General features: G+C 43.1%; 1 protein-coding gene across 2 annotated transcripts; it reads right to left on the bottom strand.

The window, feature by feature from the left end:
• Positions 1-32,995: 32,995 nt before the first annotated feature.
• Positions 32,996-119,313, bottom strand: LOC109639831 (leucine-rich repeat transmembrane neuronal protein 4). Of its 2 annotated transcripts, none has more exons than XM_020103503.2 (3): positions 118,372-119,303; positions 111,367-112,928; positions 32,996-38,149 (listed from the first exon to the last, which is right to left on the bottom strand). In XM_020103503.2, exons 1-3 carry the CDS (start codon positions 118,373-118,375, stop codon positions 37,835-37,837), a joined length of 1,881 nt encoding a protein of 626 aa, XP_019959062.1. In that variant the 5' UTR covers positions 118,376-119,303; the 3' UTR covers positions 32,996-37,834. The 2 variants fall into 2 exon arrangements, 1 of the variants encoding a protein (XP_019959062.1); XR_011239169.1 differs by having other exon boundaries at positions 38,015-38,149; positions 111,304-112,928; positions 118,372-119,313.
• Positions 119,314-144,179: the final 24,866 nt, after the last annotated feature.

Genomic DNA, 144,179 nt, shown 5'->3' with positions numbered 1-144,179 from the left:
AGGGTCAGAGTTCAGAAATCCCAATGAAACGAAGGCAGTTTTATCCTGAACCTTCACCCTAATGCAGACAAACACCTTGATTGTGCAGCAGCCACAATGTGGCGGGACCTGTGCTCCCGAGACAGTCCCTTTTCTCCCAGTGAAATATAATTAAAGCTCTTGGTTGTCGTGCCGCCCGACCTTTGAGGGCTCGTGAGGACAAGGCCGGTGATTGTTTTATACAGAAAACACAGACAGGCGCTGAAAATGAAAAGAGAAAATAAGGTTTTTTGGAAAATGCCTCAACCTCGACTGTTTACCGCCGCGATCTTAAGAGGCCAGACCTCAGTCATCCATCAAAGTGAAATCCATGAAAAGTTAAGGCTATTAATGAATTTTGTACAGTTAGAATCCAGCGCTTTGTCCAATTAATTGAGAGCCGTCAAAATAGACTCAATTAATCAGCGCTGTTCTGCACCGCTGGAAGAGTGAATATAAACCTAATTGTATAAGTGGGATTATGGAAGTCTAGGTAATATTAAAATCAATAACAGAGAGGGGGGGAAACACCAACAAAGCAAAAATACTCTGATGTCCAGCTTCTACAGACTCCGAAGAAAATCCATTCAGGGACCTTGGGACGCACAATAATTCAAAACAAGGGGGGGGGGGTTATTTCCTTGCGTGTTGTTCTGGCTGAGATATACAGTCCAGGGGCCACACATGGGTCAACGTCGTTTTCTTTTTTAACTACCATCTTGGGAGAGGGGGCTGAGGCCAGAGCGGAGCATACGGGGAAGTCATTTCCCCCCCATCAGCAAAGGGTGGTGCCATTTACTGATAGCAGCTGCCAGTTTGAGGATACAGGGAAGAAAATACGCCTCCAACCAAAGAGAAAATCGTATCCGGCGCGGCCACATCTCGTCTCATGCTCAAAGCGCCGGGAATAAACGAGTGCGGAATAATCACAGATTGGCCCCTTGAGTGATATCTCCATCCCTGCACGGGCAGTGGATGAAGTTGGGCAGTTTAATGCGAGACTTTATAATTGCGCTCTGACGGCGGCATTTCTAGTTAATCACGCGGCAGAGTTAATGCAGAGGTATACGGTTTATGATAAATCGGATAACCATACGGCCCGCATGCATAAATGCAGTTATAGTATGTATAGGGATCCGCGGAAAAATGATGGCTCGGTAAATTAGGAGAGGTGCCGTGTCGCCCTGAGAGGTTCCAGGCGTACAGCGGCAGTGAATCCTCCCTCACGCTGGAGACACACCTGCAATCCATCTGATTTAACAGAGGCTGACGGAGCGAGAGGAGACGAGCGTGAGGCCGGGTGGAGCCCTGGAAAAAAGGGGGGAGCTGGGAAGGGAGAGAACGAAGGGGGGGGGGGGAGGTGTCAGATAGGCGGAGAGATAAAGGGAGATTGAGCGAAAGAGGGTCCTCTTGGAAGATGGCCGACAGCTTTCTTGTACGGGAGAGAGGAAGTCACTGGAGCAAAGGAGACGCAGAGCCCTTCCCCGCTCCGAGCTGACACCTCTCCTCACAGAGCGGTCATCCTCCTCTCCACGGTCTCCCGGCTAACTGGCTGTCATTCAGACGTCTTCTTCAACATCTGGCCGGTTCAGTATCCGCTCGTTGCTGTCGGAGACATTTGCAGAACTTTTCGAGTTCCAGCATGACGAGCAAATAATTTAAATCTCAACCTGTGATTTGTGTTTTGCATTGTTATTCTGGGCATTTTAGTGTGTGAAGGTAAAAGAAATAAGTTTCTTTCACATTCTTGGACTCTAATCTTCTTCTGTAACTCGCTGCACTTAAATCACTTAAAAAACACTCCATCAGTTCGAAATGTGGCCGCGAGCTAAGACACACCATCATATTCTTCTGATCCTGTTAATTTTCCAACTGATTATAAAATTTTACTCATTACTATCAAAGCTCAGGGGTCCCTCGCTCCAGATTATGCATATTTGACCTTTTTACTATCTTATGTTTTCGCCCCCTCGTTCCCTGAGATATTTCTGAGATATCTCTCCTGTCGTTGTTCCAAGATCCAGACGCAAAGGTTAGAGAGCCATTGCCGGTCGGGCTCCGTAACCTCAAGATACCAGATTTTTATTTTAAATCTCATGATGATGAAGGCTGGCGAGCTCCTATGGGTCTCATCCAGGGGTCGGATAAATGCTCATATAGATCGCAGGACGAGATGCTCAGTTTGAACAAATACATGTATTTTCTGTTCTTAAAGAAATCTCTGTCCACACGACCTTAATTTGAGGAAATATCTCCGTCCAGACGAGGACACAAAATGCATTTTGGGACAGTATACATGCAGTGATGCCTTATGTAGCTTAAAACTTGAATTGAGGCCAAGCAGTGCAAACCAAATGTAGAAAGTGCAAGTGAGTCATGCAAGACGCTCATTGAATAGTGCACATTGTGTGTCATAATGGGAACATGTGCATGTGAAGAGTAGGTGATGAAATAATGAGAGAACGTGTCAGTTCCATCAGCCTTGGAAATTTTGATTAGAGCTCTGAGATCATGTACTCCAACACTGTGGCTGTACATGCCACATGTGTGTGTGTGTGTGTGTGTGAGTGCATGTTAGAAAAGAAGTGATGATGGTTAAATGTGTCGTTCAATTACTGTCCTTCACATTCCTGCAAGAAGAAGTGAGACATAAGTGATGTGACAATTATCCTGCATGAACAAGCAAAGAAAAGTTTTTGCACCGATAGAAATGATCTCTTAATTGCAATAAAAGCTAAGAAAAGACGTCACAGAACGTTGTCAAAACTTCAAAATGATGATTATTATTGATGAATCATCTAATTTACACTGATCATTTCATATATCACTTAGTATGACTTAGGTGTGAGCTGCTTTTTCCTTTTTATACAGAGAATCTTTTAAAATCTCGTGAGACAAATATTAAAAAAACACACACGTCTTGTCATGTCGATCTTTAGTCAATACTGAGACGAGCTCTGTCTCCGTCTCTTCCTCAAAGAGCTATAAACATGAAGTTTTACAGACCGACATGACACAGACGTCTTCCTGCATCGTAACATGGACCGACGGGCAAATCAGATTCTTCTTATGGGAATTTTTAATTTCCGCAAAGCTCCGGAGGAAATGACATTTGCATGACGAGGATCATGGGACTGTAAATGCTGCTGATGGATCAATAGAGACAGGATGGGACAAAGATCACAACGATATCGTGTTGACTCTGGCTCCAGATCAAGTCAAACGTTTTGGATGGTGGTTCACGTGTACCAGGATATATATATATATATATAACAATGGGAAGAAGTGAAGACATTTCGTCCATGGTTTGTGGAGAATAAGGCTTCATTCCATCCTCGTTGGGTCTCGACCATCTGAGTTTTCAGGTGTGAAAAGTGCCTCAGACCACAGACCAACCAAAAGAGGCGCTCTCTGGACTTTTGGACCGATTGCAGGAAGTAAAGACGAGTATTAAACAGTGGGAAAAGAAAAAGAAGGGGAAGCAGTCTTCACCTCTGATGATAAAACGTTTTAACAAGGACAGAATGATTTCTCAGGGGCAACAAAATTAACAAACTGTTAACGAAGCGGTTCATTCATCATTGAATTGGTTTGTTCTCTGCACTCAATTCAAAAAGGTTCGTGAATACAACGGCAGAATCAGACGCGCTCCCTAAAATCTCCCTGTTTTACCAATGTCACCTTGAACTTGTAATTTTAATTGCAACAAACATTATTTATCTGAGCATACGACCCTTTGCTGAGACAACCAGTCATCACGTTGTCCACGCCGCAGAGCCAGACTTACCCACCAGCCACATGCTGGAACGACCACGAGCAATCTGTTCGCTCACTGACGAGCGCCTGTCCTTGCAGTTGCGTCACCTCGGTATCTGACATTAAATCTGTGATTTCTGGCAGTCTGATTATGGTTATACAACAGCCTACAGGGCATTTTTAATGACAGCCTGGTTGGTCCCAATTAAATTACAAAACTGAAAACATTGTGGGTTGCAATTCAGTCGGGCTTTCTTTTTCAAATTTCAGATTTTAATCTTTATTAAGAAAGACAATGAAGCCATGTTAGGGGTCGACCGCTCACAACCACAAAACAATCATAAAGACATCATAAAGAACTTCCTGTAACAAAAATACAAGAATCACTTAATAGGCACCGGTCGCATAAAAGTATTTATTGGCGCCGCATAACCTCAAATCATTCAATAACGTTTCGGGGGAATGAAGGTCATTAAATCTTGTGCAGCAAATAAAAATATTTATGTTGTGGTTTCCCCCGTTCCAAGCAGGTATCAGTGTCTATTCATTTTACTATGTGTTCAAAATCAATTTGCAGGGTTGAGAAACCTGCTCGAGGTTCATCACACCGAGTTAAACGATGCGGTGACGGGGTCACAGTCTGCTGCCTGCGTGTGGTGAGGTCAGGCCTGCGAACACGCAAACTGGCTTTTCGCTGAAGTGCAAAAACATTAAACAGAAGAGTTCATATTAAAACACATGAGTTCTGCATAGATTAACATGCATCGGACAGATCCGAGTACATGTCAGTTGACTCCTGTGGCCACTCGTCACCAGATCTCACTTCCCAGCGTTATATTCAAACACATACGTCATCCCTGGTTGCAAAGACCACAGGCGTTGTTGTTTTTAGCCTGGGTGTGACAGACAGGTCTGTTGTCGCTGTGTGTGTGTGTGTGTGTGTGTGTGACAGGGAGTGAACATGGCAAAGACAGGCTGAGTACAGCTTTGCATTTAATTTTACTAATTTTAAATGGAAAATCTATAGTTGGCAGTCAATGTTGATGTTGTGAAGAAATCTGAAACCTTAAAAATATCAGAAGACGTCAGGAGGTTGATAATAAGAAGCTGATTCTGTTTCCTGGATGGCAGATCTTAATTCGATGGGACAAGCAGTGGTGTCTGTGAAGCAGTGAATTGTATACAGCAGCATATATATAGTATAATGTCCAATGAGCACAATTCTTCTCCACATTGCAGGAGGATTGACCTTTTCCATCATTTTATATTTGCAGGGAATTTGCATAAGGAGCCACATAATTGCTCACATGCTCCGAGTTCCTGAAGAGACACAGGTTCTGATTTTACTGCATTAATATACCTGCGTTGACCATGTCAGCTCATCATTATGTTAATAGATTGACATAAACCAGTTGCAATCAAACCTCCCACATATTTGCCACAAGGAAACAAATGTAGTGAGCTGAGTTTCATCTCATTGGTTTGCAGGTATGTGTGGATTTACATGCATTTAGAAACGATGGTACAGCTGGTACACGTAAAAACCTCGTCAGCGACATGGTTCATTTTCACCGCGACTGTTCACAGTGGTGTAAACTCAGATCTGTGGGATGAGGAGGAACAAACAAGGCTCTGCTGTTATCGTGGCCAGCCCCCCTGCTCGTGTGCCCAAATTTGCAGCTTGCATATGTATTTGTGAAAATGTCTTTGTGTGTTTGAGTGAATGCAAAAGCTGTTTTGGCCTGTCAACCTACACCTTTCCTTCCCCCTGTCATTTCTTCAGGCGTGCAGGTGCTGGAGCGTGAAGGCGAGCACCGCTTCCCTCCTCATTGTGGATGCCAGTCGTCTCCTGTGGTGTCCTGCAGGCACAGCAGCAGCCGACAGATGCCAAAGAGAGGGGGCAGAGGAAGACATCGAACTTATAGCAACAACAGCGGCAACAAATTTTGAGGATTCAGGCACACGTTGGCCCATCGGAATCACTCCATCACCTACTTTAACAGCATTATGGTGGGGGGGCTGTATGTTGCTCTCTGCATGAGCGGGTAAGAAAGAGACGGAGAGAAAACATCAGAGACAAAGAGAAACAGAGGGGGAGGTTGGAGTTAGTGCCAGTACCCACAGAGGGAAAAGGATTCCAGTATCTCCATCTTATTTTTATCGTACTACTTCCCCCTTAGAGAGATGGAATAACTAATAAATTTAGGCATGAATCTCAGGCTGATCTATTTGGTGTGATGAACCAGAAAAGAGAATCACAGCTGCAGTATGCACTTTGATAAGGAATCCAAAAGGAATAATGAAGTGCCAAAAATCACCCCGCAGCATGTTGGATACTTAGCATGTGCAGAAGGCAGGGCTGGCTCCGTTTAACACGACAATAAAACATGTATCATTTCTTTTTCACGATGCTGTAATTCATAGTTGATATTTCTATAAAAAATACATTGAATCACGCCCACTTGTGGTGGTGGAAGGCTGCGTGTCTGTGCGGAAGTGGAAAGCAATTTATTTCCATCTTCTTCCAGGGGGCTCCTTCATCTCTATGCACATAAAGATGAAGAGCCCCCGATTCTCTCTAAGCTGAGTCAGGGTGCAGTCTGACCCCGTCCCGACATCAAAAGCGTTTCTGGTTGTCAGGTGAATTGAAAGATTTGGACGACGGCACTTTAATATGCCGGAGCTGAAGTGATTTTAATCTATAGACGGCACATGAGCGGAACGGGTGGCCCCTTCAAAAAACAACATGAAGAAGACGAGAGTCAAACATGATTACGCTTCCATCTTTTCTCTGCTTCTTGCTTCTTGTCTCTCCTCATATTTTTTTTGCCTTCTGCTATAGAAGTTAGAGATAAAGGTGCTTCCCTGTCCACCAACAACAGCCAAAGGCCAATTAGATGCATGCATTATTTGGAAAGAATAAGCTTTTACTCAACCCCTCCTCGCCGACATTATCTCAAGCATGCACAGATGAAGATAATAGTAAGCAGGGATTATGTTTATTTCCACAGTGCCAGATATCCAGGAGATATTTCCCAGTTCTTCTCCACATCCCTCTCCTCCTCTCTCAGCTGTTGGAGGGATCTGCCTAACATGCAGCAAAGCAATGTTCTTGCAGCGTCTTTGTTTTTTTGTTCTTCACGCTCTCACATCTCAGCCCAAAAAAAAAAAAAAAAACCTGAGAGCTGAGCACTGTGGAGGAGCTGGGGACTTTACCTGGCATAAGACTTTAATCACTACAAAACAGAAACGGTCTGATTCCATCAACCCAGCAGAGGGAAGGCCACACTATAAAATTCAAGACAGAGGCAACATTGAATAGGTGAAACTTGGCAGAGGCTAAATCTTAAACTTAAACATAAACCTATATTTAAACCCTAACTGAGGATATTCATCTTCAACTGGCGCCTACACCTGACTTTGCAAAGAACTCAGCATTGTTTGGAGCTTTAAGGGAACTCACACTAACTATTATTATAAAATGTCTTCTCTGTAATTGTGAATTTAACACATGATCTTAAACTGATCCAATCAAACTTTATTATCGCACCACATGCATTTTTATCGAGACGCTTATCATCGTTATCTAGAGGAAACAACATTTCCCATAAGGAGTGAGCTCAAAGTCCTTTAATAACAACGCTACAGAATTAATTATCGCACGATCGAGAGTCAGAAACCTGCAGAGCGACAGAAATGACACGTGATCATCAACTTCAGAGTTCAAAATGTAATAATTGCCCCGATTGGCCAAAACCTGCTCAGTGTAATTTTTTTAATATTCATCATTTCTCACCTTCTGTGTCGATATGTGAAATATTACCATCGCACATTTTTCTACAAATAAAAGATGAATGTCGTTCATGTGTTTTGAATGTGCGATGGTTGGAAACGTTGCTGCTGGAGAGAGAGAGACGTATGGAACGTTAGCGTGCTGCCCCTGTGACCTGACCTCGGGTAAATGAAAGAAACATAAATACTCAAGCGGTGTTGCCATGGTGGCTGATAAAACCTTATATTCTATATTAAAATTCCACCGGTGCAAAATTCAAAATGCATCTGAGCCGACAAACGATTGCCATGGCACATTTGCTGTGTGTGTCTCTGTGTGTGTGTGTGTGTGTGTGTGTGTGTGTGTGTTACTGAAATACAGTAAATCAGTGTTTACGTGTTTTTTTTATGTCACACACGTTACAAACAGGTTTTAAGAAGATTTAACGGATTGTTTGGAAGTTACACCGGACGTTAAATCATGGGCTGGTTTTCTTTGGTCCTCTTTTAACAACTGAATGTGTGTGTGTTGGCCAGAGAGCAAATCATTCTGTGTGTGTGTGTGTGTGTGTGTTTACCTTTGTGTGTTTGTACAAATATGTGTTTATCATTTTTTTCCTGAATTTTGCTCACAGAATTGTGTGATTAATATTAATATTGACATTGGTGATAAAAGGATTGTTTTTCCCAGTAATTTGCATCTGCCCTTCGGCTGGTGAGACAGAAAGCAGCCGACACGCCGGCTAATCCCCCCCGCTCTCTCTGCAGAGCCCTGCTTGTTCAGGTGATGGCATTATTTAGGCCAGCTGACATGGCTTAAACAGCGTGCTTCCAAACAGCACATAATAACCAGGTCATTCCAAGGTGAGCGTCCCGGCTCTGGATGGTGTGAATCGGTATCGGAGGGGAGGATACCGCCGGGGCGTGCTCTTGTTCTCAGCTGAGCCTCGGGGTCAGTTCCATTCATTTGTTCACACAGCACTTCATCGGGAACGACTTCTCAGATGACGCACGCTTCTCGGATCCAGCTGATCAATAATCAATCAGAGATTTTGAAACCGGGCGAGACACATCGTGCGGGAGAAGCGTGGAGAAGCTGTGTCCAGCAAACTAGCGAAAGGAGGGAAATAAATTGGAAGGGACCTTGGTTTAGCCGAGGTCATCTGTCATTCTGTCAAGTCGCAGGGCTGTAAGTTAGTGTATCGTCCTGGTTAACGGGCGTAACTGGGCGTTTCATTAATGAAGAACTAGTTCGCGTGGTTTCCTGTTTTCTTTAAGGTTAAATCAGAAGAAAATGGTTAAAGGTCTCACGGAGTTTCTGCCCTTGAGTAGTTCTAAGGAAATGGTCTTTTATTTTCTTATTAGTTCGACCCTGTTGTCTTTGCATGTGCAACAAATGCAGCTGCAGGTTTCACTCGGTTCCTTCAAGCGCCATAAAAATGCTGTAAAGCTCCTGCAAGGAAAAACAGAATAAGTAAACATGGAGGTAAACAATGCATTTAAAAAATATATAAATACATCTTTAAATATTGACTTTGCTCTGTGAGGAAGGAAAAGTACTCAGCACATTTAAAGCTGCTATGATCAATATTTTCACAACAGCAAAGTCAATCCAAGGACAATGTGAACATTTGAAAGATGTCGCTCTTGCTTCCGGTAAAAAAGCAGCTTTAAAAATAAATACACGAACAAATAGATTTTTGTAAAGGAAACATGGTACCTGACAGGCCCAGCACCAAACAGCAGAGAAACTGAATCAGCAATGTGCTCGGAGACGAAGTGAAGCAGTTAAAGAGACGCATGTTTCCCTCATGAATCGACCGACACAAGTTACTCATCTCACATGTCCGGCCCCCTGCTGGTTGAGGTGTCACCTTTCGACCCGGTTTTCTCCTCAGGTGTGCTGAGTTTGGCTGATTAAGAGGAAACAATTTAAGAGCGAACAGGAAGTCGCACTCTGTTTCCTTCCTGTTTGCAGCAGCAGTCTGTGCTGCATCACCTCTTTAACGAGAGTCCTGTTCTTTTATTTTCCGATGGGTCCGGTGGTCCAGTTTTCGCGGTTTTGTTTTCTTGTCAGGTTAATATGTGACGTTGGTTCAGGGTAGAGGACGATCCACAGATCCTACGGCCCTTTGTGGGCTGGTCTGTTGGGTTTTCCTTCTTTTATTTATTTTGGCCGGCCCATCTCTTCCTTTCTGTTAAACCTTCATTGATGTATGTTCAGATCTTTTGGTTTGTTTGGACTCTTTATTTTGTGATGAGCCATTGAATGCTTTGCACAATGGAAATTCCACGTGCTTCAACATAAAGGAAATCAATCGTTGTTCTTAAATCAACCACAACAAAACCAGGAAGATGCAACAAGTTAAAAGAAACAAGACTTGAGAAAACCCCAAAATCTTTCTGTTGATTGAGTTCGACTGAAGATCTGTGTTTAATTAGACGATGATTAAATAACCCGAGGGTCTGGCTGAACTCTAGTAAGAGAGCAGGTCAGTAATCTACAAAGAAAACTATGTGGTGGATCATTTTGAGTTTGAAAACCAACATGAACAATGACTCCGAGGAATATAAATGTGAACATGTCACCTGGGTCCTACAGCTTGTATTTGTCTTATTGTTCAGAAGTATTTTTTTGGTGGAAGTCAAGCTTGTGTATTGTGTATCTGCAGAGACAGGCCAGTGAAGAAATGTCCATAAAGAGGACAAGCTGTGCAGATAAATGGTGGATAAGCAAGAAGACTGACAAACACACAGATACACAATCTGATAATGAGCTTTCAACGAGAGGCTGGAACAATGAGGGAAAACTGGGAACAGGTGTGTGAGTGGGCAGGGAAGCTCCGGAGCGAGATGGGGACAGAAGAGCAGGTGGAGCTGGCAGCCGCTCGACTGGGAGGGAAGTCTGGGCGGATGGAGAGTGGCAGGAGATGGAGACAGGAATAGTAACATGGAGGATGATACTGTAGATGCACAGGAAGGAAGGAAGGGAGAGGAGAACCCCCTCTGAGTGGGTGAGGAGGTTAAAGACGGGGAAAGTTCAGCACAATTCCAAAGAAGTTGGACAGTTTCCACGTCTACTTAAAAACTGATGTTTTATCAATATCATGCTCCCCATGCAAATCAGCCTGAACGATGACACAGAGCTAAAGAACCCATGATGCACTATGAAGTCCACTGTTCTCACCTCACTCCACTTCTAGTTATTTCTGAAAGAGGAATTTTCGTATTGTTAATTTCTCCCCTCTCTCCGTTTATTTCCTCTCTGAATGTTTCTACATGCCGGCGTCGGGCTTTCGCCGCGCTCTGCTGACTGCTCAGATTATTGCTATCCATCATTTGTTTATATTCTCATTTGGGGAGAAAAAGGAAGCGGAGAGTGCTTCCAATATTGCAAATACTATTTCCTGCAAAGGTTACACAAGGCCAGAGCCAACTTTGGCGTTCCTCTTCCTCCCTCGCAGCCTGCACAGCGAGCCTCGTCTCCGTGGCTGTGATGTTATCGGTCACGTGACTCCGGCTGAAAGTCCACGCGATGTGAAGCTGCTCCCTCTGAGCTCACACGCCGTCCTTTCATCGCCCTGTCGTGTCAGCACGACAAAAGAAGGCCTCGCACACAGAACGATAAACAGAGGCCGATGCTGCACACGAGGCGGCTCCTGTTGAGATGTGAACGTTTGCACAGAAAGCGTCGCTCCTCTCAACGCCAACTGTTTTCAGTCTCTGCTTCAGAGCTCAGAGAGAGAGAGAGGCAGTCACAAAAAAAACATAAGTGAAAATACTTCCTTTGAAATTGCAGCGTACATAAATAGATTAATCCCAATCCATTTTTTGCCAGTTAGAGGCGTTCTTACAATTACTTTGGAAAAAAACGGTGACAAAACTGGAACCTCGGAGGACAAACACGAATACACAACATTCTGCTTATTTTAGACAATATATTTATATCCTACTTCAAAAGCAAATTAATCACTGAGTAATTTCAGACTGTTGCTTTTCCAGGTGATTTTGTTATTGCCTTTATATTGTATAGTCTGTTTCACAGCTCTCTCCTGTGTGTGTGTTTCTGCCACAGCCACAAGGCGGACATTCTTTAATGACACAGAAGACACAACAAAAACATCTGTTTGCTTCAGTGGTTCTGTCCTGGTGAATAAAGTGTTATTATATTTTATATTGGACAGAATATGGTCACTCAGTTCTCGCTCTTTTTCACATCCATGTGTATTTTGTGTGCAGCTTCTCTGCTCTCCACCATCGCTGCCATCTCTCATCACCGAAAAAACCAAGGTCTAAAAACTAAACTTTAAGGCCTTCGGTCCCACATAATTATTTGAGTGGATTTATTGCGAGTAGTTGGTAATTATATAAAGTCTTTTATGGCCACTGTACATGAGTAAATCTCCTCTGATGGGGATACGGAGAGATATGGATTGTCCTCAGCAAACTACTGAATGAATCATACGTTAAGGCAAAGATATTCAACTGCCGCTTCGCAGAGTCTCCGAAGAGTATATCTGTCCTCATTATTCTGATATGATATTGCCCTAAGACAGATCAGACAGCAGATGCTAACCACTCCACTAAGCTTGAATAACCCCTAAAATCTTTGCCCAGCCTTATTTCTCATGGCTTCGCTGATACTGTTTTAGCAGATATGTGCATGACGGTCTAAGTATAGAAAGTCCTCTTGGTTTGGCTGAGCGCCTGGAGGATCAACATTATCATTGAGGGCCAGAGAGGAGCTGCCCTGAAGCTTGTCTCCCAGAGGCTGCTTAATGAGAGGACGGAGAAAAGGGAAGAGGAATTGAAGCACCTGGCAGCCTGTTTTCCAAGTAGCCTATAGCAGAGACGCCCGCGGTGAATGTGTTGACATGGCCACGGGGCCTCTGCAGACAATGTCACGACCCCGCTCCGGCTCCCGGCAGGCCGGCAACATCGTTTATCCAACACGTTAGCCCCGTAGCTGCTGTTAGGCTGACTTAACACAAGATGACTCCACAGCTAAGGCCAACTTCCTGAGGATACATGGCTCATCTGAGAGGACACCGGCCTCTTAGCATCACATTTATTGTGTCGTTAACATGACAAGACACATATACACCTGTCATGGCGGATTCCAGAGGTGGCTGATGTTATTGCTCAGCATCAGCGCTACGCACATAGTCCTGCAGCGGTATTTGTCAGGGTCCTGGGTTGGCCAAATACTCTCGGCTCTGAAAGGCCAGGGGCCAGTGTTTATCTTCGGATTACTGCAAGGTACATACGTGGTGTTTAAGCTCCATCGGAAAGTGCAGAGCAGCTGCAGGTCAGACAATTCACAGATGAAGCAAAGAAGCGTTTTGATTGTGGTGAAAGGAAAAATGGCAGGTCGTCAGATATCACACGTCTTTCCTGGCTGTTAACTGAGGCATGTTCAATTTATAATAAACAATTATAAAGAATGAATAAATCAACACAATTTGTAAGAAGTGTTGAGGAATGATTCAATAAAAAGACAAACAAAATGTGCTTTCCTTTTAGGGGTGAGGTAAATTCATGATGCCTCCTCCCCTGAGAAGTGGGAGTCAGTAAGAGTGACTTCCACGATCTACGGCTTTGACACCAAAAGCACGAGCTCACATTTATTTTCTTTAAAAACTATTTTTACATGCGTTCCACCTGACTTTCTATTTCCTCCTTTATAAAATACCCCACAGGAGCCATACTGCACAGATGGTACAGAACTAAAAAGAAATCAATCCAAAGGAATTTCGATCTGACTTCCACTATTAGTAAATTCATTGAAATGAATAACTGAGTAGAATCCCAGTCATTCGGATTCATTAGCAGGAAAATGTTAACGGCTTCAGGAGACATTCAGGTGAGTTCCACCGAGAGACCCCACAGGCAAACGCTCCGGCTGCGCCAGCGTCCGACATTAAAGACTGAATCGGTGCAGGGGCAGCTCCCGGTGAACGTGCAGAACTATAAACGTTAAGCGAAGCATTGTCGAGAGCGAGCCTGCACGCTCAGCAAACCGGCCCTGAATAAATAAAGCTTAAAATAGAGGGAGGGAGACATGTGACGAAGGTCATGAGGCAGATTCCATGATCTTGCAAGTTCACATTATACACCTTCGCCGGCTCAAACACCACGTCGACCCATTAAATAGAATTTAATATAAAGAAAGAAGTGTAAGCCAAGGCTTTGGCAGGACGGAGCCGCATTTCACAGAGTGCCGTGCAACTCCGTCAGGTAAACGTGACTGTTGGGGACAAGCGAAGATTGATGGGGTCTTTTTTCCCCTTGGCTCAGCAGTCTTTGATTTCCACAGCACATGGGAGGAAGAAGGGGAGAGGGAACAGAGGAGGAGTGATAGATAGGCATTCATGTCATTTACATCCCTGGGTCAGTCTATCACACAAGTGACGCAGAGAGAAGGAGCCAGAGAGAGAGAGAGAGAGAGAGAGAGAGAGAGATGGCGGATACAGTCTTGAATATCTGTGTGTGTGTGTGTGTGTGTATAACTACCTCCTGTGAGTATTCGGCGGTTTCTGTGATGTGCAGAGTGGTGATTCATGCTTTCTCAATTAGCATCTGGTAGCTTTTGTCTGATTGAATGAGACGACTCTTCCCGAGTCCTTGAAGCACGACTGTGTGGTGCTTTTCAGTTTCCACCTACTGCCGCTTCGCCGTCAAACATTGGCCGGGAGGCAACGCACGGAGATAATTTTTGGATTTACAGCAGAAGTGCTTCTTATAATTGCTTCTGCGGAGACATTGATTGATATGGGCCTTCCGGGGTCTGCGGGCCTGACAGCCTTTTACGAAACACAGGGACATGGAGGAAAACATTGGATGTTATTACATTACATCACACGTTTTTTTGCTGGCTTCCACAATCAGCCTTTTTCTTTTCCTGCCATATGGTTCCATTGACTCTTGCTGGCCGTTTGCCCCACTGTGTAATGTATGTATGCATCTGAAGGACTGGAGAAGTGGAGCTTCTGAACTCGACAAGCTGTGCTCGTTGTGAGGTCACAGCTGCCTGCAACTTTCCTCTGACACACACACACACACACACATAAGGCAGCATGACGACACCAAGATATTATAGTTAGAGCTATTTCCCCACATCTAACATGAAAGGCACCGAGCATGTGCATTCAAAGAATTCAACTTGCTGCTGGTTTTCCTGTCAAAGTTAGCAGATAATTTACTCTCACTTTAGATACATATGGGATATTTTTTTGGTTTTGAAATGTTAGTTTTATATCTTTTTATAACCCGTACATCCTCTTTAGAGAAGCGAATATTGTCCCACGTCAGTTTTATTCCTAAAATCTCTGCAGAAACCTCAAAAGTGCATTTTGTATTTGAGCAGTTATGGATTTACTTTTCTAAAATGTATTTAGTTACTTTCCTATTGCATTTGTCATAACTTCAATATTCCTCCTCTGCATTAATCAGAACAGCTTTCCTACGAATTTAGCTTTTTTTTAAAATGGTGCTGTAATAAAGAATAAACTCTTTTAATTTCATTATTCTTTTCCGTCCTGCTGGTGCTTTTAGCTTCGGTCTTGAGAAAAATCGTCTTCCAGTCTCTGCATTCCTTTTCTATGTTCTCAGTTTTCAAGCCTTTAAATTTTAAAATCTTTCCTTGAATCAAGTTGAGAGGAGTATCATTCAACTGTATTTTTTTTGTCTCCCCCTCCAGCCTTATTCTCACACTCACTTATTCTGTCTGGCTCTCTCTCCCTCTTTGTACACCCCCCTTCTCGTCCGACTTTCTCTTTTGAGTGACACGACTTTCAATCTCAGATGGCTTCTCTTTTCCTTCTCTCCTTTTTTTTTGTTATTCGCCGCTCCCCTCCTCCGACTCGCACACAGTTTTTTTTTTTGTCCCAAAAAGCGGCAATTGTGCGACTTACTATTGGCGGAATTTCCCTCCACGCTGTAACCCGTCCATGCCATTAACTGTCCAAACACAGGACATGAGTCCCATCTAATCAACTGTCCATTTCCCCTCATGGTTTGTTCTCACAGATTTGCAGAATGGTCAGATTCATATTTACACGGCCAAACAATTATCCCATTACACCACATTTCTTTTTTTACGACAGCATGTTAATGACCTGCCTTGTGTGTCTGTACGGCAAAATCCTATAGCTCCAAAGCCCGGCTAATTCTATGTAAGCCTTTCAATTGGATCCGACGGTGGAGAATAAACCCACGAGCCATTTCTGCACGTGCCCATCCATACGACACGTTACTCGTCTGAGCATCTATAGACTCTGAGCATCAAGCATCCCCCCCATAAGTGAATATTTTGTTCATATGCAAATGCTCCTCTTCTAATCCTCTGTTATTCTATACGTGCATGGTGTTCTGAAAATTCCTGACCCCCCCCCCCCCCCCCCACCTGCCTTTCATAACCCAAAACAAAGGTGTTTACACGTTTGGGTGCTGCGACTGCCGCGAGATGTTTGAGGCGCTGCAGAGATGCAAACGAGACATCAGTAGAATTCTGTCGCCGCTAATCCATTTGCCATGCATATTCACACTGTGCCATCTCTTTCATGAATCAGGATAAAATGTCAAGGCGTGATGGGGCCTCGGGAACCTTGTGTGATTGCCCTAAGCAGGACAAATGTCCATGAAGGAGGGGGGGGGGGGGGGGGGGGGTGAAGAAATCGAGCCGTTAAATTAGCAAGTGCGGCATTAATGATGAGACACGACGTGGCACGACATGAGATTTCACCACATCTGAGGGTTGCAGTAATTGCAAAAACATGCACACAGCTTTTACATGTCTGTTTGTATTCTTCTGAATATCTGGGAACCTCCTGCATATTGAGTTTCTCACCGACATCGGCGCCATAGAGCAACGTCTCTGTGTGAAGTCTCGGTGTGCTCTATAGTACTCGCACCCTGAATACAAACATGACTGAAAACTCCATCGAGTACCTCAAAATCATGAATATTTTAGCTTGAACCGACAGTGTGTGAATATTGTATGTGAATATACTACCCAGGATTTCAGATTTATACTTTACTTTACATGACTGATTTGAATTTGTCCCGGTGAGCTCACTTAATCGATGACGCAAAAGCACATAAAACATTGAACAAGTATAAAACAGAGGTAAAAATACAACTCGCAAAACAATCATACAATCATAAAACAAATGGGTGAAATAAAATAAAACCCCACACATAAGGAAACCATAGATAAAGCACTATCACCTGTAGGGGAGTTGGCAACAACATCAAACGACCCACAAGACAAAGTGCTTCAAGTGCATTAAAACATCTGCGTTATTGCACAATTACTTAAACTTGAGAGTTAAGGAGCCGCACAGCTTCAGGATATGTGCTATTTTGAAACCTGAATGTTCTGGTGTTAATGCTTTTTTAGACTTCAGTGAGGAGGAAGGGAATTAAGCTGTTAGCCGTGTGTGAAGGGTCGTTTAAAAGTTTAAGGCCCTTCATTTGTTATGTAGCTCTATAGATTTCGGCTACGGGCAGGAGGTCGCATCCAATAATACTGCATGGATGCTCTTCACTGCAGCTCTATAAAACCGGATGACACGGTTTCTGGATACTCTAACGTTTTGTCTTTCTTAAAAATGCTGTGATGTTGTCCCTCCGGAGGACGGAGGAGAAAGTCCACGACTGCATCTTTAAACTTTTAAACTTAAACATCTTTCAGCTTGTTTGTGAGATATTGAACTTTTACTTTTGCTGTATCATCAACATCCTAAAAGACAAAGTGTGCAACAATTTGTGCACGATGAGAACATGAGTGGGTACAGAACATATCCCTGAGGGACTCCAGAGTTAATGGTTGAGCTATCACATCATTTGTCGGGTTGTTTCGTTGGATTGTGTGTGTGCAAAGCAACACAAACACGTTATAGGACAAAATGAATTGCAACACACTGGTAAGATCATTATTTCCGTACCTGGAAAGCTGTCGTCCTTTTTCCTTCACGTCAGTTTCTGAGTTGCTGAGGAACAACGTCACCTGCACGGCATCGTACGCTCTGCATTTCGTCCCCGGTGGTATTTGTGCACATATGTAAGCCTCCGAGGGCCGTGCCAACAAACACTCCTAATTAGCATAACGGGGTGATTGATTGTCTTAAATTACATCTCAATTCTACCGGTGACACATTTAGATTTGATGATGTGTTTAATGGACCTTAGCAACGTGTGAGCGCTGCCAGTTTAAAAGCTCGTGGACAACTATTACCGTGGAATTGTCTTCTCTCTAATGACGGCGACGGCAGAAATGACTTCATTTGGTTTTATCTGAGCCGACAGAAAACTGTTGCCATATATATACCCCTCCCCCCCCCCCTTCACGTCCTCCTCAGCAGGTGTTGCCTTGCGATCGCAGCTCCGGCTTCCTGTCAGACAGCTGAGAGGAGAGCACTTCAAGGAAAGAAAACACGCTCTGTGCCAATTTGTCATCCGTCTTGTTCCACTCATCTGGCTGGGATGAGGAAGGGACAGCGTTACAAGGAGGATATCTGTGGAATATCTGTTTAACATCCTAATTGAAAATGACAAGCACAGTGGCGCGTTCAGCCCTGCAGGGCCGATCAAAGAGCTGGAGCTCGGTGAGACGCGGCATTATGGATCCGAACCAAACCGATCCCCTCTCGCCTCGGCTAATTAACACCTGGCTCCTTCTAATTAGCTAAATCCACCCGCATTCCAGAACCTGAGGAAGGAAAAAGATTTACAACCTCCAGGTTATATCCCTGGAGCCCGTACCTGCCTGTGGAAGCAAAACTGCAGAAACAGGTGTTCTCTCTCTGTTGTGCCACACAGAGCGAGAAAATAAAACTCAGGTTCCGTGTGTTTGGGATTTCCAGCCAAGTGTTTTGTACCGCTAATGCTGCCTGTTAAGTGGTCCCATTGGTGTTTGACGCTGCACATGATGTGAGTGACAGTTGTAGTCAAGAATAATTGCTCCTCTCGCTCCTCACTTGAAAACTAACTTCATCAGAACTTGTTTTCATTTTCCACGTTCAGCCTTGGCAGCTTGGTTCAGTGAATCTGAAATTTCTCAGAAGTTTAACATAAAAACAAATGATAAAGCCTGAACCGGGGGGGGGGGGGGGGGGGGCGGCGGATAACAGTTTCTTTTCACAGATTTTCATTTGATGTGAATTTACCTGCAATTGAGTTTTCTTTGATAATCCTTTTCGGCGACGTCACAGCTGGGAGAACGAAGACGGCTGCATTAACTCCCCTCGGATCGACCGCCTTGGCAACAAGAAAACAGTAATTATATTAGATGATGTATCTTAGCGGGGGCGCCCGGATACATCCTGCTGGCGCTGATAAATTTTAAGGTTGATCACCTCCCTGAAATTATTATTCCCTGAGCTCGAACACCAGAATAAAGAACTTATTCAACATACTGAGAATGAAACTGCACCAGAAACTACCGGAGCTCATCTTATCACCTTTCCCCACTTTCACATGTAGTTCAGCTTGTTGCTCTCAGTTTTTGTGCTGCATTTCCATCGAGCAGAATCTCAGAAGAATTTCACTTTGACTTTGTAAACGTGTTCACGAGTTCCAGCGTGGTTATGATCCTCCAACTGTTATTGGAGCTTGGGAATCGAATCTCGTAATGTGGGTATGATGACGGTGGTTGAGAATGAAGTGTATATCTGTGTATTGTATATCTATATACTGTGTGTGTGTGTGTGTGTGTGTGTGTGTGGATACATCTGTATTTTTGTGTTGCAGGGGCACGAGCGTCCTGTGCCCCTGCAACACAAACATTAAATCAAACCCAGCAGCTGTAAATTCTTCTTGTCAGTCTCACCTCGGCCTCTATTTGTCACTTCCTCTCACCGTTTTCCTTCCTTTCCCTCACAAGTGGTGTTTCACGTTAGAGCCAATGTTTACCTGAGTGATGGAAATTGACTTTGCTTTCATTTGCCGCCTCTACAGAGGAAGACGCTGCGGAAAAGCCTATTGCAACACTGGCGCTTCAGGTAATGAGTGAAAGGACAGACGTTCTGCTGGCTGATTGCAGAAGGTAATTAAGACACTGATCCTGTAATTGAGGAGCAGCAGGTATCTTGTGCTTTGAATGCTTTATCTTTTCTTTCTTTGCCTGTGGTCTGTTTTGTCACTCTTCTTCCTGGCCTTCTTCTCTCACGAGGGAGTTATTGTACCAATACTGGAACGAGGCACTTACCGCAGGTTATCAACTTGGAAAACAACTCTCCTCCCTCTGTGTCGTGGAAAGATTATGAATTTTGACAGAGTAACTTTTCCACTCGGTAAGCTTTCATCCGTCCCTCCATCCCCGGTCAATCTGTGGAGCTGTTTGTTTGTCTGTCTCAGGCTCGTCAGCCTCATTCTCCCGTTAATCCTCTGCTGTCTCCCTCTCTTTTCTCCTCCTCCGCGGTTTTTTTTTTCTCTCTTCCACTCTCTGCAGTGTCCAAGACAACCTGGCAGAGGCTCCTCTTCAAGTGTAGCTCTGTATTTTAGTGCAGAGCTAATTTTCACCCTGTCAAATATTTCAAATCATTTTTTTCGCTGCCGCCACCACTGCAGGGCCACAGCCTCTTGCATCACGTCTCAGCGTATGGTTGGAGCATATAATATGATGTGGTTGGACAAAATGTCAGTCTCAACACAGTGGGACACGAGCTCTCTGAGTCCTGGAAAGAAAAACAAGTTGTTTAAAGTTTAGCTGAAGTAAAGAGCAGATTGTTTATTAGGAGGGTTTGATATTAAACGGTTAGACTGCATGAAAGAAGTGCTTGTATGATGTGAGTCATGGGGCAGATAATAAAAGGAGGTATTTTAATTTTTATTCTGGCTTCAGGCCTTAAAACTCGGGATACTTGCACCTTCCATTATGCAACTCAACAGCGCCTGTCATTAGATCCTCCCCGCTTGATAAACCCCCACATCTTTCAAACTCTATGCCCAGGCACGCTTAGTTACTGTTCTCTCCTCTCCACGCACAGTACAAGCCTCAATGAACTCAAAGATGCATTATTGGTTTTGGTTAATTTCCATATACCGGACAAGTAAAAAGGATCAATGACACAAGTGCAATGAAAAGCAAATATACATTCAGCTGCCAAGTTTGGGCGGATGAGAACAGAATAATTAGAGGAGTCAAATCATTCTGTGTTGGAGAAACACAAAATATATATATTTCCAATTGTGTGTATATATTTCTAACAGAATGGAGCAGTTCAGTAGGTGATGTTGAGTTGTGGGAGGTATTGATCTCTGAATACGGCTCTAAAAACCAGTATCAATATCTGTGTGGTCAACAACTGACAAATCAAAGCAACGATAATGCAATGATATTAAAAGTACGTGCAGTCTGAATACGTCCAGATTAGAAAGTAAATTCCACTGTTTACTTTTCTCTTTTTTTCAGAGGACGCCATGATTATTGACTTTTCTTATTTTCCTCGGACTCATTTATCTCTGTCTATTCTTCCTCTCTCTCTCTCTCTCTTCCCTTCTCTTCTGTTTGTATCACAGCGACTCCAGTCACATAATTTAAAATGCTTGCAATCGGCCCGTGAGTTAACATTTCTCAAATATTAGTAGTTACAGGTCCGGGTACTGCGACGCGTCTGGGTCTGTACCCAAACCGTGGTCCGCCTTTCAGTGACCTCCGGCCTCAGACACGAGCGCGAGGCGAGTTTACGCGACGCGAGACACGAACTAGCAGCTTCTCAACATCATCGTCGCCTGTTTAACGGGATTAACGGTGCAACAAGTAAACTGAACCTGATGTGTTACGATCAGGATTCCTCACAATCTGACATCGCTGAACAAATCTGCTCATTAATCTTTATTGTAGTAATCTCATTCTGTCGTTCTTTGACGGACCGAGGTGCGGACTTGAAATGTTGCCAGCACATTGAAATGATACTATTGTAGCTTTAATGAGTGACCAACTTCAAACAGACTGACTAATGAGAGACAGCGGGGGGATTTTATAATAATAAAAAAAAAAATTGAATTATAGAACAGTGGGTTACGCCACCAGCAGAGCGTTTAATACAGGGTTCTTTTTTGTTTTGCTGCTGAGGCATCCACGAGAGGCTTTTATGGAGCCGGCTCTTTTGTTCCCGCCGGGTTCAAGTGCTGCTCTTCAAGTGGAGTTGTAGCTTCAGCAAATGCCGCGCTGCACAAAAAGCTTCAGAAACTCCATCCACAGAGAGCGAGGTGTGGCGCCATCTTTCTCTGAGAGCTCAGCGCACCGTGAAGGTACAGTAATTGGAAATTTTTTATACATTTTCAGTCTGTGCCGTTCACAACAAAGGCTCATTAATCAATTTAGTCCTTCTCGGGAGTGTGATGTATTAAAATATCATTTGCTTTGACTGAAATCTTGTGTGTGGAAGTTTTGGGATTTTTTTTAAAATCACACATCAAGTGCTTTTTGCAAATCCCCCAAAAAAACCTCTCTCTCTCTCTCTCTCTCTCTCTCTGGTTTGACGACGGTGTTCAGTCGCGGCTTTGTAATTGTTTAAATGGTGAAGTGATGAGAGCGGAAATGTACGTGTTACTCTCAAGAGGCACGATTCGGTTCTTCAGAAGTTTGCAGCCTTGATGCAAACAAGAGCTTTACCAAAAATAACATGTCACCAACTTTCAAAGACAAAGTTTTTCTGTGTGTTTTCCACTTGAAGTTACGATCTATTTCCTGCAGTGAGCTCATTCATTTATAGAGACGAGTTTTTACTTTTCTTTTTGATGACTGGAAAGAAGAGAGACGAGCACTCTGGAGCTTTGTTGGCACAGACAGATTCGGGACAATAGGGGATTTGATTCCTTTTGTGCCCTTGACGATGACCACAGATGAGTCGGAAGCTGCGATCTGGAGCCTGCAGGGAGAGATCAGATGCTCTCTATGGCTTTTACTTTGACTCTTTGTGTTAAATTTGCCACCACTTGTCAATTAAACGTCTCTCCACAATGGATCTCTGAGTGTGTAGAATTTACACCTCGGTGAAATCAGATCGGTTTCGCCTGCCGCAAAGACCTAAATACTAAAGTGAGGGAAAAAAAAGAAAAAGAAACGCATTAACTGACAGCTTCAAAAGACCCAGTGACACAATTTCAATCATGTGCTCCGGGAAAAGATGAAGCATACTGTATATTGGGGACACATCAAATAAAAAATAAAAAAAGTCTTTCGATTCCAGAGACGTGGACTAAATATAATCCCTGTACAAAGCTGAGTATCCGTGTCCGGTGAGATCCTGCAGCGTGAGTGAATATGACAACTGAAGGAGTCCAGAGGTGAGCTGTGCCACGCTATGCAGCCAGTGGTGGGATTTATCAAAGCACATACTTATTTTACTACAGTAAATGGTTCATGTATTTATACTTGCAGGTACGGTCGGTCATCTGTTTCTCCTTTTATCTTCTTGCGCATGAAGGAGAAGTCGGAAGTTAGCGAGCGAGTCACGGAGAAGTCGTCTTGTGGCGGTTGTCGTACACGTTCGTGTAGGTGCGGTTATTTTCCCAGCACTTTTTTTTTTACTTTTAATCCACTTCACTTAAATATCTGTACTTTCAATTTCAGAACGTTATCCATAATGAGAGGCTAATTAAACTGCTGAAATAGGCTACATACAAGTACATGGTATATATAATTATATTTGAAAGCAGGAACTTACTTAAACTACACAAACGTTAATGCGGCACTTCTTGAGTATTTCTCCCATCCCCCGCCCTGCAGAGACCTCTGTGCCTTGATAACGTCCGTCTGTTGTGCAGATAAGTTAGCAGCGTGCTGCAGCTCTGCACTGGACTCTTTGTCTGTCGTTACCCTGCCTAGATCCACTCTTCAGGCCGAGTGTGCGTGGAAATGAAAAAAGCTCCAAGTAAATTAGATTGACCCTGAGAGTTGCATGTGGGGAAAATAAAAACAAAACAAGATTTGGGTTTATACGACATGTACAGAGGCGAATGAGTGTGAAGAGATTTGTGCAGCGTGTGTGTGTTTATTACCAGATTCGCTCACAGCGTCGGAGCTCATTGTTTCAGCTTGATTACTATTCAGGACCGCGCTGTGGTTTTGTGAGATTCATTCATTCATCTCCATACTTGGCTTGTTCCCAACACGTCTATCTTTATTTCTCCTTTGAGAAAATTCTGCGATATTGTCTGTGATAGAAAAAAAAAAAAGAGGATAAATAAGAACAGAATTAGTTTTTGGCCCAGATTCGATATTCAGTATTTATCACGTTATGCTTGTGAATTGCTCACATAGAGCGACAGTGGACACATTCCACCAGATAGATTTCTTCTCCTGCAGCAATAATATCAACATATTCAAAAGTAAAAGCTTTTTCCTTCGGTCATAAGCTTCCAAATGTGTTCTTGTGCACGTTTGTTAATTTTGTGATGAACCTGCGAGTGTGTTGGGAGGGCAGAGCGGAGCGGCTCTATTTGTGTTTGCACAGCTTTGGAAACCACTCTGGCACAAAGCTGCATGACACACAAGAGACAAGGGCATATTTTATGGTTTACCCCGACCCCTGGGTACTGGTGATGGATCATTCCGCTGGAGAGACGACAGAGACAGCACAAGCGCTCCTATAAACTAACGAAGAAGAGGTTTTAACCCAAACCAACATCAACGTAACACCAAGTTAACCAAGAACACCATCTTTCCATGAACCCACTTGTGTTTCTGTGGCTTCGATTAACCAAAGCTATTATGTTAGAACTCGAACTACACGCAGTCGAAGGCACATCCCGACTTTACAATTACACAAACTCACTGATGCCATGATTCTGCACTGCTTCTGAACTTTTAAAATGCGATTTGTGTTTAGACTTATTGGTTTACCTCCGTGAATCTTTCTTCCCTTTTCCAAGTTCCGTGAATTCTTAGCTGGAGGAGTGAAAACAAAACCTCCTGCGGCAGAAACAACCACTCTCAGAATGATGTCATGGTCCAAAGAAACCGATGCGGACAGTTAATTGGAAATAAGAAATTGGTAGCAACGAGTAATCACATTGTTTTGGTTCAGCATTAATAAACACAGATTAAAAGTCCAGCGTCAAACTTTGTTCCTTTCCTGATCTAGAAATGTCTCCAACAATGTAAACTCCTGCTTAAGCTGCTGTTCCCTGACTGGTACATGCAAAGGGTGGCAGCTGGATCAGAACGGACAGTAGTTCAAGGAAACCCCGTCGTGGTCGTGCTGTTTCAGAAGTCACTTAGTACCGAGGATAAAACTGAAATCTGAATGCAAACACTAGACGAGCCTCTAATTGAATTCCCACCGAGAGAACCAGAATGAACTCCTCGTTGTAGCTTTAAAATATTCACCACCTCCCGGGGCCTCGGAGAATTTAGTTTGATTCCAAGGTTATACATCTTTCAAAAAGCCACATCGACGTCTATCAAGTTGGGATTATTTCTGCTCCCCTGCTTTTTCTCAAGCGCTCCCCTTGTGCGCCTTCGGCCTTTTGTAGTTTTATTCCACGTAATGCACAAGTCAAGTACCCGAAAGACAACGTGTAACAAACAGATTGATTTCCAAGTGCTTCATAGAAGAGATAACAACACACGGAGTGCGTTCATGTTCTGGGCACTCGACCAATTCAAATCGTCATTTTCATTTCTTCCTTCTCAGCTTTTCCGCCGCTCCTCTTCCTCGACCTCCAACCGGCACAGTCATTCTGAACACACTGAACTCTGAAAGATTAAATACATGCACTACGTGATGTGGACGCATGGTGAGAGAATTTATTTTACCAAGAATTCAATTATATGCCAATAGCACCAATTTGACACAGCGTCTCTATCACCTCGGACGGTTCGGGCAAAAAGAAAACGGAGGCTCGATGGATTAATGGGTTGAACAGCGTGGTTCCAAGTTGGCGGCGTGAAGAGATAATCCTCCGTCCACTTTTATGTTGGTTATATTTCACACGGGGCATCTGTGTGTGTGTGTGTGTGTGTGTGTGTGTGTAATTGGTAGAATGTTGTTTGTGCCGGTGCATTGCGTTGCTGTGAAACTCTGATTCCGCGGACGGACTTGATTAAAGACACTTGATTTAGTGGCCGCATGGAATAATGAAGCTACTTCACCTGGGAACTTGTGTATGTTTACACTGACGCCTTTTATTAATCTGTCGCCGTGAAGTAAACAACTGAAAAGGCAATTAGTACTTGGCCGTCCTTTGCTGAGAGCATTACTGTTGGATAATGAGACTATTTTGTCCCTGATGCACAACTGCCTTGAATGCAGAGTTTGATTGCTTTTTGGATAAGAGTAAAACTCCGCTCGGTTAGCGACGCAACTCTTTGAAACAGAATGTAAAAAAAAAAAAAAGGATAAAAAACCAAAACACAAATAATTGAATTCCATAAATCCATTGATTGCAAATAAAAAATGTCTTGTCTCATTTCTCACTGCTGCTAATCTGTCATTGTCTAACCAGAAGTTCGGCGGTTCGATCCCCAGTTTCCTCCAGTGTAACAAAGTGACCTCATCATTTGTTTTGTTTTGTTTCTAATGTCCCAGAACGAGTTGTGACTCCCCGGGGGGGTTGCGACTCCTTGTTTGAGTTCCTTGTCATGTTCCGTTGTGTTCTGAGTAAATGAGCCCGTGTTGTCAAACTGACTATTGTTCTCTTATCTTTGATAACACCACTCACTATATATCTACTGTATCTATATCCTCGGGTTTAGTTCCTCACCTCATTCTCTCATCTGCTCCACTTTGCTTCGCTGCGCTGTAATGAAGTCCACTCCTCCTTCTCCTGCGATACTAAAAGCTCGACCCAGCGGAGGAGGAATCAGTAAATTTTCTAATAACGTGCAGAGGGATTTTGTGTCTCGGTGTGTGTGTTCTGCCCTGGGAGGCCGTACATCAGGGCGAAGCACCAATTTAGACAAAAGTGGTTTAAGTTGGGAAAGAGAGGTCCAGTTCTGTGGAGTGATTGCTCCCCATGAGAGACTGAAACCTCCACATGAGGTAGTTACAGATGCCTTTTTTTAAAGTGGAGAAGGAAGATGGATTGAACCCTCATGAAAAACGAGCAACAGCATTTTGCAAACATGCAAACATAGAAAATACAAAAACACAAAGTGTTTAAGCCAATACAGTTTTAAATCAATCAAGTCCTGGCTGCTGGTTTCAGCGTGTGATGTACCAAAGATGAATAGAAATTATTTATGAGAGGCTTTTGATTCAAAAATTGATAAACCACACCAGCGGCTTGTAGGATTCTGCGGCGAAGCAGCTGCAGAACGAAGGGACGGAGAGTCTTTTAACTTTGGAAGGTAACATTTTGTTCCACACGAGTCGGTCTAAATGTCAACGCAGATATTTCTGATGCTTTCCTTTTGTTGGAAGATGAATAGGAAACTGCAGCAGATGGAAACGGGAAAGTACAAACAAGCCACAGATCTATTATTTACTTATTATATATTTATTAATATCAGATGCAGTATTTATATCAGAGCAAATGGATGGTTGATGTATTGGAAGGTTTGGTAAGATGAAGCAACGTTTTATTTTCTGTATATTTGAATGTGCTTTCACGTTGTTGTGACATTTCTGTATTTGTCGCCGTCGCATGAGATTCGTCTCTGGAGGGAGAAACGTAAATAGCAGCTCAGAAAGAAACGGACACGACTTCACACGACAGATTGATGAGTTCTTAGTTTCTTAATGTTTGCACGAACTATTTGTGATTGAGCTGTGAAGTTAATTCACATATTTTCTCTGAACACATTTTCACTGACTTTAGGATTTCTTCAGGAAACTTTGTTGACCTTCAATGTGCGTCTTCAAATCAGTCACAGCAGTCAAGCGTCTCCTCTGCCCTGTCACTGGGGGGTGGACTCCCGCTCGGCCGAATCCTTTAACCTCAGTAGGTTGTGGTGATAAACATTCAGCTCGAGAGTTTCAACGATTCAATCACATAGTTCTATACTATGGTGAAAATTGTATTTTTTTAATATCTAGATATCAAACACAACATCCTGAAGTGCAGTCCTTTATATTTGGAGAAACACTGTGAGAAAAGCTGCATGAATGCACAAAGCAAACGAGAGCAAATAAAGCACAACATGTAAAGTCTATTTATAAATGTTGACTGCTCGTTTCAGGTCAAGGGGAAGACACGACACAAGTGTGTAACAAGAGAGTGGGGACCAGTGAAAGGGCTCTCTCTACAGAGGGCAGCAATTGTGGAGGAAATTTTACTCAAGCCAGATCCAGACTGCAGAGGAACGCAGCTGAAAGCCAGTGAGTTTGTGTGAGGACAAAGCATTAACATCCCTGAGGAGCTCCATTACGTGCAGCGGATGTAGGTCTAACAATGCCATGAAAATCTTTGGCTGTCTGAGGCTTGGAAAAAAATAAATAAATAAAAGAAGAAGAAGCAAGTGTTACGGTTGCAAATCAGAGAGAAACAACCTCGGATTGTCTGAAAGCCTTGAATTTTCCTTCCAGTAGCGAGTTTTCAGCCATCACACTGCGTTAAAGGTCACAGGGAATCGCACACATACTTACCGAGCCACCTGACCCGGGCCAATCAAACACCAGCCACAGGGTTTTTTTTTTTTTCCCCCCACACAGACTGAGACGAGGTGGGCTGTGTGCAATCAGCTGAGAGAGGCTGACCCCTCAGCCATGTCAGACCTTAACCTTTCAGATAAGGTGTGTGGCTTTTGCAGAGGAAAAAGCTGGTGCCCTTCCAAAGCTTCGCAATTTGGTGTGTTTTGATTTGATACCGCTCGCAGCAGTTCTCATAAGAGACACACACACACACACACACACACACTTTGGTTATGTCCCATCGTGCAATCAGTTCACTAAACCCAGTGAAACCTCTCAATTCAAATGAGCAAGACTTCTTTACCGATTACTGTAGTTCTGGATGAGCTCATTTGCATTAATTATGTAATTAGCGGTATCCATCAGCAGCGCCGCCCCCCTGACGTTAACCTGGCGAGACGACACCGCAGTGTTTGTGTCGACCCGGCCCCCGGGAGGTGTGTGACCACTGGAGGGGAAAAGTAAAAGATAGCGAGACCTCATGTCCTGAAAACCACTGCGAGCCAGACTGTGAGCGGGCCTGTCATGTTCCTCCGAGGCGGTGACGGCGTGATGTGTGCACTTGAAGTGACAGGGGGCTGAAGAAAACAGATCTCCCGTCTCTGTGACACCGACGCTACACTCCGCTCGCTGAGGGTATTCGGTTCGCTCGGAACAAGTCAGCCGCGAGCGTCAGGTTTGTTGTGTGATCGTTGGTGTGCCAGCGCCGTCTCCAGAAAAGTTTTGTAAAGATAAACAGTAACTATGAAATGTTGGGAATCTGGCCACTTTTTTTTTTTTTTCATTCCTCTCTTGGGTGTTTTTTTTTTTCTTCCTCGACTGTGCCTCCTCAGTACTTTGGTAACTCTCTGTGCTTCAGTGGAAAAGAGAGAATAAAGACAGGAGTGTCACTGGTTATGGATTTTGTTCTACAACATTTGGGCCAATATTCAATGTGCTTTGTGCAAAGAGTAACTTTATAATAACTGGGTAACAAAACACAGTTTCAGTGGCGACGTCTTACTTCACATTGTATATAAATATTCACTTCACATATTCTGTTTCTTATTTTACATTTCCTTGCATTTATTTTGCATGTCTACATATTTATTACTTCCGTCTCTCCTCTTTGCTGCTGCAACACTAAACGTGTTTAGACACATCGGGGACAGAAACTACTTCTCAATGAATTCAGCAAATATCGTGCAGTATTTAGTTTCTGATCGTTCGGCACTTAAAGTTCTTTATTTCCTGTTTTACACTGAAGCTTGTTGCTTGCGTCTTCTTCACTTCCTGGTTTTTATCTTGTTTCCCTCCTCAGCGGTTCCATTGGTCTCGTATTAACTTGTGTATTCAACATCTTTGCTCGTTCGTTTTTTAGCTTTAGATATTAAAGACTTTATATGTACAAAACATATCAGGTTATTAATTTTGAAATATTGATATGATTACATGAAACATTCTATGTTTTACGAACCTGTTACTGAGACTTTTTTATCTGTATGTTCCTGGCAGGGTAGAAAGACGCTCCTGTAGTTCTGACTCCACTGCTGCGATGATTTGTGTCTCTGCCTGGATTCGTGTCTGTGGCCTCAACAGGCTCATGTGGTGTTTAGAGTCTGTGTGTGACACAGGTGGGCCACGCATCTGCAGCCACAAAAAAAAAAAGAAAAAAAGAAATGCACTCTAGCGTGCGCTTGACTGCGCTTCCATCTTCTGCAGTGGATATAAATCAGTGTCGGAATGAGCACATCTTTTTTTTTTTTTTTTTTTTTATGAATTTTGTCAAACTAAATTCAGCTGCATCACAGTGTGGAATTAACCTCTTGTGCTGTTTAAAAAAAAAAACGCAGACCAGCTCTTTCTTTTTGTGACTGAAACGCTTTGTGGATTGTGTTGCTATTTAGAGGAGTCCCTCGTCAGACTAACCACAGGCTGCCAACGCCTGCTGAGTTTTGTTCCCGTCTCTTTGGACCCTTGATTGCAGTCCCGCAGGTGGTGGAAGGTTCAGATTACACTCATTAGCGAGAATATGTTTGGTCGAGTGTCAAAAAGTCATTACCCCGTCAGTCACGCTAAAATCAAACATAATGTATATATTTTTGGACATCGAACCGTGACTGGATTGCAGCTCTCAGACACAATCGTGGCACAGTGTGCTGCAGAGATCCGCACATTGTAGCAGCGAATCGAGAAGACAGCGAGGCTAAAGAAATCACATTGATGCTTTTAAAACTGAGTCCGATCCCAGACAGCACAAACTGGATTCACTGTAAAACACCAGAGCTCATAAAACCTTGAACATGGCGCAGAGAGAAGTGAAGAACAAATCGATAGGACACATTTATTAACCGTTGCTTTTACGGTAAATCACCAACAACTATTCCAAATTGCTGGTATTATAAAGCACTGCGACCGGAGGGTATGAAGTTTAATTTAGCATGAACGGCTTGTTCCAGAGGGTTTTGCAAATATATTTTATTGGACTTTTTTTATTCTGCTCGATGACTTACTGTTTAAGAATCACTGGACTGTTCATTGCTTGGAAACGAGCTGCCTTCTCCAGTTGATACACTATCAACTCAAAATCCATTATTAAATGTCCTCCTCATGAAATTCCAAAAGGTATCGAATGATATCTGCTTGTCTCTCCCGTGTAATCCTTATGACGAGGAACCACTCGCCTCTTTCCTATAAATTATGGAGGGGTCAAGTTATTTTTCAACCACAGATCTCGTTGCTGTGTCTGATGCATGGACGTCTCCTTGCACCATTTGGGTTTTGGGTGCGTTCAGGTTGTGAGTTTAAATTTCTGATGGGTTGCAAAGCTTCAAACACGCGGTATCTACAGAACATGCGTTATTCCGAGAAGAGTAGAAAAGGATGCATGAGACTGGTGATGTTTCATCCTCATCACTGAAGTGCACTTTGTTGTAGTTTCTGTCTTTGTCTAGTTGTTGCCGTACATGAAACACGCACCGAGCTGCCGGGCCCGGATCCAACTCCCCAGTCCAGCGAGCGACGAGCGGAGCTGCAACAGAGACCTCGTAAACGCTGCTTAAAGAGCGCGCAGGGATTTGGCGTTGCACTTTCATGAAGTCAAAAAAAAGCGTGTGTGATGTAGCAGAGGCAGATAAACAACTTGTAGTCCCAACTGGACTGTAAAAATCTCAAAAACAGAGATTTTGAGTTGAATGACTGAACTCGTTTTGTTTATTTAAACCTTTTTCAAAAATCAAAATCTCTCATGATCCACTCTAATCTGATGATTTGTGTTGTTTTGTGTTCTATTACAGAGAAGACCACGAGTCACAAAAATGCTTTTTAGATATCAGAAAAGATAGATGTGAATAATTACTTTAATAAAAGTAAAAATATCCACTTACATTAAGTCCAATTAACTTAATCCAGGTTAAGAAAAGAAAAAGTTTATTTAAGGAGAAACAGAAATTATTAAAGTTAGATTTAAATTAAATTGGAGTTCCTGCTCCTTCAAAATCAGAGATCAGAAAGATCCTCCAACCTGCAGAAAACATGCACATGGCAAAATAGTTTTCTGTCCAGACTTGTCCCTCGCTCTCATCTACCGCCTCCGACCAAAGGTGCGTAAAGTGGCCTGAATTAGTTTCGTGCTATTCGGCCTTATTAGCCGTTTACCACATGGGCCACTTTAGGATCAGATCCAGATTACACTTTGCCTTGAGCAGCTCACGTTTGCCAAACAAGGCCCCACATCTGTTAATGTGCCACTTTGGGCTCGGATCCATTTTGGCCACAAAGGCCAGAAGTGCTGCATCATTGTCCGAAGTCGCCCGCAGTCGTATGCTAGTGGTCACAATAGCCGCTTTGTTTGGAGCAGCAGACGGTATATTCAGATAATGGACACGTCACAACTCCCATCTTTAGATGTTTATTTTTGATATCATCATCAAAATTTTTACAAAACATTTTTCTGACAATAATATACTCAAAAGAAGAGCCATATTTTTGCGCTTGGACCAGGTCTCCACAAAAATGCGTAAGGTCTGAATACAGTAAAAATAACCCAAAAAACCCAAATAAGAAAAAAAAACAAAACAACCAACTACCAAAGAAAACAATGCAGCGCATATTTACACCCTACAGAAATCAATGCTCTCTGCAAGAAATGAATGAGGAGACAGCGGGGTGTCCTGTGGTTTATGTGGAAAGCGTTTTAGAGGGGAAGTGCTTTGAGGCTGCAAAGAAACAAAGACTAATTCTGATATTGCTTTCTGTCAGTTTCTCGCTGCTTGCTCTCTCTCTCGCTCGCTGCACTCCGGACTGCGGGAGTGCAGCCCATTTAAATGAAAGCCTTCCTTTCTTCGGTGCCAGCGTTAAGACCAATTAGGGGCATAAACAGGCTTTGTCAGACCAACGAAGAAGTGTGTTTTTCTCTGACAGAGGTTAATGACCATGCCTCCCCCTTTCTGTGTCTCCCCCTGACATGAGCAACAACAGAAAAACAGAGTCAGGACAATGCGGGTCAAAGGTTAAAGACTTCCTGCTAATGTGGAACAGCATGGAACAATAACAATCAATGGGGACCGGCCTGAACATCAGTAATGGTTGTTTCAGAGGAGGTAGAGGAGTGGGTGCTGCTGTAGCTACACACACACACACACATACACACTTAGGCCTTCTGGGTACATGCAGGGTCGCTAACTCACTAGCAGAGCTTCCTGTCTCACTCTGTGCCTTCTTAGCACGACACACTTATTAATTCTTACCACTTTGCAGTCTGCACACACGCTAATGACACACTAACAAAAATAGATAGTGGAAATCTTAAAGTGGCAGATGGGGAGCATGAGCCTGTTTATTCATTCATTTTTCTTTTTTTTCTGCTTGCCCTCCCCCTCCTCCCCTCCTGCCCTCCCCCTCCTCCCCTCTCGTATACACGCTGCCTCCGTGGAGTCGAGACCGCGAGCTGTGCTCCAGCGCTGCCTGCAGGTAAGACGCAGTTGTATGGCAGAGGAGGGAAAAGCCGCAAATCCTCGTCTGGCTTGGAATTAAATTTTTTCAAATCTATTTATCAGGTAATGGATTAGAACCTGTTGAACACTCGCATATTGCCTGGGGTGAACTGGAATGAATGAGAACGTCAAAACCTAGAGTGCTTATTTATCAAGAAGTGTGTGTGTGTGTGTGTGTTGCCTTCTTTTTTCCTACCTGTGTTTTGGGATTGCAATGATTGTTTCTGCAATTAAAGACTGATGAGGTGAAGTGGGTTCTGTGTGATGAAGTGCAAATTTCGAATGAATCGAATTCAAATAAGGTGTTTAAACCATAGATGTGTGTGTTGTGTTTTTTTTTATGCAAGCATGAATATTACATAGTTTAGAAGATGCAAGTCTGCTTTTTGATTTGTTGGTGCCATATGTGACTCTGCAGAATACTAATGTGTGTGAGCTTGACTGTAGCTGGTGCAGGAGAGCAGTGGACGATAATGTGTGATTAAAGCACAGCAGGCACACGCGTCACCAGGGTCGGGCGGGGGCGCCGTGATACGTCGGTTCTTGCGTCAACAGTCGTCTCGGCTGAAGCACATTTCTCCACACTGGTCATCAAAACCATCCCGCTCTTTTCCAATCAAACACTTGCGCTGACCTTTCTAACGACCTCATGAATTTTTAATGTTAAGTTTTCATGTGCTCCTGGAGACGCAGGTCATTGCTACTTCAGCAACAATGATGTTAACAGAACATTTTCCTTCTGTGATGATCTGCAGGAAGAGGCATTTCTCCACAAATACCAAAACATGGCAAATCATGTTTCTTCTGGTAAATTCTGTGGATGAGCCCGTTTGGAAATTCCATCGATTTGAAGTCTCTGGAAAATAAAAATCATCTGCTGCAGGAAAAGACTGAGAAAAGGTAAAAAAAAACAAAAAATCGGGTGTGTGGGCGGGGCCGCAGGGTCGAGTATCTCAATGGCATCAGTCGGAGAGAACGCCAGGCTGCAGCAGCACATGAAAAATGAAGCCGCCTGACATTATCATGTACGAAACTGCCAATCAGATTTGTTTACTACTTTATCGAGGGTGCCAGACACTTGGATCGTCTCCAGCCCCAATTTAACCCCTGGCTGAAGCTGTTTGTCTCATTTCTTCGAGTCGAATAAAAGCCGCCCGGGGCGTTTTTATCTGTAACAAAATAAAATGTCCTTGAACTTACCCATTTGTCCCTCTATATATTCCCCGCCCCCCTCTAGTCTCTTCTGCTTCCCCTCTCCCCCGACGAGATTTGCATTTAGCTTTTCCTCTGAGCATAAACACTGAAATATGAAAGTTTTCACTGCGATTCTTCAGACCTTTATTCACCCCACCCGGAGCAAATACGGAAAGAGCGGAAAAAGAGGGGAAGAAGAGAACATGCTCCCAGTGCAGACTTGAGCCCAAACTCGGAGATTGGAGGGGAGGGTCGGGATGTACGAAACCATAAACAAATAAAAGCAGAAGAGAAAATAAAGCCTGTTGGCATTGTGGGGCTATAGCGCACACGGTCCTGGAGTTCAGCTCAAACATGCATCATTAGCATGCAGCGCCTGTGCCTCCAGCTCTCTGATGGCAAAAGAAATGGACAAAAGACTAAATAATTACTGGCGGCAGGATTAAAACATTCCTCTGAACATATCCAATTTTATCAGGGAGGTAGCCGTGATAAATCAGCTGCTTATTAGTGGTAGATTTAATTGTTAATACACAGAGACGTTTGAGCATTCTCTAATTACGCGTGAAGGCCAACGTTAAGCTTTGATCGTTGTGTTTACGGTGAGTTGAGTCGGCGTCGCTGAGGTAATCACTACACGTGGGGTTTGGCAGGAGACGAAAGTCCGTCCCTGGAGTGAGCGGCCCGCACAAGCCTCTTCCTCAGCCTTACACAGCGCCACGGACTTCTACTGTAAGCGAGACAGGGGCAGGAATGGGTCAGCAAACACGTTGCCTTAAGAGCGGCGAGGTTGTTCGTGACACGTGCGTCCGGTGTCCGTGGCAGAGGCGACAGGAAATATCTCTGTGGCTGTTTTGTCTGCGGTTCAGTGCTCTTCCCTAACCAGGCGTAAGTTTCCCAAAATATCAGCATGCGGACGGAAATAGAACATCATTAAACAGGTTCACCCGAGTCACCAAGAGGCAGACATGAAATTCAGGCCAAGGAGTTAGCAGGGGTGATATAGAGCAAGGCAAGACAATACATGGATAGAATTGAGAGAGCTTCCATTATAAAGACATTGGCACAGCTGCTATTACAAAAGTAAACTCCACCAGCACTATGAAGCAACCGCACTGAGCGAATCAACTGCTTTTTATGCAATGTCCTGTACACGAAGGGGGACTGAGCCCTTCTTAGTCTCAGACTTTTGGGTCGCTTGTCTTTTCGGGGCTGGTTTTTGGTAAAAAAAAAAACAAAAACATTTAACAGAGAAAAATAATGGCACATCAAAAAGAAACATCCATCACAAGTTTAAACTCTCGTTATTAAGAATATCACACTTCGTCTCCTCGAGTAAAATAAACGACACGTCACACGGCCACCTCCTGCGTGATCAGCCCTCACATGTTTCTGACGTCGGAACGGAAAACACGGATCTCGGTGAGGGTTGGATGTTAAAACGACAACAGGCCTCCGAACCTTCTTTTCTTCATGTGATTCACTAAAACGATTTGGATTTAAGAAACAACCTCAGTAACTTCTGTTGAATGGCGTGACGGTGGAACAGTGACGGGAGCAGATAGAAAAATATTTATCATCGAAACAACAGGAGCGTCGCAGCAGGAACCTCCTCAGACAGATTCCCACCGGAGAGTGAATAAGGCTCCTCTTCTGGTCACAAGCAGTTTGTGTTTCAGAAGAAGTGAAGTTCATTTCTTTTTTTTCTCCTCCTCCATTAAAGATTCACTATTTACACGATAAATAAGTTCTATTTGATTTTGTCCTTTGATTAGTCTTATAGAATTTCTTGACATCATCTGTGAACACCTCGAAAAAATTGTCTCTTCTGTTCAAAGCCAAAATAACAAACAAAAATCTATTTTTTTCTCTTATCTCGAGGATACACCTACATTTACGGGGGTTTGTTTGCCCCCTATCAGTTCCATCCATGGATAAATCGGTTGCTCGTTGGGAGGACCACAGCTTCCCCCACTCCCGCGAGTATGTCCGCTGACACGTAGAGGATGACCCCGGTGCTCTGCTCGGATTAAGCCGGAGATGATGTTTGACAGGCCATCGCGGTCGTATCCGTATCGGCTCCCTAAGTCAATAAGTAGCAGTGCTCGACGTGGTGGCCTGAAGGGTTAGCGAGTGCAATAAAGTCCAGCACCGCGGGCGCCCTTTCTGCCGGAAAAGAAAGGGGGAAGATGTCAGGCGATATTCCCAGTCCAGTCCACGGGTTCGTACGCAGGTCGAAGAGACGTCAACGTGCCGGTTTGACATGCTCCCACTAGGCACTGATGTTCTCTGTGGCTGAGACGGGAGCACGTGGCCGGGGCTTTGCCCAAACCCAGCGAGAGACGGCGCTCTCCAAACTGTCCGGAGCGGTGGGAGTCAAACGTCGACTCAACAAAATGTTCTGTTCGGGGCAGTGAGAGTGGTTCGGCCTTCAGTAGAGTGGACCTTTTTTTAAGAATATGTACAATTCGTTGCATTCAAATGTACTTATTTTATCACAACAAAACAACCCCCCCCCCCCACCCAACCCCCTCCCATAATTACCTCTTTAAAGCATAGTGAATAATTCAGCTGGGATATAATCATATACACAAACCTGCCATTCTGATGTGGAAAGGGCCCATGTCATGTGATGTGTACTAGAGAAAGTTATGGATCATGCTGTAATGTTTCTGCGGTCGTTGAATATCAGGTACGATAACGTAATCTTGAGAAGAGACCTTTTGTGTTTGTCGGTAAAGATGAGCTCAGTCTGTCTGAGACCGCCAGCAGATTTTGGTTGTAATTGTGACTTTGAGGTTGGCAGAGGCCAGTTGACATTTTAAGAATGCCCTCGGCTGAAGTAGCACATGTGCATTAAAATGAAAACAGAAGTAAACTCTTTGGTTTGTCATGCACATTAATGGAGTTCAGCATGAGATCCAACATCCGGAGACACGAAAAAGAAACAGAAACTCTTGCCGTCACTCGTCTGAAGGAAGTGACTCATCTTCATAAAGTAAAGATATTGATTTTGTGAACGACTACTGACTATAAAAAGTAAAAATAATCACAGTAAGAAGCCGCCTGCTCTTCGCACCATGAGTAGTCTCTTTTACGTTGCGGTTTATGACTGAAAACTCGTGTTTATTGCACTTTCCCTTCCACTCCTGACTCGGCGCAGGCAGACTGTCCATAAGCAGGAGCCCCATGATGCCGACGTGGCAAAGACCAGATTTGGAAACAAGGTGATTCTGTTTTGTCTTATTCCACGTCACCTCACATGAGTCAGCGGCGATACGTTTCCATTAAGGTGCTTCGGAAAAACAACAGAGAAATAAAAATGATCAGCAATGATGTCTCAACCTCGACTGTATATTGGTGAGTCGGTGTGTTTCAGATGGCAAATCCCTCCAGGCAGAATGTGATATTAAATTTTTTTTTTCCTCTAGTCATGTTCTGAAAACAAGGCCCCCACTGAATAAACCAGCTCACCTGCCCCTTCATTTTAAAGTCAGGGTTAATCAAAGGCCCCCATTTCTAACAACCAGGCCGGGCTCGCTAGCGTCCAAATTTGAGTGTACCGGTGCGCTCGGGGGGAGGAAAGGGGCCGCTGCTGGGACCTTCAGTCGGTGGTCTGAGGGGAGGCGGAGGGGAGCGAGGCCCTGGCATAGGGGCGCCTATGCTGGCAGCGGAGGGCACGGCGGGCAGCGCCACTGTCTGTATGGTGCCCCTATCACACGGCCCCAGGTCCTCCAGGCCCTGTGGGGGTCCCTCATAGCCCATGTTGAGCCGCAGGGGTTGATGGGCCTGGCAGTAGTCGACAATGGGCTGCTCGTAGCGGTAGAAGGTCAGTGCACCCATCTGGTGGGGGACCTGTTTAGAGAGAGAGAGAGCGGAGAGGGAAGAAAAGAAGACATGAAGAAAAAGCATTAAAGACAAAGGTTCTCGGAAAACTGTAGCCTCAAATTAGACATGAAGGAAAATTAAATGATTCATTGAATCTGTTAAGAGTTGAGCGACATCATGTTGTATGTTTTAATTTTATATTCATTCAGTTTTAGCTGAACTGAAATTGTGTGTTCAAGCTAAGTTTGTATTTTGTGTTGTCTGGCCATGCAGACAGTTTGGGTTTTTACGGCCCCAGCTGAGGTTCAACACCTTTCACCTCGAATGATTGGAGGTGAGAGGAATTGAATTTGTGTTGTGAGCAAAAATCCAGCTGCTGTTGTTTTTTGTGATGCAGGTGAACCAAGGTTTATTCTATTCTTTAAAATAAACACGGATTAAATGCAGAATACTGTCCAACTAGAACAAACACAGCCTGGATGTTCTGCGGCGACCGCAGACACAGCTGTTTACTTTTCGACATTGCATCCTTTCAAATGATGCTTTTGTTTGGTTCATTTGTAACACAACATTTCACTGTGCATGTGCGACTCCAAACCGACAGCACAGTCATCTTGGCAGCTCGCTCCTGGCCCTCTGCAGTCATCCTCACATGGCGACCACCTGAGCCTGCAGCTACCCAAAACCTGGTTGCTGCAGAATCCCTCCAAAAAAAACGTGTGCTCTGAAGCATCTGCGACAAATCCTCTTTTTTTATTTTTTACAGATGTGAGACGTCTCCTAGAGTTTCCCTTCCTGCCCGTGGCTCGTGCGGCAATGCTCACTGCGACTGTCTCACGAATAAGTAGCACGTGAATGACACAAAGCCACAGTTTCTTTCGTGTTTAACTCATAGTACAAGAGTTTGGAGCAAATGGGTCTGTGCCGTGTTCAGCGCCGTGTCACTTGTGTCACAGCCAGCAGCACACGTCACATCTGGCTGTGTCTGGTCTCGTGCTTCCCTCCCTGAACCTCGACACGGCGCCAGACGAACAGATGAGACTCCTGAGACGCTTTGTCTAGTCCCAGCTTAAAATCTCACAATTAAAAGATTTCCAACGGGCCGTGAAAACAGCAGGGTAAGATGGCAGCTGACCTGGATTACACGCCGCGCCCTGGCAGAACGGTGGCTCATCAGATGCGACAAGATGCACACAACAACAGCGGGAGCTACAGATATGACACCAGCACGGAAGACATGAATAATACAACCCCTGACTCCAGAGGAGTTGTTGGAAGCAGAGCAAGTGTTGCAACTGAACTGTTTTTCATGCACAGGTGACACTTTCTTTTCTGGGCCTTCACCAGTGATGGTGAGCAGATCTCTGAACCAGTGCTTAACAAAGTTATTTATTCTTTATATCAAGATCCATGAATTATTCTCAGAGAAATCAAGGAAAATGATTCCAATGTCAGAGCAAGTGCAAAAATATTCCTAGATCTTTATCTTTATCTTTAAAAGACATCCACCTCTGTAAAAGTGACTTCATTAAGATGCACGCTTTTCTATAATGGTCTTAGACTGAAGATAAGAACATTGGCACAGAAAACCAAATTTAAATACAAGTAGACGAGTTTTACTTTTGGATTTGGGAACTGACCCTAAGTAGAAGAGGGAGGGAGAGAGGAAAATAAATAATAGTCCATGGCAATTACTGCTAAATTCTAAATGATGTCCCAGAGAAGCAAAGCAGAAGAAGACAGGTTAATAAAGTGAATTTAAAAATAAGAGACTCATCAGTATGAGCAATACGTGTACATTTATTAACTTAATTTACAAAGAACTTCTGATAAGAGAAATTCTATTCGAGGGAATATAAAAGAATTCAGGACAGGAATTCTTAAAAGGACGACTCTGTGTCAATGAAATGCAGATATGCAGGAGGAGACGGGGGAACAGTGTGTGTTTATGAGCGTGTGTGTGTGTGTGAGAGCGAGCATAGATTTCAAAGTCAAATGGAAATAGCGACGCACAAACGCAGCCTGGCAGTTCAGGAATTACCCTGAACCACGGGGCGAAGATAAAGCCACTCTGAAAGCATTAACACCAGTTCTGTTTCAGATAAAAAATGGTGTTATTCGTAACCTCGAGCGTTACAGTAACACGCCTCCGTGATGCACTGCGGCATCACAATCCGGCAATTGCACAAATAAAACAGCTGCTGAGAGCTTGCTCATCCAGCGACAGGACATATTTTCATAAAATCATTTTTCAGTCCACCTACGCACCTCCAGAACCACCACAGTCCTTCCTTCCATACCTCTTTCCTCCCCAAATGGACTCCATTAAGCGAGACTGACTCATTACATTATAGGCACTCAGTGGATTACTCCCCTCATTTAGATACTAAACCCTTCACCAACCCTGCCGTCGCTATAGCCGCCACACCACCACCACCACCACCTCCACCGCCGCCCGCTCCGCCATCCCCCTTCCTCCTCAGCTCAGCTCACAGCTCCCTGCCCAGGTCCAACGAATTAATTAACCAACATTAACTCCTTACCGTTTCAGTGGATTCTATCAAATTGTCAGGGCATAAATCTGGCCTCGTGCAGCTTGCAAGAGTGTGTGTGTGTGTGTGTGTGTGCACTTGTGCATGGATGCCTGTCTGAATATATTTGATAGAATAAGGAGGGTGAAGGGACAGAATGAGACAGGGTGAGGAGAACTTTACATAAAGGGGGATGAGATAGCAGCTTTAAATTCAACTTATATTTTTTAAATATTCAAAGCAAGTAGAACGTGTGATGTTGAAAGATGCATAAATAAAATCTTTACTTGATATTCAGCCCTGATCTGTGCAGTTGAAAGGTACAAGTAACTCATTAGGAACAGCATCAGCCTCTTGTTGTGCCTCTCAGCATTATGGGAATTATTAATTCCTCACACTGAAGACTCTGTTGACAGGGAAGACGGCCAAATATGTAAATAGCCAACATCTGGTCAGATGAACAAAATAATACAAAACAGACACTTTAATTTACTTTCCAAATGTTCTAGAGATACATGGATGGTGGACGGTTGTGGGCTCATCGAACAGGCCAGACACTTGGGAGACGTTATTTTTCTATTTCAGAAAATAAAAGCGTTTCAAGGTGAATTCCTTTTCACTTTGACGTCCGTCCTCATCACCATAGATACAAATCCATTCTCTTTTGATACAGAATCCACCAATGGAATCGTTTATCCCGCCTGTTGGTTTATTGCTTAGCAAACGAAGCACTTGGGGCCGTTATTAAAATCCTACATTGACGTCACGTTGCAATAGAAGCAACGCATCTCATCAAAAGAACAAAATCATTCGTTTATCATCTTGATTTCAACATCTTATTTCTCTCTCTCTCTATTTTTTATTTTTTTTTCCCAATAAGCCCCCGCGAGTGCAACCTGAGATCTGTAAACAGACCTGGCTGTTCCCGGGTCTAATCTGAAGACGCCGCCTCCAGTCAGACACGAGGATACAAAGACGCAGACTGTCTCACTCGCTAAATCTGACGCTTTCGGGGGCTTGTTGAGCGCTGAGCACATAATTTACATATCCAGCTGAATGGGAGCCCAATGACGTTATCGGGCAAAAAGAGCAGATGTAACGTGCTTGACAAATTGGTTCATTTTCCACTGATTGTCGGGTTTTGCAAGGAAACACTTATAATACTAATACTGTGTCTTTATCTGTGCATTACACTACTGAAGCATCCTCATATCTGTGATGGAGACAGAACTGGTCCTGGCACCTGATTGCGGCTCTTTACATTGGATCAAGGGTGTGAGCCACTTCGACTGCGAGGTGGAGCGCCGGGTACAGTAAGGAGGCTAAATGTAGCACAGGGTCACGTCGGCATGCGCCAGGTAGCAGCGGAGCAGCAGGACATTTGAAAGGCAAAACAGTGAGCACAGCAGCTATGAATTATGTATTTCAGATCAAGATAGAAGAGGGAAGCGGCGGCAATTATCCTCCTTCTGCATTGTGAAAGAACCGTGGCGACCAGGAAGGGTACAAAGTCTGGGAGTCAAAGTTGAGAGGGAGCTTTGGAGACATGAGCGGCCAAAGTACCACAACTCCCTTTGCAACACAAATCAATTGTGGCGCTGAGCAGTCGAGGTTCAGTCGGTGCAGGTGCAGCCTGTAACGTTTTATTGTCTACAGCAGCTACTACCAATCGGAATACATTTGCATTAAGGGAAAAAAAAACACACTCACAACCTCTCATGCTGCAACGCTGGATGGATTTTTACTTCCTTGGATCTCCGCCACCTCTATCAGCATGTGCTTCAACTCACAATGACTGGCACCCTGCCTCCTCCTGGATGTCTGTCACTGAACGCCTGAACGCTCTGGAGGGTGACCTTAGGCCCCAAAGCTCTGACGCAACCTGCCCAAGGAGACTCAGACCGCCGTCATCCTGTAAATCTTTTCTCAAACTTTCATTCGTGGGACTTATAGAAAAACCTAATCAGAGAACGTGCACCAGTGTTTCTTCCACATTCTACATGACATACATTTAAAAGAAACGGCTCTAATTTTGTTTTGTGTCACGAGTAACTTAAAACAAATCCCCCAAATTAATTTTTTCTGAAGTTTGCCTCTTTTGCCTTCATGCTTTCATGAGCAGCTAAGGAGGCAGTAACGGTGCCACGGGCAGACAATGCTAAAGCCTCCGCGGGCTTTAGGAGCATTACAGTTCAAAAGTCTGCTGCCTTTTCGCAGCCAAACACTTTGATCCTCTCCCGTCACAGCAGCATAACAAAGTCAAGAAGAGGTGCAGGAGTCTCCCACTGAAGTGTTGCTCAGGCTCTATTTTTTTATTCTTTTATTATCGAGATTTTTATGACTGTAAATCCATGAATGAGGGAATTGTTAGTTTACCATTCTGAGTGGGAAGTGGTTTTTTTTGTGTCTCCCTCATGTGAATTATGAACATTTTTTATATTCTTGTGAATATTAGCTGTTGCTCTGCTCCACCATAAATCTTTGACTATTGGGTTATTAAATATAAAAACAATTTGCAGGATATATTTGGGGCATTCTCGAAAGCAACCGTGAACCAGGAGTTACTGGAAATAACTGTTTAATTACTCTTCTCTTTGTCCAGTCCTCGTCCCTCTGGTCCTCTTTGCAGAGATGTATTACCATAATTCATTTTGGTCCATCTATATTTAAAGGAGACTGTAATGCATATTTGATGTAAAGGTTCAGTGTCTATGCTGTTGAAATTGTCTCAGTATAACTACACTCCACACGGCTGTGTTGTTGTACAAAGTAGTAACTGTCACAGAGAATAAATCTCAGCTTCCACAGAGCTCCGGTTTTTTTTTTTCTTTTCTTTTCTTTTTTCAAATATTTTCCACTGAGCTCTTCATCATTTTTGGGCAAGTTGGACTTAAACAAGAGTAAAATCAATGAGGCTGCGTCACAGGAAATTAACCCAACATGTAAATGAAGTAGGAAACATAGACAAAGGCGATTTAGGAATACAACCCTAACCCCCCCAACCATTTCCATACGCCAACAGGCTGGTAATTCTCATCACCTGACAACATGTCACAGTGTTAATGGCCTAACCCCCCCCCCATAGATAACATGTCCTATATGCAAAAGGTGACTGTGTGTGTGTGTGTGTGTGTGCATTGCATGAAAGTCCACATGTGCACGTGGTTCTCCTTTGTTTGTGCATGAGGAGGCCGTGTGGGTGAGCGTTGCCTTTCACGTGTCTGCTGCCGTGGCGTGCGGGGGAGGGGATAGTCAGCACAGATGTTGCTGGGTGGGCATCAGTGACACGGAGCCCACCAGTCAGGTTTTTTCAGCAGAGCAGTGTGCGTGGACATGTCTGAGGGGGTGTGAAGCTAAACACCATCAGTTTGCTCTCAGACAGCACATCCCGAGAGGAAGCCTTCCCAGCTGCATGGGGAAGTGTGTGTGTCTGTGTCAGTATATCAGACTTGTGTGTAGTAGTAGAAGGGCACATCTGTGTTTGTGTTAACATCTGTGGTAAGATAACCAAAGGCAGCATGAGAGAATGTTGATGCAGGAAAATCATCATCATTCCTTGGACATCACATCTTCTTTAACGGCAAGTAGAAGAACACGATCCTCCATCAAAGCCAAACCCTTGAATTGTTCATTAAAACCCATCAAAGCCATTTGGACATAGTTGTAAAACTATATAAATAAATAAATAAAAACACACTCTCTCAGCTACACATTGGTGGCAGCCTGGACCGGCCCCCTGATCTGGATCTGCACCGAAACACAACAGCTTTGACATCGTTAGCTTGTGGCCTAATGTGACACGTTAACCCTCTAATTTCCAAAAGTGCAGCGGCGGTGATCGAAGTGCACGGCAGAGATTGATCCACTAATCCTCCGCCCTCCTCCTCCACAGGCTGATACAACACTACTAACAGCCCTGCAGCATTGAATAGAGGATTCACTTTGCTTCTCCGGGGACTCTGCCATCACAGAATAATGCTCCCCTTCGAGTGATCAAATGAAATCCTGGAACACTTTGATCATATCTCTTGGTGAAATCATACCCTCATGTTCCATTTCACATTAGGGAAGCTACAGATGCATGTACCTGTCTTTTTTAAGAGCTGCATCCATTGACTGGGATTAAAGAAGCCTCTCGGGACAGAACCGGCCGAAGAGTCATAAAGGGTCAGTTCACTTCAGAAGCAGAATGTTCAACCTTGATATCCCCTCGTTGAGCTGCGTGTTCAAAAACAACCATCCACATTTTAAACTAATTGATTCTCTAAACAAGCCGTTAGCCTCCTACTAATTCCGTAATGACTTCAGGTCCCTTTATGTGAAGTGACTCTTGATTACAGGTCTCTGACACAACACAACACACACACACACACACACAGGTACACTCCATGTTAAAATGAGGGGAGAGTGAGGGAGAAAACCAGGGGGGGGGAGTCGGAGCAGGATCGAGGCCCCCTTCACACATCAGCGAGTGCCCATCCCGACCTCCTCCCACTTCACAGTACGTACAGTAAAGGAGCTTCTGCCGACCACAGCAAATGGGCCATGAAATGTTACTCACCGCTCAACACGTGCTCACACACACACACACACACACACACACGTGCACTGCAACACACAATCACAGCGGCTAATGAAGGCGTGGACTGTTTTCCGCAGTGTTCAGGTTTTACTCATTTTATAGTTCGTTTGCAATTTCATGTCATCTCACGTCCGGCTAATGATTCTCATTGTTAGTTCTATTCGGGATTATTTACTTACTTTATATTCATCGTTATAGTGTCGTTAGATTGTTTGACTGACAGTCCACAACCACATGTTTTTAATTTACGGTCATTTACAAAAACGTATTAGCACTCACAGTAATTATCTCAACGAGGAGTAGAAGTCGGTGTTTTGCCCTGAGTTTTGCTTCTCAGGCTGCCACACCTTTTCAGTCAACATGAAGGGGGCATCACTAATGTGACATAATGATGACAGCATCGATAGAGATTAAACATCATATATATTATGATTAAATTATAATATGTCATTTTTTTATCTATTATTTGTCACCAACCAATAATTACAGCAAATCTGTGAAGTGTAATTTAACCGAACACTGTCTATGACCTTTAATTTTCACGTTAATTATAATGTTTGCACATGTTAATGAAGTCTGATCATGCTGATGTTGTTTCCTGGCTAAACAAACAAACGTCTCCTCGTGCAGTAAATCTTCTGCACACGCTGCCGAGCGCCCAGCTGTGTATTCGGAAGTTAGAGTGACGGGCCGTGTCAAAGGAGAACAATTTGTTGTTTCATTTCTGCTGTCCCGTAATGAAACTTCCCAAATCTCTTGGCTGCCGATGTCTTGCATTATGTGTCGCTTCCCACCGCGGCGGCGGCGGCGGCAGCACCGGCAGAGTGTCTGAGTAATGAGCATGACCCAACATAAACGCTGTGTGGCCAACTTGGCTCTACACTGGGAGCGTCCGTCGCACTTTAATCAGGGATATTGGGGAGGAGTGTGCCGGGGAAGGCAGTGCCGGGGCTTTTAAAGACCTGACTAATAAGACATGTCAAAGGGAGCTGGGCAGCAGCCAGAACTGATAGGCAGACCCACTCCCTATCTGCTCCCCCATCCCGCCTCGCCGTGCACCGCCTCAGCAGCGTGCAGACACAGATGGTCTTCTAACAAAGCTGGATATTCACTGATGCACACAAACAACGCGAAGCATCTCGAAGCAGCATGCGCCCTCATGGCTAATCATTTTCTCCCGTCTCTCTTGGCTCTCCTCACATTTTTCACCCTTCTCTCTGACTGTTAGAAAAAGTTGGAAAAAGGTCACAAACTTTTTTTTTTTTTTCCTCCACTAATTATTTTTTAAAAACCCTTTTCCGCTCCACGATTCGACAGGTTCTCTTCCGAATGCCAGAAATCGAAGTTCCTTTTAATTATTTCTTGACCAAATTGTACTTGTCACTCGCTCATTCATGCAAAGATGTTTAGCAGCGAGGCAGCGGATGTAAGCTGTATTATACTTATATACTGATTTATTAGAGTAGATGCTTCTTGTACCATTTCTTGTAATGATAGGTTATGGAAATATGGAAGTGTATAGTGACTACTGGTACAATAACAGGTTTGTGTTTCTCAATGTTATGAATCTAATCCCGTACAACAGTGAAAGGTTGTTCCCGGTCCACATATTTACACATTTTCAAATATTATACATTTGATTTCCAGTTTTTTCGGGCTGTAAACCAGTTCAGAAAACCACACTGAAAGTAATTAGTACAAGTCAGAATCACAGACACTAATTTGAATTAGAGCGATAACAACATATTATTTGCTAGTAATTATGATAGATTGTGGAGTGCAGAATTAATGAGGAGGCGTATGTTTTCATCTGAAAAGGTAATTAGCCACAGGGCTTAAGTAATCGTAGGAAAATCCAGGTCGCTACAGACGGTCCCTGGGGGGACAGTTTTGCATACGCCTGCAGCAGAGCATTTCCCTGGAGAGACAACCTTTCCACTGATAAACCCTGACCCGACAGTTCCTTCGAGGCAAGAACATCTCCAGTCTGAATTTCAATAACGCTGCAAAGGGAACTGAACACTAAGAGATGTAGTCGTCTGGAATTCAGAAGAATTTTGCGGCAAATAACCTTTTTGATCACCTTGGCGTTCTTTGACAACTGCAGTCCTGTAACTCCCGAACTAAGATGATGCTGCAAATCTGTCTTTCTTTGGATTTATCTGCATCAGTTGTTGTTTTTGTTTTTTTGATCTACTGCTTCACACGTTCACTAAAATAAGTGAGTTAGCATCACGTGGCTCTTTACTGTTTCTCACCTTCATCGCATGGTCTCACACTGTCACGCTGCAGCTGCAACATCTGCCCACATGTGAGGCCTGCTGCACGTCTGACATGTCTGAGTAAGTTCCATTGTTTGTGCTCACATTGTTGGAATAACTGTGGATTCATTCACACAGTTGATTGCTTGCATGGCTTCAACCACCTATATCACGAATGATAAACTCACACAGTCTTATTTTTCTTATGAATAGCCGTTTACATGTTGTATAAAACATGGTCTGAATAAAGAGACTCTTTTTCGCCTCCCACGCTGTCAAGTTGTTTACTCATCTTCAGGTACGTGCCAATCACTTCTCTCAGTTTCCTTTGTATTGGCGTTTATAGATTCTTTGGAAAGCTGCACTCATTTGTGCGTCTCTGTAGAACCGTGCGTGGCTGTAGCCTATTGTGCTCACTACTCATCATAACATCTCTCCAGAGCACTTAAATGTTCATGTTTGAGAACATTCTCTACGAGGAGAACAAAAACCGATAAGTTTACACTGTCTTTTCACTCAGCGAAAACAAAGCAAAACATGTTGCTGCGAGCAGAGACAAGCGAACGCTGAGTGACAGGACCGATGGCACCGTAGTAAACCTTGTGAGATGCCTGTTCAGCAAATGGTAATTAAAACTGCCTGAATCCTCAAATCCCTGATAAATATTTCATCAGGTTGCTCGTGTAAAGGAGCAACAATATTCAAATTGCCTTTAGTGAAATAAGCACAACACACACACACACATTATACACGATGCAATTAACAGATAATATATGTATATTTGTGAATTTGTTTGAATGACTTAAAAGTAGAATATGTAACTTCGGCTCAAAGGGGTCGCTCAATCAAAACAATGACCGATGACCATGATGTCGTGAAGCAGCACTTTTTTCTTGTCGGATAATCTTCCAGAGTCGTTTGGTTCTTTGTGGGAGAACTTTGGCATCAGAAGGAATAATCGAGTGACCAATACTGGAAGGTAAAAACAGCCGGCTGGCTAACTGACAAATATTTATGATATATTTTGAAAAATCTAAATGAAACTGAGGATTTCATTTCGGATTACATGAAGAAAAATGTGTAACATTTCTCGTTTTTTGGAAATCTTGACTTGCTACCTCTCAGTGTTTATGAATAAATATCTCGCCAGTGTGCGATACAAACTAAAACTCTGCTCTTCGGTTGTTATTGAAGGAAATATCAACTCTCAAAACGCTCGTGGACCCACATCACTTGTTTAACATCACACTTACACCTCCAGTTCCAAACTCTAAAATTACACTTGTACCACCTGAGGAGTTTTCTGCAACGGCGCTGCAGGATTTCAGAGCACATCTGTTAACAGATGAGGTTACACAAGCAGAGTTGGAGTGGTCCGCAGGGAGGAGGAGGGGGGGACAGAATTTTTTAACAGCAAAATACCCCAGTCTGGTGCACTTTGACCAACAGTCTGTCCAAGCCTGCAGCGATATGCTTCCATGCACTGTCAGGCTCCCTGTCACCGCGTCTCGCCTCCCTCCTCCGCCTCTGTGTTGCTCTATTACCTCGTCAATTTTTTTCATCTGTACCTGCCTCTGTCATCTCATCCTTTCTCTCATTCAGGTCGGGGCGTGCAAATCACCAGAGGAAACGCAGTCAAATCAGTAAACACAACGCGGTCACGCCATCACCTTGGTTATTGTACAGAAAAACAACTTTTTTCTCAAAACCGTCGGCCTCTATCTTCTCACATCTTTTGTTTACTTGAAAATGAAATTTAACCGGAGTTGGGATTCAAATACCTTCTGTGCAAAGCTTCTAGCAAAAAAAATAACGTCATTGCTTTGCATGGAGACAGATGGCCGACCCTGTGCAAACTTTTTGTTCTCTTCATGCAGAACTAGCCTCCTTGTTCCTGTGTTATAGTGCAAACCTTCCATTTTACCATATGGTGCCAGGCAAGTCCAGCATCAACCCAAACTTGCTCTCCAGACTCCATCTGGCGGATAGCGGTGCTCTCCTCGCCCGGCCCCAACTGACTGATTTCAGCCGTCTTTGCAAATTTCACGATCAATTGCTCATTCAGCCAAGCTGAGCGTGTAGCTGCCTTTTGTCTCTTAGATCACAGAAATAGAATCATGCACCGTTTTTTTGTTCATATTCTCGTCTTTTCTGGTGCAGTTCCTCCATTTTTCATTCCCTCCTCTGACCCGCACCCGTTTCACGTACTCAAAAATTGCAATCAGTTATTGGCAGAAAGAAGCCACAACTAAACGCACAGACAAACCGGGCGTACACGGGCGAAATCAATTTGTATCCTGGCATTTACTTCAACAGAATTCAAAGCTGATGAATGAAAATAACTGATCTGTCCTGAATACTAAATCAAAACCCTTATATTTTTTAAGCACTGCAGATCTGTTGGTGAAGCGAGGGGACAGAAATTAGGAAATAAATAAATAACTCCAAACACCCTCTTGTCCTTGGTGGAGTAACTTATCTCCCTGTGATGGCATCAGAGTCAAATTCTTATGTTTATGGATATTTGAGACATACATTAATTCATTAATTCAGCCAGAACTGTCTTTCAGGCATGATCACACTGTTGGAGAATACTAACACCTTGCTTCATGCCCTGTCGAGACCCTGTCAGACTTCTAATGGAATGTATTTGGATGTCCTTGTCAGAGCAGTTCGTTATCTCTCACAGTGGAAAGAAAAAAGCTGCAGTATGGGGCGTTTGAGGGCAATTAGTTTCTTTCCCGTTCTTGTTTTTCTTCTAGTATAAATTAAAAACAATGAACATTTTCTGCTATAGACTAATTACACAACAGCTTGTGTCGAAGGCGTTTGTGAAAGGTTGATTAAAACATTGGATTATAAATAATCCTATCACTGTTGTTTTTACAGGCGTGTGGAGTAATTACATGTCTAAGCAATGTTGTACATGTCTAAGCAATGTTGCTGTGGTCTAAACAAAAGTACATATGTTGTGTTGTGTTGCTTTGACAGGTGCTAACTGGTTAATTCAGGCAGCTGCTGTTATGTTTGCATTAAAAATAAATATAGATATGTGACATGTTATTTGTAATGAGAAACAAATGTGCAATTAAATTCTCTTACTATGAACATTTCATAAATAACTCCTTTAAATAAATATTTTGATATATTAAACAGAATATTTTCATGTTCTGGTTTCTTTTTTTATTTTGTTTATGTAATATTCTGCCACATTCGAAGAATAAGAAGTTTATTAATGAGACATTCTGAGCTGCAGCACCGTCTGAAAGTCAATCGTGTTTTAAAAACTCAATAATGTATCATCACATTGATTATCATTATTTATGAGTTAGTGCAGTTCCCATCACACATCATAGGAAGTCATGCTCCATTACACACTAGATGTTTCTGTTTGTACTGTCGTAAAGATCAGGATCTGAAATAAGGAAAGTCATTTTTGTTTATTCTTTATTTCTGTGTTCAGAGTCACAGATTCCAGGAGAATGTGTATGTGTATGATCTTTACCTGGACTTGGGGGCTAAGACTTAATATCGCACTGTATCTTGCAGTGGTGGTCTGCTACCCTGGATTAAACCCTGATATATTGCAAATTAAATAAAGATTGAAGTGAAACACAGATACACAATGAGAGGCCACACAGGTCGAGATCTGTGAAATGAAACCCTCAAAGACAAATCTGCTGCAGGGAAGGAAACAAAATTCCCATCAACTGGACAGAACGTGTTGGATTAATGCCTTCGGGTACGAGACATATCTCTGTATGTGAATCATCTCTTTATCAAATGCCAGATACCGGCTGTATTTGATGTGCAGCGTACCGGTGTGCATGACACGCCGCCGACTGATGCTACAAGACTCTTATCAGATCTAAATGCAACACATTAAAAATGCCGCACAGAGAACTCACGCGTGCACAAAGGGAAACAAAGATTGAGGACGGTTTTTTTTCAGCCTCACTGATGTGCACAGAGTCCGTCCTTTGCTTCCTGCGTGTTAGCGTAGACATGAAAGAGGCCTGATGGCTCTAGCCTTTTTGCTGCAGCCCTCCCAGGGTAATTGCAGTTTCTTCCCTTACTTTTAAAGCCCTGTCAGTCTGCCTGGGCTAAACGACATCCTAGTGGTAACCGAATTACAGAGAGGGAGAGGGTGCCAAGAATTACCGTCCTCTGCTGCCTGCTAAGTGGTCTGATTGTGTGGTCATGTCCCGGGCATTAAGACGACTGTTTCCATGGCGATTCCTCCAAAAACATATCACAGAGTATTATTTTCAGTTTGAAAAGTCAGCTCGGATATTAATAACCCTAATTTTAATTTCCCGCCATGACAGGGGACAATCAATTATTTTGCAAGAGGCAGAAATCACTACGGTGTCACACACCTGTACACAACTTTCTTTTTTCTATTTGTTTTAATGGTAGAGCAGCTGGAATGGAAATGTTTTTCAAAAATAAATGACACAACTGTTACGACTCATGTTGAGTGTAAAATATGCAAAATTGTTATGAGGGTGTTCGCTGCGATCCTACAGCGACGATTCGTCTCTTCGTCGGCAGTTTGAAGAGAGCATCTGTCGATATGACATTGTTTATGCAAGTCGTGCACATGTGCGAGTTTCTCCGTCGCGTGTTTCAACTGTTGCACTTTTCAGTTTTCATACTGGCTGAATAATTTGACTTTGTGTTTTACTCCCACATTCAGATGAGAACTAACAGAGGCTGTTGAGTGAGAGCACACAACACAATGTTTTTTATGACTTGTATACATATTAAAGGGATAATGAGCAAACTGAATATCACAGTTTTAAGCCGTTTCTATTGCATTGTGAATCTTTTTTTTTTCATTCATCAAGTTGAAAGAGAAAATATCATTATTTCTCTGGTTCCTCCTCAGCTCACACAAAACATCAGATTAATCAGCACTGATATATTTAATTCCAGAAATGTATATCTGTTTATAGCTCAAGAACCGTTCATCTTACCTGCTTCACACTTGGCATGTGTATTCTTAATAGCACAACAAAGTGCAGCGTCAATTCTGATGGAATTTGGACACATGATGCGTTCAATTCTATACGATTTTAATAAACTGTCCTGATTCTGCAGTCCAGGGGGGTTCTGCTTACTGAAGAGCTCTTCGTGCAGCAGCGGTGGTGCAGCTTCAGGCTTCTGTGGACCGAGTCCAGCAGCAGGTCAATACTGTACAATTACTGCTGGTCACTTTCACAGTTTCAGAAAGAAGAGCTGCAACCAGCATCACCGCAGGTCAAACAAACCGCTCACTCCAAACGGGCCGGTTTAGAACCTTCACTGCACCAACGAAGCGATTTCCAAAAACTGAACACAACCGCACAGTGAACAATACTCGATGTAGAAACAATATCAGTCGGGTACATTGGCAGCACTGTTGTGTGTCTAACTCACCAGATGTCTGACTCTAGATAATTCCACTGTTGGTTCCAGTAGATTTTGGCTTCCTCCGTCAACGTCTGATCTAACGAATTTCAAAAAAAACCCCACAACAAAGCTAACAGCACAGCTAGCAGCAAACATTCATTTAACCATGGGAAACTGCAACCAACAGATGGAGAGTTTTCAGGCCTGCGTGCTACAACCTCTGACTCTGATGCAACCAAGAAAAGGTTTAAAAGTGAGTTCTGCCTGAATATTATTCGCTCCTGCTAAAACTAAACCAAATTGGTGATAATGGACTGGCTGAGCAAGACTAACTGTAATTATAACGAGCTTTATTTAAATGAAGTGCTTTTTAAAACCGAGTAACAAAGTGCTTTACAGAGACGGATAAAGATGAAAACATTTATAGACTAGGAGGAAATGCAAAACGGCCATAACTCATAAAAGAGGAATGAATCACAATTAGTCCAATGAGTAGAACCAAGATACTGAATAAAAAGACAAAGACACAGTCGACGAAATGCTAATACATTTCTTCACAGAGCCACAAAGGTGGAATCTGTAGGAAACATGCTGGAGTCACTTGGATTCATTCTGTGGGGACCGTGGATGTCTGTGCAAAAAGATTCATGGCAATCCATTCAATATCTGGATCGTATAAACAATGATTGATTGAATCGTAATTTCCCTACGGGTTGATTTGTAACAATAACAACACAGTTCCAGAATCAGGGTTTATCACACGTTATTATTACCTACATATATTCCTCCATTTGCAAAGACATGTAAAGCTCAGTGACACCGAGCTGGAAAATCTGTCTCTCTCCGTTCTGCAGCGCATCAATGCTTCCTTAATGAAACGGTGATTATACCAATTGGTGTCTTTCAAAAAATCGCTTTAAAAGCCTTCTAATGACACATAACTGCATGTTTGTAACGAGTGCTGCATTTCAAGCCCGTGCAATAACCCACGTTAAATGTCCCGTCTGAATTCCAGGCAGGGAAGCTTCCTGTTGTTGATTGGCGCAAAATAGAAGATCACATACATGTCTCTGAGAGTCAAAGTTTAGTTTTAATCACCGGGTTTAGAGGCGTAAGGTTATCCAGAGATCATTTCTTTCCGGGAAGATTGAAGGCGGGATTGTAACAGCGAAGATCACATGTTGTTAACCTTTATCTCTTTGCTTGACACACAAATGAATCGCTTAAATATGCGCCGCTATTTTGCCAGGCTTCCTTTCTCGATACATAAATATATTTAAAAATAGACGACAGGTCATGGAACAGCTCAGTATGATTATGGTGCAAGAGGTTGCTGCAGTAATATTCTGCTGCATTTTGATCGTGTTCTTTTGAATAACGGCCGCTATGACACAGCACTGACCAAGAAAATCAAATCTACAAAATCAGAGATAAGACAAGCTTCCAAACACGAGTGCATGATTTTCATAATGGCTTTGGAGTGTCCTTCAATTGCTCTATTTTGGTTGTATCCCACTAAAATGATGGCTCTCTCCAGCTCCATATAAACCTGGGTCATATAATCTGTGCAAATATTCTGACATATCTCGATATTAACTGCAAAGGTCCCCGAGCAGCTACTCTCAAAACTGTATTCATTTGTTTGAGACACAGTACGTGCTTCAATCAGCACGTAAACTGGAAATAGGAATTTTAAAAAAAACGAACATGTTTGCACAGTAAGAAGTGATTGATATGTAAAGTCGAGATGTGGATAAGACTGAATAAAGACGATTTAGAAAAAAGGTAAAGAGAGAGAAGGGGGTTGGCGGCAGGCATGGAGAGAAGGAGAAAGAAGGAGAGGACACATGAGAATACAGTCTTGTGCCTACTGAGCCGTAGCGCTCATGGCTGGGCTGTGGCACTCATTATTGATGTAGTAGAAAATTTGCGCCGACAGGAAACGAAGCTGCCAGCTGTCCCCCCCCATTATGACATTATCTCAGAAGAATGGCCGACAGCGGCAGTGTATCCCATCACCCGAGCCGCCCCCTCCTGGCATGTCCAGAGGAGCGGCACGGTCCCACACTAGACACGCACGCTCACACACGTACACACTCTCATGCACACACACTGAGGCGGGGAAATGAAAAAAAACACATAAACATGCATTCGCAGACGGACGCGGCATTCCTATACACACACGGATAAAATGAACTGCTCTCGAACAGTATTACACAAAAAATAACTTGGTCAACGTGTCGCTGACAAACAAAACAATTCACTTTAAATGACAGTAAATTGCTCGGTTATTCAGTGCGTGACAGGGATCTGAGTGTAATACTGTTATTAAAATAATGAGCTGAAGATAGCAGAACTGGACATGAGGCATATTTCTAATGTGCTTACTCGTGTTCCTTCGTGTTCAGTGGATATTGACTGTGAGAGCCACGGTCTCGTATATAAAACACATAATATGGGATTTGTTTAACTAACGATAGGCACAGAGAGAAGGACCAAAGGTATAAAGTCACCCTCCATGTTGGACTACAAGGCTGTGAAGAGTTTGATTAGAGGAGGAGCCTCTAACGAGTCCTGCCCTCCACCATATCAATCACCTTTGGGATCAATCACAGCACGTAAGGTATTAGGACATGTAGGCAGTGCAGCGAGGCCAGAATTGGGGCGATGTCTTCGGAGACGGTTGATAGATTTCTGGGGCAACACATTGGATTTCCTTGTGGAACTGTCTCCAGTCGAAGACTAATATGTGGCCCAGGACACATTTGTGTTCACTACGCTAAACAAATGAGGCCACGTGTCCCGGAGCTCTTCTGGATCTGGTTTTTGTGATCAATCCTCAGCACTCGGGTCACAGAGATACCAAAGGGAGCTCTACACATAATGGGGACTAAACTTTGAACTTCCTCCAAAGTTCAATCGGTAATGACAGTGATTTTCATGGTTGCAGCTCTTTTGGAGGGGGAGGGGGGGATAAAGAAAAGAGCATTGAGAGTGAAAACCTGGATGAAGGCACCACAACATCCTCTGGCTGGTTGTAAATGTGCAGCATTGATGTTCAACAGATGAAGCTCCTCCTGAAGGGAAAGGCAGTGATGAAATGTGGCTTCACATGAATTTGAATACCATACATTGAACACTCTGGCACATAATAACACCTCCTTGGTTGGATGGACGGCAGCATGACGTGTGTACGGCTCCTCGCCACCTTATGTTTAATGCACATACTAATGAGAATCCTCATGCTGAGGCGGTGCAGGTGATGTGACTGTTTATAGGCTCATTAAACACAAACAGATAGGTATAAGCCGACATCCTGCTGAGGAGGAGCCACGACGAAACAGACCGTAATAGATTTGAACTCTGCCTGGCAACCGGTCGGCCGCTGCAGATCCCTGGAGTGTGTGCTCCAGGGAGGGGGGGGGGGGGACTCCGCTCTGGGCAGGACAGATGGAGCAGGGTGGACGTGAACAAGTCCTCCTCTGCAGCAGGTTTCAACTTGAACACAGCGTGTGTCACCAGGACTCATTATATAGATCTGGACTATTCCCGACTTGCCTCTTGTGCAATAAGGCCAAGCCGGCTCACTTTTACCTTAACTGTAATCATCACCGAAAGGGGAAAAAAGAAAAAGTGCACACAACAGCACTTCTTCCCCCCTGTGCTGCATCTTTTTGTAGTTTTGACTGCCACTGAGTCATCCCCATGGGAGATGAGAGAGCATTTTTTTCTCATTTAAATTCCTCGCTACATCAACGTAGTCGTGTAGCGACTTGTCAGAATATCATCCCACCGAGACCTGAGTTCTGCTCTTAAGTGCAAAACCTGGTCATCTCCAAACAATGAAAGTAGTCGCTGACCTCTGGTGTTGAAGCCCCCCGGTACAATACAAGGCTGTCCGACGTGCTTACACCACAGGAAACACAGCGACGCACGATAAAACACCAGCGCACACACACACTTCAAACTTTTCTGCACTTTCACTCCTTTCTGTCTGTTGAACAAAAGCAAGTTTTACTTTGTTTTATGGGCCTTGGCATTAAATGAACTGCTTATGATTTGCACTTAAGGCCAAACTTAAAAAGTGATGGACATGCAGCCGCAGTCTGACAAGCTCAATTGTCTCCTTTTTTAATTAACCACTGTCATCTTGAGGTATATTCAAAACACCAGCAGTCTGAACATGCTACGGTTGGGAGAACACTTGTCGTTATTGCTCGTTGCATGCTGCTTTGTCTAGTGTTCAGTTATTCCTTCAATCTCAGTCCTGTTAGATGGATGTTAAGATGGACATGCACCATCCTAATAATTGTTATTTACTACAATTGTTAATGTCCTGGGGCCTTTTTTTTACATCATTCAAAGTTTTTCAGGTGCTTTCCTGAATTCTGCACAGCCTGTGCAGAATTCTCGTCTCTCTCCTCGCTTCTTTACAAGGGTATTAACTCCACTTATTGGCATGAAATGATTCACCAATACTATACAGCATGTTGCATGTGCACTGAATCCCAATGCACTTTTCACAGAGTGTGGATTTATAGTGAAGAAGACCAAATATGTATTTTCCTGCTGGAAATCAATTGGCTTTTTTATTATATTTGTCATTTTTTCAGGATAACACAGGGTAAGATAATTCCTCACATTATAATTACAGGTAATTGTCTATGTTCTGCAGTTTGCCATTGGATTTGCTTTGCGTGCTTAAGGTAAACCCAACATTACATGTGCTGCAGAGGAGTGTGATGGAGAAAAAGAAATGTGTTGGGGCTCACATGTTTGTTCAGCAGAAAAAAGTTAATGCAATGTGCTCATTCAGCCACTTGCATGAGTATTTACTGCTCGCCTCTAATGGGATTTTTCTCAAATGAAAAAAAAAGGTGGAAAACTGATCGGCAGCGTTTCGAGCTCCAGCTCTCGGAAACAGGATTTTTTCACTTTTGACTATTCTGCTGTCGGGGGAGTTTCACATGGACTGTTTTTGACTCTCTTTCACCCCCACGTTGCACAAGAGTGCATTCTGGAGGTCCAATGAATAAAAATGCCATGTCAACGAGGCAAGAAGAAAGAAAATCTCCACTCAGAGCTGTCAGTGATTTTCCCTTCTTGCTTTTACCACGGAAAAGCTAGTAAAAAGTTCACCCCCCTCACATAAATTGGCTGGGAGATTTATTTCTCCCCTGACATTCTCTCTGGAGATGCCACCGGGAACCTGGGCATCTGCTCTTTGGAGGGAGATGACAGGGCTATTGTTAGGGGCGGCAGTGGTGGAAAGCTATTCTCTTGCCTCTTCCCCTTCTGTCCCTTTTCTATTTCTCACTCTCCCTCCTTCTCTTTCTTTCCTCTCATGAAGCCTGTCAGAAAGTGATGACAGCCACTTAAAAGGCAAAGTCCAAGGCTCACATCTGTCTATTTCACCTTATTAATTTCAGTATCATTCCGCCTCATCATATTCAAAATCCCTTGAGACAATCCATCCAAATCATTGCTGGTAAGAATGTGCATTATGACAGATGGCAAGTGTGACACTCCCTCGGGTCTAAAAATATTCAGAATGGTAATTCTCTCACTCTTTGTCGCCCGTTTCCCTTTTTCTCCTGATCTCTAAGAAAAGTGATATATACAGTGGATCAAATATGAGGGGGAAGAAATATTTAACAATCGCTCTTTTATGGCTATAGTTTAGGAATGCGGAAAGATAAGCGCCAGGCATTCTCTGCCCATAAGCCGCTCATACGATGCCATTGTGTTCTGGAATCTGTCTGACTGGGTCAAATCGCAGCTGCTGCTCCTCCAGGGCAGTGGAGGCCTCTGGGAAGACGGCGTGGGTGTCAAGGCGACTGGGACTCTCACACACAGACATCACTGGGGCCAGATTAGGGGAGTGTGACAGGGCAGACCCCTAATCCATCATCTGGGAGATTACAGGAACATGACACAGTGCACCACCAAATCCCTTTAATCATCCAAATGTTCCATTCTCAGCCAATGGTGCTGCTTGAAGAACAATGAGGGCTCAGGGGAGAGGAGCTGTCGCAGAATATTTTCTCCCCGGGCCCTGCTGGCTTGCCTCATGACACTCACAAGCAGCTTAGGTTCCTGTAATACGGAAGAGGTACTCTGGACGGGGCCGAGTCAATTAAGCCAGACCAGTGTTTTTAGAAGACAGAGAAGCGGGGACGATGCTTGTCTCTGATGTCCCGTGAGCTCTCACAGGTCCCTGGGAGACGTAGTGGTGAGAAAGGGTAATTAGGAGGAGTGTGTCATCTGAGACAATCTTATTAGACTCTGAGAAAACAGATGCTCTTAATCATTTTCCTCAAAAAGAGAAAGAAATAAGGTTCATGCATTCAGTGAAACAATACAGACGAGCTTGCACGTTCACAACATCTATCCAATAATTCCAAGAATCTTTCTGTTTGTATGTGGAATGAATATCTTGTCTTCTCCACAACCCAAAGGAAGTGCGGTGTCTGAGATCAGACTCGTGATGCAGTCGGTGGCACCAAGTAGTTTTAAGTGTCTCCCTCTGCCTCTGCGGGTTTTATACTTTAGTTTCCTCCCAGTGAAATATGAGAGTTTAAATCGACTAGTTTTCCGGCAAAATACTTCCAGCAACAAAACTTCATCATTATGTTGATAAAGAAATGACGGGCATCATTATATTTCCTACAAGCTGTTGTTGCAGATAATTACAGAGACAGGGATAGCTGGGTAAATCCAGCACCTCCTCCAACTCTCTGCATTATTATTATTGAGAGTCTGCACTAACTTTATTCAGTTTGTTTCATATCTGTCAAGCAAAAGCTTGGTCCCAGTGCCCTTGCTGGAGGCTATGTAAATCAGAGCTTAACCGTGCCCACCCGCCCGCCCACCGGCCTTGTCCGTACATGCAACAAGTAGTGGGAGGATGTTTAATTGAGGTTGGATTGGTTGACTGGTTTCTATATTTTAGTTTCTTTAATATAAAAGTGATGTGTATCCTCTATGAGGTCGTTATTGATCTTTTCATATAAAATGAAATCAATGGTGGCAGAGTGGCCCTCATCAAAGACAGTATCTACACTAAATAGAAAATAATTTTCTCCAGCTACAGAAGAAATATAAAATATATTTTATGCCGATATACATTAATATGTACAATGAACCTTTCAAATGCAACATAGATCTTGAGAAATGAACCAAACCTGCATTATTCAATGCTCAGTGAATGAGGAGTCTGCAGAGCACGTTGTTTTCTCTATGCACATGTACTCACCTTTAATTATGACTGTATTGTGAGTATTACATACATGCAGTTAATTTGCTTTAAAGTTAATTGTGTATCTACCTGATAACAGACGTTCAATATTAAAATACTGCGACGTGCAATATTAAAAAGAAAAAAAAAAAACTCGACACATGGCGTTACACAGGTGATTGGAGACGTGGTGAAGTTGATCAATAACAAGGCGAGGCAAGCTGTGATGAGTGATTCAATCAAATGATCGATATATAAAACGCTGTTTCATTCGTGGTCTAATATCTCTGAAGACGAAGACAGGCTTTCGTCCATATTCGCCCCAAGCTCATAAATCCTGTATAATGCATCACACAACATCACAACAAATAAAGCTACAGCTCAAGTTAGTGCAACAAGTCTTTTATACCGAATAATCACATATGTTGTTTTGTTGTTGCACTGTGAATCGAGGGATGTAGATGTAATAGTGTCACATGCATTTGTTTCTCAGGAGGATGATACACTCAGCTGTATAATTACCCAAATGACACATTTATATTGTGACTATTTTTGTCCATCTGTAATTTTTGAGTCACACCGTACAGGGTGTAATTGGCTTTACACCCTGTCGCAGCCAGTCAGATCCGCTTTCAGGGGTTTTGTTGTGTAACTTTAACTCCCACGATAACATATGAGTTTTTGATGCTGTAAAAAAAAACAAAAAAAAAACTGTAGTGCTGAGAAAGCAGCGAAGGAGTTGACGCCTGTGCCTTGTCACTTCAACTCATCCTCTCTCACCTGCAGTGTGCCGCTGCTGCGTCAAATCAAATGCTTTAAATGTTGATTCAAATGTATTAACACTTAAGGCTTATTATGACAGACATGCCCGTCTGTTTCATCGGTTAATATAACACTGCTGAGATCTGGGAACATGGCGTGTGTCACTGTGTGAAATAAATAACGGCCAAAACCAACACAATAAAACCCAAGTTGCAACAGACTGGGATTAGCACTTGATGTCTGTTTAGGAGATCAGACAAGGGATTTTGTTTTATTGTGAGGGTTAAAACATTTGTCGGTCTGATATAAAAGAGGATTTATGAAACCGTGTTTATGGAACAGCTCCTGCCAGTTATTGATAAGCACGCACCTGTCAGGAAACTGACATAGAGATAAAAGTTGGACTATAAAAATATAAAGTATGATGTGGGAAATCTCTGAGGTAACTTGAATGATATGATATTTTAGGAGTAATTCAAGATGGAGATGAATGAATTAAGTTTATTTAAATTAAGACAGGAAACTCTACGTTGTGATTATATTTATGTAGGACCAAGTAATGAAAGATAAAAAAAGAAATATAGCTGTCCAATAATCACGAACCATCTGGTACTGAAGTCTTACATCGGTAGCCGACCATATTGTCAGAGCGACAATTTGCCATATTTTAAATCTGACCCTTGTAAGTGATGTTTGTTCCCAAAGCTGCCATGGAAAACCAGCTTCTACTGCCTCAAACACACAGATTGATACCTGAGCTGAACACATGCTTGGAAATAAATAAATAAATAAAGAAGTCGAATCAAATACTAATGCTATTCGTCTGACTGCCTGCATGCTAAGAGAGAAGGTCAGTTAACATGCGTGGTGCTTACACAAATACCACACAGAGGTCTGGAAGCAGAACACTTGAGTGAGGCCTTTTGATGTGCTTGATGAAGAATTATCAAACATTTATGTTATGGATTTTGCTCCTTCCATTCTATAATGAGTAGAAAGCAACACGTCCAATCAAATGCAGAGTTCTCTTTAATGGAGGCTTGTGTAAGTATTCAATTCCACAGGGAGGTTGTTTTCCATCTTCACTAATGATCTTCCACTTGTTTATAAGAAGCCAATATCTGGACAGAACTAGAAAGACTAAAAAGTAACTGAAACTATTCCCAGTATATATATGGTGCCAACAACTCCTTGTGTTCTGAGCCTCGGTTGACAACAACAAACAGAAGTTATCAGGGTCATGGACAGAGCATGAAGATTGTGTTGTTGTACGGATGAGGAGGAATAAGATCTTTGTTTTCCAAACGCCACACAAACAAGTCCTGCAGACTCTGGCTTCATCACATCCAGACTATTGCCCCACTTGATTTGGTCCAGTATTTCAAAGAAGGGTGCAGGAGAACATGTCTTTGCTCTTTGATGCCCATTACGGTCGAATGTAAAAGAGTGTATATGTCAAACTCTCCTGGCTGCAAGTTGAGAAAAGGCTGCTCACACATTCGAAGCTAACACACGCACACACACCTGCTCCACCAGACATGTCAGCAGAGGTCTCTACACAGTTCCTCCATCTGAACATAAAATAAAAAGCAATGCAAAGTGTTGAATGAAGCCAGGGTTCAATAGAACTCACTTCAAGTTCAGATTGCTGAAGCAGACAATAAAGAAAGCTTTACAAACATGGCCCCTACGCCTGCAACCGTATCTTTACAGGAATATAAGTATGTTTATGGATGTGTTGTACGATTTAAGCACTTTCATGTGGGTGTTCTGTCTGCTGGAGTGTTTCTTTATATTTAGTGAGAACCACCAGGAAGTACAACTGACTCATAAATAAAGTCATTGAACATGTACAAAATAAACTTGGGCTTGGTAATGAAATTATAATATATATATATATATACTGTATAATGTTTGGGTTCTGGATTTGTATACAGTTATTTCTTGTGTACTTGTTTCCATGTGGCGCAAAACTCAAAAACACCTCAGCAGAACTATTTCTGGATTCAGGCAGAGTCGATGGGAGCAGAGCTAAACTGAAACAAGATTAAATTTAGCTGGGTCTCAAAGCACAAAAGCTGCTGCAGATGGTTGAAGAAGAGCAAAGTGCATGCAGTGAAGCACCCTGACCTGTTGACAGAGCCCTGCATGCACGGCCGTGATAACAGCTGGGTCCGTCTGCCGTGTTCTGGGGCAGCTGGGGTGGCTTTCGGATGAGATTCAAGCCAAAGCTCATTCCCGACGCTAGTCATCACCACTTCCCCTGTCCCCCACTCTGTTTGTGTAAGACAGTGTGTTTATGTAGGCACGTGTTAGAGCGTGGGTGTGTTTCCTCATCTTAGGGGAGACTAAAAAAAACACTTAGGAAGAGCTAATGCGGGAGACAACGCACTCACATATGCACACGTGTCGTATGTATACACACAGACATATATACATGGAGCAGGCATGTGTGGGCAGTGACGATGGGGACAATCTGGCCTACCTGTACACTCATCTGCTCTGCTGTGGGAGGACTGATATTAAGTCATTACTGCAGGCGCTGCCAGCACACTCACGGCTGCCAGGGCGAGTCTGCTGCCATTGGATCGCTCACGCTGCCTTTTTCATCACCGCGGCCTCATGGGTGCGCGATAAAGAAAACAAAACTGCTGTCGTGGGCACTCGAGAGACACGCAGGCCATTTGGTGGTGGAATGGTCAAGGAAATGTATTGGATGCTATTTCATCCCCATTTCCTCGCATGAACACTGCGGATCCAGGGAATTAGGAAAGGTTGAAGAAAAAGTTCTAGAACATTCAAAAGTAAGATGGATGGATTTTTCGAACACACAAAATGGTGCCAACTTAATACAATCCCTTGATTTTCACTGACTTAGTGACCTTGCAACGGATGCAATCAGGATCCAATAGGATGTTAAGGTTGAGAAGGTTACGCACGAAAGTGGAGTCGAACGGCACATCGACGCAGCAGAGCAGAAAACTTAATGTCATCCGCTTTGTGCAACAAATACAGGATTAAAAATCAGTGAGTTTTATGTTCACGACAGAAACAGTGCAGTGAAAGGCGCAGTTCCCCTCTGTGAAAACACTGCGTCACACCAGGAAGCATGATGCCATTTCTCCTGCAGATAAAATGTCAAACAATGAGCGTTGAAAAAAAAAACACAAACAATGTTACACTTAAGCAGAATTGAAAGGGATGACTGAAGGAGCGAGGAGATTTTGTTTACAATGCTTCACACCTGAAAAGATTTTGGAACATTTCAATGTTTGGAAAGAGGCGAGCGAGCCCGTTTTTGTGAGCAATGGCAGACTTGACACTCATAATGGTGCCTTCAAAGCCGGCGTACACCGGCAAACATCCAATGCAATACAACCTCAGAGCCGAAATGCAGCTGTTATTACCCACATCCCGCCTCCCTTTAGAGAGGTGTACCTAGAGTTTACAATAACTGCGTTTCCTTTTTTTTCCAAGAATCAACCTCCAGCCAATCTGTTGGTTTATTCATGAGGTGTGTCGGGGGGTTGGGTGGAGGGATGAAAGGGAGAACATGAGACATGAGACGTAGGAAGAATTCTTAACTAGATGGGAAGAAAAAGTAAACACAATCTTCTGCAATTTGACTATCAATCAGGCCAGCATGTCTCTGGGAGAGGGGGGCCTAATTACGGCCCAAATGAACATTGACTGTTTTCTAATGGAATTATTCAGACAGCCTGTGTTTGTATATGCCACTCCCTCGTTTGCTATTCCCATTCATTAAGGCTGCATATTACACTTTGGTGGTATTTGGCGAATGATATTTTTTTCGCTAATTTCAGAAGTCGGATCATCCTCAAAGAGAATCCCACCCCAAACACACACATACACACACACAGACACACATCTTGTTGTCTCCTCCCACCAGGACCCGACCCGTTCACTGCCCTCATTTTCTCCCCCTACTCTCGGCGGCTATTAGCAACCTGATGAGTTGGGCAGAGGATTGAGTTTCAGGCCGGTAACCGTGTGTAACAAAAGCAAACACTTAAAGATGAGTGGGCTTTCCGCCGCGCTGCATGTTGCAGGGTTGGAGTGATAGAGGGTATTTTCAGACTGTGGGACGTGTCCTGCAGTGAGAGGGATTTACGTGTGGCGGGGGAAGATGTTGAAAACAGGCACTGAGCGACACTCAGGGAGTTGCTGGTGGGAAAGAGCAGGGCTGGAAGAGGACTTTCACTGTCTGAACGTTAATGAGCTGAGGGATGCCAGTAGGTGTTGCAATGTGTGGACTTCTGCCACCATAGCTGTAAATCATTCTGAGAGCCAAACTTGGAACAGAGAAAGAGAAATGGAGCGACAGAGCATGTTGTGCACATGGGCACAAATGACAGAGGAGGAGTGAGAGATTAAAAAATAATATCCCAAGCTCCTCGGGCCATTGCTGCAGACTAGTGCATCCATTGTGCTTGCAGTGACTTCCCTTTGCGAAATGACCTCCATTTGAGTTATTTGAGGAGCAGCGGTATAGTTCAAGGTGGCTGGGGGCCATGCTCCAGTGAGTCTTTTGGGAGCGATGCTCCTCTGGTTGCAGCTCACGGACGTGAATTGTGTGTTTGCGCCGGAGAGACACGGCACCGCGAGCGGTGCTGCTTCCTCGTTTGGAGTTGACGAGGCTCCGCGAAGCTTGATGTAAGTCATCATTAAAGTTGCATAATGCCTCTTGACTGCCAAAGACAATAACTTATGACATCTGTCTCAGTGTTTCATGTTGGCTGTCACAAGCAGTTAACAGCCAGTTCTCGTGGTAATCACCAAGAAGATGGATTACTGGGGATTTTGGAAACCACTCCTACTTTGTTTGCAGGAAGATTTAAATGTTATGAATAGAAAGGTAACTCTGTCATCTTAGGGACACACTGATAATACCAGAGAGCACCAATACATTTTTAAACAGCCTATATTTGTACGTTGTCATTTTATGCAAACACATGTTTTGTAACTGAAAATGTTCTGGTTTGTTTTTTTTGTTGCTTTTTTAATGACATAGAGGGAAAAACACAGTTGACTAGACACAGATAAAACAACAGAGCAGGCTCCCGCTGCATAATGGTGTCGAAATAATAAATGCAACCAAACTAAATGGCAACATTGAGATTCTGGAGGGGAGCTGTTATTAACATGGCGTCTTGAATCAATCTGTCCCCTCACTTTCATCTCAAGTGAAACAGGGAGTCAGGGATGAAAGGCTTGATCTGGAAAAGTGGGGGGGGGGGGGTATATGCAGAAGGGACTTATGGGGAAAGGTAAATCTATTTACAGCAGCGACGTCTTGGGAAATACGAGGGGAAGAAAAAGAAAAAAGGGCTTCGGGAAAGATTTCACCAATGAACACGGAAAAACAAACAAAACACAGAAGACGAAATGAAGCGAGAAGCAGAGGGTTGATTTTCAGAAAGAACGTCAGCATATTGTGAACTGAAGGACGTCTCTTAATAATAATAATAATAGATTAATAAATAAAGGTACAACAAAAGAAAACAGCAAAGCCATTGGCCCACGAAATGAAGCCAGCTACTGCAATCACAGTGGTAGCAGGACAATTACCTTATACTCTAATGATAATGATAATTACATAGAAGCGAGAGCATCTTAGAGCTATCAGTGAGAGTACGCTGGGCCTAAAAGTATGGTTAACAGAATTCATATGCAGATAAAGCACATGAGAGGCACTTAGTCAAATCGCTAACGCTAGATGAAGAAAAGAGCCCGTAGCTCATCGACTGAAATACAAATCGTTCAGCCTCCCCTGGAAATAATTAAGGACTGTCACATCCATGAAGACAAATGGCACCGAGCGATGCTGTCGGGGTTGTGGCCTCAGACGGCAGCGTTTCTCTTGTCTTTTTGCTCAGAATACGCAGCCACTCGGCTCCTTCGCTCGCCATGTGGGCCCTTATGTCTCATTTTAGCACCTGTCAGATGTGTCAGTGCAAGTGTGGTGGATGTAGTAGACTTGTCCTCTCCCGCTGGATAAACATCCTCTTAGCCCACATGGCTTGGTAAATTGTGGGGGACGAGTGCGGCTCCGTGCAATTTCACTATGTTTTTCACCGATAAGGGCCGGAACAATTGCAACTTCTAGCATTTCCAATCTTGGAATCCAATAGCGTCTTGCTCTCTTGTGAAGCACCTTTGCGAGGAGTGACTCTCCAAGCATTTTTGGCAGATGTCTTATTTAGAATCTATCAGAGGGTAATATCCCAGGCAACTACTGTATATCTGATAACTGACGGTGCACAACCCCTCACTTCCTCCTCCATTTCCTGAGAGGAAGCCTTCAGAGGGAGCATTGCAGAGCTGATAAAACTCACACAGCCCTTCATTTGCCGGGGTATAAGATCGCCGGAGCGGAGAAGCGTTGTATAAGCGGATGGCTGCAGATGTGGTCACCTTAGCGCACAGGCCAGACAGTGTTTTTACAAGCCAGAGAGAAAATAATGGGATCAGCTCCAACCTCAGAGCCAAGTTTAAAATGCAGGAATGCACGTGACAAAGAAAAAACACTCCACTAGATACGGGAACATCTTTTCTCTGCCTTGCTTTTAAGTTGACAAGGGCGTGTTAACATTAACAGATTTATTATGCATCCACTTAAATTGTCATTGCTGCCTGCTGCTGTTAAATGTTCTTTGAGAGAGGCAGAGAATGGATGGCAGTTGTCCGAGTGCGCGGTGCACAGGAACCAATTTTAGTCTGAAAACCCACACAGGGGCAAGGAGTTTTCTTTTTCCGTGCGCTACATTTTCCTTTTGACATCTTAAAAGCCATTAGTTCAGCAATGCACACCAATGCTTTGCACAATAGGACTTGGAATGCTGCCTTTTAGACATTATATGGGGACAAACGACAGAGCACTCGCATAGAGAGGTGCACCGAAAAGACTGTAAAGCAGAAATACAGTAGAGGGCGGTTCAGGCAAAGGGTGGTGGACGGGAGGAAAGAGAAGCGAGTTTACAAAGAGAATCTTTAGATATTCAAAAGCCTCTGAGATCTGTCCTGCTCAGCCAAATCCATTAAGTTTTAATAAAAAGACCATCGCAAGGGCAATAAACTTCATGGATTCTTTAGAGCTTTACACAATGTGCTTTGTTTTTCTTGAGGTTTTACAACCCTCGTATAATCCTTAGACTCACTTTTAAAATAAAAGATTAAACAAAATTTAAAAGGACCTTTTTGTCAGATAGACGGATCGAAGTGCTGATGTTTTTAATTTTGGATTCGACATCGAAGGCGTGATCGCAGATCTAAGACGAAATTGTTTATCAAAATCAAACGGTGTCTGTGTTAAAAGTCGGACCATCAGCTACCTCAACAAATCCATCACGACGATGAGACAGATGTCGTGGGTTCGTTTGTCTGACCTAGTTAGGAGCCACCTTGTCATTCTCTCTGAATCCTGCACCGTACTTAAAATTCACTTTCCTTTTGAGGTTCTTTTCTTCCTGCACTCAGACAGTTTTTGGTTATCTCCATCTCTCTCTCTTCCTCGCTGTCTCTTTTTTTGTATCTGTATGTAAATGGATGACCCAGATAGGGAAGTATTTGTTGTTCCATTAACTGATATTGGGTAAGTCAACACGGCACAGTGGGAACAGGCCGAGAAGCTTCGTTTTTTAAGGTTTAAATTGGTAAACAGCTTTAAAATCCTCATTTTTGATGTCGACACAGATCAGGGCAGATTTAAACCAACTTCTCTGTAAACAATATTGAGGACAGCGATACTACTGGGTTTTGATGCAGATACAAACTTCAGAAGGAAAAACCTTCCATATTGATTTCTGAATAATATCAATCATCAAAAATCAGATTATCATTAATGCAGATACCAATACGTCTATAATAGGCCCAATATCAGTTGTGCTCTAATTGCAACTGAGCCATTTTTTTGATTGACTTGTTTTACCCTCTCCGAACAGATGCTGCTTAAAAAACAAATTGATTAAAATAAAACAGATTGATTACAAAGCAGATCAATTAACGGCTTCCAAAAGACATGAAGCAGAAGCAGCAAATAGCCAGAAATAAAGAAGATACACTGTGATCATGGAGTGTGTTCGAATTCAGGGCATGCACAACTCAGCATTCAGCAACGTTACCACCATTGACTGGGCAGCATCGTTTGATCAGCACTTAATGACACTAAACGCAATCGCTTCAAGACAGCCCTGCTTATTAAGAGCGGAACAGATGTTTCACCAAAGTGATCTTGCAGTTTTAATTAGCCATTGATACTAAATGCATTAGCACCAGCAAAACAGTGCAGTTTAAAATATAGCCAAGTGCCACCGGAGCTGAATCCCCCTGTAAAATGAAAAATGCGAGGAAGTGCTGCTGAAGAATCGAGGGGTGCGGATGAGTAAAGGAAAAGCAAACGGCAGTAGTTAGGAAAGCAAAAAATTGTGGGGCGCTGTCACAAACAGTGATTTGACTGCACACGCGTTCTGTCATCCGGGCGTTGAGCCGCAGTTAAGAAGATTCATAGACAAATCTACAGCACGGGAACATCTGGTGGTTTATCTATGGAGTGGGCCCCATGCTGTGGCCGTGGAGAACATCTCTAAGAAGAAAACAATCACCATTTCTTTCCCCGCAGGACGCGCCTTAACTGCACAATATTGCGCCGGCCGTTATTCATTCAAACAGGTGTGCTCATGAGCCTGGTTTGAAACTCAAAGAGTACAGATGGTTGCAGTTGAAAGAATAAAATACAAGTATCATTAACTGCAGGATTGGAGACCTATAGCTCAACGAAAAACAATTTCAGAAGCCCATGACACCATGAGGTGCAATACACTCAAAACTATCAATTTACAGTGGAGAATTATTGAACAGCCTCATGCTTGACACAGAGACTTTATTCTAACCACAATGAATTCGGAGGGGATTTTCCAATAGATGTCTGCAGAGGCTGTAATATGAGTCCATCTACAGCAGCACACTCCAGCTCCCCTGAAAGCAATTCTCAACGCTGCACACAATTCTCTGGCTGATCCCACTCTCACTCTGCGTGTGCATCATACACACACACAAACAAAGGGGGCACAGGGCTGATTGCCTTTTGTCCACCCCTGAAAGGACGGCCACCTGGCTCCTGCTCACCTTCAATAGGGTTCATTATGGCGGCGAAGCACCCATCCAGCTGCTGCTTAACACTAAAGACATGTGTGTGTCTGTCTCCCTGCATCCACCCCTGTCTCTTCTGTGCTCTCAACCCTTCGCCCTGTGTCCGCCTGTCACGCCACAAAAGGCCTTCATGTTGTTTCCGAGCACTAACCGGCCTGCGCCTCGTCTCCACTTCTGCCCCCGAGGCCACATCTTCGACTAACATCACAACAAGAGCCATCCCTCCTCCTCTAAAGATCTCGGGCTCGGCGTCCGTAAATTATATACGGCTGATGTGAACTGTTTTCCCCTTTTAACGGTGACGGGAATGAATCCCCTGTTACAGATTACTGTGGCATGTAACAGCCCTTGAGCGGCCCGGTTTAGCGAGTTTAACAAGGTTAAATGAGTGTGCTGGGATGGTTAGGAAACAAGGGGATGGGGGGTGGCAGTGGGGAGGGAGCGGGAAAGGGTGTGTGGGCTAAGTTTTCATGTCTGCATTAATAAAAGCATGATGATGCGTCATGCGCCTTTACAAACTCATAAACACCCCCGCTCGCACCACAGGCAGTAAAGACACAGGAACGACAGCGCAAACAGACTGCGGGCTGGTGGCCGCCTCGATGTTAAAGCGAAGGAAATATAAAGCTTTTAATAGGAAGTATCCCCGTTTAGACTTTAATCCACCCGAAGCGTCATTTCAACCTGACCTGGTAATGACGCAGAGGGAGTAAGGCACATAATGCAATCGCAGCATGAAGTGGACAAAGGTGGCGAAGCTTCTACTGTGCAGGGTTCACTCTGTGGCTGATGCTTCAGTCAGCGCCACTTAGTGCGCACACACACACACACACACACACAGGCTTACTGGGATTATATTACTTAGAGTTGACTGACAGCAAACAAATCTGCATGTCTGAATTTGCATTTTTCTCATGTTATGTAAATATACAACATACCTCAGCTCTCCTGCAGTGATTCGCTCCTTCTCTTTATTTGGCGTCTCTCATTTTTATGCACACACACACACACACACACACAGGGAGAGAGAGAGACTTTCTGTCTTTTTCACACTGTCTTTAAATGAATCCCTGGGTTGCCCTAAAATATTAAGGGTGTTTTCACAACCCCCTCGCCAAGAAAAACTCCTTCACACACTAACTTAAACTTCCCTACAGGAGGCCAAGGATGAAATAAATTAGCTCCCCCCTGTATTCACATTGTCACTTCCTCTATAAAGTGTCCTCAGACTATTTGAATTGACGTCCCCAAAGCAGAAAATATCTCTATTCGTCGATAGATTTAAGATTTTTTTGATGGATTTCTTTATGTTTATTTCACAAACTTTAAGGGTTTCAGGTTTATAGGAATACAATCTACATGGGCACTGGTGTGGAAACATTCAGCTTTACTCATTTCATTCTCTCTCTACAGCTCATTTTACGCTCAAGTAGAAACTAGCAAATCATAACCATTGCATGAAGACTTGTTGTGTTGAAGCATGTATTGCATGCATGTGTGTTTTTCCCACCAGAGTGAAGTAAATGGAGAACGCCACTTGTGTATCTGTGCGTGTGTGTGTGTGTGTGTGTGTGTGTTTTTGATGGGGACTGTGATTGTATTTTCTTTTCTCCCGTCCCCTGAGGAGGTGACATGGTTGGTATTGTAATTCCACTCTCATTTCCTACGTTGCAGCGGCGACTGCAGACTTGTCACTCAGGAGGAGCAGAGAATGGTCCTGTCAATCAGTCAAGGACCCATTACTGCAGCAGGCAGCGTCTGAAAAGCTGCAAAAGCCCTGATCCTTGTTAGCATAACTAAATTTTAACACTTTGTCCATCTCCGCTCGCCGTGATTAGTGGGAGGGGCGACTGCGGGGAAATAAACGGGGAGAAAAAAAGATGGTAGAACGCAGAGCCTGAAGGAGAAAATGCGTAAAAAAGGTGACATTAGATTATATTGTTTTGTTGGACGACAGTTTTGCAGAGAGAGGAATGTTACACTGCAGATATGTTTTAGAAACCTGTGACTAAACACCAGACAGCTAACAGGTTTACTGGAGGAGACAGCATTATTACAGGATATTAACTAGTGTTAAAAGGTTGGCAATATGCAAATGTGAAAAAAAATCACGGAGCTAAGTATGAGACAATGATGGAGTGTCTGCAGCAGACAGATACTGGGTGGAGAGACAAATACTGGCAGACGAGAGTGAAAAGCCAACAAATGGATGGAGAGCCAGAGCAAGGCTGCTTTGAAACCAGGAGAAGCGGCAGGAGAAAATCTCCGTAATGCAGGGTGACGTGAGCGGGGTGCGGCGTGTGACAGGTAGAGTGGGAGGTGGCTGGGTGCTTCTGCCCCGCTGTGTGCCTTAAACAGAGCAGAGCTCTAACCAGAACACCATCCATCACACAGTCAGTCACAAGTGTGACATGACAGGCCAACCCGTTCCCTGTCAAGGCAGAGAAATATGAAAAGAGAGCTCGGGGAGGGGGGTGCGGGCTAAAACCAAAAAAATAACAGAATGTGAGAAAAAGAGAAACTGTGATTGAAAAGAGTGGCGGTGCTAAAAACAGGGAAGATAGGGGCTGTCATTTCAGACAGGAGGGTTCATGCTCATATGAGTTTGGAATAGTCGGAAAGAAATCTACAGTCTTAACTCAAAAAGTGAAATATTACTTTTGACAATTGTTCCGACCACAGACGCAACTTCATCCAGTCCTTGAACTCGGGTACTCCAAGTACTCACACCCACAGTGCGTACATAACAAAATACACTGTTGGTGGGTTTAAAGGAAAAAGACCCTCAAAGAAACGCCAGCGATTCTGAGCCTTTTAGCCACTTGTGCTAATTGATTTGCTTTTGTTTCACATTAACAAACTAAGTTGCATACACCACAATGCAGAGGTTCAACGTTTGCAGCTGGGTGATGAAGGACCTTCGAAGGCAGATGTTTCCTCTCAGGATATGGAGGAGACTAAAGCGGAGCAAAAAGGAGAGTTTGTATTTTTGGTCTATTTCCTGCCAGTCTGCTGGAGCTGTTAGTTATTGTTTACTCACACATCAGTATTTCAGATGTGTGTGTCTGTCATCGTGTTGAGCTGCATCTAAAATGCTCATCATCTCATCATTTCCTGTTTCTTTGTACAACAATGCTCGACGAGTATTTTCACTTTTGTGGTGTAAGCCGTTGACCAGTGACTCTGCTGGACACTGTGTAGCATTCATTCCAGCATATCACCAGTGAAAATCTCATAAAATAGCTGAAATCCCTTTAATAGTGGGCGTTTGGAATCCGTGACATAAGCCAGGGTGGACCGTGGAGAGCGAGAGAGATCATTCAGCCATGTAAAACGGTTTTACTTTCCATTGTGTCTTCTGTTATTCTTTTCAAGGCCGACCATTTTTCTTTAATCTCTTTCTTATGCAAAGCGAAACCAAACAAAAACTCACTTTTTCTTGCTGCCACTGGAACAAAGCGTCCTGCGGTGGAAAGTGTTTACTGCTCCAAAGGCCACAACGATTATGATTTCAGCACCGAGATGAAGAGCAAGACAAATGTTGTTTCTGTGAGCGCCGGACTGAATGAGGCCACGTGCTATAAAGTCCCATTCTGTTTGTGCTCTAAAGTACAAACAAGCTAATGTTAGCTTGAGAAATCAAGTGCACGTCACCCAGGATCTAACGAGGACGTAGCACAAACTAGCCCTCTGGAGGAGAAGCCTCAGGAGCCATTCGAGTGAGGGACTGCAAAACACTTAACCCTTTCATCAGCCGGGCCTCATTCATCGCCTTCATCCAATTTCTTATTCCGCTCCATCCCTCGTTCTCTCCCTTCACATCATCCCTCTCTTGGGGCTTAGTCCCTCCTCTTTTTTCTCCTTTGTATGCTCTTTTCTGCTCTCTCTTTCACTTCTCTCTCTTGTTCCCTTTGTCACTATATCTCTGTCTTTCCATCTCCCCCTGCTTGGCTGTTTCTGGCGCACAGAGCAAAGGCCTCCACAGGGGACCAGTTATCGATTGAACTGAGTCAGCTATGTACACTTTAATTCATTAAACCCCTGCTGGCAATGCCCATTGGGCAATTCCAATAATGTAAAGGGACGAGCCAGAGCCTATACATGTCAGGGTTATGCATAGGTGTAGGTATAAGGACCTCATGGAGGCAATAATTGCATGCATGTAAAAGAGAAAAAAATGTACGATTGGACACAGCAGCCCCAGAAAATGAAAATGAATAAATGAGGACGTAGAAAGGACATCCCATATTTTCTTCTAACTTAAGGGGTAAGGTAGTAATTGAATTGAAGGAATACATATGGTAATCTACAGGTCCATGCATGCATGATGATTTACACACTTAGCTGCACATTATAGATGAAGGCAAGTCATTCGTTGTTGTTTTTTTATAAACAGAGAAACAGAGACATCTAGAAATCAGCTCTAGAGAAATGTGACCACGGAGTGAACGATCAAATATTTTATGTTGCTATTGCAACTAAAAGAAACAACGACAAAAAGGGCTCAGCCGAGCTAATCAAGCTGGATGTATCTTCAATCGGGGACATTGCCGTTTCATCTTTTTTCTTGCTGAAAAAGGCCGAGCGATATCACGCCCTCACTGATCACTCTCATGAGCGGCTCCCCCCCCCTGACTGTGCGAAAGGGAATCTCAAGAAAAAAGCTAAACAGAGATGCATGCATGCAATCACATTACACACTTGTCAACTTAAAAGGTCACCGTATTAGTTTGGTTCCGACTGCATTTGCAAGTTGCTCCAAGTCGTCGTGCAAACTCGCCAGGCGCTCGTGTTTTCCTGCAGTTGCTGCAAAAACATATAACTAAGAAACATTCTGTATTTTTTATTTGTCCCTGATGGCATTGGACTCAGGCCTTTGTTTTTGTCCCACCGCTGGGCTGGGTCTGAGGTGCATCACATAAATTGTGACACAGGATGTTGCTGAGCGTCAAGAGTGTGACAGCAGCAATCCAATGAGTGCATCACAGCAAGCCAGCATCTCCGCCACTTCCACACTCCAGATCAATAACAGAAGCAGGCCCCGTCCGTGTGAACATTATGTATGACTCTGCTTTCATCTGCGTTGGTCAATAAGAGCCAGTGTTCATCCATCTGCATTACTCTCCACAGATGAGTCCCCCTTAATGGCCGATGTTCCACCTCTGGATGTGACACATTGTGCAAAAACAACATAAGCCCAGTGCAGTGTTTCATCTGTGCTGCAATCTCGCCGCTCACTCCCACTCCTCTTGTCAGTGGGCTCACTGCTTGACACGTGTACTGCGCTGTCGCTATTCTTGCAGGGAAAGTTATGGCGTTACAACATGGTTACAGTTTCCTTGGTGGTTCTCTCTGCTAGACACTAAATTTAACATTTATAGATTTGCTTTTAAAGTAATTTAATATCTAGAACACACTCACCAGTTGTGTCATTGTATCTTGGAGACATGGAGCATTTTTCTCTATGTACACAGCCTCATTCTGTGTACTCTAGCATGCATACACACCTATGCATGATTTGTGCCTCGACCTCGATCTGCATACTTTATGCAGTGGAATCTGTGTGTGTGTGTGTGTGTGTGTGTGTGTGTGTTTGGTATCCCCCACGGGGATAAAGCAGTGGTATTCACCAGCCCTTATTAAAATGCCAGTCTGGCCTAACAGAGTTAGGGAAGGCACAGGCGGCTGTCCTTGATTTTTCTCATCACCCTCCAACCCCACGACACACACACACACACGCTGCCTGCTCCACCTTCACTTCGCAGTCGCCAAAAACCTCATGAACACGGTTGTTTTCTTGTCCGTCCCTCTCTGTCTCACAAAACAAAAAGGTGAAGGGCTTATGGGTGAAAATGAACGACCCTCATAAGGTACATTATATGTGATAGTCTACTCAAATTCCAACATACTATAATTGTTCATGTCAAAGGTATCACATTTGATATTATCTACGAGTATTTACACCACTTTTGAATAAAAAGAGGTTATTGATGATTATTTTTGCATTAGAGTTATTAATGTTAACTCCATATATTAAGAAATGGCCCCTAGCCCCAATTTTGTTCTGCAAACACCCTGATTCCTTTTTAGCCAAGATGTTAGCTTGGGAAGACAATGAGATTAAAGCTTTTGGTGTTAACGACCAACAAAAGCTTTCCCTAGCAGAATTTTCATGTCATTTCCTGCCACCATTTACTCTTGAACGTGTCCGACCCCAAGAATCTCCTGTTGCCCTTCTTCATATATGTTAGGTCAGGAAAATGTGTGGCTATTTCCCGGCGTTCACGTCTAAAAACGGCTTCTCTGCGTCAACTGTGTCACATCCGTCACTACGCTATTCTTCTCCTCCACACATGAATCCTCAGCAGCTGCCAGCACCATTTCTTTTTCATCATCATCCACAAGCAAAATGTGCCACTGAGCTGTCTGTCATCTTAAATAAGTGAATATCTGCTCCTCCATCTCACGCTGTGTCTCTGTGCATGAGGTTAGTACAGTATGAATGGATCTGCATGACTCTTCATTGTGTTGGAGTATTACTCGTACAGAAAACTGTACATTAAGGGAAAAATCCTTCAGCAAATGGGAAGCCTGCCACCAGCTCTTCGACACTTGTTCTGCATTCACTTCAGACACTCTATCTCTATTTGTCATTGACTTACAAAGAGGAAGACAAGTGGCTCTGAAGCAGCACATCCTCTCACAGAAAGCTCACCTTCAGAGCCTAATGAACATGTTGAAATTCAATGAATTTTAATTTGCCGTTATATTAGGACAAGGGATAAAAGCGGGTGGATTTATTAGGAGGGAAATTGAAAAGAAAGGGCCACACTTCTTGATTTCCTGCACATTCTCCAGGAACAGAGTGAGGAAGAAAGAGGAAAACAATTAGCTTTGAAGCTATAATCTCCATCTTAATAGATGGAAAGGTATTTAAGGAGGAATCTTGGCTTATCTTCCTCACTCTGTTTTTCTCATGCCCTCTAATAAGTCTCAGTGTCTCAGAGAGGTTCACAGAAAACAAACAAAAAAGACAACAAAAAAAGGAAAAGAGACAACAAGGTGTTGATGTGTTGTTTTCTGCCCCGAAGGTTTCTCCTTCCTCCTGAGGAGGAAAAATAAGGTCACGGAAGGAATCGACAGAAGGCAAGATCTGACAGGAAGCTGCTTGCCCTCTGTCTTACATGTCCCCCATATGTGATTTAGTATTTCTTTAATATGGGTTACTTACATTCTACTAATGCTAGTTATGCATGCGGAAACATAGAAAGTAATTTTTTATGTGTACCCTGATACATAAGAGGTGCACATGCAAACAGGCACATGCATTAACATCATGCACAAAGGTTCCCGAATGAACGCTAGCACTGTGCAGCATAGTTATAATTAACAACTGGCCTAATAATTTTTTTTTTTCCTGCAAGTCTGCCCACCAGGCACACTCCTCCTCCAACACAGATGGAATAAAACCATGGCATGGCTCTGGCTGGCAGTAAGACCTCTTTTAAAAAAACCCACCCCACTTTTCCTCGACATGGCACTTGTCAGCACCGTCACTGCACAGAATTGCTATCATGTTGCACAAGTGATTTCTACACTGCAGAGGATATCAAGTCTCATCCCGCGGAGAGGCCCGGGCTGCAGGTAGTAGCAGTCTGTCGGCCGCTGTAAAGCACGGCTTTGTCATTGAGGGTGTCAGCATGAACTGTCACATGCGAGTCACATCCATCACGTGGAACTATCAGTTAGAGTCAGTGTCTCCCACTGCCGCCGACTTCCTGTGCCTCCTTGCTGCTTTGCAGAGGATAGGGCAGAAAATTGAGCACATGTATAATGTATATATCTGAGGCATGTGTTCTCGTCGTCAATCCCCTTGGGTTGCTCGCAGGGTGTTTTCACCAACCCTGAAGGATTGGATGCTGTGCAACACTTTTCAGCTTAATGTCCAAACAGCTGGAATGACACTAGATGAAGGCTAATATTTCTCTATGTGGAATGGATGTAAATCGTCTTTCGCTTCCAACCATTTCGGCCAAAACAGCTTCATATAGTGATCAAGACACTGAGTTGTGTGTCTGTATTAAACTCTTCAGCACCTAGTGGCAAAAATATTATTACGGTTTAAGAGCAGAAGCTAAGACGTCAAATCTCTTAAATTAATGCCCCGACTCTCTTCGCACTTAATAATAAAGCCACCAAATTTGAATCTTCCAAAAGCGTAAATACTTTGGGATTTCAGCAGGTGCACTTATTTCGCAGCAAGAGCAATAAATTACGACATGAGTGGAAAGTGCGTCCGCGGCCGCACCTGTGTGGTTTCTTTACACACTTTACTAAAGACACAGTTATGGTTGTGAACTTGGGTAAAACAAGTGCAGCAGTGACCCGTGTGAAATTCCTGCCTCATCCTCCTTCTAACACGTGAACTATGTCACCCGACTTTATCCTTTGATAATTATTCTCCCCATAAATATTACGGCTGCTAGAGGTCGCCCAACAATAAAAAGTAACTATAGGTCGTAATAAGCTGCTTGCACAGATGACCTATATGGGCTCAGTGGGTGCGATTTCTTTTTACTGTACTTGTTGGAAACTTGCAGTAATACCTGTATTTATAACAGCGGCCAGTTACTGAAATAGCTCCCTGGGTGTGTGGGCTGTTTCATAACTAATATTCTCAATGCAACAGATACTCTGTACTGTCACTTAATACTTTGCTGTGCGCATCAGGGGACTGCATAGCAAGGGGGAGAAAAAACAAAACAAATGAACTCTTTAATCTCTCATCATAGCAACTCCAGCAATGCATCAAATTGAACCATTAAAAGCGTCTGCGGCAGAGTGAAAGGGAGGAGATTAAAAGTAAAAAATACATAATGCACCAGGAGCTCTTGTACAAGTTAATCCAACGAGTTTGTTTATAATTTCCTGAATGTCTGAAAAGACAGTAAAATAAAATAAAAGTGAAAATTGAGAAATGCTGTGGAAAAAAAAGATGTGTTTCAATATCACTGGCTAATTAAAAGATATGAAAATATTTTATGTGTTCAACTGCCAATAACTGATAACTTCTTCTATACGAGCTAATGAGAAATAAATCCTACTTTAAACAATGAGTGGCCTCTCACATCTTTTGAAAACAATTATTTCTCTCTCTCTCTCCCTCCTGCAGAAAAGCTCAGCGCCGTTTCTCTGGCAACTTGATGTAAAAGCATCAGCATTGACTTCCAGATATTTCTGAGTAAATTAAAGGTTATGCAAGGTTGACGCCTGGAAGCTGGTGGGCAGAAAACAGAAACCTTTAAAGCGGGAGAAAATGGTGAAGCTGCGCAACGACATCGAGGATCCTGCAGAAATGTACGTTCAGTCGCGACGTGCACACACAAAGGGAAAAAAAAGACAGTGTTCTGACAAACTTTGCAGCCTTTGGTGATTTATTCCAGCGTGGGATGTGCCTCTATGACATCAAACTCTATATCTCATCCTCTTCCTCCTCCCCCTCCGTTCCTCCCTTTTGCAGGGCTTAGCCACCCCCCCCATCCCTCCGTTGCCCTGTTTGCTCCTTACTCACTGGTAAACATTTCATCACTCCTCAAGGAGAGCCGTAAACCACAGTCACAGCTCCGTGGACGATGCACTAGGAATCCACCAACACATAGTCCTGCACTTAAAGGGGATGTAATCAGTTACACATTTTAGGGACATAAAAAATTATCTATGCAGGCCTTTAATTTAAAAAATTTAAATGAGGAGTTCCCTGAAGCAAAAGAGAGAAACGAGCCAGAAAAGGGAAGAGAGGATGGATAATGTGATGTGGTCTTTCTTGTTGCCTGGATACAAGAAGAAAAACGGGATGGTCATTTCATCTTATTGTTAGGTATGTTCGGTTTGAAATGAAATGCAGTGCAATGCATTTTAAAGAGCAGCCGCTTCACAATGCCTTACTGCTCTGGATATGGGAAAAACCCATATGCATGTTTACAGGCTGAGGTAATCTTGTAAAATATTCTCATAAATGACACAGCAGAGTAAATTAAAAAAAAAAAAAATCTCATCAGTTCTTTCTACATTTACCTTTAAACCCTCCACTGTTCGTTTAAAAACACAAGAAGTGTAAGATTCTTAAACGGATTAACTTCCCCAAACAAACAATCTCAGTCTTGCCCCGCTAAGTCTCTCCATGAACACATTTGGAATGGGAGCCTGCCCGCCTGCCGCTCTCACTCGCATGTGAAGTGCTGATTTTTCGCCGCTAAGCCCGGAGGAGAGAGGAGCTCATTACGAACTCTGAAAGATTTACGAGCTATTACAGAATGACTCTGTCTGTTCATTTACTCAGATGTGCTTTTATTTGTTTATGTGTGTATTAAGTGATTAAAACTAAACATGAAGGTTGCTCCTCGCGGCGGAGCAACCTCCGGCCGCGTACCCCTGTACGTCCGCTTTGTGAGGAAAGCGGGACGTGACACAACAGCTTTATGGCCGAATCAAAGCTTTGCTGAGAAAAGGGAAATCATGTGCTAAGCCGTTTAATTAGCATCTTAAGTACTCTGTCTTAATTTCTCACAGTCAGATGGAAGTGTCAACAGTGGAACCTCTGCGGAATTGGCTCCTTACCTTGCCTACTTTGAATACAATAGCATACGTGGGAATTCTTGTTAAGCTGATCTGAGGCATCTGTTTTGTAAGATGGGACAGATTTACATTGTAATTTGCAGTTACAAAATGAGAGTTTTGATAAACTGCTTTCCGAGAATCCAGAGGGACGTCCGTTACCGGTCTTGTGTTACTTATCGAGGACTCAGGCTGATTGGTTACATGAAGCTTCAAACCACCAAGGATGATTTAGTTGTCAAGAAAATGGGAAAAGTTTATACAATCCTCTGCAATTTAGCCTGCAAGAGGAAGAACAGAGAACTTTTCATTCCAGTCAAAATTATAACCAGGGAACCATCTGATGTAATGTCAGGAAGATGCAAGATCATTAGAGGAAATGCAATAAAAATGTCGTTAAATCTGCATAAAATGTCAATTCTGTCAGTCAAACATCGCAACTTTTTTTGTTGCAGACGCTGCTTTGCTGATTTATGTTGTCCAAATTGGATAGCGGGACTAAGCTGGGTTATTGGAAGGGTAAGAAAGTGCTTTTATTGGGTTTGTTATCTTTTTGCAACTTTTGGAGTTAGCTTGTTATTTTCGGGTTTTCTCCAGGTACTCCAACATCCTCCGACAGCCCAAAAACTGTGGTTAGGTTAATTGGACACTCTGCACTGACCGATGGTGTGACTGAGCGTCAATGGTTGTTTGTCTCTGTATGTTGGCCTGGTTGGACCACTGCTGGGTAAATGGTACAGAAAATGGATGGATGGACGGTAACATTCTACTCTCCAAAGCAAATGTTCAGGCAATAAAAAAAGCCAACATGCAGTCTGATGATAAGTCAACTTGTAGGCAACCATTTGCTCAAGATAACGTTGTAAGACATTTTAATTTGAGGTAAAAGTGAAAAAGTAAAAAAATATATATTTATCAAACAATCAGTAATTGCACAGGTAAACAGGATAAACACATAAATCAAAGTCAATCTGCAAACTGCTCCACATGTTTATCAGCATCCATCAGTGAATGCTAATACATGTATGATCTCTCTGTGCTGAGGACAGTGTAATTATTGTTTGTCGGAGTGAGCTGGGGCTGAAACTATAAACCTTAGACCCACGTCTTGGTGAACCGACATGGCATCACGAGGGGGCAAAGAAAATCAGATTGGAAAAAAAGAAAGATGGAGAAGGTGGAAGATGGGTGGAGGGAGGAGGAAGGAGCCTGGAGTGGAGGACGAGTGGGTAGAGAGAGAAATGTTATAACTCAGACCAGCTCTCTGGGGTAAGGTCTCTAAATTACAGTGCGATGTGGACAGCTTGTCAATGCCAAGGTCTGAGCTAGAGCTGTGGAGCGACACCACATGCACCACACTCTTTAAAAGCCCACTGCTCTATCTATCTATCTATCTATCCATCTATCTATCTATCTATTTTCCTTACTGACTCCAATCCTCCATGTGTTACCATCAAAGCACGGCCGTCCATACGCAGACGTCCACTGAAGCAGAAAATTGGATGTTCCATTCAAATTTCCTGCTGGCCACTTTCCCTTTTTTTGCGAGGAGGCGTTTTCAGCGTATTATCAAAGGGCCTCCTGCCTCTCGACTTGATGGCTTCACGGATGGATTTCATTCATAGAGAGTTGATGTTTTTATGGTTGACCAAGCCTTCACCTTAACGATTGGTCTTCCACGGCCATAATTAAAATCAAATGTTTTAATTTGTCATGCAGATTTCATAGTTGTGTATGGAAACATTGCAATGGCTGCATCTTCCTGCAAAATCAATTTCATATCCACCCTGTCTATGTATTGGTTCAATGAATGTAATTTTTTCCCATTGAGGCAGCTCACGGTAAATCAATAGGATGACATCAATGCATACAGTGTGTATCCAGTGCAAATTAAAAAGGATATTAGCTTTGGATCAGCTATTGTTTATCAGCATTACTCAAGAGTATGTTTAAAACTTATTGAAACCGTGTTGTTGCTGTTATCCTCTGGCTCAGAAAGTTTGAATTAGAGTTCTGCATGAAGACCTGAAAGGAGATGGTCCCAAAGTAATATTGGAAATTAAATTACTTATTGAAATGTTAATACTGTTGCCACACAGCTTCGATTCAGTTAACAAAACAGGTTTGCTTGCAGGAACTGGGAAGTGAATGGAGAATGCAGCAAAAGACAAATAGAAGAAAACATGCTATGAGATCAAGATCTTTTATGTGGTGAGCAATTTATATTATTTTTCAGCTTTTAGGAAAACCTGTTTCATACAACAGGCTTTTTAGAAACTTGTCTCTTCTGTCTTGTTGCATGTTTTTCTATGAGGCTCTCGAAAAGAAAATATCCAAATCCAGTGTCGTATGCTGGAGCAAATAATTGGAACACATAATTTATCACATGACTGATTCTGCTGGCGTGTTCAAAAGAGACCATCAGGTCCTGCTGTTTTGCTGCAGGTATACATCTCTATTTGTTCAATAATTCATCCAGTGAAATGCTTTATTCAGTAGAGCTCCTCAACTCCATCTTCCTCTAACTTCTGCCTTTAGAGCGCGGAGACAGTATTTATAACGGAGAAGAAAAAGGGTGGTGGTGGTTGTGGTGGCGGTGACTCACAACATCCACACCCACGTTTATGGGGAAAGACAAAGTGAAAATCGACTTAGCCGTGTCCATGCATCTCTGCAGAAACATTCGAGCATTATTCATCCTTTCTAGGCTTTCTAAGGAGAAAAATAGCGGCAGGCTGCGGCCGTGACGTTTCTTACGAATCCAGTCATCAACCAGCTGGAAGACAGTCAATTAGCCTGGCATCGCCCTGCTCTCAGCAAGCTGGTAGTACCCTTAGTGTCAATCAATGTGGATGACTGTCAATCACAGAGAGAGTCAAAGAGGAAAAAAAGAATTCAGAGGAATTCCATAACACTCCCACTGTGGCTCAAAACTGTTCAATGATTGGAAATGTTGAATCTGCACGTCTGGTCTAAGGCCTGTTGGCCCCTCGCCTCACCCAGACGCCGCCATCGTGTGACCCCCCTCAACTCCCCGCTGTCTGCTCTCATGCTCATTTACAGTCAGCCTGTGTTGTTTTTATGTGATTCATTCTCTCCAGCCCTGCCACAGGCTCCTGCACTTCTGTCTGCCTGGTGTCCGACTCCCTCTGAGAGGAGAAGTTGGAGACGGATACCTGCTGAGTCGAGAAAAGCTGCTCCGTCACCGGCATGATGCACCATAAAGGACCAAAAAGGACGGCCAGGACCTGAAGCAGTCTCCCGGGGATCAGACTTGTTTTGACTAACAAGAAAGGACAGACTGGAAAAATTCAAAGTGGGAAAAGTTGGTAACAGTCTTGCTTTGCGATGCTTTTGTTTGAAGAAGTTCTGAGCTTTAGGAGAAGCGATGCGGCGGATGAAAAGTGTTTGATCCTTCTCAAGGTGCAAACGAGGTTTAGTCATTTTTGACACTAATGGAGAAAGTTGTGAAACTGTCTTTTAACTTTTACCCGAAAATTACAAAAAAAGATGCCGATGCATGCACATGGACAGACGCCATGAAGATTTAGGCAAAGGAATTTGAATGGACACGCTTGTTGTTTGCTTGCAGAGCTGCTTCACAGTTATATTGTTGATCCTTCCCACCTCAGTGCTGCCCAGTTCAACCATTGCATTCTATTTCTGGAAACTGAATCGCTCTACAAGCAGCGATACTCTTGTACTCAGTGACTCAGGAGTATACACAGAAAATACTGCAGCTTCCTGGGGAGGTCGAGCTGTTATCCTTTCACTTCTGCTGCCTACTGAGCATTTCCCAAGAAACAAAACATGTCTTGCATTGCACATGAATCTAAATATTATATTTATCTTAATTATTTGCAGGTAATTGCCTTATGTCCTTATATTTAACCCCTTGTGGTGTATTGTCTGCATTTCAATTACATTTTTCATGTTGAAAATTGGGAAACAATCGGATAACAGATGAATAATACAGCAGAATAACTGGGTTCCAGTTCAAATGGCCAGTAAAACTGTGTCAAACAAAACCTGACCAAGCTGAAAAAAAGACAACTCACCAGCTTACAGGACAGCAGTGTCCGTGCTTTTACTCTGACGTGTAGCGTTTCACTTTCTGTCTGTCCCAGGCTCAGTGCAATGTATCCAATTAATAATACATGGCTTCACCCAGCATGTGGCAGGTAGAGCACTGGTGTTCACAGTGGAAGGGTGCCCTCCAGTTTAAGTGAGTTTTTCTGTCACTGAGGCCACATGACCACGGTGCGCACAAAGTTTACGTGGGAGACTCATGTTTCAGTCATTATTGTATGATGTGGTTGTAGCAGATAAGAACAGGGAAATAGATACTGAGAAAAGGGGAAATACAACCTACATTAAACACAAGATCCCCTTTACGTTGGAGTATATAAATAAAAAAGCATGTATTCGTATACCATTGATCCTTTACATCCAACTATAAATCTGTTCTCCTCCACACCCTCAAAAACTCTCTTCCAAAGAAATAAAATACAAATTTCACAGCCCTGCTTCCATCAGGCAATTTTCAGGAAAATATGCAGAGATTTGTTCGGCTTAGTCGCAATGGGACACGGCAAGGAATCTAAACAAGCTTAGAGAGAGATGGTAGACAGAGGGAGGCGGAGGAGGGCGGAGGGAGATGGGACGCACCAAAGACGACAGAGGGAGCAGAAAACTTGATGCAAACTCCTTCAAGCATCTGAGCACCCACTTCCCTGAAGAGGGGCTTAACACCTCCCGTACTGTTTCACAGAATGCACCCTGGGAATAAGAGCGCTGATGAGACCGTGAGTGGTACATTGAGACTCATCTGCACAGAAGGTGATATGAGTGAGGGGGGAATGATGCGAGGAGAGTGGAGCTTGAGAAGAAGGGTCATTAAACTATGAAAAACTTCCCCAAACTGGATTTTTATGTGTTTCCCTGCAGAAATTAGCATTTGCCTCAGAAACAATGTTAATTCTTTAGTTTCTACCTCCATTTTTTCATAGTACAGCAAGTTGCCATGCATTGCTTAATAATTACTGTTGTGCTAGTGTTATCATATAAGTTGATCAATAGTAAAGAAAGCTCAACTAACATTTTGACATGCCAATAAAAAATTGAGAATAATAAGAATTTAAATAGATATAAATATGTCCAAATGTATGTGAGGTAGCCTGGACTGGGATTGTAGAAGGTAGTCATGCTTATCCCACAAAAAACCCAAACATTGGTTGACAGGCTAACGTATGGTGACAAATTCAATCTATAATTGGTTGAAGGCCCAAGCATCAGCTTAAAATTGCCGGTAATTGATTCCAGCAATGTGAGATCTGCCTATAGCAGCAGTAGTGTTGGAATTTTTACCGGCGGCTGTCGAGGGGAGCTGCGCTGTACACAAGCACAATTTACCAGGGGGCTCGTTAGTTGCGCATCAAGTCTGAGCCTGTCATAACTGAGCAATGTACACCTCTGTGGCGCTGGGGGCCCGGGGCCTACGCCGTTCACCTCACACCTCGCTAATGGCCATCTGTGGTCATTATAGCCCACCGATGAGTCATACCCGGGCTTCTGAATGCAGCCGCGGCTCTTCCCGGGCCTCCATTGTAGGATTCTCTGCACCGCCGCCGCCGCCGATGGTTGTTGTTGTTGCTTACTCTGGCTGCTGTTACTGATGTTTACTCTCTCATCCTACCCCCTCAAACACACCACACTGACCCACCAGCATGCCTGCAGTCATGCAAGGCGTTGTTTATCTGACAGCAAGATGGGTGAGATACACACACACACGTACACATGTCAAATATGGACTCTCTAATGGAGGATCCTCTCACGCTGTTTCTCCTTGCAGAGTATATCCTTTTCATTCTGGTTCAATCCCCCGCTCTCACTCCGCATCTTTTCTTTTCAGCTCCTTCAACCTCCCTCTGTCTTTCTGCCCTCTCACTAGTACATCAGCCAGTGTCTGGGCCCAGCTGTGGATTAGATCACAGTGGGTAAACCCATAGTTGTGTTCCATCAGGCCTGAGAATGGTGGGCCATTTCATCAAAAAACTCATTCCTCATGTGAGAACTAATGCACTGTAGGCAAAGTCCCGACTGTGCCAGTGCAAGGATATGTGGATTCAGCTACTGCTGCCGCCAGATAAAACCCCAGCAGCAAAATAAAAAGTACAACCATAAAGGGCTGTGGAGGGAAATTCATCGGCTTGCAGACGGGGCCAACAGCGACTTTATCTGTTTGTGTGCAGGGGCAGACAGATACACTTCCACAACGAGAGACTACATGCCCTGCTGTGTGAACACACATTTATATGAATGTTTTTCAGTGTGTGATGTGTGCACGGATGATCGTGTCCAATTATATGACTCAATATCATCGTGTGTACATGCATTTTGTTTCCGTCGAAGTTAGGGTTTTATCAGCTGATGCACACTGGTTGATGAGGGTGGATTTCTCTTCCTGCCCACTAGTGGGCGGATCACAGCAGGCTTTCCACAAACTATAAAATACAGCCACCTCCCCGTGGCTTCAGTAATTACACCACCCATCAGCGAAGAGTGAGGAGGAATACCAATGAGTGAAGAGAGTGAGGACAACAAAGCTGCCACAACAGCATGGAGGGTGATTTATACGTACGTGGACAAATCCTTGTCATGAGCAAGGAGCCAATTCCAAAGGATGAAACCACTCACGGCCAATGCAATATAACAGCAACTCCATACAAATACAATTACACACTATTCAGCAGTGGGAGGTGGGCAAGGCAGAAAGACCCCTGCAAGGATGAAACTGGATGTTGAATTAAATTCGACAGACAGGACTGTTTTTTTTTTTGTTTTTTTTATCTCATTTACGCTGCACAGATTCCTCATCCCAGCTCCCAATCTGACAACTGTGGCATTCGGCCAGTTTCTGGCAGTTGAAGATGAGGTCAGACATCACATGCAGTGTGACTGTGAGGAGATATCGTGTCACTCATTTCAGTCCACTGTAGGAGCCATCTTCTGTTTCATAGAGGGAGGAGCAGTAGACGCCACATAGGAGAGTGATGAGGCAGCAACCGTCCACCTGGTGCTGCCAACGTCAAGCGCCAAGGCCTTTTGGGAGAGTAAAAGACTCTAGTCCTCTTAGACCGGCCATTATCTGGACCACATGCCTTAAAGTCCGGGGCAGAGAAGTGATATCTCCACCCTAGGGGAGGATAGAAAGAAACTGAGACGTATACAAACTTTGACAAATCTGCATCCCTCCTTGGTGAAAGTCTGTATGGACAAAGTCCTGTTTTTCTTTTTCATTGATAAATGGCTGCGGAGAGAGTGAGTGGGCATTGTGCCTCACTCTATCATCCAAACAACAGTATCTCTCTCAGGGAGTCCTTCCGCTTCCACACCACCCCTACTGGCTTTGGCTCTGGACAGATCTGCCAAGCCTTCTTGCCCGTCGCGGCCAAACACAGAATTATCCATCGCTTGCTTGTTCTCTCACTCATTTCCTTCCCTTCTTCCTCATCCCTATCTCTCTCCTTCAGTGGAATGAAGCCACTGACAGGCAGATGGGCAGATGGGGATCGACAGTGTTCCCCGGGCCGAAAGCTAATTGGGAGAGACTGGAAAAGGATTTGGCGCTGCTGAATGGTCCTGACATGATGGGAAAATCAATGCACACTTCCAGTGTATTTGCATCATGCCGAACTGAGAGACCACAGCCTAATGTTGTCTCTGCTGGGAGTCATTAAGAGTTTCGTTTCAACTCTGACCCGCTGAATCTGACAACTCGAGTCGAGACTGAACTGAGCGTGGCTGGCAGTGCAGGGATCAGGGAGGTGTGTTTGTGCATTTCTCATGACAGCCGAGTGCCTGAACTTACTACACTAACTGTCAATTTAACTCTTGTACATCTCCATACCATCCATCAAAACAGAACGTGAGTAGAACTGCAATTTATCATTTTGACCACATGCACATATTGCACTAGACATGGAAAGGCTGCAGAAAACTTTCTGGGAACCTTTGCTCCATGCACGGAACATTCTGTTTTCTTTCACGTTCGGTGCAGTGTATGGGAAAAGCTCAAGTTAAGGGAAAAATGCACTTTTGAGAATAAGGTCTCACTCTTAGGCCATTTCACGAAAAATTATCTTCTCAGACATTAGCAGTTGTGGGAAATATTGCTAAAAATATACAATTATGTTATTTTTGAAGCTTTTTCATTATTTTGTAATATGATTTTTTAATTTGATCTACCTATAAACCCTTAATATACCTTTATTTTTAAGGCCCCAGTATAGCTATCATGAATAGTTAGCTGACAGCAGTGTCCTATGAACTGCATGAGAACATTAAGTACATATTAATTACAGTCCTTTACTGGCATTAGGTGCCCATGTCAGAATGTAAAACAACACAACATGGACACCATATAATCAATAACATGATATTTCAAACCCCTACATGCATGAATTAAAGGAGAAGGACAAGATTTTTTGTGAAAGTGGCAACAGAAAAAAATTATGTTTTGGCCTATACTGGAAAACCAAACCGATCTAAAATCTAAGATTTGAAAATGGTTTTACCAACAAAAGGTCTGCGTTGTTTGACAAACAGCTTCCGTTTCTTTGTGTGTTTTTACAGACGAGCACTTTGATGCCTAGAAATGAATAAATTAGATTTGTGGAAAACTGGGGTTTGGAGAAAGTTAAAAGAAGCCTGAGCTTTGCATAATTGTAAAATCACACTTTGTCATAATGTTGTGCCATAGTGGTAGAATTTGGAATCTGATGTGAATCACTATGTTGCATATAAGTGCTTATCCTCTCTCTACAATTTCTTCCAGCAGTCTTCAGTTTTCTGTAATGACTGTGCTGCCAACGTCTCTGAGGAGGAAGAACTATGTCATTCATCACCGGATTCATATCATTACATTCACAACCATTTCATTGCCTCACTGACATTTAGGAATGTTATTTACTATGGAAAATAAATACATACCGGTATGTGATGTCCGGGAAAACAATTGTGAAACCAAAACACAATATATTGATATACCGTGTAATAATCTGCTTCAGTGAGGGGGAAATGGGCCTTGATTATAACCAATGCCCAAAGTAAATACATCTTGAAAACAATGCATGCTGCTGCAGGTCTGTCACAACCTGGATAAGTGACTCAATGTCAAGCGGGGATGGAGGAGTTACAGTCTGTGCTTCAGAAAAAAAAACACCTACGGCTTGCAGAATGAGCGATGGTGCAGCATAATGCAAACGTACCGCCTTAAAATCAAGAAGCCTACAGGGGACTGTCTCTCGCTGCATGGAACAGATTGGCCTCATCATTTTCCAACAGGGTGACGATGGGAACGTGGCCTCTGATTCTGCTAGAACGCGTCTCTCCTGTCTGCATCAGGTTTGATTGTACACGGAGCGAATGGTGCATCAGCAATAGAAATCGTAAAACACTTTGTCTGGTGTTTTATGTTAGATTAAGGGCAGAGAACCTCAGACCTCCAGGCTTTATAACAGAGACAATTTGATTCGACCTGAGAGACTATTCAAAAAGTCAACAATATATATATATATATATATATATATATATATATATATATATGTATATGTCTTTGATGGAGTTTGGGTGTCCAACAAGCAGCTCTCACAGGACTGCACTCTGACAGAGACTAATAGCTAAGAGGCTGAATTCCAACAGGATCATTTTTAGTGCTCGGTCGCCACTGTGGACCTGCAAGAACCAGACAAAGCAAAAAGTGTTCTTCGGTGTCAGTTCGTCTCGAAGCACCGCACTCTTGACGGACGCCTCAAGAAATTTTCAGACATAACAAATACCACCAAACTGGCCATTTGTGTTCGTGAGATCACTGCAGAGTTTTATACGAGGGAGGAATAGTTGTCACTGCAAGGCATGCATGGTGCAACCACAGGTGAGGATTTGCTTGAAAAAGGATTTTGGCTAAAACCTGACATCTAAAGTTAGATGTCTTGCAAAGAGAAGCAGGTAGAGAGGTCAGTGTGATATTTGTTCAATAATTCAGTCTGGCCCGTGAAGGATGTTGTAAAAATTGAAATGGCCCTTGATAGGAAAAGAGTTCTGCAGCCCCCATGTTAGATCTTATCTGAATCAGTGCCATTACTCACAGCTTCCTTCTAATGGAAAAGCCTCCGCACACAAACGCTGACTTCACTTTTAGTGTTGATTCACCCAAGTAACAAACGGTAGGCCTGACGGTAGTTTTTCTTTGTTATTATCTCCCGAGGATTTGAGACATCTTTAGCTCAGATTTCTTCCGAACTCAAAGGGTTTCAAACAGGATGTTGTTTTGTTTTGTTAAAATGCAAAAATTACACATTAATGTTTCCCGGGTTGCTGAGGACAATCTACAAATACTGAAATACTAGATGAATATCTCAAAACGTGGGTGAATGCAGGTCGCGCTATATCAGCATGGCTGTATCCCTGCTAAGCAGCCCTGAACAATCACCAGAGGTTTTGGGATGTTCCCTTTTTTTCCGCAACGCTTATTAAACCACTCGGATGACCTGAATCACTGCTGTGTGTCAGTATGCAGCGGCGCCTTATCCTGGATCACAGCACTTATACATTTCATCCTGGGGATTTCATGGATAGAGCAGGAAACTTCCAAAACCCAGTGGGTTGTTGTTATCTTTACAGATTACCTTGGGATTGTAACCTGTGCACTCTTTGTTCCGTCTGACAAAGTGAAATCTCCCGTGCCTCTTTTCCCCGGCTCTTATCGGAACACGCTTGGCAAAACCCGGAGCGTCTGATAATGCGAGGGTGACAACTTGATTGTTTTGTCTTTAGATGTTAAACACAGATGTGAGACATTAGTGGGGCCATGACACAACAGACTATAAATTTACTCCCACTGCCTGCGTTTGATGTAGAACAAGCGGAGTGACGATGAAAAGCCGTCGCTTGATTTGAGCAGAATTAAACAGCAGCGTGGAGGAAACAGATCTTAAGAGCAAAGGGATGACAACAAGAGAGAAAGACAAAAGATTGATCTCGCAGCATGGATGGGGAAAAAAGAAATGGAGGAACGTCAAGTCCACGCACAAAGACAACATCCCAGCACAAATCAGAAAGACGGGGAAAAATTCCGAGTTGTCATGGAAGCATTTTACGTCCCATTGACATTTCCCTCATTGTGACTGGTGCTTCTTTTACGACGACAGGTGAAATGAAAAAGAGCCGATTCTTATTCTCGACCACTTACCCATTATAAATGAACCGTGCTCTCCCCTCACCACCTCTCACCCATTTCCTGTCCCTGCTCCCATCTTGGGAAGACAAACCTACACGTCTCCCTGCTGCTCTCGCAAAGAAAACCTCCAACACAAACTCTTGATAAGTTGTTTATAGTGCACACGCAGCATCCTCCTGGGGTTCTGATGTCCCAGAAAGCCTTGCAAATGCAGCGGGAGATTAGCTTTCCGAGATCTGTCTTCCGTCGTCATCTTTCCCATACCAAATACTGAAGAAATCAATGCAAATGTGCAAATGCAGCTGATCATTTCCCATGAACTTATGCATTTGACACTTCAATGTGAATCTAGCTTCTTCATCTGTCTCTCTGTAGGGAACTCTGAAAGAGGGGAATACTGGAATGCCCCTGAGCTATATGGAGAATAGCTCTCAGGCTGACAGGTGAAGACTATGAAGAGTAGATATGTGGGTTTTTACATATATATAGTCTACTGCTGTTTCAAGTTATCTGTAGTTTTTTTTAATTTCATATACTTTATGTGCATACAGTGTCTTTACATGTGTGTATCCATGGATTACATAAAAGGACAACACACAGAAAAACTAAACGAAAAGAAACAAATAGAATGCATATGAAAATATAAATAGTACGTAATGGGGCTCAATCACAAGTCATCTCACCCCCTAATTTTTGGAATATGTTTCGAATTTAAACCCCGTAATAAGCACAGACGAAATTAGATCACGGATCTCCAAGCAGCGACACACACTCTTCTCAAGTGAAAGAGGCACAGCTGCCCGTACTCGACAAGCTTCAGCTGCCGCGCATCTGAAACTCAAATTTGAAAGGAACTGTGACAGGTGGAAACAGTCGCACTGCACGTTATAGCACAGTGACCGTTCCAAGACGTTCAGGAACACGGACAAACTCGGAGTAATGTGCGCTCTCTGCTAACGGATCAATAACTTTAATTAGCAGCAGATGCCTTGGAGGTGTTCCTTTCTTTTCTGATGAATATCCGCACCCGTGTAAGTACGTATCATTCCCTCGGTCTCTGAAACAACTCCTCCTGCAACAAGGCAGGTGTTCATCATTCTCTGATACGCTAACTCAGATTTCACACAGGACTCGGGAGCAGTGTGGAAATTACGGAGCGCATATTACTACATATTAGTTCTGCGAAGAACTGAGTTAATATGATTATTGTATTAAGTGTCACTCTTTGGAAGTAGATAGTTCTCTTAACCCTGCAGATTTGTTTGGTCAGTTCCTGGAGAGAAGTGTGCTGCAGAATGGTATCACAGGCATTAAACAGATCAAGTCTTAAGTGGATCAATTCATTCAGGAAAGGCCAGTGGTAGTCACGGCAAGGGAAGTGTTTACTGCTCAAGTGTCTGCTCGTGGGTATTAACCAAACCCCATACAGAAAGTAGGCCATGATAATGATGCCGAGGAGGCCCTGGGAAAGAGAGCGTTATAGAACTAAAGACGCACGCAGAACCGTAAACCCACACGGAAGAATTGGGCCATACTGAACATACCAAAAACATTTCTTCTTTCCGACGAAAGAGCTACTCTCAAAGAGGCGACTCAAAGCCAGTGAATCACGACGCCAAACACAAGAAATGTGGGAGAAAGAAACTGGAGCAGACTAAACAGATTTGTGCTTGGTACTCAGGGACTGTGATGGCGAAGTCTTCAGACTGCAGTGTAGTGGTGAGTCACTGTATTCACCAGTTAGAGCTCCCAGATCTCAGACCCACACAGCGCTGGGGTAACCTGGCATTACCGGCCAGAGTGGGGGTGTTCCAGACAAACTTGCCGAGCTGTTACGGCGAAAGTTAACACCTCCTGCTTGTGTTTTGGCCACACACTCTTTTCCGGAGGAGGCACTCTATCCTGGGGCTGAGCTGGATGATATGCTCTGGCTTACATAAAGTACACAGTGTTCACAACTCAATCATAAACCCTTAAGTTTCCAAAATGAAACACAACCCTGAGACTTTTTCAATGCAGCCACCAAAGCCTTGAGAAATGGGTATTTTATTTGTGTTTCGCCCCTCATCTGTCTCCTCCCCCATGGAAATATATATATTTTCTGTATATATATATATGAGAGAGAAGGTGATGATGAAAGAGACCGTGAGAGAAAGAAAAAGTGTTCTGTGGAAATGCAGCAAGGATAGAAGATGACCCTGTTACACAAATAGCTCATCTTTACAAGAAAAAAAAAAAAAGTTTAAAAATCATCCCCTAAGACATTTATCACATTATGGTCCAACTGCAACTTTTTCACAAACCTGAACCTGAAGGGATGCCTGTGGTTTAAAACCTGTCTCCTTCAGATTTATTATTAAATCCAATCAAACTCCTTATTTCTCTCATTTTTTTCCCTTTGCTGTATTTTAGGATTTCATCATGTGGTAACTCAGCTTGTTCCTTTCATTCTAATCATGTTTTTAAATGAAAAAAATGCAGATAAAAAACATGTAAAGTCTGTTTGCACGATGAGCATTTTTTCCTGTGGTCGTTTATCAATCTGAATTGCTTGAGGGAATAGTTTGACGTTTTAGGAAATAAGGCCATTTACTTTCTCGCTGAGAATTAGATAAGAAGATGGATACCGCTCCCACAGCTGAAGCTATACGGTAAATATGAAGCTGCAAATAGGAGCTGCACTATATACAGCAGCAACATCTTCTTCATTGGCTTGTTAATAACTTTTTCTGTCAGATAGCTGAGGTTATATTTAACGGGGCTCAACACACACACACACATATACTGTATATGCAACTTTATATGATTGAGTAATAATTGGGTAAATTTAAAGAAGGGTATATTACCTTTCCTACAAGAAAGACAAGCAAACCCTGATGAATTAATCATGCAGCTCATTATAAAGCCAGCATGGCGTGTGTAAGAATGTCAACAGTTAGTCTTGATCAGGATCCACAGTGCAGTCATTTTGAATGGTCATGGCCACTGGTGGAATAACTGCCTCATTATCCCGAGTGCAGAGCGAGTGGGTCGGGCCTCAGCGTCGCACAGCGTCATTAAAGTCAGCGTGTTTGAGCTTAACAGGCTTGGCCATGGTTACAGCTACTGCCATGGCCTGTTATCCCTCCACGCTGGAGACAAGCATCCAGTGTTTTCTCGTGCTCGTGTTTGCAGAAGACCTCCATGATCTGCACGGGGAAGGTGCAGTGCTCAGGGCACCGTGCCATCCAGCCGCACAGTGACCACCTGCATTGTGAGACACCCCGTATATCTGCAGAGATAAAGTGGTGCAGGCAATCTCTGGGCTTTTGTCTGGTCCTCTAGTGGCAACGCAGGCAACGGCACAAACAACCATGGCGTTTCCTAAGCTGCCCTCAGCAGCAGCATGTGCTTGTTTATCACCTCGGAACATATTGTCACCATTTGCTGGAAGCCTGGAAAGATGGCAAACCAGACAGAGCAGCGGAGGAAGACAGCACAAATATAGGTGGGAGAAAAGAAGAGGGAGCTTTTTGCATAAAACTGCGAGAGCAGAGGAGGGGAAGGGAGCATCAGAAGATCGTCGGGTGCGTCAGGAGCGGAAGAGAGACTAATTAAGGAAGGCTGGATTAATTAGGCTTCCAGTCTGCCTGCCTCTCATACTCCCTCAGAGCTTCATGCCAGTACAGGCCCCAGACCGACTCCCAAAAGCCGGCCCGTCTTTTGTTCCACGGATTTCCCATTCATTCGTTGGAATGTGGATTTTTGCTATCAGCGTGGGCCACCGTGGAGTTTAAAGCCACGCTGTAAATTCGCTAAATTACAGCAAACACCTAGAAAGGACAGACATAACATTGCACGAACAGATTGTGGCTGCATGACTGCAGGAAATGTACTATAAGCCATGTTTTGTTAGTGATGCTTTCAATTGCGAAGAGTTGAAATATTCTCTATTCAAGGGTCTCAGCCTTTTTACTATATGAGCGCTCTTGTCGGGTTATATTCCAAAACATTAGTTTAATGTCTAACAACCTGCCAATGCTGTGAGAAAAAAAAAAAAAAAAAAATTGGTTCATTTTGCGTGTTGATTCACATGTTGACACAATGCTAGTTATATTTGCAACCATACTAAAACCTTTGAATTTCCCAGAGTAAATGAATCCAGCATCAGTCCATCTTACGCAAAGGCATAGGTAGGTAAAGAGGGTTCTTAATCTTGGACAGATGCAACAAGGCAGTTCTCTCAATGGCTCTTTCCGTCTTGTGATCCAAAAAATGGAGTGAAAGGGTTTAGCGGATGATGAGAGATCAGTGTTTCCATTTCAGTCGGTACAAAAAGAGCGAGAGACAAGTGCCCCCGTTACCCAGTGTTTAAATTAAGCAGCGAGCACAGCAGCTACGAACCAGAGACACCCAGAAATCGACATGAAAATTATATATATAGCCAAGGAGGACAAGGGTGAGGCTGCAAAAGTGATGATTAATTAACTAATGGCAATAAATACGTAATGGTGGATATTAGCAGATGACAAATAAACTAAGCTCCAGTAATTGTCATTGTTATATATATTTTAAATGGTTTGGAGGGAGGAGGAACAATCACTGCCTCTGTGGTTGTTGGTTTTACTAATGAGACCAGAGGAAATCAGTCCTTTAATAAGTTCCCACCCCTGCTGTTCGTGACGCCCCCTCCCAGCCGGAAAGTAATTCAAACCTGCCTTTAGCTCTTCTGCATCTAATATTCTTGGCCCTGTCTGGGTTGGAATATGATGGGATGAATATTTATTGCGGGTCCGGGCTTTGATGGGCCGCACTGAGAGACTTGAGAAAAAAACAAAGTGGGGGGAAAAGCTGCTATCGCCGTTTCTGGCCCTGACTGACGCTCCAGCTTGCAGCGAGTAATTCATTCTGAGAGGAGGCACAAGTGCCCCTGCTCCGTCTCCCAGCACACGTTTATGATAATCCCAATAAATTATGATGCGCTGCACAGACATTAAAAACTCTGATTGGCACTAAATCAAACAGGCTGTGCCTCTCAGGTCAGAGAGAGCTGGAGGAGTGACTGTGATGCTCTCCCTTCCTACTGTCATCTTCTCCCTGTCCTCAAATCCTGCAGCTCCACCTCCTCATTTCTATCTCTCCTCTCTACTTTTGTCTTCCCCTATGTTTTGGCTCAACTTGTAATTTTCCATTCCTTTTCTGTGCCCTTTCTCCACCAAACCTGCCTTTGCTGCTGGCTTGATAAATTAAGTTGACAGGGATGTTTCCCTGCAAAAAAAAAAATCCCAGAGTGTGAGCTATGGAGCCAGGTCCTCGGTGCCCCGGGAGAACGTGTCATTGCAACTCTCCTGTATTTGTCATGATTTGTCTGCATCCCTCTGTAAATACCTAGGTCCCATTTGCAGGTGATTTGATTTACGGATGAATGGATAACCAGATTTACACCCACCACTTTCATTTTACCTGAGCACTCATGCACTGTGTAGATTATTCTACCTCCATTAACTCTAGCGGTCGTAGGTGCAAAACATCAATTAGTTAACCCAAATCTGGATAGTCTGATGTTGATTACTGCCCGGCATGGCCCCTTATTATGAGGAAATCGACATAACGCCATCTGCCTTGATTAAAAAGAGTGGAGGAGAAAAAATCTGCTTAACTATTTAAGTTGTGAGCAGTTGATCTCTTTAGAAAAAACACTTGACTGTAGAATTTCATTACCGTGGGTCAAATACACGTCTACCTCTCTGATGGGGTCTTTCTTTAGCATTTGGTTATGTCACAGGAGAGAAGCCGCATTCTCAAATCAGAAGCAAAGTGTTTAATCGATCAGAATAGAGGTGAAGGAGAATATAGCTGGAGATGATTAAAATTTTCTATTTGCATTGATTGCGATGCACTTTGGAATGCATCCCATTTGTAAATCTCCACGTTACAAAGAGCACATCCTCCCACTTTGTGAGCGCACCCAGTAAATCATACTCCCTGATGAATGTTTTAACGTTGAGGGTAGTGACCCCATCCATTCACAGACACACTGCTTGTTAATGGTTATAATCACTGGCAAAACAGCACCAGGGATCATATCTCAAAGGCGACACATCGGGTACGATGAATGATTGAAAAGTCAGACACACAAACGGACTGTCGATACAATCACTAAATGCTCATTCATGATGCCTTTTTTTACGAAAAGTGTTCCAAGTTATGCATTCGTCACTGCACCCATAGGCCTTGTATGGTCGACCAATACATCCAACAGAGGGCAGCACAGAGTTTGTGACTTTAACATGGTAAAAAATATGAATTGCAGAGTCACAAAAAATTTTTAAAACTGAAATGTCTTGCTCTGTTTTTAAAGGATCTTTCAGAAAACATGCAGAAATACGCATGAAAACATGGACGCAATGAACGCAGAGTACCGACAGTGCGGTTTTTCTGTTTCCATATCTAATGTTTTGCATAAATGAGCCACCTAACATATGCCATGAAACATGTTACAAAAGAACACCCTGTGAATCTGGATGCAACTAATGATGATTCGCGTCATGGATTAAACAAACATTCTCCAACCAACTGTCCAAAATATTACATTTTCTTTGCATTGAAGCTGGAAATGATTAAAGACATGTTTGCTGCAAAGGATTTTCAGTCATTTTTTTTTCTTTCAAATTCACAAGTAATAAGCAGAGATGGAACATCAGTGCAGCAGAGAGAGGATTTCTTTCTGCCCTTTAAGAAGCCTGAGAACACAGCTTCTCTTTCACTGTATGAGTCATTACAAGGCTAACAGGAGGCAATGTGTGGTTCAATATCTATGTTGGATTTTAAATGTTTCATTCTCTTGTATTTGCTTTGAATTGAGTAAATGTCTCGGATGGTGCTAGTTTCGCTACCGCACAAAATACACAATGCACTCAAAGATCTTTTATATACAGTGAAACTAAAGTATAGCGTAACCACAAAAAGAGGAAAAAGTGCCCTGGGTACCAGACATTGCTCTGTTGACAGTGGACTTTTGGAAAAAAAGATTAAAAAAGCACAAATGTGATGCAGCCGATCCAAAGGTATATTTTTAGTATTCCACTCATTCTTTTTCCTCACAAAACCTGCTCCGTGCCCACAATGTAAAGCATTCCAGCACTTTAAGTAAAGTTCCCGGTGTGTGACCTCTCGTCCTCGTACTGATTTTTGCCCTTTTATACCTCTGAGATCTCTTGTGCTGATTTTGTTTCACCCAACTTTTTTATTAATCAGCTTGATTTTGAGCCAGTGTGATAACGTCGCCCTCAGGCCCAATTGACAGGAACTCAAGTTTTATCAAATGAAGCGATTTGAACAGACTTTCTGCAGCAAAGACTTAATCCCAGTGTTTTTCTCATGTGCAGAGATTGATGTGTGAAATTGGCACATGCATGGCGTACGGCACAATAGAACCAATCTGTGTTTCTTATCTTTCTTGACTTCCTCTCTTGTATGGGCCCTGTTCTAAATGACAATATATTGTTTGATGACATGGTTACCTGCTGCACATTCATAAATGAACTTCAGTCAAATCACGACACATCATTTACCACGGTAAAAGCTGGGACTGCCATTAGCTGTGACGGCTAACTCTTCCATTAATAACACGCTGAAGTAATTATCCTTCGTGAACCTTATTCCTGTTTGCCACTCAACAGACAAGAGTGAAAACTGCAACGTGAAAATAAGAACCACCATCAGTCAGGCACAAATATCCCATTCCCCACAGAACAAATGAACTCTTTAGTAAATATATACTTTTAGTGTACACTCATGGCAGTCAAATCAATCCCCATGTGACAAAACAAAGCTAACAGGCTAAGCTACGGCAAGCTAGCTAACAAACGAGACATGCTAATCAGCTAATGCTAGCGCCAATATGCTAACAACGAAGTAAACTTAAGTTTAGCGTGTTTAAACACCACGGATAACGTTCCACAAAGTCAAGTTCACAAAAAAAGGATTCAGACTTACAGACAACATGCGGGGCGGCGGGCTTCAGCATGGCTTGACTTCCTACTTCCTGTTTAACCTTTAACTTCCTGTCACATCGCAGGTCAAAGTGCATCATGGTAAAAACAATGTCCCTATGTTTTATCTACGTTGAGTTGATACTCCATCGTTTCAACAAGCTACTAAGTAGATTTCTTGGCACATTACCATTTCCCCAGTCGCTGCAAATACCAGCGTAATTAATTACAAAATGAAAAGCAATGAATTCATTATTCTTTAAAAACAGGAAACTTAATGCCCAGGGTGTGGAACTTAAGGCTGCTATAGTCACAGAGAATAAAAACTGTCGGCTTGATTTCAACGTGCAACTATTTGAACGTAGCAATTTAAAATAATTTGTGTTATTATTAGTTCAAATATATATTTCATGCACAAGGATTTTTGAAATGCCACATGAAAAGTCAAGATTTATCACAGTCACGAGGCTCAGGTGGGGTGTGCAGTCATTTCATCATTTTATGATCCTCATTATCCGTGATATTTTTCTCCTGTGGAGAGACAGGCAACAGATACAGAGCAGGGTCCTCATCCTTAAGTAGCCTCACTGGCTTCATGGAACAATCAATCCCCAACGTATCCATTGTCACTTTTGTCAATACAAAGCTTTTATTACCTTGCTAATCCAATCGATGAGAGGGACCATTATATTTTACGGTGAAAGATGGCCTCAGAATGTATGACATTTGCTACATGGAGCGTGTTGCATTGCAGAGCAGATATTGCCTGAGTATATGTATTGGAGAGCAATAATGTCTCAGCCACTGCTTCTCCCCTTCACAAATGTCTGGGGATCTTTATCTGTGCTGGAAAACCATTCATGAAAACAAAACAAAAAGAAAAATGAGTTGGGACTGATTCTAAAAACACAGGTTTGGATTGTTTCGTTTTTTTTAGGCTGGAATACCGAAGTGAAGATGAGGGACAACAGAAGTCATCAGTCATGAGGGGGTGAACATTTTCCTGCAGTGGAAGACAACCTGCACTGGGCTGACGCAGACAGACCACAGAGTGGGATGCTGGAGGTTGACAGAGACAGGTAATTAACTAAAAATAATATGTGCTTGACACAGTAGAGAAAAAACGTGCTTTAAAAGGAACAAGACACGCAACGAAATGAAACCTCCGAGAATAGCCCAGCTGGGGAGATGAAGGTTACTTTGTATCGCGGCATGAGTGGATGCAGCACATGCAGCTGCCTGTTTCCACACCTACACACTGTAGACAGATCAAACTTGACGACATGCGAATGTTCATTGGATTTTCAACATCAATACATTTCACTCACCCACATCCCTTCATGTGAGTTCTTTATATATGCAGCATGAAAGACTGGCAGCACATCACAGCGGCAGCGGAAATTTGCTGTCCGATTGCGCCTTTCAACTTCATGCGGTGCACGCGGCCTTTGATTCGAACAATTTCTGTCAAGTGATTTGTGAAACTGAGAGAAGCTAAGTCACGTGTGTGCAGTGTGAACCGTGGAAACCAATGAAAATCCTGCAAAGTGAAGAAAGAAAGCAGAACGTTGGAGAGAAAATCTACAGGTTGCTTGTTGCTAACAATCCTTGTAACAACATTTCGGTAGATTTCTAAACTATAAGGACTAGATTTGTCTTCGGGGACTCTATCGCCCATGAAACTGGGTCATATTGATAAAAAACAAAAGATGCCAAACTTGATTGCTTTCATTTAACAGACACTGTCCCCCTGTGGTTTCCAATACTGATGTGATCATGCAGAACAACAGCTTAAAATATCTTTGTTTTTGCTGCTGCAACTAACAATTGAATATGTTTCTGTGCGTATAATTGACCAAATCATTTGGTCTATAAATTTGAAAAAGGTAATGAAATCACAGTCATTGCAATTTTCGGGAACCCAAAATAATGTTAAAACATTTGTAGAGTTTGACAAAAGATCCAAAACCTCAAACTATTCATTTTCTGTCGGCTGTATTCAATCAATGAATTGTTTCAACAGTACACCAACGTAAAATACAACAGTATTTCTACTGTCCTCGTTTAAAAATGAAGCTTGTTTTTATTTGTCCCTGTAGTGAAGATTATTTCAAATCAACTGCAGCAGCTTCTTTTATATTAACCAGCACTTAGTCCAGAAGCAAATGCAGGTGAAGTGTCAGCCGTAATTTTTCAAATTACTATCATTAAATAACTGGAGAACTTTGACACAGTATTGATCATGTGTCTTTGATTCTGAAGACACAGACTCATGTTCCTGCGAAACAGTTTTGCACCGACCACCGAGGAAAACATGCCAATATGCTAAGCTTATTATCTTACTTCAAAAAACCTTGGAGCCATCACCAATCAGAGGATGGACAGCTGCTCCGTGGACAAAGGCCTACGTGTCTTGGTGGACAGACGCCTGCCAATCTCGCTGTCGACTCTGGATGACTGCCTGATTTTCTCGGGCTTGCTAACTGCGTCTCCTGTTCAACGCACGCGTCTCTGCCAGGTTCACCTGCCTACCTGTCTTACTCCACATCAACCCCGAGTGCCAGTCTGTCTTTTCTGCCTGTTGAATCTGCTGAGCAGGATGACTTCAATTCTGTCAGTGCCAATAAAATCACTAATGTCTCCTCTGCTCTGGAGGTGAGGGGGAATTTGCTCAGACTTATACATGATTTCATGGTGTAGTGAGAATACTGTGTATTTGTTCAAAGTGAAAAGACATTTTATCTCTTGTAAATGTTGAGTTTTATTTACAGTAGGCTCGTCCTATTTATTTATAATATTCACAGTTGTTCAAGGTGAACTCTGACCTTGAATCTGCACGGTCAGCCGACAGAAACGCCATTGCCCTGTATTTGGAAATGGAGCCATTCTTCTGTGGACGTTCAACCACACTACGACACTGCAAGACTGCAAAATGCATCTTTGTTGTCACAGCAAGCTCTAAAGAACTAATTAACAGAAATGAAAAATATGTATTTACGCTGAGAAAATAACCTGCTGGGGTTTCAATACCCCTACAAGGTGTCATAATTACAAACCTAGGTTGGGAATTAGGAAAATTATCTGCTACAAGAGATCTGCCTTTTCTTTATCTGCCCCTTACTTTACTGACTATTTTCAAAGCCAGGCAAGAAAAAGCTTTTTTTGATCCTTAATACTCTGTCCACCCAAAGGACGTAGTCAAGACGAGGCCTCTGCCCTCTCTTTTCGTAGAATATTCTTCTTAATTACCGCAGTTAGTTAATTAGGACAAGCTACAGAATCAGATAACGAGTCTCCCTAGAAGCAATGAATTAAGAGTTTACTTCTTTGAAAGAGGCCGTCTTTAATTCCAAGTATTTTTCTTGACACTAGGCCCTGTGAAACCTATTAAATAGAAATATAGAGTTGAATATGGAAATCTAAAATTTTCGACAGCTGTGCTATGTAAAGACGACAGGCTAATTATACTTGACTCTGTGTCAATTCATAAAATAGCGCATCATTTTCTGGTAAGAGTGATCTAGTCTGCAAAAGTTCAGCAAAAGTGCCTCCTCCAGCAGTGAGTGTTGCTCGGATAAAAAAGTGAAAAATGCCTATCATAGCGATGGCTTGGTCGCATTTTACGTCTCCATTTTATTGCACTTTAAGCCTGAACAGATGTACTGCTGCAGGTGCTTAGCAGTGTACTTAGATGCAGAGCCATGAATGACTCATCTGCATCCTCCCTCGTACTCACTGATTTACACATATTTGAATTTTGTGACTAATGGGCGAGGTGATAGTGAAGCTGTCCAACCTTACTGGAAATTATCATATAGTTAATGAGAAAAAACGAGTGCTTCATTGGGGTGCTAATGTCCTCTACCCTTGCTTTAAGACACCAACTGCCCGCCATGAAAGAAAAAGGGGAACATTCCTTGAAATGTCAGGATCTTGTCTCTCAAGTTTGCTTAAGTCATAAAACAGATGTAGCTGTAGCTGCACACAGTGGACTTATTTGAGGTTTTCAAATTCTGAAGATCGTTCTGCCTTCTCCTTGTAAGATACAAACACAACGATGGAAAGTTGTCAAATGGAATACTTTGTGATCCATCGTCTCGTACAAAAGCTCATGAGTCGCCTATGCGATCAGCTTTTTACATATTATAATTATATTTCTTGTTGGTCAACCTCTGGCAGCCGTGGCAATTAGAAGGGAGGCAGGTGACATAGTGTAAAGGTCTAAAAAGAGAGGATGCATGCTTTGTTACTTTTATCCACATTTGTTCCCTGACCTTTCCTAAACCTGACAAAACATTTGACTAAACTTGCAAAACCTTCATCACATGTTTATTACTGTTACCATGAAGGCAAAATGCTGGTGCTACTCCCACCTGCAAGCTCCTAAAAGGTATATCAGTGTTGCCATGCCGACGTATGCTCTTAGGGCCTTATTTGAAATAGAGGGACCTCCAAGTGTTTTATTTTTTGAGAATTGATGTTAGGATTTACAGTTTAGAAGGTGTAACTTGAAAGGATGGATATGTTTGCTATGTGCTTATTGTCAGTATACAATGCTGTTAAATAAATGTAACAGGGTTGTATGCTGCAGTAAAAGTAGCTGAAGGAAACATGCTAGTCTGGCAGGTCAGAAACACTTTTGACACAGCTCTAATGTAATATTACCCTTCCAGCAATTGTGCTGTCACTTGAGCTTTTTTGTTTTATACCCAATTTATAAAAACAGGAAGTTTTTGTTGTTGCTTTGTCCTGTTACACTTGGTTACAATATGTCATTGAAGTTTTCCCATCCATGAGGAGGGCTGAATAGAACAAGCTGTGTGCAGTAACAGTACTCGTATCAGTAGGTAGTGAGGCAAATAAGAGGTAGTAAAACAGACAAGAGGCCTCTGTAAAACAAATGATGCGCAGCTGTGAAAAATGGCTTTGAAAGTAACCAGACCAGTCGAAGTGGCGGGGTAATAAATAACGACAGCAGAAGGACAACGTACAAAGCATGTGCATCAGATGATTATTATAAAAAAAAAAAAGATTTTAAGATGTGTATCAGAGACGAGGAGAAAAGATAACAGCATCGTGAGGCTTATCATTAATGATGCACTTGGGTTGCATTGTGAAAACTCTGAGAGACACACGACTCTTTTCCAGGTAATGTAATTGCTGTATTTGTGATCTAACGCCCTCATTAAGCATGGATCAAATGCGGGTGCAGAAAGCAGCGTCATGGAGGCAGAGTGTGAAACAGACAGGATTAGCAGATGACAGAGCTTTTCTCTCACGAGCGGCGAAAGTTTCAAGTCTCCTGCGCGGCTAATTGTCGACTGTAGACACAAGCGCCGAGGAGTTCTGCCTCCCCACTGAATTACAGATAGCTCGCTTGCCCTTGGCTTGCCTCCCAGCGTTTGTGTTGATTTTCTCTGAGCAATTAACAATCTGACACCGTGACCTTGGACTGAGGAGAGACACAGAGAGGGAAGTACAGTACACTGCCTTGCATCCTTAAAGTATAGCTCCTGCTGTACGGTGGTGCGGGGCAAATTAGCAGGACTTTATCTGTGCCTTTTAGATTTTGACATCGTATAAGAATGTGTGTTCTCGCTCATTTCAGAGTCTTATCTCATGGGCTGTGAATTACACAAAAGAAACAAATCTCAGTAGCAAGGTCAATGATGAGTCATTGACGAAACACCAAAACTAGACACGGCCTTGGATTCACTCTGTGGATATAAATCCAGGGGGCAGATTAAGTTTGTGGTGCTGCATGCCTCAATTTAAGACTGTCCACCCTGAAAAAGCGCCATCAGCGGCTTGGATAAAATCTAAAATCCTCTACTGTCCAAAAGTCTAAGATCATTATCCCAGAATGCAAAGGTGCAGATCAATGTTTACAGAGTGAATAATAACAATAAGTATGAAATGTAGAGCAAATTATACCAATACTTATTATAATTACATAATTATATGTTTTTCTGTTGCTTGGAGATTATTGTAGTTGACTGGATATACAAAGCATGGGATCTTGACACTTACCGTTATATCACTAATGTACCATTCTTGAATTCATGCATTTTACATTTGCTGTCTGTTGTTTGGTTTTCACCTCAGATTATATTGGCATTTTACTTTGTCTTCCCTGTCCTAGAAGTCCTTTCTTTCCAATTTTTTCTTTATTGGAAAAAATACAAGGCATAACAAATGCAGTTGCACACATTTTCATACAACATTCCTTATCCAACATAGAAGAAGTCCTTTCTTAATTAAAGAACACCAGGGCAGACGTTCACAGAGAGTCACAATTTCACAGAAGCCGTAGCAATGTCTTAAAACTGTTGTTCTTGTCGGACAAGGAGTTCAGATTGACAATCTGCAGGACGATAAAAGTAAAGAGCATTCAATTATTTTGTTTAAAAGATTATAAGATTTTCATTTTGTGTAATTTGGCATTTCTGCTTGAAATTGCTCAGTTGTTACAATCCTTGTTGCCTAGCTTTGAGTCATCTAAAACAAGTGACATTTTGTTAATCACAACAGATCATATGTAGTTAGGTCTGTGTAAAGCTGGGCAGACAGGTGTAAAAACAGAAAATGATCTGCAGTCTGAGTGACAGCAATGAAGATGCTCAGGATGCTAAAGGGTAGCACCATCAAGAGAAGAGGGTACCATATAATTGTCTCGTTCTTGCATCAGATGAGACAGAGGTTCTTAGAAATAGGAACAACATAATTAATTCAAAGACAGCCATATGCAGTTTGACATTATAGTAAGTGGCTGATTTGCTGATTGGAAAATGTCAGAGGCCGTATCAAAAGAAGCGATGAAGCTACGCCAAAAGGGCAGGCACATCCCGCTGGCACAAATGAGTTCTTACTTAGAAAAGGGTAATGCAGAGTATGTTTGGTAAGATGAAACTGTGATGGGTGCTGCACTACTTGCAGAGCCGACCTGGCATTTCAATCAATCACCCTATCAAACAAAAGGATTTGAGCTACTTTTCATGGGAGGCAAAAAACAATGTCTGTTACTTCGGGCTTCTGACCACCGAGGTGCAGGATACAGCAAATGAGCAGATCTGTACAGAACGAGGCAGAGGTCAGAGGATGATGAAAGATCTCTGAGAGATGTCGAAATCATATGAAGTGAAAGAAGATGAGAGGAGAAAGGGAAGCAATCGACTAGGGAAGAAGAAGATGAAACATAAATGCTTCCATATTGAGTGGCCAGGTTACAAAATGGGTTAGCAAGAAAATGGATGCTCTGTCACATGACAAGGTGACATAAGGCCATAAGTGGCACAGACTCAAGATCAGGTCGAGTCCACTACAGACATCAGGATTACAGCTATAAAGGAAAATATCAAAGAAAGAGAAAATAAATAATCTAAATAATCATCTCTTAGAGAAGGTGGAAGGGACAAGGGAAAATGAGGATTGCACCATCTTCAGGTAATTCACTAAAAAGGCTGCCAAACACAGTCATATCAAGTGGAACAGTGAAGAGGTCCAGGGTGAGTTATGTCACAGAATCCAAATGAAAGACAGGCTAAGAGTGACACAGGAGGAATACACAATTCTCACTCTGGAGAGCTGAACGGACCTGAGTAGCTAAGGCCTTACGTCTGAGGACAGACCGCGAAGGAGGTGGGGAGAGTGCAGCAGGTGCCTCCGCGTACTGCCGAGTGATTTATGTCTATGCGGGGGCAACAAAATGTAGAAACAAGATCGGAACACATTCTGCGATGAACTCAGGACTTTGCGGACTGCTGACTGATAGTTCCTGTCTCCCCCCTACAATGCTTTGAGATGAGACAGAGCGACAGATAAGGCCAGAGAGAATGCATTTTCAAGGATGTGTCACGAAACAAGATGGAGGAGTGAGCGAGTGGGATTTTGGGGACAAAGCGGAGCTCAAGGAAACAGAAGTGCTAATGTGACAGGAGTCTGCAGAGTGCTGTGTCGACACTCGGCTTTCCTCCTCGCAAATAGTGTAAATGCTTTTCTTGCAATATGCCACGTAATACGGCTTTAGCTTCGCAGGTTGTGCTGTAAGAGTCCTGAGGCCAAAATGGGATACTGTTGACAATAACAAACCCCTACAGATGAAGTGTTAATTAGCAAATTGCAGAGGAAGGAGGGGCAGAGAACGTCTTAGATGAAAACAAATCAGCTCATGGACACGAATCCCAAGGAGCACAGCAAGAAGTCAATACTGCTACTGTACCTCCCGTATTAGCCCTTGTCTTTCATGCATGGGAATTCAACTGTCTTCCATTTAAATGTGATAAATCTAAACTAAGGAAATAGGCTCCCAATCATATATGATATTTATATCTGTATTATGAATATGCATTTCACCTTTTAGCCTAATTTGAATCCCCAGTGTGCAGCAGGTTGGGCTACCGCCCGTCGACAGCTTGCATAGGAGAGGTGGGTCATGTCAGGGATGATAAAAAACTGTTCACGACCAAGCTATCAAAATGACATTTATGAGACCTGCATAGTTTCAAACTTTTACTGGCAGTCATCGTTGCTCAATTATATTTTATTAATTTTCTGCTGTGTAATATTTGCCCTTGAATGAGGAAGGTTCTTACTGTTCTTTATCACCAATCTTTACTCATGTTGCACTGGATCTATTCCAGAATTATCCTGAACAAAACTTGCTTTTTTCTCCTTCTTCTGGCGCCTGCCTCCCTGTCAACAGTCCCTTTCGTATGCTTGTTAGTTGATGACTTACACATATTCCCAGAACCTCCAAGTTATTACACTCTTCTGGCTCTGTAATGGCAATTTAGCCCTCGCCCCTCTTAGCATGGGGTAATCCCTGCTTTATTTGGCTCACAGGATAAAACAGTCAGCTAAATTGCCAAGTATAGTCGAGTCAAGATGAAAAGACTGCCATGATTTCAAGCCTGAATCTAGTTTACACTGTTGGCAAGACGGAGGTGTTCCATGTTTACCCTTTAAGTGGAAGTGGAGTGCACCTTTCATCGACGACATGTCTTACAGGTCCTCCCCAGACCTTTCATTATGAGCCTGATAATAGTCCAGTCTCACTGGCATGGGGCAACAGGAATTAAACTGAGAGATAAGAAAGACAGTCAGCCATTTCATCTCTTGTAATGTGAATCATTGGAATGCACCCAAAGTATTTTTTGTCTGCCCTCACCTAGTGTGACAGTATCCCCTCCTCCGCAGCACGGTTAATTCCCCCTGATCCTCAGTGCTATAGCCTTCTGTTCTTTACATAATATTAGTGTTTACAACACTCAAAACACGAGATTACATTTGCAAGTTTAAATTTAAAATGTCAGTGTTTAGGTCCAACAAACACAGACTTTTGATGAATTGCCTTGCATTTCATCAAAGAATTGATTTTTTGACAAGTTCAACAATGTGAAGTCAAATTTTAAAAAAAGGGATGCAGCCTCCCGGTCGAGTGGACGATCAGTTGGTCAATAAGTTCTTGTCCGAGAAATCATCATGTGTATGACAACTGCAAATGCTACAGTTAGGAGAATATCATTTCAGGATGAACCCATTTTTAAACCAAAGGGGATTTACTGAATTTTTATTTAGAGTTGGCTCCAAACTGACAGTGAGCCAATAAAGTCATTAGTGCAGCTATGTTTTGTCTAAACAGATGCCTGAAAAGTTAAGTGTAACATATTTTGTGCAATAATTAATTTGATCATATTTAATGAGCTGAAAATACTTATTTTCAATATGTATTCATAATTCATTTCGGCTAATAGGGCCACCGGGTAGAGTGCACACAGTGCACGGAGGCATATTTGACTGCAGTTCGAAAATGATCACAGTAAAATAAAATAGCCAGTCCACACAAAGGGTATTACAATCCCAGGTTTGGTACATAATATTTATATAGAAGATCAATATGTACTCCTGATCAAATATGGGATCTGAAAATAATATGCCATCAGCATGACATGTTGGGTCGTCATGTTTTTAAAAAATAGGTGACACTACATACCTGTAACATAAATGCTCAGCATTATGAAAATCATTAACTACAACATCCTCTAGATTCATTCCCCTCCAGAACTTCAGATTCAGAGCAGCATCATAACTGGCAGCACTTCATGCCCATGGGAGGCCAAGGGGGTCGAGGTGTTATTTGTGCTGGCTCTTTGCAATCAAACCAGTGTGAGCAACCTACGTGCATTACAAGTTACCAGGTGACCTGCCTCGAGGACAGCCAGACAGTCAGTAACTAAAATGGAAAACTATGTGGAGGATCGAGCCGCCCCCCTCCTCCCCCTCCTCCTCCACTACCTCCTGCTTGCTGTTAAAACCTATATAGTCATTCCTCCAGCGAGAACACTAGAGAAATTCATGCCATGGATATGCCAAGTCTAGGAGATAGACTGAGAATGAGTGGGCCGGGAAAAAAAACCCCACAAGATAGAGAGCTGAATATCTCTTACACAATGGGTAACAGCTTTGTAGGGTGGGCTACCTGATCCAGGTGGGCTTAGCCCATCATTAGCCCCATCTTACAACTGTTCCAGTTCATCAGCGATTGAGAAAAACCTCAGTATATTCTGCAGTAGAACAAAAAAGGTTTAACCAAGGATGTCAGGTACACTAGACAGCAGCAAATGAAAACAAGAACAGAGGGAAGAAAGGTATTCCCACATTGCTAGAGTCTGTAAATACTGTTTTGAAGAAACACTCGCCTGCGTACAAAACATTTCAGAAGATTCCACTTCCTTCTAGGACCTTAAAACACCATTTGTGTGTCTGTGTGTGTGTTGTGTCCTTCCATGCTGAGCTTAAATGTGGATGACCAGTTTTTGGGTAACTAAGCACTAGCAAGCGAACAAGTGAGTAAGTTCAACTAGTGCTGTTGAGAGACTATGAGCATTTGGTATTTTCTGTCACGAGTCACCGATATGTCAAGAAAAAAGGGAAGTCGTCACCTCGGTGGAAGCTCTGCTCAATGACAAGAGACTCTATCAGCATTCACATCCAGAAGTGTATCTCCCTTCCATTCAGCTATTCTCCACACACACAATACAGCTCGTCAAAAAATTGAACAGTAGAGAAAACACAAAATACTAAGTCTGCGTTATGCTGGAGGAAAAATAAGGCAAATGAGAACCTTAACAAGCACAAACAACATTGCTTAAGCTCAAGATTAGAGAGCAGAGAGAATGTTATCATACTCATTTATCTGTATTTCTGTACAATTGTGCAGAAAAACAAACATTTGCATCTAAAGAGAGATTATGTTATGCAAATATATAAACACCTTTCTGAAAACCTGAGATATCTTGTTATACACGAAGTGGTCCTAACGCCGATTCTGCTTTTTTCAGTGAAAATCCATGGTGATATTGTTTTCGGGTATGTAATCAAGTGGCAGACTTTTCATCTTTCAAAGCAGTACAAATAATTACCTCTGGTCGCTTCACTGTGGACAGAGTTTTGTGTAGAAGTGGTGGCGGTGGTGTGGGTCATACCTCGCATTCTCGGGAGCCTGAGATAGTATAGGTGCAGGGTCCTGTCCCATTGACAAGCACATCCATGGCCTCAGAATTGGTGGGCTTGTAGTCCACATAGTACTCCTGCAGTGGGGAGCTTAGGGTGCGCTCCGTCTCCCTGGCTTTCTTGCGGCGTTTGCGGGCTGCTGCTGAATGCTCCTGCAGCTGCTTGACGCTGCTTGGATAGCGCTTCCAAGACACGTAGATCACCAACAGGATCATCGCAACAGATAGAAAAAGGGCAACACTTCCAGCCACAATCTTATGGAAGGACACAGGCTCCATGTCTTGCTCCGGGGGCAGAGCCACAGGTGGTGTAACTGCTGAGGACGTGGAGCCCCTAACAGAGCCGTCTCCTTTCTTTCCAGATCCAGTGGGTGAAGCCAGAATGGCCGGGCGGTGGTCAGTCTGCACAGGGAGATTGGATGGGGTTGTAGCAATACTCTCAGAGAGTGTTGTCCCTGGGTTTGATTGACAAACACCAAAAGCTTCAATAGCATCCATCACTTTCTCACCCTGGGCTTTCTTGGGAGAGGCGCAGATCATGGTGGTTTCCTTTGCTCCTCTGAATTTTCTCAGCCAGCCCACCAAGGGGCAGATGGCCGGGCCACAGTCCCATACATTCCCAGCTAAGCTAATCGTAGTTAAAGAGATCCAGGCATCAACCACCTCCTGGGAAACATTGGTCAGCTTGTTTGAGTCCAGGTTGAGCGTCTGCAGGTTGGGCAGACATTGGTAGACAACGGCATCCACTTCGGTCAGATCGTTCCCAGACAAATCCAGTTTCTGGATGGAGGCCCAGGTCCAAGTCAGGCCCTGGCTCATTGAACGAATGCGATTCCACTGCAGATAAAGAGCCCGAAGATTGTAGAGGCGAGGAAAGTGAGAGAAATTGATTTTTGAGAACTGGTTATGCTCCAGGTGCAGCTCAGTGAGCTTGACCAGGCCTGAAAATGCATTCCGAGTGATACTGCGCAGGCGGTTGTAACCCAGGTCCAGGAACTCAAGATTTCTGCAATCTTGAAACAGACGCACTGGGACAGTTTTTAGAGAGTTTGAGCGTATGTGAAGGCTGAGAAGCTTCCTCAGGCCCTGAAACTGCCCAGGCTGCAAGGCTTGCAGTTTGTTATAGGACAGGTCCAGATTTCGCAAGTTAGGGACTGGGTGGAATGTGGTGTTGTGGAGTGATGTGATCTTGTTGGAGCTCAGGATCAGCTCCTTGAGCCTGCGGACCCCTTGGAAGGCCATCCCATCCACAGTGGCAATGTAATTATGGTCCAGGTAGAGCCAGATAAGATGGTTGAGCCCCACAAACTGGCCAGCTCGCAGACTGGCGAGGCTGTTGTACCGTAACGACAGGCCCTCACAGCCTCCTGAGAGGTTCTTAGGAACATCACGAAAGGCGCTTGACTCACAATAGACAATTTTTCCATCACATCGACAGCTTTTGGGGCATGGGCGCTCACTCAGAGATGGATTTGCCGCCAGCCACACCTGCATCAGGAGTTGGACCACTAGCCAGCGGTGCCGCAGAGCAGAGCCTATGGGAGGGAGGAGACAGAGAGGTGTTAAATAAAGGTAAACTCAAACAGATTTTGTGAAACTGGAAACTTCCAATTGGTGAAGTAACTGAAGTACTTGTATTTATAAAGCTGTTCTAAACATGGCGCAAAAATAATGATTTGATTTTATTTGCTCAAAATACTTTGGAGAAGGAAAATATAACTGTCAAAGCTGTAAACTGGTGGTGAATGACTGCTTTACTAATTGTTTCTGTTCATAGTGCATTCTACTTTTGTTAATATTGACCATTTATTTAATTTTGATTGTGTGTTTAGTGATATAATATTAGTTTTAACTTATTGGTGTGGACTCATGTCTACAAATATGTATTGGCTTTTGAAACTGCTGTAATTTGTGTCACAAGAAATTCACATTGACAATTAAAGTTTAATCAAAGCAATTTACTCAGTCATGTATTATCTGTATTTGTATTCACTGCAGCAGTGGCAGGTAAGTCAGAAAAGGAAACCTATACAGAGCAGATTGGTTGTGTAAACAATCCCAGAGGCATTTCAATTCAGACTCCAACCACAGCGGGACAGATTCAGCCGGAATCATCGTTCCTGCTTTTCACGGGTCCAAAAGGAAAAAGAGGGAGAGTAAAGAAAATCTAAATAACCCCTATGGAATTACACAATTCATCTCTGCTGCAGGAAACTGCGTGTTTGCCAAGGCTGTCTGCGGAGAATGACTATTTATGATGCAAACATCTTAATTTTATGGGAGTAAATGCTGTGTTCCAAATGTGATTTTAAAAGTGAAGCAAAATGGTCAGTGGCTTCCTCATATCGCTCCTTGTTCTGAGGTAAGACAGAGTTGTTTCCATTAAAATCGTTCCCCCTTACAGAGCCACTAATGATCTGTCATTAAGATGCATTGATTTCCCCTTGAGGAGGTGGTATGGAGGGATTCACTGCTTATGGGTGTTTCTCAAGGAAACATCATCAACTTTGGACTTTATTACCAATATCACAATGAGATAAGATTAAGATGTCAGGATTCAGGTAGTCCGCACTGGAATTAGCTCACAAAATGAAGTCTCTAATGTGCTGGCAGGTGCTGCGCTTATCAAATTCATTGCGATGAACGTGTTTTCAAGAGACATGTTAACATTACGCTGAACTTGAGCTAAATTTCCAGTGTTTTCCATAATTTTTACAGGATTTGTCAGAAATAATTCCCTGACATAGAACGCCTGAGAGGCATCATCCAGCATATGCTATCTAACATAGCCATTTCACTCATTGCCAAGCATCTGCTGTTCCCATATGGGTGTTGTATTTGTGTGTCTGCTTGTGTGTGTGCGTGTCCAAAAGTGTGATGGAAAGAGAGAGCGAGATGGAAACTGCGTTCAGAGGAAACTTTGATCGTTCCCTACAGAAGTGTGGAACTGTTTAGATAACGTGTGCCGACTATTGATTATACCAGCATATACATCACTCAGACATCTTTGTTTCACTTTAATGTTGCGTAGAGACACATGGCGATCACAGGACGCCATGTTTCTGATCGTGGCCAATTTGTTTGTCTCCGGTTTCTGAATGTAAATTAATTTGCCAACAAGTCTTGTGTCTCAAAGGCTTAGAAAAGAGAGGTAGTGTTGGCAGAGAGGAATACCGATATAGAACAATTCCCATGTGCAACGTTCCATGTGCATTTACAGGAATTTTAATAGGCACCGCCTTTGACTGGGGAACGGAGTGTGTGGGATGTTAAGCATGAATGCGTGTTTTTTAAATTTTAGTGTTGGTCTCAAATCCCAGGAGGATGTGGCAACGACCCCCTATTGCTTTTATTTCCCATGTGCATAATAGGCTTGCTTTATTAGAAGTGTCTCCGCCATCTCTTTCAGATTGTGACTGTCTCACAAGACACCTCTTTCCCCTTACTGACACTGCATGCGGTTTAATGAGCGCTCTGTGCGCTAATGCCTCTGTAAGCCATCTCCTTCCTCACTACTGCTCTAATCTTATTCACAAAGGAGCACAAGCCACTCTCTGATGTGTCACTCATGGGGCTTGTGTCTCCATAACCTCTTACCTGATGTACTTCTCACAATTACTGTTCTTCTGCTGTATCTACTTAGACGAACACTCCTGCTCCCTCTGTTCTCCATCCTCCGGAAAATGTCCGAGGTTTGCATATCCTTGAACCCTGCAGCCATCCGGGTGTTTTTTTGAGGATATTAAGTCTGCTTTATGCACGGGGTCAAATCTATCTTCAAACCTTTCACTCCTCTTGCTGATTTCCATTCTCCCTCCCTTACCCTCTTTCTTTCCTCCAACTTTTCAATGTTTTCCTTACTTTACTTTTCAGTGTCCTGTATAATAACACATAGATCGTTTCTACTCATTTTTCATCGTCACCCACTGCACTTAACTGTCCAAATCTAATATGGATGGATAAGTCAAAGCTAGAGTTTGTCTAAAGGCATGTCCCTAATGCTTAGTTATGTAGCAGACAGCCCTGCTGTCCTCAGCACAAGAAGATAGCTATTTCTGCCTCTCAACTCTAACACATAGGGAGAGTAAGTGCACTTTACTGCTGACCTAAAATAAAACCAAATGTAGCTTAATAACTTGGCAAATGGACTCACTAACTGGTGCACTTTGAGAGCACACAAGTGGCTCATTGCTATTTGGTACCTGTCATTGACAAAACTGCTACGGGCCTCAGCCTTGACTGCACATAGCAGCTGAACAGCAGCCTGGCAACCAGGGAAGGACATATCCAAACCAGCCTAAGCCTTCCTATTAGACCCCCATTATCTTTAAGATGGTAGCAAGGTCTGTCAGGTTAGACCCATTTCAACTGTTGTCTGGAAACATTGTGTCTGTCTGGCATTTGTAGCACTGATTGGGCAGAATAACCTGACACACACACACTGTACACACACACACACACTGTAATGGAGTTAGAGTTTGGCCCGAACCATTGTTGCAAATTTGTGAAACTGACATTTATGTTAGGAGACTATGTCAGATCCTATTTGGATAAGATAACATGTGCAGGTAAATAAATAGTTACAGGGGACAGCTTTCCTCCAGCTGAAAATATTTCTGGATAAAACACAAATGATGTCATAACTTCATTTGTAAAAGTTTGTCTGTTTCTTCTATAATGTCTTAAATATCCTGCAAAAAATACAAATCCTGATCAGGTTGACTCAATGAATCTGGATTGACATGACTGTGTTCATCATGGAGATCACATATAGCGTTAAAGTTATACTAGATAATGGTTGGGGGCTCTGGAATGCATCATGTTAGTAAGAGTACTAAGAGTACTTGCAAGTATAGATGTTTAGATACCTCAGCTAAATTATCAGATTGAATTATGTTCAGCTCATCCGTGGTAGCCATTGTTTATCAATCTGTGTTTTAAGTATGCATATACCAAGAGCTCTTGGTGATCCATTCCAGTGTGCACTCAGCTTATAGCTCCATGCATCCAGGCCCTGCAGTCCTGAATGGGATAGGCAGGCACACTGTAGATAATGGATGTTGGATCCCTCGTGCTTCACAAGCCATTGACGTTGTACTTTGAAAATAAGCAAATGTAAAAAGCACATTCCTAGATCTTGTCCTGAAAAGGCCTGTTGATTCTCCTCTCTGCACTTGATTCAATTGACATTTCAAGAATGTTGCCTGTTGGATGCTGTGAGGCAACGAGAAGGTCGTCTGTTGTCTGTAGGACTTGTATGACACTGATTTTATTTATACGAAGTAACATTACATCTACATTTATTGTCTTTCTAATTATGCAGACAGGTGGTCAAGCTTTCTTTCCGCAGCAGATAGATGTGAACTGTCATTATGGTCTAAATTTATCTTAAAGCTCTGCGTGTGCTTTGCTGGCTGTGGCTTTTTACAGTCCCCCTTCCTGTGTGCAAAGCAGATCTCTAATGATGTGGTCCATGAAACATAAGTGCATTGCATGCTGGTAATGAAGAGCTTCACAGTCGGCTACAGTTGTACATAACTGAAGCTACAGTGCCACATAATCACCAAATAATTGTGGGCGACAGCATGAAACTATGGTTGAAAAATGTTGTGTTCTTTTTGGTTTGGTTTGTGCACCTGGTATGTTTGAATGCACATGCATGTGTGAGTCCCAGGGTTTTCTGAAATTCAATTAGGAAACAATTTCAAACCGCAACTCCATGATTAACCATATATGGTTTCTTTGCAGTATCCATAAATTGCATCTGAGCTCCCACAGCCCATACTGTAGGGCTTTGTGTGCTGTTGTAGCTTATATTGATGTGGTGCAGTAACCCACCGAGGGTCGATATATCATGCGGCCTTACAATTAATGGCACAGCACCACCAGTGAACTTGGCCATCTGTATACTAGTTAAGAACGGCGGAGGAGATTAGACCACATCAGACGACAATATCAGTCGGAGAGGATGCATAAAGGTGGAGGAATCCCAGATTGATGAAACATTTGTGAGAGAGAGGGAGGAATAAAACCAAAGACAGTGAAACACCAGGGAGCCTGTGGAAGAGGGGGCACATAATCAAGTGGTGGGGGTTCCTGTGCGCGCACGGGGACATCAGTACAGGGCAAGATTGGACATTTTAATCGAACAAACTGAGACTAAATTGAGGAAAAACATGTGGATTCGCGCAGCAAGAATTACGATCATGCGTCCCCACACACACAGGGAGTGAGAGAGAGAGGGGTGATACATGGATGCACAGTTTTACGCTGGATTTAGGGAGTCCCAGGTGAAGAAAACGACGCTTTTCTAGGATGAGAATCAGTCTCTTGAGCCTAAAAACCTGCACGACCCGGCGCCTGCAGCCCCGCAAGAGTTTTGGGGAGGAGGCTGAAAACTGGACAATAGGCTCAGTGCGTGCAGATTAAAACCAAGGCAATGATTATGCAGGACCACGCGTTATAAAGTTGACTGGCTTCCAACATTTACCGTGATTAGCATTCCGGTCCATGTCAATGAGGCAGCCACTCTAACTAGTCAGGAATTAGAATGGATAGTCCTCGCTCCGATAAACAGATTCCCTCGATTCTCTCACAATTTTGGATCAAATCCTGATGCGCAAAGTCTTGGAAAAACAGGGAACGTGTGTCCTCAGCGTCTCATGATCAATACCGCTCAGGAAATGGAGGGAACAATATATATTGCAGCTCTGCGACTACAGCACAGGCTCCATCCACATTCCTCAAGCTCCCTGATCCACTTGGCGAAAAGATGCCAAAACCTTCATTAGACATCAACGCAGATGAAGAGACGACCATTTGTTTTGACGCAAAACGCACAGATTCAGATCCAGAGAAGTAAATGCATTTTTATGTGGGGGGGTGGGGGGGGTGCACTACGAGAAAGGATGACAACTGGAGCATATTGTCCAACAACCCACGCAATGAAAAAAAGATGGTAACAGGACCAGAACTTACCCATATCCGCGTATCTGTCAGCTCCAGCCTACAGGTTTTAATGGCTTCTGGTGCGCGACATCCGAGTCCGCATGACGCGCTCTCCACAGACAGGTACCGTCCTAATCCACGAGCCCGGTCTCTCCGCGCAGCCGCCGACTCCAAAGCGCACCTGCCCTTTACTCTCCCGGACCTGGATGCGCTATCCGGTTCAGTTCTGCATCTACGACCGTGAGACCGAACCGGGGCGAATGTCATTTACTTCCAATTCCAGATGTCAGGGTGGAAACAATCCCGCGTCTTTACTCCCTCTCCATGTCTTCTCAGCGCAAGAATCGTCCTCTCTCCTTTTTTTTTTTTTTTTTTTCAAGTTACAGCCAAAAAGAGCACTGCAGTGGGCGCATACGATAACGCAGCGCCATCCAAGCGACGCATGTCAGTCGTAGAGATTCCGCGAAAATCGTGTGACACAACTTCACAAATACATTTGCACGATGCGCAAAAAACACACGCAAGGAGTAATTCTCCCCCCCACCAAAAAAAAAGCAGTCGAGCAGCCCTTTTAGATTCCTGTCTCCCGAGTGAGACCCCCGGCGTCTCTCTCTGCTCTACAGGATGCTCAGTCGGATCCGCGCATGGCGCACAGGGGAAAGTAACGGATGGGGTTATCCACAAGCTGTCAGCGAGACCCTGCGTATCCAAATATCCGCTCTTTCTCTCCAAGGCGTCCCTTTGGCTTCTCCCTCATGCAGCTCGGGTTTGAAATGCAGCACGACGGCGCCGTTAATCACGCCTGCACGTCAAAGCAACTTTGCCAGGCAGAATCGGAATGCCCTCTTCTGGTGAGACTGCGACCCGTGCGAGCTTCGTCCCAAGGTGCTTCGTGAGTTTAAAACATTTGCGGTGGCACGATCCCTTGATAGAAGACCCCCCCACCCCACCCCCCCTTTTTTTCACTTTCTATCTGCTGGAGCAAAATGCAAATCGTGAACTCGCACAATGAAGCTGAAATTGTGTTTTTTCAACAGCCTGCTGTGTGTATGTGTGTGTGTGTGTGTGTGTGTGTGTGTGTGTGAGAGTTCAGGGAGTGCGTGTTGTGATGAGGGTCCTCACAAGTTGCCTGCACACACGAGCACCACCATTCTGCACGTGCGCGTCCTTTGTGCGTCCAGCTCCGACCTCATGCTGTGATCCAATACAAGGCGCTGTCCGTGGTGCTGACATGCTCCATTTGAGCCACTGAATGCGGGCGCACCGTTTCCAGGCACCGTCCAGGGGTTCGATTCCCTTTCCCCTCCTTTCACGTGTTTATGAAAAACGGCTGGAGCAGAAGTCATAAACAGAATCCTACTTAACATTCTGCACTAACCCCGTATTGGAAATGCAATGGTGCTTAATCGACAGCAGGCCTCCCTCTGCGTCACCCCAGCTGCCTGTATTTAAGGAAGCAATGGGCAGCTGAATTTTTAATGTGCATCTCATCTGCACCGGTTTGCTAATCTATGTTGCCCCTTCCCTCTCAACCTCAAAACACAACTGGCCTCATGCTGAAATATACACCCTCAATGCTTTTAAGATATAATGATCTGTAAAGATCTAGAACATGTCTAAAGGATTTATGAATCATCCTCTCATGAGCAGATTTTTTAAAAGGTTTGTTTACCTCATGTCCAAGATATTCCAGTTAAACTCTGTACTTTCTTTAACAGTATATATGCATATATTGATCCTATACATGGGCAAAGTATATAATGCTTTAGAATCCATCAAACTCGCAGTCATTTAAAATAGTCAAACTAAACACCAGCGAAGCCGATTACAACTTAAAATTATTTTCTCTTTCACTTTTCATTGTGCAAAATAGGACTTTTTAAATTGAAATTGCTCCCGGAAGATTTTTCATCTATAGCACAAGGGTTTATTTCCTGCCGCACCTCCAACACTTAGCTAATCACTGCTGTAAGCGTGCCACCAAATGCACCTCTTCACACACATCTTCTACTGTAGTGCATCATATTCACAGTACACCAGTCACTGTTGATAAGACAGTGTGTCACATCAATGCCGATGATGCCTGCGTCTGCCACGTCTTCTTCACAGTCATTCCGTCCTGATGAATTAGCCATTTGTCACGAGCGGTTAGTGTTGCACCGATTCAAACGCTCACTGTTGGCTACCTGTTTCCAGAGCGTCAGACATTCTCCAGCATCGTCATAAAGTTGAGCATCCTGCTCTGTAGCCTCGCTCTCTGCTCCCGTGCAATTTGGCTGATGACTTTACTTCTGGATGCCATTCAACAAGCCGAGGCCGTTCTGCTGACGGCGCTGAGACAATTAATATACTGTTAAGTTATGGAGACACGGACAGCGCCAGTCCACAGGCTCCAGCTGGGATTTATCCCCTCGAGAAATATGACTGTATTGTTTACTCTCGCCTTTTTACACGAGCGGTGAATTATATCAGCCTGATGGTTGAAGAAAATATCAGCGTCAATCCTTTGCAAGATATGTAGATAAAGAAAGAAAGTTAAAGACCTTGAACAGCCGAGACTCTTATGATCCAGTTCTACTTTTAAAGTATTGAAACATTCTTCACTGGCAGGAAATCTGTTCGTTGCCAGGCAATTTCCACATGCTGAACAGTTTCAGGTCGCAAGTGTTGAGGCCTTGAGTCATTTCAATAGCGCTGCATTCTGAGCTCTATATCCAGTTTAACAAAAATCCTTCAAATGCTTATTGTTGTTTTTTTTTTATTAGATTGACGTTATAAACATTAAAGTCTCCACACAGAGTACAATATGAATCATGTGCAAATAGCATAATGCATAATGAAATAGAAACAATGCTGAAATTGCAATGGCATTCTACAAATCACTGTGTTACATCCTTGTGGAGTTAACGCTGAAATTATAAATCCAACAAATGCCTGAATGCATGACTCAGTGACTTAAAATGACCTGAAAGTATCTTGTGCGGGCGCATCTGTCCCGCTTAGTAATCACCGACAGAGCCGCATTTAGAAAAATATAAATCTGCTGTAAATGTAAAACAACAGATTTGTTCTTGGGATAATAATTGAGATACAGGAGAGTAAAGACACCAGACATGTGCAAAGACGGATGAAGAGTCCGTGAATTGTTCAATGACCAAACTGCATAGGTGAAATTTACGGCCTTCACAGGTGTACGTGTTCTCCTTAGCGATTCTGACTACAGAAGATATTTTCAGGCTATCTCCAGGGTGAGAGACAGCTCTGTTCTGTCCTTCCCATGTTCACATTAGACTGGGATTGTTCTCTCTACCGTTCCTTTTTCTTTTTCCATTTCCTCTGATCTTAAGCCTGGCAGAATAATCTTAACTTGCCTCAAGGCAATTTTCAACCTGACACCGAGTTTCTCGAGTTCACCTATGAATGTGAATCATAGGAGCAAATATCCAGGGACAGTTTTTACGGTAAATACAAAGCCATGTGAAAATAAAACTTTTTCTCTGCCTTTGCATTTTGTTTGTGTTTATTTTTGTCTCTTTATAAAAAAAGATGTGTTTTTGCACAAAGACTGTTACATTTCCAAGGTTGCCGCAGCAGATGTGGTTGTTGTGAATCTGTGTTTTGCAGGTCTCTTCCATTAACCTTTACCCCAAGCTGGGTTTCAATCTGGACGGCTATGTTGCACACACTGCAGCTCAGGTGGGGCTGCAGTGTTTTGACTTGGAAGTACATTCAAACAGATTGGATCATGTTAAACAAGTATGTTAACTCACTCTTTTTGTGTGACCACAAGATATTGTTGTTTCATAAGGACAATAATTCAGAATGTTTTAGCTCAACTACTTTAATCCTCATACTTCAGAAACAATTATCAAACCAAGGTGATGTGTTTTAGAAATGTGATTGAGTTTCTCCTTCATTTTCAGATCCATTCTTCTGATCCCTTCTTTTGAGCTGAGTTCTGCACAAAGGAAACATCCATTAGCCGACTCTGGAAACATACTTCACAGTGTTGGGCAGTTTTACTTAGTAACGTGGTAAGATTACTTTTTATCAGTTAATAAAGCTGCAGACCTGCCAGATGAAGGACAGGTGCTTTATGGCTTTGATGTGCTTTGGATGTGCTTGTATGCAGGAGCTTGAATGAGGGATGGTATGAGTTGGATCTCCCAGCATTCAGTGGGACTGGATGGAAACATGTTTAGTACATTCAGTCAGGAAAACATTCGTCCAGACCCGGTGGTGTGTTGAATAACCTCTTGTGTTATACATGCACACAGCCTTGTTTTAATACAGCAGGTTTGCTGCTGATTAGGTAACGCCTCCGACACACCTACCAAACGAGAGAAATCAAACCTCCCAGCTTGTTGCACGTGGTTTCACACAGATCCAAGGAAACACGTTCAGTGGAGGAAATGACCATGTTCCAGTTTATATCCCAGTTGCATCACTAAGGCTGGTGATGTCACTGACCCACACAGCCTCTATGATCTGGAGTTCCAAACTGGAGGTCGGTCGGTGCCGATGATAATAATAATCCTCAAGTGCGAGCAGTTCACAAAATAATCTTAATAATCTACCAGTTGAGTCGGAGCCTCACTCTTGAAACGTAAATATCAAACGTTTGATAACTCAAATCTTCCGTGAGATTCCAAGTCTCTGGAATCGACGCTGTGAAATCGTGTGTGGTCTGACGTTTATCAGATTAAAAATCAGTAAAATCATTATGAGCTTATTGAAAATCCTCCAGTGTGCAGCAGCTCTAACCAGGAACATGGGGCCACTATAGGAACTTAAGGACTATAATAGGATTTGCACTATCTGCCTTAACCTTTGCTTCCCATGCAAAATCTCTGAAACTGTATACGGTTGGCAGGTATAGATAAAAATAATAATTGAATGCTTTAGTCTTTTCTTTTGTCACAAAAAATAAAAATATACAAACAAATAAAAAGCCCATTTTGATAACATTTAAAGGGATACAAATCCCAGTCTGGCATAGTTGGATAACAAATTGCAGAAAGAGGATAACTTATTCTTGAACACAGAAAATATCTGTTTCTGTGCCAGACATGACAACAATGAGAATACAGAGTTTTGCTGATTCGACACAACACATCTTTGTAGTAGAAGAGTGTGTCTTTCTTCCCTCAGTGTTTCTCCCTGTATTTTGTTCTCAACTGCTTGATCCCGTTGCCGGCTTCATGTGTTTTGTCTTGGCAAAGACGCGAGAGATAAGAGGTGGGCATCTGTGAATGGTAGTGCCTCGCCATCTGTCCACTGCCCATGGGGTCTCTGTGGACAGAAGCTCACATGGGTAGAACATGGGCAGGCGGCGAGAATTCTCTGCGCTTTGAGGAACGTTTGACACAGACGATCCTCGTTCTATTCGAGAATTAAAGAAAATAGAAGGAAAAACAAAAGGAGAACGAGGAAATAATCGATCCTAAAGCTGAGTTTAGATTTGTTTTCTTCCAGCGGGATCAAGGAAAACCTCCATCGCTGCCATGTGACCCTGTCGTTGGCAATACAAGGAATGAAATGCATACATGCGTAATGCATTTCATTGCCGCTAAGTCTCTTATACAGCCTTTCACAACCATATGGGTCACAAGTAAAGTCACAAGGGATGTCTGCTAATGCTCTTGGGAGATGGAAGAATTTACATAATGTGAGATGATAAGGATCTATAAACCCAGCAGATCAATGAGGTCCAATTACAGGCCACTGGAGTTTCTTATCTGCCTCAGTTTAACTTTGTGCTGCCTGTGGTCCTCCACTTTCATTAAATCCCCAATGTGATTAGGCCGGGTGATTGGCAGCAGAAGATTATCACGGAACGCAATCGCTGTTTGCCTGCTTACTTTTGTGTTCAAAGACACAAGAGAAGCCTCCTCAAGGACACGTTATATGCAGCCGGTGACAAATAGCGTTTTGTGCCGCCCGCTCGTTAAGCCATTATCATATTGTCTCTCGTTATTTTTCATAATTCCAGCAAGTTAATGAATCTGTTATTTGTGACCTTTGCTAAATTGACACAAAAAAAAAAAAAAAACAGGCTGTGTTTTTGGTTTGTCCCCACCTTGCAGTTTTCCGGGGGCCTGTGGGAGGCTGGGAGCTGTGGGGCTGCACCTTTGTTAAAGAGCATTCACCTGTGAGAGAGGCAGAGCCATCCAAGGTTATAGCCGGGAGGCATCGGGGGGGAGAAAACACTTTTTTGCAAGCGTACACACACATAAATATACAATACACACCTCCGCATGTTCCTGAAAAAGTCCTAAACACGTTTTCTTTCTGTACCCCTCTCTCATCTCTGCTGCGAGGCTCACGCAGAGGATTCATTTGTTTGTTTGATGTTTCCAATTTATGACCGTCATCTGAGATGAATGAACAGCATTTGACAGCTGAAGAGAAATAAGGCTCTTCATCCTTTCCACTTGACTTGGGGATCACACGCTCTCCTTCTAGTGCTGAGGCGGAAGGGGAAACAGATTCCTGCACGGTGTTGAGAGTGTCATGGTAACACACCGGAGGCGCGGCAGATTAGCACGGCCTCCGAAACGGCGCCTCCACGTGACTCAGCATGTTCGGCCAATTACTCAGCGTGCTCCCCGCTCCCTCTCCCTCGACACACCCACTCTGTGCCACCTTCCTACGGTGCAGCGGTAGCGCCGTCTGACTCGGGCCCCCCCCCACCCCTCATCCCACCACTCGCTCCCCTCTTTCCTCTATTTTTGGAATCAGAAATTCTGGGCACGTAGGCCTCAGCACAATGTAAATTATTCAGCCCAGCTTTCCAGAGGCTGGGAGCGAATCATAAATCGCAGATGGTCTCGGGCTATTTCATACGGGTGACCGTGGTTAAACACCAATGCACAGAATCATTTTCCAAACCCACACAAATATAAGGTTCCATTACTTGAAGCAGGGTGAGGGACTATTTGATTTGGGAAGTTGTGCGACTTGGTCCTTTGTTGTGTTCAAATGTGAATAGTGTGTTTGTCGCGTGTGACACACACAGTGACCTCCTGCGGCTCGACTTCAGAGACAAATCCTGAGGAGGTTACTTAACCCTCAGTGAATGAACAGCTGATCTTTTCTATCTGTTTATCCATTCATTTATTTATCTGTCCATCTATCTATCTATCTATCTATCTATCTATCTATCTATCTATCTATCTATCTATCTATCTGTCCATCTATCTATCTATCTGTCCATCCATGTATTTATCCATCTATCATCTGTCCATCTATCTATCATCTATCTATCCATTCATCCATGTATTTATCCATCTATCTATCTTTCCATTATTCTATCTTTCGATATATTTATGCATCTGTCCATCTAGCCATCTACATATTTATCCATCCAGCCATTCATCTGTCTATCATCCATCCATCTATTTATCTATCTGTCCATCTATCCATTCTTCTATCTATCTATCTATCTATCTATCCATCCATCCATCCATCTATCTATCTAGCGAGATGATAATAATGAGGTCAGCTCCAGCAGGTAAACTAAAAGTCAGTTCTCTGTGGGTCCTCTCATATTGGAAAAGAAAACACCCAGCTACTACTGTGTGTTTTTCTCAAGACGTCGAGATATTAAACTTACGTTGACATTTATTAGCTGAGATACTATGAGATAAAGAAGCTGAGAGAAGAGCGAGAGCCTCACCTCCTCTTTCAGAGCTGTTGTCTTTGACATTTCATGCTATTTTCCCCATAAAGAAAACACAAAGCTCATCTTCAAAGTGTGGTCTTTGCCTCTATCTAATAACTGGCACCTCTGCGTTCTGGGAGCTTCGGTATAATGAGGCAGTTTGAGATTCATAGCTTCAGGTAAAACAAAGATCCCTTTGTGTTTCCTGCAGTTCCTGACTTCTAACCTGTCACGCTGACGGCACCGCGCTGCAGTTTTGCCCTCGTTTGCTCGCTGGCTTCTTTCGACAGTGCAGAGGAGCGGCGTGAAAAATGGGCGGAGGAAGCCGGTCTGGTGTCGGGCACAGATGCCAGAGCGAGGAGGTGCTCAGTAGGGCAGCATCCATGTTTAGTGAGGCAGTTTGCTGTTTAATTACACACTGTGGAAGTCACCTTCCTTAGACCTCTGAGTTCACACGCTCGGGCCAAGGGCACAACGCACTGGTTCCTCTGACCTGGATATGGGATTACACACAACTCACACCACTGAGCACAGTTTACAAGACAATCTGTTGACTTCCACTCATCCCCTGGAGGCTGCTCTCACCTTTATCCACGGCTAAACCTTAACTTTACCTTAAACCTGTAACCTCCCGCTAACAAGCTGTAAACACTCCCAGCTTTAAAGTGATATGATCTGATAAGTCGTTATTCGCATTCTCAGTAGACACAGAATAGCATTAGCATTTGTTTGGAGTCATGTTCTTGGCTTCCAGCTGAATGTGAGTCAAATATTCACTCTGCTTTTAGCTCAGTTTTATTTTCCTCCAGCTCCTGGTTGCTTAATGTTCCAGTGTCTGCACCATGTGGTGTAACAGCAAAGTCCTGTTGCATCCGTGGGTGACGATGATGGAAGCAGGGAACGTGATCCAAAACTATGAAGCTGCATGTTTTCAAGAGCTGGTGCATTACTGGTAGGTTCAACACCATTACGCTTACAAAATAAAATGAGCAAGCTGTAAGCTCCGGTTCTATTCATTATATGCACAGGTTGTGTTGCTGCGGTTTGTGGAATTTGTTTTGGGAACTTGTCAGAATAAATTAACCAAGTTCCACGTTTAAATTAATCCAGAGAATCAAAAGAATTAGAATTAATCATAAATCATCAAGTCAAAGTATCTAATCTTGCAGAACAAATTCCACTTGTAGTGCCTGTATCACAACTGCATGTTTTTACGGTTCTGTTTCGGCGACATTACGTAAAGACTGATTTTGTTTATTACCATCTATACCTCCATCTCTATCTATCATTCCATAAACATGTTCTTTTCCAAACTTTAACCAAAGGCCTCTGCACGCCCACGATCCAACAAAAACACCTCCTGGCGACTCCACTGCTACTGATGAATATAATGCTTTATTCATCCATGTATAAAATACATTTCCACTGAATATAATCCAGCCAGCGATCTGCTGTCATAGAAACGTAATGTCAGGTCATTACACTGTGCTAGAGAAATAAAACAGCATGTTCCAGGTTTGTTAAAAACAGAAAAAATGCACCTGAAATTCAAAACCTGCGAAGACGTAGATACTTTAACAGAAAATGTTTTGTGTCACGGACAGAAACACACACAGGCGGCGATGACATTAAGGTGCAACCGACAGTAAACACACTCAGTGTTGGTGAAATGCTTCCCTCCATCCTCGATGAGCCGCCTCGTCCTCGGCCTCTCGTGGTCACACGTGGCTGATTTGTGACGGCCACTCTACTTCATTCCTCACTGTTTTTCGCGTTTTTTTTCTCCGCCTGGCCTCCGAACTCACCCGGTCAACGCTAATTTCCGCTAATGATTCGTCAAGGATAAAGAAGCGTCGGAGCTTTTCACACATAGCTAACAAGTCGAAGGATCTCACCCCACAAAGATTAAAGGCAGGCTCTTTTATACACTGTGGAGTGGAGACCAATAAATCCTCATTGATGCTCTAGTGGTGTAATTATCACAGCACCCGGAGGCAGAGATCAAATCACTGTGTGCTATTGACAGGGCAGCTTGATCCAAACAGGTATGTTAGATCGGGGGGCCACTGGTGGAGCCACTGTGGGGTTTATCAGTTTGACATATCAGTCCTTGATAGCTTTAAAATCTCACACAGCTCTTCATCCGTCCCCATCGGGCTTTGTCACTTTCACCGCTGCATGTGATTTATAAACGTGGTCAGCAGATTCGATGTTAGCGCTCATCCCCACGGACAGGGTAAGCTGATTAGAGAAGCACGCCGGTAATATAAGCACAAAAATAACAGCGCAGGTGAAAAATATTATCAACAACTAGAATACAGGAAAGTTTACACTCCTCCGCCAAGGCCCATCAATTCTGCACCATATGTCATCTGCATTATATCAGCTGCTGACTGATGGTAGTTACAGGTTTTTATCTATATTAACAAATCCTGAGTCCACCATATCCAGACTTAAATGAATCTCCACCAAATCAAACACATCAGTCCCCCTAGATCCATGAATAATCAACGCACGATGCACGTCCAAACAAAAGTTACGGGTTCTTTTTGGATCCATGTCTCATCCTTCCTGGTTTGTTGGAGATCTGATCGGTAGTTTTGCAAAATCCTGCTGATAAAAACCAACAGCTGGACAGAGGTGAAAACATAACCGACCATACAGAGGTGTTCACCTTCTGAAGAAACTCGCAGCTCTGCATAAAGTGCCCCATGCACACTTTGCTTTTTACTGAATGACATCTTCTGTCATTACAATGAAGATCTGCAGAAATAGATTCCAGTTTTGCTCGTGTGCTTCACTAAAAGCCAGTCACACAATTTCCTTTGATACTATAGATTATTTGTGAAGGTTTTGAATGACAGCTTTCCACAAAAATGACAAATGACACTGATGCGGGTTGCAGCCACGTAATAAGAGGAAAACAAGATAATCTCTGAATGGCATGAAGGAGCCGAGGGGCGGGAGAGGCAGGGGAGAAAATAAACAGCTAATGGAAAAGAAAGAGTGAAATAGAAAGACGGAGAGAAAGAGAGAGAGAGATTCTTTCCTCCTCTCGTTCTCGGGGTGTGTGTGTGTGTGTCTGCTCTGTATGCGTTTCTGTGCCTGCAGAAGCTGCGGTGTTTGTGTGCACACGCTGATGATTTTGACAGCCGGGCTGTATCAGCAGAAACAAGGCCTGTAAATTGCAATGGTTTCAGATGCCTTGCACAAGTATTGACTGTTAATATCTCGGGTGAAATAGCACGAGCGCAAACCAGACACAGAAATATGTGTTATCTCAGAACAACACCGTGATTGTGCAGGCAGACACACGTGTGATCATGCCGCCAACACAATATACATACATACATTTTGATGCACACAAGTGCGTGCTCACCTTTTATCTTACAGCAACATGTACGGAGTCATGCACATGTATGACCTCGAGGTCGCGTGCACTGTGCTTGGATTGAAGTATTTGTCTTCTGCTGAATGTGACAAGTTTGTTTTTGTACTTTTACTAAATATTCACGGATTCTGCAACATTCACCGAGGCTCCCCTGACACTGCAGAACAGGGGGGACTGTGGGGAATGCGTAATGGTATGCACATTCGGTGGATTTGTTAAATCACTTATGCAGTGTTTTAAATGCAGAACACAAAAACAAAAAAATCAATCTTAATTAAAAAGAGCAACAAAACAGCTGCATAAGTAAAAGTGCATGTGAGCAATTGAGGACTTGAGATCATATTTCAAAAAGGAAACCAAGTCACACATAAATATCAGTCCCTGAAGTTTTTCCATCAAGATCCAGGAATTATTCCCTGAGAAAGAGATTTCTGGTTCACAACATCCTTCTCAAAGTTTCATTGTGATCCATCTGGTAGTTTTTTTTCCTTCCCACAAACAAACAGACAAACTCACAGGGGTTAAAACATAACGTCCTTGACGGAGGTAATGAACATGGAGTTTTTTCTGAGGCAGAATGTTTGGATCTGAAGTTGTACCCTACTCGAGAAGATCAGTGTTGTATTTTTACTTCTTGAAAAACTCAAAAACTAAGATTTTATGCATCATGTCCACTTTTGAGAGAAATTTGCTTTGGACAAATATGCTAAAGGCCAGCAACGTGCATTTTAACCAACATACAGATCATTCTCCGCTTTAAAAGAGTTTTTAATCAGACAAAATATTCTTTTTTTAGGTTTGTAACATCTCTGGGAAGATCTTTGTTTCTAGGTCAGGAAGTATTTGTGCTAAACATCAGGGATATTACACACTAATCTGTTTTTAACGTCACTAATCCAGGGGTGTCCGTGACAACTATCCTAAATATAGATCTTTCTAGTGAAGCTGTCGTTCAGATGTCATCTCTCAGTTATAGCCGACATTTGGAGATTACCCAACCCACTTACGCACTAACATAACCTCATGGACACAGGCAAGTGATGGATAAAGCTCTGAGTGTCATAATGTGACACAGGAAACACACCGGAACAATCATGGTGACGACTTTCATCCCCACATTTAACCTCGGAGACTCGTGAAGGAAAAGACGATCATCATCATCAGCATTTAGACGAGATGTGACTCTGCAGAAACTCTTTATACGAGCGAGGTGAACTTCACTGAATCCTGCAGGATGTCAGCATATTGTCATTTTTCTCCTCTACTGTTTTTCTCCGGCGAACACGTCCTCACTCTAATCATCTAAATCAAACCTGATTAAAGTCGTGTCAATATTAGGGACTTGGATCAGAATCAATGAGAAGCAGGGGCAGCGAGAGAGATTCACCGCTGGACGGAGAAAACAGAAACTGATTTTCTGCAGCTTGGTGCACGATACCTGTGTGCAGCAAAGCCAATGAAGCAGAGTAAAGACTGTGTGTAAAATTTATCTACCTACAAATCCAGTAAGAGCTAATCTTTCAGAGTGAGTCGGGTTAAGAGGCTGTAGATCCAATCCACGTTGCTGGGATTTCTGCATTCCAAGACATCCGTTAATACTCATTAATGGGATACTCGCAGGCTTAAGGCTCGAGGCTGAGCTCTGCTATGGTGGGTGTTGCTTTTTTTTCTTTCTCCGCAGCCATCTGGGCCGACCAATGAGTGGATGATGAAGCAAGAATACTGCCAAGGTAGTGCATCAGAGGCTCTGCCAGGATGTGAAATTTGTTATTATTAGACAGGAATACATCCAGCAGTTCATTTTATCAAGTGAATTCGGAGCTTTACCGCAGGGCAGCTTGATTTATCTTTGAGTGTTGATTCTGCACAGGGACACGTTGGCACGGGCTGCAAACTCCATGAGATTCTGTGAACTCCTTGCACCCGCACCACGTAGTATTTCTACCTTGCGGCTGGTTTCTGAGCACGGAGAAGGGAAAATACAGTTGCTGCCCCATTTTGTGCGCACGTGCACCGAAAGCTGGTCATTAATTTTCATTAAGTGCCGTCAGTAAGGACCATTAACCAGGCTGGAGAATAATCACCTCCCCAGAGTGGTGACCCGTTTATGGCACAGGTAAGGGTTAACAGAAACAGCCCACCTTAGATGTACCAACACACACAACCACCGTGTTCTGATGACGGTTAGAAAGCAAAAAGACCAAGCCTGTATTTTTCTGGGCTCCTCGACATATGGAAAGATTTAAAACTACTAAGGATTTTCTTTCTTCCTTATCGAACAAATGCCAGGATCATAGAATTAACTCCCGGTTATCAGTTTATGTTTTCCAGCAACATCATTCGCATTAGATGTCACTTTTGGAAAACCCACTTTAGCATATTAGCACATGTTGTCGCCTATAGTTTGACCCTAATCCAGTGGATAAGAGCATTATCGCCTGTGTGTCACTCCACAGCTGTAATCACTGGGATTACAGTGAGCATTATGGGAACGTCTTTATCAAATGCATCTTTTAAGATTTAATGTGTGCTTTCGCTTTAGAGGCAGCGGCGGTTTCTTTTGAATCAGAATCGTAATGTAAAGTCGGATAAATCCTCTGGAACACATGCAGGAAGAGGGATTGTTATTGTTTCCAGCAAATACAATGTGTGAACTATTTAGTACCGAGCGTCAGGAGGAGAGAGGGGAGGAGACGCTGCCTCCAACCAAACTTTACAATGATATAATATTTTCTTTTTCCCCGTGCAATGAATCCTGTTAGAATTGTGTGGCAGGAAAGAAGAGTTAGGGATCTGTCTATTACTTGGAAGGAGGCGGTAGATAGAAGATAGATGAAGATAACACCTTCATGGAGAGGGAGCTGCTCGGTCGTTGGTGTCAAATACACACAAAACATATTTGCACAAAACAAAGGATGTGTAACAAGTAATGGACATTTGTATTCACATTGCAGCAGTAAAGAAATTCTACAAATTACTTGTTGATATTTCTTTCTGATATTTCGTTCTCAGTCCTGAGATATCCTGAGTTTGTAATAGAAATAAAACAATGAAAACAATGCACCTGACATTTCCGATGTCAGGTCGAACAAATGTTCATTTCAAACGAATGGCAGCTTAAATATCCGTCTACATCCTGTCGACTGTCACAGTTTCTTCTATTAGCATAACAACTTCACTTCGACTTTTGAAAACAGTTCTATAACAAGCACCCATGCAGCGGCTCCCTCTCTGTGAGGGGTGGCTGTGCTGAACTGTGGAAATATTTGTCTTGTGGGTTTGAAACCCTGGTAGAAGCGTCGGGGGCAGAGACTGTCTGGGAGCGGAAAAGGTCAGGTCCCGCTGAGGAAAGAGAGTGGCATTTCCTAGTCACAGTCTTGAAGAAACACAAAAAGTTAATTGAAAACTTGCACCTTTCAACATCTCAAGAGTTTTTCCTGAACTACGGCACTGGAGACGGTTCACAGGGCCTCACACACACAATCCCCTCCTATACTGACATGATTTGTGTGTGAAACAGTTTTCTGGATGATAGCATCCGTCTGTTTAATGCAGGTCTCACTGTAATGATTGTGACAACATAGAAAATAGAAGTGTATCGTACCAGAAGCTTAAAAGTATTGTATTTTGAGGGAAATGATCTCGAAGGGATGGGCCAACGTTTCGAAGCTGTTCAGAAACGATCCTTTTCAAGTCACAAGGCTTTTATTTTGAAACATGAGACAGGAAGGACTCATGAGCACGATCTGCTGAAAAGACGTCACATGAGAATACAGACATGATCCACATGTTACGTCTGGTAACTGGATCCGGTTTACGGAGGACCTGTATGATTTGACTCTGGATGTATCTGCACCTGAGACACACACGTATCTGTGACCTGGACGTTAGCTGCTCGGTGTAAATCGAGTCGTATCACTTCACAGACGTGATTTAAAAAAGGTAAACCCAGCCTTCGAAGAAAAACTGAGAAACACACTCGCTTGGTAACAACGCCTGGAACAATATTTCCATTTTCTCGATATTGTTCTCGTGATTCCTGCAGGGTTCTGAAAATAACATTTTTAATATGTTTCTGAGAGACTTACAGGATTTCACGTTGCAGAGACTTCATGTCATGCAACATGTACAAAACAAATCCTGGAGCTTCAACACCAATAACACACGTCTTCCCATGTCGGCACAGATTACTGGACATTAAAGCTATAGACGCGTTAACCTCCTCCTCCTCAGACTCTCCGGAATAAGCAGTTGTTCACATGACGCTGCAACAAAACCCTGAAGTGCCTGAGCAATTTTTTAAATCACTCCAAGTTTTAGAAATCTGTACAGCCGCTATTAAATGTCTGTAAATAAAACTTTTATTTAATGTTTCATAAAAGACTTTTCCAGATGGCGGGGACTTTTTACTGAGCGTGAGGCTACGTTGACCTCAGGGATAAGTTTTCACCCTCTGAGATAATCAGTGCGAGAAGGAAACGGTGAATACAGAGAACAGGTTGCAGTGCGTGATATACTGGACTGTAGCAGTGTCCCTCGGTAATGAATACAGGAAATGCATTCACCGAGCCCACTCGTTCTTAATGCACATTATGAGCAATCGACCGTTTTCCACACTGGGCCTGAACTGCGACAAGCTTCTTCATAAAGCATTGGAGAAGAGAAAAAAGAAAGAGAGAGAGTGAGGACAGCACAAGAAACCAGTGCGAGCTAGAAGCAGATGTTTCACACCCGAGAGGGTAAACATCATTTGTAGGGCATGAAATTGATTCAAAGCTTTTTGATGGGGAAAGAGAGGAAGGGAAGGCGGGTGGGGGGGGAAGCATTTAGGTAAAATGGAAGCAACTTTAAGTTCATTTCATGCTGATTGAAAAGAAAATCGTGAAAGATAGAGAAAACATATGTATCTTTAATTACATCTAAAAGGATATTTCCTCTGAAGCTGTCGGGCTCACTGGGGTTTAGCGAGTTTTCAGCGACTGATCCCAGCAGGCACCTCACCTGTCAGTCTGGAGACCTGAGGGGAAGCTGTGTGACACTCCTATTGTTCCCATAAAGACTTTGGTTTGAGGGGAGATGACATCTTCTTAAAGTACAGTGAGCTGTCAGGCCCGAGGCTGCGAGAGAATGCGTCTGATTTGAATTTCAAAAATAAGCACTGGATTAAAATAGAGAATAAAAACATGCATTTCAATGAAATCTTCACAGACGATGTATTTGTTTTGCACCAGAATACTTGAGCTGGCAGGATAATATCCAACTTTTATTGAACTTTTTTACGATGAGACGTTCACAAAACTTGGTTAAATTAAATCAAAGTTTATTGCTGGTAAAAGTTGCCTCTCATCCCCCTTCACAAGTAGAATGGGATTTAGAGAACAGAGGCCCAATGGTCTTGAAATGACACCTCACAAAATCACAGCGCTCCAATTTTCACACAATCATAAATATCCGTCCTCACAACTGGCATTTCATATAAAGATCCACAAATTAGTTTTCGAGCTAAATTTCCTGGAAATCCGTCTTCAGGTGAAAACAGAAAACTGAATATATCAAACTTTTTAATCACAGAGTTTAGACTCTCTCAACACATAGATGAGATTAGACCGTACTTTCGTTTAAAGCTGGTAAAGTAACCACCAAACTAACTGAAGCTCCACTGAACGCATTTGCACATTAGCTGGACAGAAACATGATTTCCAGAAGAAACAGCAGGATGACTCAGTCCAAAACTGAGCAGCAGCATAAAACAGTTTTCTGAATATTTTTTTGCACTTAAATCAGATGTTTTTCAGTCTTTTTCCAGTGGCAGCGTTGACTTCAGAGGTCTGGACCACCCCGGGCTGCACCGCACGCTCTGCCAGGCCAAACACTTAGTTCTCTCCTCGGCAGCCACCGTGTAATCCCAGATCAAAGTTCTCCGAAAATCAGGGCAGACTCTCTTGGGCAACAGTCGAATCAGTGATACGAAGCTGAGTTGATATCTCAGTCCTGCAGGTTAGCTGGTTAATTGGCTTATACGTTGCTATTCTTGTTGATGTTGTTTTGTTTATACACAAAAAACGGGCACGAAGAAGACAAACCCAAGTGTTTATTGTCTTTAGAGGAACTGCAGAAGTTTGGAAGATGATTAGTTTTATATTAACACGTTTTCCGTCAGTATGAAATAAAGATAAAGGACCACAGCCGTGCTAACAGCTCTGCGTTACTCTCCCGAGGCACAACAGGGATTAAAGCTAAATGCTAGTGTCCATGTGCTAACACACAATGACATCAGGTAATATTTCCTGTGTATTTAGCGTCTTGGCTTAGTTTAGTTTAACACGAGCAGTGAATGTAACAGAGGCTGTCGAGGGATCAGAACCAAAGTTAGCAGGCGTCATTCTGACAAAGACAAAACAGTTTCCGAGACATTTTACTCAAAACAACAACCCCAAGTCAGAGGAGCTCCAAAGCTGTGAGATAAGATTAATCCACTGGATCACCTTGTTTTCATTTGTCTACGTTCCAGTGCATTAGAATTTGTTCTGTGTTTGATACTGTGCAAACGTTCAAGCTGTATTTAAAAGAGAAGGTTTAAGGTGCAAAATCTCCGTATGGATATATATCTACTCTCAGTTTCTATTGGTTTTGACCCAATAACGAGAATTAAACATTCATGAGACAGAAATATTTATGTTCATCTCTCTAATCATGTTAATCATCCACTAACCCTCCAGATTAGTCTTTTTAAACCTTTGGGTCCATTCCCAGTCCTCAGATTGGGAGCGATAACAGATCAGACATGTTTGACCAACACGGCTGATGCACTGTTTGGCCAAATGTTGAAGAAGTTCCCGTCTCTTTGTGCGTGTGGAGCCTCTGCAGATGATCCGCGGCCTGCAGGAGATCCATCCATCTGCAGAGTCATTTTCATTTGGGTTAGCTGTCAGGTTTCAGGTGCGGATTAGACGATAAACAGTGAGTAGTTTGTAGATAGCAGAAAGTTGGTGAGTGGGTGGGGGTGGGGGTGTGGGGGGAGCTGGCGGCCGAGCCGACAGCTTCATTTGGTTTCCCAGCGGCTCCGTCTGCGGCTCTGTGCACATGTGCCGTGCAGGGGCTGTATTTCTTAACCCGGGGAAAAGTAATGTGACGTGTCACACAGGAAAATCCTGAGTTTGCCAAACACACAAACACGCAGCAAACACACACAAACACCCACCCACTCACCGCCACCCCCCCCCCCCCCCCCCCTACACACACACTGACGCATACATATAGCACCAACCCACGGCTGTAGCTTGTTGTGCTGTAAATCTTTGCCCTCTCGCTGGTCTATTAAGATATGGAAAGCTCCACATGGGATTTATACAGTCAATCTATTTTACTGTGCTTTGGTCTCAGTGCTGCCATCAGGTTTGTTCCTTAAGTGCTTTATCAGTTAAATGCAGCTGTGATGGACCTGGAGTTCAGTTTGAATGAAACTTAAGCGCTAAAGTGCACTTATTGCATATGTATGCATACATATAATATATATTTATATATATATACCGACATGATATGTGTAATTTGTGTACAAATATATTGTTTGCATATGTATTTTTACAACGCGGCAGCGGTTTCAGTGTATCTCATTCATGCAGGCAGATCTGTTCCCTCGTGTTACAACACCTGTGGCAACATCCTGGAAACAAAAACAAAATCTGAATTCAGTGTATTTTTTACTCCCGAATGTGTTCGACTGCAAAACATTACAACATTTTTATATCTGCACAATTTCAGGATTTAAAAAAAACGCTCTTGACAGCAGGTTGTCAGTCAGGGAGGAACGGATCCTGATCTCTCAGGTGACACTGCCACAAACACCAGAATTTCCATGTTAGTCATGTGAATGTACAATTGCTGTCCTCTCATTTTTTTTTATCTCGAGAGTGAAAATGAATGTTGGAAAAAAAGTAAAAAATACAGTGAGAAACTAATTATTTCACCTTTTGAGGCTGATGTTTTCTATTCAGCATCACATTGTAGCTGCAGTAATAAAGACTGAGTCGTGGCCCGGGATGAAGAAAAAAGCCTATTTGGTTCTGCTCTGCTTTAGTGAAATACAAAACGAACGAAACACACAGAAAAAAAGGTAAAAGCCAAATCTCGTCTCACGGAAAGGGGGCTGCAGCGTGGGATTGTGCATCTGTGGCTCCAAGTAGGTTCCCCGGAGTAACGGAGTAAATCCAGAGGGCAGGAGTGAAATCCCACATCAGTTAGAATTCAAGATCACTTCAGAGAGATTTATAAAAACCTCTGGCGCCAGGGTCGAAGAAGTTCACGTGTTTGTGAACTCAATGCACATTTTACACATTAAACAGGTCACTGGATGAATTCACACACAATAGCAGTGAAATGCTGCGGTTCAGGGAGGTGAATATGAAAGTCACGGATTTTTCAGATTAGAAAGTCACATCTGTTTATTCCTTTCAATTTGGCATTAGACCGAAATGCAGTCTCAGAGCACCGTGGACATTTCAGGGCCGTACGTTTCGGAGGAGCAGGCGGTTGCATTTCACGAAATCCTGCAGGCATCAGTGATTCAACAAATGATGTCACCGGTGCCTCTTTTCTCAGCCTCTCCTCTGCTGGCTGCTCCGACCACAGCAGCTCCACCGAAGCATGACTCTGCAGTCTGTTGGAAAACTCGTTTTAACGGCACCTGAAGACGGAGATTTTCATCTTCAATTGCAAGTGCACAAATGTGGTGAAGTGTATTCTAGTACTTTATTGTGTATCATCTATCTATCTATCTATCTATGAATATAAACATATGATGAATGTATGAATAGATACTTGGAAATCCTAAACAAACACAAATACTTCTGAAAGTGACACATTTTCACAAGATGTCAATGTTTTACTGATTAGTTTGCTGCCATTCAGGATACAAGAGACGTTTTTCTTGATCTTGGTCCAACTGCTTCAGATCTGGAGCCAACATATAATAATCTTTGCAGAGAAAAGAAGAAGAAGATGGAGGCATGGGACCATGAAGTCAGGTGTCGGGCCGGGCTGGTTGTCCTGTGTCGCTCAGGGGCTCTGTTGCAGATCAGGACAAGACACATGGATGAGAAAAACACGCAACAGATGAAACAGTGCATGATATCAGGAACAGCGAGGAGGGCAAAGGTCATGCAGGAGGAAGGGAGTGAGCTGAGGGGAGTGTCGGACAGGGAGGGGGGAGAAAATAAAAACTGGGAGTAAAGAGCAGCAGCAGCAGCAGGCAGTGAAGGATCATGGGAAAGTGCTCAATTTAAAGCATAGTCCATCTGGTTAGTACATCAACAGATGCATGATACTACATAAATAAAGTTTCTCATCTGCAGTCACAGTTCTGTGGTGTCTCACATATGGAGGTGTGCACAGCAGCTACCTGCTCCCATCACCAGTGGACACGTTGGGGGTTTGATGCCCCGGAGGTGCGGGCAGCCTGCCGACCGCTTCAGGTCAGGGATGGTGTTACTTTTTTCAGACGCGCTGCCAGCTGAGACAGAGGAAACACCGGGGACGACATACAATCCTCAGCAGGTAATTCAGGCACCGTTTCCTCCAAACTGGTAGAAATGAGCTGCATCGATGAAAGAAGACTCGATAGAAACAGTCAGCCGAGGCTACGTAGGTTTTTTTGCACAGTTTTGGCAAAATGTGAATATTAATACGTATTTATGGTGAAGACATGTTAGCAGGGGACAGTCAGGATAACGTTTATCTGCATTTATATGTATTACGTTATGGTAACAGACAACAAATAGTGAACGTGTCGTTGGTTGTTTTCATTAAACTTGAAGTTCAGCAGACTGAAATATCTCCAGCTGCATTCATCTTTCTTTAGACAGGACATTTACACTGAGCGTTGGCATTTAAACTCACCACCTCCACCTGATCCCGTCTGGGTCACCTGAAACTATCACTTTCATTTATCTCTCTGTGTGCGTCTGTAACTTTGTCTCTGAGCCAAGAACAAACTTGAAAATACCACAACTGTAAGCCGAACGGAAAATATTAAGTTGAAAAGAAAATTTTAATCAAAAAAAACTCAAATTAAAAAGAGTAACATCCCTTTAGAAAACCAGCGTGTCCGGTTGGCACCATCCATCGCATCCTGTGAAGCCAAACTTGTGCAAGTTTCTGTTTTTCTCCTCAGATGATAAACTGAGCCGAGGACAAACAGAACAGAGCCGGGATCGATACGTCCATTTACAACATGAAAATTACCTGTGTGGAGCAGAGGAGAGGAAAACAAACCGATAATCTTCTGACTGTCATTCCCCTTGCACAAGGGGGAAATCAATCACTGGTTGAATTTCATACACTGTGCACCCTGGAATCCACAGTCGTACATCACAATAGCCCTGCACCCTGGTTGTGGAGCCTGACGGTAAACACAGCAGAGCCGCACACACGCAACGCTCGCTTTTTGTTTTGTTTCCCTTTTATTGGGGAAAAAAAAAACTATTCAGGAAACGTATCTTTGCTTTTCCATCAAACACAGAATTTAAGAAAAAAATCTATTAAAATTGAAGCAGAAAACATTGAAACATGTTTGTTGTCATATTAAAATGTTCTCCATTTATGAAGACAGTTTTATAAAACAGTACGAAAGATTCTTCAAGTCGAGCATTTGTTTTTTTTTCTTTTCCTTCTGGGGACCGATCGCTCCTCTCCACGCAAACGTCACATTGTCCTGTCCTCTCGGTGAAGACGTCTGCGACAGGTGTGGAATCCGACCCGGGGTGAGACTGAGCGAGACGGAGGCCGTTGCCCGGAGGACGGGAGGCAGCTGCTCGCTCAGGCTTCCAGATAACGTTATCTCCTGCCTTCTCTTTCGAGGTGGTGAATTTATAGGTCACGGAATAAGTCTCTGGCTTTGTTTGGTATCTAGTGTTCACAAAAATTGTGGTTTCTGATTGTTGATATGCACTTTTAATAGAAAATAACAAAAAGTGCACAAATTAATGAAAAATCTATATCCAGTTAAAATCTCCTGCCAAATGTCCAACCAAACCCCATTCAAAAATCTTGTGATTTAATAAAGCAGTGCTCATTAGGTGTCAGGAAAAAGTATTGACTTCGCCGTGGAATATTCATGCTGAAGAGCCAAATTTGATTCGACTGTCAACGTTGAGTACAGCTCTACTGAACAGACTTCACATATTAATCTTGTCACTCACACTACAGATTTTAATCTTTATTCTCTCTGCATAGCCACGACCTGCAGCCTTAATGCTCACACACGATTTGGCTGCTTGCACTTCGCCTCCAGTTCGTCTTCTCCGTTGACAATTATGTAACGTGAGGAGGAAAACAGACGGACCATCAGATAAACATAAGATATGAAATATGAAGAGTCCTGAAATGAAGTTCAGTTTTATATCAGCGCTCAGTTACAGTCAGATTAGTGTTTAAGCTGTAAAATACTGCCCTGGTAGTGTTTAAACTGGCTTACTGTAGTTTCTGACAGCAGCCATGTGGGACATTGTGCAGCGGAGGCCGTCGTGCTGAAACATTTCTGACATGTGAGTAATCCAATCCTGCGAGATTCCCCTCCAAACAACAGCTACAAGAGATTCAGGACGACTCAAAACCTTCAAATCGAGGTTCAAATGTGGCTTCATCCGTAGAGTCTGACTGACAGGAGCATTTTGATATATTTCGCTGCACCTGCACTTATTACCTGAGGGTTTATATATATTTGATTCTCTTTGTTACACTCACTCTTCACCTCAATTCACTACTAAACCCCTGCTGCACGATGGGAAGTCTGTGCATGTGTGTGTGTCTGTGTGTGTGTGTGTGTGTGTGTGTGTGTCTGCAGTGAGCGAGCAGAGATCTCATCTCACTGTGCCCCCCCCGCTCCATGACTCAGAGATGTCCAGTGTCAAGACTTTGCCTGTGGGGCTGTTGTCATGGGCAGAGCCAGAATGAGAAGATGAGGCACGCCAGCGTCGTATACCTCCCACTCATCATGCTTCGCTGCCATCTCATCCCAGCTTCTCTATGGATAATGACCACGCTGCTATCTGGTCCATGCACGGGATGTATCCACATCTGTACATGCCCACACACACACACACACAGAGAAAGAGGCCGCGAGGAAGCCCTCTGAAAACGTATGTTGCTGCTTTGAGCAGAAAGTCGGACGGACATGAGGAACCCCTGCTCAGTGAAAGTCAGAAGTAATGAAAGTTACGTTAAGAAAAAGAAAGCAAGAAATCATGTGCATATAAAAATGAATTATAACACAACAAAGTTAAACATCATATTAAAACTATGCCGTCATTCATCATATATTTATTTTGTCTAGATCTGGATTTTTAATTGGATCTAATTAATATAAATATGCCTTTTTTTTGCAGCAATAATCTAAAATGTTAAAAAACAACCTCACACGTTAAAAATAATAACAATACATATTTTATCTATACTTATTTTGCATTATCTCACAATGTTTCCTGTCCTTAAAATCAAAACTAATTAACTATTATTTATTTTATTGCTCACTTTACCCAACACATGTATAAAGATTCCGAATCCACAAAAACAACAAATTGTGTAAATCATAGACGGATAGAAATCGAAGAGAGAACCGCTATCGCCATTACAACCCATCCTTCTATCTGTCCATCCATCCATCCATCTCTTCCTCTCTCCAGTTTTCACACACCACCAGCGTCTCCTCTACACAAACATGAATTTCATACTGATGCTGTTTGCTGAACAAACCCAGCGGCTCTGACATTCAGCCTTTCTGTGGCCCTGCCTTCTGCGTTGTGTTTAACAAGGCAGCTTTGAGATATCCACTCCCCGCTGCGCTCGGGAAGCCGGGCCGAGGAAACGGTTCACGGGGCCAGAGGATGATAAGATGACGTGCGGGCTGGTGAAATGGATGGCAATGAAGATAGCATGTGGCGTGACAATGAATAATTACATCCAGAGAGATGTCAGAGCTTGAACAAAAGCGGTTTGCTTGCTCGATGTCGGCCGCGGTCATGAGACGTATTATAAGATGAGTTTATCACCGGGACAGGTTACTTGTTTGTAAAGACCACTGGGTGTGTCTGTGCAGCCCAGGGTCAAGGTAGCTTCTGTGTGTCTTTCATAGAAATCACAGTGCATGTAACGCATCGGTGCAGAAAAAACACATCCAAGCCAACATAGCTTATCTGTTTACGATATGAAAATAAAACAGCTGGAAACAAATCCTTGCATTACAGACCTTTCTATCTAACCACATGCCGTCTTTGACAGATTCTCCAGTGAGCAGCAGCACTGATATTGCAAGAAGAATAAAGCCTTTGTGTCCAAATGCATGAATAGATGACCCTCGATAAAGTTGGAAGTAATATGCATCAATGAGTTCAACGTTTTTCCCTTTGACTGCTGCACAAAGCTTTAAAACACTGGTGTCCTCACTGTGGTCATTCCATTCCCAACATTAAAACGTATGGAAATTGTGCCGTCTGCCTTTCAAAGCCATCACTCTGCTCCTCTATCGGCCGTCACTTTGAAAAACATATCAGACAGAATATTTTATTTCTCATTTAAATTGGAGCCGACTTCATTTACAACTTCTGTTCACTCCTTAAATTTCTTAATAAAAAAACGTCCACAGACGTAGAAAATCGAGAATTCTCACCCGAACTGGATTTTCCCTGTAGGGACAATGAAGCTATTCCACCTTAACAAAATAAAAGCCTTTATTCAGGCCTTCGTCTGAATGTGAAAGCACACCACTGATTATTTTGCTCATTTATATTATAGAGTTTGCCATTTTCAATCAGGTTCCTATCATAAACATGCTGCTTTTATTTGTACAGTTGCTTTCATGTGTATTTCTCAAAACTACTACATAATAAATCACCCTGTACTTTCTGAATTGGCTGAAAACACACGAAGATGCACTCTTCCCTCGTGTGGGATGTTGGTTGATTGCAAGAGACTGGACAGGATTCACATTTATGCTTTTACTGTTTGAAACGGTAAACACAGGAAACAACCCCTTGGGCAGAACTGTACATTAAGCGCTTCATGGGGAATCACAGCGCGTTTCTACACCTCCAGAAGTTGCTGTCAGTCTGGCACCACGTTTTCATTTGCAGCCGATATCCTTCGGAACGTCTTATCCGGCCTTTGCAGCCATCTGCTGCCATGTTCTTCCACAGCAGCATCTCAAAGCTGAAAGGGGTGGGAGGAGTTCCATCATCATTCTGCTGCGTGTTGCAGAAATCCTTCCCTGAAGTGATCAAGTAGATGATGTGCATTGTTTGTGGCTTTATCATGTTAACGAGTGACGAGATCCACAGACGTTCAACCACACCTTCTGCGTTCAGCCGCGTTGAAGCCGGCGTCATCGGGAGCGCGCACGACGAGGGGTTTCAGTTCAATCTCTCTCCGGCCGAGAAGATGCAGAAGCAGAGAAGTTGCTCACAAAATGGTTTCAAATCCATTTATGATCAAATCCACACAAATCAACAGAGACATTTGAACCCATTAAAGCACCAATCAGCTTCCTGTTTTAATGTTGCTGTTAATCTACTGTAAAGTGTAAAACATGAAGCGCGACACACAGTTTACACTGTTAGAGTCCAGCGCACAATGTTGTTCTCCCAATGTTCAGCTACAACCTTTGACCAGCCTCGGCCCCGGCCGCTTTTTTAATATTATTTTTATTGACTTATCTTGGCCAACACACACACACACACACAAATCGTTACCCGAGCCTGAGCCTAAACACACATGCATTCACTCGTACATGCACCT

The sequence above is a fragment of the Paralichthys olivaceus genome, chromosome 18 (genome assembly GCF_024713975.1).
Source record: "Paralichthys olivaceus isolate ysfri-2021 chromosome 18, ASM2471397v2, whole genome shotgun sequence".
Taxonomy (NCBI): domain Eukaryota; kingdom Metazoa; phylum Chordata; class Actinopteri; order Pleuronectiformes; family Paralichthyidae; genus Paralichthys; species Paralichthys olivaceus.
This window is presented reverse-complemented; position numbering and strand designations above follow the sequence as displayed.

What these genes read in the sequence shown, in the direction of transcription:
- LOC109639831 (XM_020103503.2), bottom strand. An exon ending in CAGGCTCCCGAGAATGCGAG is followed by an intron (nt 38,150 to 111,366) that starts GTATGACCCACA and finishes CTCTCTAAACAG; the next exon opens with GTCCCCCACCAGATGGGTGC.